This window comes from Hypanus sabinus, chromosome 1 (assembly GCF_030144855.1).
Source record: "Hypanus sabinus isolate sHypSab1 chromosome 1, sHypSab1.hap1, whole genome shotgun sequence".
NCBI lineage: Eukaryota > Metazoa > Chordata > Chondrichthyes > Myliobatiformes > Dasyatidae > Hypanus > Hypanus sabinus.
The window spans coordinates 90,886,085-91,030,263 of record NC_082706.1 but is presented as its reverse complement, the minus strand read 5'-3'; the positions used below and the strand labels follow the sequence as shown (position 1 = coordinate 91,030,263).

The window sequence follows — 144,179 nt, the reverse complement described above, 5'->3', positions numbered from 1 at the left end:
GCGATTATGATGAGCTCTCCACCCACCCTGTGAATTAGCACCGGCACTTTGCATCACAGAAGCGTGAGTCAAAGGAGGAGAAGCCTATCCAGTTCATAGTTTTGCACGTTGCACTACAATGCTGACATCTCCAGTTCTGAAAAATCAGGCGTGTCTGAACTCTGTTCTGTGTGTAATATAAACATTGTGTATGGAGAAACCAGAAGTGGTCTGCAAGAGTTAATATTACGTAAACACCGAATACTATCTTGTCATAATGATAACATTATTCTGAAGAGACAAGTAATATACGTAATAAGACAATAAGACCATATGACATAGGAGCTGATTTAGGCCATTTGGCCCATTAGGTCTGCTCTGTCATTTAATCAAGACATTGAATCAGGGTCTCTCTTCCACCCATCCAGGATGTTTAATAGAAGCACTGCATACTTAGGGACCTTGCCGTTGTCCCGGATCCCTCCCATCCATCCCACAATCTCTTTGAACCCCTACCATTGGGCAGGAGGTACCATAGCTTCAGTACAAGGACTGTTAGGATGGGAAATGGCTTCTCCCCTTAGGCTGTGAGACTACTGAACTCCCTGCCACCACCCAGTCTCATCCGTTAAAATTGCCAGTAGTATTAAACTGCTTACTTTTTAACCTGTAAATGCACCTATGTCAATCTTCCGGAATATATTTTATTATTTGTTACCTTATTTGAGGTAATGTTACTTTATGTGTTGTGTGTGAGTTATTTGCAATATGTTGTGCACCTGGAGGAACATTGTTTTGTTTGGCGGTATACATGTATTCCATTGAATGTCAATAAACTTGAAGTTGAACTTTATTTTTGCTCTCAACCTGATTCTCCTGCCTTAATCCCCTAACCTTTCAGGTCCTTGCTAATCAAAAACCTGTCAATCTCCACTTTAAATCTGGCCTCCACAGCCGCCTGTGACAATAAATTCCACAGATTCACCACCCTCTGGCTAAAGAAATTCCTCCTCCTCTCTCCCAAAGGGATGGTCTTGTACTTTGACACTATCCCCTGCCATGCAACATGTTAAGAAAATTATAACTGTGCATTCACTACTTACAAAAAAAATCAGCTTAAACCCCACTGTCCTTCCCGACTTCCCATTTACAAACCCTGAACTCGGGCACGACGAAATGATGACGCTGCTGTCGGTGACAATCGCAGCTTGCGCTGCTGATGTAATATATGTGAACCGTTGCAGGTGGCTCTTCAAAAGCCAGGTGTTGTAGTTAAAGGTTGACTTCTGCATTTTTTATGACATGGATCTGCCTTTTGCCCCAGGTAAGTCCAGCTATTGATAAGTAAAACTGCTGTGATGACTTTAAATAGGGTGTTCTGGATGCAGTAATATGATTGCTTTTGGAGAGGTATGTTAAACAATCAGAGTGTACAGGCACGTACGGCTCCTGAAGATGCTGAGCATCTCTGTCCCCAACCCTAGTTTGCCTCCCCACAACTACTCAAGTGACAGTCTTTGAATAACAATATGAAAGAGTGGGAGAAGTGAGAAAGCTCAACAAGATGGAGACATCTGCCGAGATGAAGCGTCTCACCATGAAATATCAACGGCCCATTTCCCAAAGTCAAAATACATTTACTATCAAAGTACACATATGTTACTATATATGACCTTGCTGGCATTTACAGGAAAATAAAGAAGTACGATATAATTTATGAGAAACTATAGATAAGCAAAAACTGACAAACAACCAGTGTACAGAGGAAGACAAATTGTGCAAATAAAAAATATAAATAATACTGCATGCGTTGTAGAGTGCTTGAAAGTGACTCTGTGGGTTCTGGAGTCAGTTCAGCGTTGAGGTAAGTGAAATTATCCACCTTGATTAGGAGCCTGATGGTTGTAGGGTAATAACTGTCCCTGAACCTGGTGGTGTGGGACCTAAGGCTCCTGCACCTCCTGCCTGATGGTAGTAGCAAGAAGAGTGCATGGCCTGGATGGGGGGGGATCCTTGATGAAGGATGCTGCTTTTTTGTCATTTGCAACTGGTTGAAATAAGGAAACTACTGACACGATGAAGGAAGCCCTAAACCCTGCAGAGATAGAGGATCTTCAGAACTGCCCTAAACACCAGTGGCGTAACTGGCAGACAGACAGACAGACAGACAGACACCGGTTGAATGCCCAAGTTAGTGAGGTCTTCACTGATTCTATTATAGTTACTATTCTATGGATTTACTGAGTATGTCCACAAGAAAATGAATCTCGAGGCTGTATATGGTAACGTATATATACTTTGATAATAAATTGACTTTAAAACTTCTAATTTCATGGTAGCACTCCATGTAAGTGTGGTAATGGTGGGGGGGGGTGGTCTTTGTCTGTGATGGACTGGGATGTATCCATCACTTTCTGTAGACTTCTCCATTCCAGTGCGTTAGTGTTTCCATACCAGGCTGTGATGCAACCAGCTCGGATATGTTCCACTGTGACCCTCTACGTGTTTGTCAAAGTTTTTTTGATGGCACGCTGAACCTACAGAAACTCCCAAGACAGTGGAGGCAACATTGGCCTTTTTGTGATGGCACTTACATGCTGGTCCCCGGACATAACCTCCGATATGATAATGCAAAGGAATTTAAAGTTGCTAGCCCTTTTCATCTCCCATCCTCCCCCTCCCCAGTGAAGACTGGTTCATAGTCATCCAGCTTCTTCCTCCTGTAGCTGATGATCAGTTCTTTGTTTTTGCTGACTTTGAGTGCGAGGTTGTTCCACAGGCGCTGCCTAAACTGCTGAATTCCTCTAGCATTTTGTTTCGTGCTCCAGATTCCAGTATCTGTAGCTACTTGCGCCTCTCTGGAAGAGCAAGCATTTTGGCTTTCTCCATAAGTTTCAAAACAGGTCCACCATGTGCACAGAACAGAATCTGGAACAGTTAGAGACTACTCCTAACAATCTGATCATTGACTTGCACTCATCTGACCGGTCTCCAAGAAGCATGGGTTCGCAACACACACAAATGCTGGTGGAACCCAGCAGGTCAGGCAGCACCCATGGAAAGGAACAAACAGTCAACATTTTGGGCTGAAGCCCTTTATCAGGGTATCAAGACCTGATGAAGGGTCTCGGCCCAAAACGTTGACGGTTTATTCTTTTCCATAGATGCTGCCTGACCTACTGAGTTCCTCCAGCATTTTGTGTGTGTATTGCTCTGGATTTCCATTATCTGCAGAATCTCATGTGGTTACGAATTCTCAAAGCGGCATTAGAGGACAAGCAAGGGGATGTTAATCCACGGTCAGACCAAACATCAGCATGAGAAAGAGGTATGATCTAAGTAACATGGATTATTTGTTGGTGTCAGATGGGTTGTTTTGAGTATGGTATCCCAGAAAATGCTTATTACCTGGGATTTTCACACACAGCAGCCTCTGGAGTTTACAGAGAATAATGCAAAGAACAAAAATATATCCAGTGAGCAGCAGTTCTGTGGGTGAAAACACCTCGTTAAAGAGAGAAGTCAGAAGAGAATGACCAGACTGGTTTTTAGGTACAGAAAGTACACAATAAAGTGGCTTCTGAGTGTATATTTCAATAAGGTTACCACTCATTCTTCCAGACTTCATTGGTTTCACATGGTAGGTCTGTCCTTTCACTCCAACAATTTGCCCTACTCCATTCCTTCATGAAAGGAGACACGAGCACCAACATTGCCCACCCTCCATTCAAAACTAACCTAATTCTCTTTATTTTTATGTACCCATGACAAAGAGGTGGCTGCATACTGCCTGTGCATTCTGAGTCATACTAAATATTTAGTCTAGTTTGATCATCATGACATTTGAAACTTGAACCTCTATAAACTCTACTTATAAAAAGTGGTATTGTGGCATAGCGGTTATTGCATTGATTAATAGTGCCAGTAATTACCGACCTGGATTTATTTTCCTCTGCTGCCTGTATGTTCTCCCCATAACCACATGGGTCTCCTTCGGGACCTCCAGTGTCCTCCCAGATTCCAATGACATATGGTTCAGGGCTTGTGAGTTATGGGCATGTGATGTTGGCAATATCAACATCTGCCCCTGGCAATATCAAATCCTGATTGAGTTAAGTTGATGCACATTCTAAGGGTGAAAATTGCTGATACAAGGGGGCCTAATTCTAATGGTATTGGAGGAGAGTAGTGGATGAATGTCAGCGGTAACTTTTTTACACAGGAGGTAGTGGATGTGTGGAAAGCCTTATCAGGGTGGTGGTAGAGTCTGGTACTTTAGCGACATCTAAGAAACTCTTGGGCATGTAGCAATCGAAAAAATGGAGTGAGGGAAGGGTTAGATTGATTTTAGAGGAGGTTAAAAACAACATCATGGTCTGAGAAGCCTGTATTCTACTGTAATGTTATGTTAAATGTTGCTTTATTGTATTTAAGTATATAGTGCGGAATGGTGAAACGACAAGGGACGCTAATGACCGGGACACAATCGTCCAGGACGCAAATACCCTAGTACTGACGGTGACAGGCCAACTGCGTCCTGGACAACCGTGTCCTGGTCAAATGCATCCCTTGGTCATTGGCATCCCTGGACATTTGCATCCGTTTTTTTGCGTCCGGGACATTTGTGTCCCAATATATGTGTATCTCATATTAGGTATCTGGTATTTAATAATTACATCTTTGGTTTGGTATAGATGGAGCATTTTGTGCTTTCTGTCTCCAACGACGAACATTTCTCCACATGGCTGAGACAGAGGGCACCTCTGCCACTGAAAATTCATCATGTTTTGACAAAGTTGTTCCAATGAGATGTTTTGTTGGTTCTTGTGAGGATATCGCAGTTTCTTTCAACTCTGAAATCGATTTTTTTGCTCTAATTGCAGCAACAAAAGAACCACGGTAACGCTCATTAATTTGTTTTGCTATTACATTGCTCTCGGTATGAACTTTTGATTTGCAGGATCATCTCCAGTAAGTTTTCGTGCCTGCAGCATCTTTCTTATGATAGTGATAGATATAATTTCCGCCATCAACAAGTATGTTTCCACCTTTGCTTGATTTCAAGAACAGTGACATAGCTTAGTTTCTGAAAAAAGGAGAATTTAAAGCCAAATTGTAACAGGAAATATGTGGGTTTTTTTATAAAGCAGCTCAGTCGCAAACGAGGCACTCCTCATCTGCCTACAATTACCCTCATTGATTAGACGGTTGCTTTTTGAGCTGAGTTAAGAGGCTTAGCATATATAACACGGGGTTTGTTACTCAGTAATAGTTACATACAGTGGGACGCAAATGACCGGGACGCAAATGTCCAGGATGCAAATACCCTAGTACCAGTGCAGAACAGGTCCTCCCGGCCCACCAAACCATGCTACCCACCCATTTAACCCTAGCCTAGGACAATTTAGAATGACCAATTAACCTTCTAACCAGTACGTCTTTGGACTGTAGCAGGAAACTGGAACTCCTGGAGGGAGCCTATGCACACATGGGAAGAACATAGAAATTTTCTTACAGAGGATACCGGAAAATGAACTCTGAACTCTGAACTGTAATAGCATCATGCTAACTGCTATGCTACAGTGGTGCCTACGTTCTACATGCTTCTTCAGTTACATTAAGAAAACAGAGACCTTTGGATTCCTCCAATAACTAACATGTTTTGGTCCTGGTATCATTTTACAGGAAATCCTTATTCTCTCCTGGCTTAGTAATTCTTTCCCATAGGAACCATACAAAATGTGACCATTTAATTACTACCTGCGCCTAACTGATGGTGATGATAACGATGGCTAGTTCTTCACTTGAGAAGATCTGGAGGAAATAACTTCATTGCTGCGCATACCTCATAACTAGTATTTTTTTTTACATTCACTTTTTCCTTTTAGTATCCTGTGTGCTCATTTTAATAAAACTTACAATCCCATACGTAATCTCGTAGTTTACATCCTTCAGAATTTCTTTCTGCAGTCAATTTACATTTTTTATTTTCTGTAGTTTAAAAGATTAAAGATGAGTCTTATTTGTCAAATGAACATCGAAATATACGGAGAAATGTATTGTTTGCATCAATGACCAGCGCAGTCTGAGGATCTGCTGGGGGCAGCCCACAAGTGTTGACGCACTTCCAGCACCAACATAACTGGCCCACAACTTACCAATTCTAACCCGTACATCTTTGAAAAGTGGCAGGAAACGGAAGCACCCAGAGGAAACCCAGGGAGAACATACACTACCTACAGATAGTGCTGGGAATTAAATCTGGGTCGTTGGTGCTGTAGCAGTGCTGTAGTGCTGCCCAGATTGGTATTATAGCCAATGGACATCATTTAGAACATAGAACATAGGCATGTTTTTTACATGGAGAGTGGTGAGTGCAGGGAACATCCTGCCAGGGATAGTGGGAGAGGCAGATACATCAGGAACACTTAAGAGCCTCTTAGATAGGCACATGGATGATAGAAAATAGAGGGCTATGTAGGAGTGAAGGGTTAGATTGATTATGGAGGTTAAAACGGTTTCACTCGCTCTCCATAATGGTCACTCCTCTCTCCATGGCGCTGAGGCTATGAGGACTGCCACAGCTGCCGTGCTCTGTGTCTGCTGACATGATAAACTGATAAGCTAGGCTTTGGGCCTACTCCGGGGTTCGGATCTGATGATTCAATTTGGTTTAAAATGTTGTTGTTCGCTTCAATTGTTTGCATGATCTGTGTTTCTTTTCTTTCTCGTGCGCGTCGGGTGTTGGCCTTTTATCTATTTATTTTCTTTAATAGGGTTCTTTCTGGTTTCTTGCTTTGTGGCTAACTGTAAGCAAACAAATCTCAAGATTGTATAATTTATAAACTCTTTGATAATAAGTGTACTTTGAATCTTCTATGTATGTTGTAGGCTATTAATTCAACCACATTAAAACCTAAGAATGTCTTTTCTCACAGGACCAGCAGAGGACATCATCAAGTGCTGTGTAAAAGTCCTAAGCACATATATATTGCTGGACTGTCAACGGGGATTGGAGAGTGAGTTTGTAAACCTGGTGGGAGCAAAGGATGTGGGGAATGGTGAGGGCGGAGTGCCATAGGCCGGTGTGGGACCGGTGGCAGAGGAAGAGTGCCAGGGTCATGGGGGGTAGTGGCACGAGTGCAAACACACCAAACCCTGAGACACCAGGCAAGGTCATTTGATAATAGACAACAGGTTCCAAACTATTGGTTTATTGATCAATTGATCATTACAGAATGTCTCTCTGGTGGTTCCCACTCCCTCCCCTCCCCCTTCCTCTTTTCCTAACCATGATTCCCATCTCTCTGCCCCTCTTCCCACGCTCAGTCCACAATAGAGACCAATATCAGGATCAGGCTGATCATCACCCAAATATGTCATGAAATTAGTATTTATTTTTGCAGCAGTGCATAAAATTAGAGCTATACATGTGTGATTAAGACCTTTGCAGAGAACTGTATACATGAGCTTTAATAATTTTAAAAATAGAAAATTAGAAGTGTTTCCGTGGTGAAGACCATCATTCCACTGAAGATCTGTAAAGAGCTGGTGATTGTTATCAATGACAGTTACAGATTTTCAGAGGCCTTTCCAGCAGAATTCAGATAGAGCCTCAACTCCAGGTGAATGATATTGGATTTCACAAGTAAATATTTCTTCTTTCTAGGATGACATTCCTTAAATTGCCTACCTTTTTTAATTTGAGTTCTTCTTTGAGTGATAATGAAATTGAATCAGGAGCCATTTAGTCACTGGGAGGCAATTGAATATTATGCAGGTGTTTCAAGTCTAGACATCAATCACAAACAATCTTTCAAATTAATTGGCTTGAAACTAAGTTTTCTTTCGCAGCAGCAAGTACCCAGACAAGAAATGACAACTCATCTAAATTAATGCGACGTGTTCTGAGGCCCCTGTTCAGATTTGCCAGAGTTTCCAAGTTGGGCTAGTGATTTGTGCGTGCCTCTGGCAATGCGTCCAATAAATAGATGATAACTATCAATCTCATCATCCAGCACTTGTCTCTGACCTAATAATTCAGTTAATGTTATCTTTGTGGTCAAAAAAAAGTCTCTGCCATCTGTAATTAATTTCAGAAGGAGAGAAGTTTAGTGTCAGCGAAAACCAATGAGCTAACTATTGACGACAGGAAGAAGAAGCCCGAGATCCACATGAGGAGATCATAGGTGGAGGGGTCAGTAACTTTAAATTCCTTGGTCAGAGGATCTATCTTGGGTCCAGCATGTGGGTGCCATTAGAAGGTAGGTACGACAATGCCTCTACTTACTTAGAAATTCGCGCAGATTCAGCATGTCACCTAAAACTTTGAGCAACTTTGAAAGAAGCACAGTGGAGAATGTGCATCATGGCCTGGTATAGAAACACCAATGCCCAGGAATGTTAAAGTCTACAGGAGGTGGTGGATGTATTCCAGTCCATCACAGGCAAATCCCTCCCCATCAAGGATCACCACCAGAAGAAAGCAGCGTCCATCTATAAAGGACCCCCAAAATCTAGGCCATTGTCTCTTCTCACTACTACCATTGGGCAGGAGGTACAGGGGCCTTAGGTCCCACACCACCAGGTACAGAACAATTATTACACTATTAGGTTCCCAAACCACCATGGATAACTTCACTCACATCAACTCTGAACTGATTTCACAACCTATAGACTCCCTTTCAAGGACTCTACAACTCATTTTCTTGATATTATTTCTTTATATAGATATTCTTATTTGCACAATGGTTGTTTGTCAGTCTTTATTTATGTATAGTTTTCCACAAATTCTATTGTGTTTCTTTATGTTCCTGTAAATGCCTGAAAGAAAATGAGTCTCAAGGTAGTATATGATGACTTATATATATCCTTTGATAAAAAATTACTTGGACTTTGACAGTATTAATTATTAAAACTGTGTGGAGATAATGTAGAAGACAGCTTTAAGTAGTTAATGTTTTTTTTAGGCTCTCGCTCAGCTTATTCCAGAATCTGCTTCATAGATAAACCCTGTACTATTATCCACACAAGTACTTGTAGTCAACCACAAGCTGGAAAATCTGATGATTTCATCTCATCCATCACCCACGTAATCCAGAGAGCTGAGTTCAGTTTTAGTTATCTTTCTGCCACCTTTTAGTCATGTGGTAGTGTAGCGGTAAGCACAATTGCTTTACAGAGCCAACTTTCACCAGTCGGGGTTCAATTCCTGCTGCTGCCTGTAAGGAGTTTGTACGTTCTCCCCAAGATCATGTGGTTTCCTCTGGGTGCTCCAGTTTCCTCCCACAGTCCAAACACATAGGGTCAGGGTGAGTTGTGGGCGAGCCATGTTGACGTTGAAAACATGGTAATACTTGTGGACTGCCCCCAGCACAATCCTCGCTGATCTGATTTGATGCAAATGATAAATTTCACTGTATATTTCAATGTACGTATGACAAATAAAGTTAACCTTTATCTTTGATTTTGTTTACTGTCTGCGGGGAGTTTGCACGTTCTCCCTGTGACGGTATGTCTTCCTCTGGATGCTCTGACTGCCTTTCATATCTCAATGCTGTGCAGGTAGGTAGGTGGATCGGCTGTTGTAAGTTGCCTCTGTGGCGTAAGTGAGCAATAGAATTTGGGGCAAGTTGTGGAGGTTGCAAGGACAAGCCAGGGAAGTGCAGGCTGGTGAGCCTAGCATCAATGGTGTGGAAGTTTCAATCGGCACTTGGAAAGACAAGGACTGATTATGGATAGGCTGCAGGGCTTTGTGTGTGTGGGTGTGTGTGTGAAGTTATGTCGCATGCATTTGACAGAGATTTATTTAAGGAGTGACCAAGAGGATTGACAACCTGGACTTCAGCAAGGCCTTTGACAAGGTCCAACATGGTGGATTAGTCTGGATTATGAGATCCCATGCGGCGTGATAGCATAGCACTTGGTGCAATTTTTAAAGCACCAGCTGTAAGATGGGGGTTCAGTTTCAGCCACAGACTGTAAGGTGTTTGTATGTTCTCCCAGTGAGGTTTCCTCCAGGTGCTCCAGTTCCCTCTGCAGACCAAAGGTATATGGTTAGGCTTAGTAAGTTGCTATGCTATATTGGCATCAGAAGCATGGCGACACGAGCAGACTGCCCAGCACAATCCTCATTGATTTGATTTGATGCAAACGATGCATTTCACTGTACGTTTCGATGTACGTGTGACAGATAAAGCTAACCTTTATCTTTGTAATCTCCAAATCTGGATCAGAATCAGAATCAGGTTTATTACCACTGACGTGTCTCATGACATTTGTTGTTCTCTGGCAGCGGTACAGAAAGTGCAGTACATAAAATACACATTACTAGAAATTACAGGCAGTCCCCGGGTTACAAACGAGATCCGTTCCTAAGTCTGTCTTTAAGTTGAAATGGTAGGTAAGTCAGAACAGGTACATATGGTTCTTATTAAGCATCAGTTAGTCAAATGTTTGTCTTAGTATATACAAACTTTGTAGTATATATTTTACCTTTCTATGCAGAGCTTTTCTTTTTCTCATCATAAATGGCCTTGTAGCAGCTGAGGCCCTCGGTAACTGTACGGTAAACTTTGGTGAACCTCTCTGTATTAGGATCTTGCTCCTCTAACTTTGCCATCCCTGCTTCAATGAGACGAAAGGCTTCAGCTAACTCTTTCGTCAAAAACTTTTTCAGTTCTGGAGTTTTTAGGTCCCAGTCTTCTTCCTCAAATTCTATCATCACTTTATCCTTTAAAATTGTTCCGATCGTTGACCGACTGTAGCCTAACACTTTTCCAATGACCGATGGCGTTTCACCTCTTTTCGATCGCTTTATTATTTCCACTTTATTTTCAATTGTGATCGTTTTCCTTTTCTCTGATGCATCACCAGCATTTGCATCGGATTTACGCTTTGGAGGCATGGTTGCAAGGGTAAATAAGAGAAAAATTTAAGCCAAATACAAAGTTATACACTCAACACAGTATTAACGGCAACATGATCCGACTTAAAATGGCGGACAGCGTTCTCCTTCCTTGAGCCGACGAACCGTTGAACCTATGCAATGTTTTCATGAGTGTCACAAAGTAGTGCGTGTGTTTGTTATTATGAACTATTGTATTTAACTCAAATGTTTAATATAATAGGCTTTATGCAGTCCATTCGTAAGTACAAGTTGTCTGTAAGTCGGACGTTCATAACCCAGGGACTGCCTGTACAATAAGATACATAAGAGCCGTAGGGCTCATGGTTTCATTGTCTATTCAGATATATGATGGTGGAGGAGAAGAAGCTGTTCTTGAAAAGTTGAGTGTGTGTCTTCAGGCTCCTGTACCTCCTCTCTAATGGTAGCAATGAGACGAGGGCATGTTCTGGGCAAGGGATGCTGCCTTCTTGACACATCACCTTTTGAAGATGTCCTTGATGGTGGAGAGGCTATTTCCCAAGATGGAGCTGGCTGAGTTTACAATCTTTTTAAGGACATAAAAAGCGCATACAGTGTGCTTGCCTTCATCAGATGCTTCATGTTGGTGTGTCTCGGAACATCTGTATAGGATGTTGGTAAGACTACACCTGGAATATGGTGGAAGGTTTTGGAAGGATACTACAGAAGGGATACAGGAAAGATTTACAAGGATGTTGTAGGACTAGAGGGCTAGAGGCATTGCTGTCTGGTTTGGTGCAGCATCCTCTCTCAATATATACAAAAACTAAAGAGATTAAATCAAAAATTTTATGCTATCTTAAAAGTTACTTCCCCATGCAATTCATCTGATCAACCATTCCAGTTAACCCCCATCCCCCTCTATCTATTAACATTGTCACTGCTCTGCACTAAATAAACAGTTTAAAACACTTTTTTTAAAAATATGCTTACATAGTAAATACATGTTGGTATTTAAATATTTATGTATATTTTATTCCATCTCTGTACTTTAACTTCTAACTTTATCTTTTATATCTACTGATGTCTCTGGACGCATCTTCAGTGATGTTCCTGGAATCATCGGGTGTTTCGGGTCTTTCAACATCATGCACCCTCCTCCAGGTGACCCAGCCGGGGCTGATCAGATCCCAGCTTGTGTCCAGATGGCTTGCTACACATGACTCCATGGCTCCCCTTTTTCGAGCCACAGCCATCTTGAGTCCCTCTCTGCTACATCGGTGGTACTGCGGATGGCTCTCCTCTTCCTCTCACCCTCGGTGCCCAAATTGCTGAAGGCTCTGGCTAAAGAACAGGCTGTGAATCCCCTACAACCAACCTCCATTTGGAGACACCTCACTCTCCATCCAGCCTGCTGGCAGTTGCTGACCAGCCCTACGTACTTGGAGAGCTTCCTTTCAAAGGCCTCTTCCAAGCGATCTTCCCATGGGACTGTCAGCTCCAGTATCACCACCTGCTTGGTAGACACAAGGACAATGTCTGGTCGCAGGGTGGTGGCTGTGATATGCTTGGGAAACTTCAGCTGCCTTTCGAGGTTCACCAACAGCTGCCAGTCTCTTGCAGAGGTCAGGATGCCTTTTGGTGGGTATTGGCTGCTCCCCAGCTCTGACAAAGGCAATGGTCTGCTTGGAGGGTCGGGACCACTTCGCCCACTGATGGCTGCAGCGATGGTCTTCAGGACCTGATCATGCCTCCATCGGTACCGTCCCTCACCAAGTGCCCTTGTGCAGCCACTGAGGATGTGCTCCAGGGTTCCTCACTTGGAACACAGTGGGCACGCAGATGACTCTGCCTTGCCCCATCTGTGCAGGTTTGATGGACTTGGAAGCACATCATACACTGCCTGGAAGCAGTGTGGCTCGGCTTTCCAAAGCTCAGCCCAGGTCACTTTCCTCTCAACCGCATTCTCCCATTTTGTCCAAGCTCCATTCCCACCACCCTGCGGTCTCTTGTCTGCATTCCCACCACCCTCGGGCCCTCTCACAATGCCGCCTCTGATGCCACTCTGCCCGGCAGAGGACCCTGATCTTCTTTCATCATGTGCACATTAGCTGGGCCAAGCCAATACACTCCTCTTCTCCTGCCTCCTTGTACTGGGACTTCAGCACTTTCATCTCCTGCCTGATGTTGTGGATCCTCAACGCTCTTGGTTCTTCGAGAAAGGTGTTCTGGAGCCTTTCTTCTCCTCTTCTCCGAACCGTTCAGCAGCGACGCTGGCAATGATTGTTGTCATGGCTTCGAACTTCCTATTGACCTCTCCCTTCGCTGTTGCCTCCAGAATTTGGTTTACATCTTCATCAAACTGCTTCCACAGTGAAGTCACATTCGCTGCAGGCCATTTGATCCGCCTCCTGTTAGAGGGATCAGTTTGCAACACTTGGAAGTGTTATACTTCTTTATTCTTTATAAATGTTGAATGCTGTTGCTTTCTGTTGAATGCCACACCCTGACCAACACACCCCAGCAAATTCCTAATACATTTACATGTAGATGATGAATAAAGTAGTCCTTGAGTTATAAGGAGAGACCGAAAAGTCTGGGACCATTTTTCCTGGAGCAAAGGAGATTGAATGGTAATCCTATTATCCACCCTTCTCTCCTGTCAGATTCTTTCTTCTCCAGCCCTTGGCCTTTCCCACCCACCTGGCTTCATCTATAACCTTCCAGCTACCTTTGTCCCCTCCCCCCACCTTTTTATTCTGGGATCTTTCCTCTTCCTTATAGGTCCTGAAGAAGAATCTTGGCCCAAAATGTCGACTATATATATATTTTTTCTCTATAGATGCAGCCTGACCTGCTGAGTTCCTCCAGCATTTTGCGTGTGTTGCTCTGGATTTCCAGCAACAGCAGACTTGCTCGCATTTGTAATCTTAAGATCAAGAGGGGCGTAGATAAGTTGAAGGGTCACAGTGTTCCTCTCAGGGCAGGGAGTCTGTAATTAGAGTGAATGGATTTAAATTGAGAGCACTCATCTTTATTTAGGTAGTCATAGTGGTTAAACGTTGCACAGTTGTTCGAAACGGTCCTAATTACCATCACAGAGAGTAAAGGCTGCAGTTACCAGTTTTGCAATAGCTTTCCTTAGGGATAAAGAGTGTCTTTCCTCAGCTCAGTAACAACTTCGGTATTTTGTATGGACTTGCGCCTAAATGCTTTTCTGCAAATTCCTGACATGTTTCACAGCATCTGCCTGATCCTGATTGGGAGATCACTTGTCCCATATGGCTCAGTGGAAACAGGAATGTTCCTGTGTTGTCTGTGAGAGCCAAGGGCCGCACAGGGCTGTGACAGATCCTGTTTTTTGGGTGTCCTTTGTCTTTGTAGGAACTAGAATTTCGGAGAGCCCAGGAAGCCAATGCCTGAATATATTGTACAGATAATGAATGAATTTGACTGCTCGAATCAGACATACAGTGCTAATCTTGCCAAACATGAATATACAGGCTGCCTGAGGTTAATTTATGAACACTCATACATACAAATTCAAAGGTTTGATGTATGTATGCTCAGTGCCCACTCAGTGTACACCTGCTCATTAATGCAAATATCTAATCATGTGGCAGGTACTCAGTGCATGAAAGCATGCAGACATGGTCAAGAGGTTTAGTTGTTGTTCAGAACAAACATCAGAATGGTGAAGAAAGTGATCGAAGTGATTTTGACCGTGGAATGAATGTTGGTGCCAGGTGGGGTGGTTTGAGTATCTCAGAAACTGCTGATCTCTGGGGATTTCCACAAACAACAGTCTCTGGAGTTTACAGAGAATGGTGTGAAAAAGAAAAACGTCCAGTGAGTGGGATTTCTGTCAACAAAAATGCCTTGTTAATGAGAGAAGTAAGAAGAGCATGGCCTGGTCGGTTCAAGCTGACAAGAAGAGGACAGGAACTAAAGTAACCTGAGTTGCACTGTTTCAGTTATTGGCTCAACGTTTCGGGCTGAGACCCTTTGTCAGGACTAACGAAAGGAAAGGTAGTAAGAGATTTGAAAGTAGAGGGGGGAGGGGGAAATGTGAAATGATAGGAGAAGACCAGAGGGGGTGGGATGAAGCTAAGAGCTGGAAAGGTAATTGGCGAAAGTGATACCGAGCTGGAGAAGGGAAAGGATCATGGGACGGGAGGCCTCAGGAGAAAGAAAGGGGTGGGGAAGCACCAGAGGGAGATGGAGAACAGGCAAACAACTAAATATGTCAGTGATGGGGTAAGAAAGGGAGGAGGGGCATTAACGGAAGTTAGAGAAGTCAATGTTCATGCCGTCAGGTTGGAGGCTACCCAGCCGGTGTATAAGGTGTTGTTCCTCCAACCTGAGTTTGGATTCATTTTGACAATAGAGGAGGCCATGGATAGACATATCAGAATGGGAATGGGACATGAAATTAAAATGTGTGGCCACTGGGAGATCCTGCTTTCTCTGGTGGACCGAGCGTAGGTGTTCAGCGAAACGGTCTCCCAGTCTGCGTCGGGTCTCACCAATATATAAAAGGCCACACCGGGAGCACCGGATGCAGTATACCACACCAGCCGACTCACAGGTGAAGTGTCGCCTCACCTGGAAGGACTGTCTGGGGCCCTGAATGGTGCCGAGGGAGGAAGTGTAAGGGCAGGTGTAGCACTTGTTCTGTTTACAAGGATAAGTGCCAGGAGGGAAATCGGTGGGAAGGGATGGGGGGGACAAGTGGACAAGGGAGTCACGTAGGGAGCAATCCCTGCGGAAAGTAGAGGGTGGGAGGAGAGAGATATGTGACATCTTTCCCTCCCCCCCCTTTCTGCTTTTAGGGCCCCAGACAGTCCTTCCAGGTGAGGCGACACTTCACCTGTGAGTCAGCTGGTGTGGTATACTGCGTCCGGTGCTCCCGGTGCGGCCTTTTATATATTGGTGAGACCCGATGCAGACTGGGAGACTGTTTCGCTGAACACCTACGCTCGTCCCATTTCCATTCTGATATGTCTATCCATGGCCTCCTTGACTGTCAAGATGAAGCCACACTCAGGTTGGAGGAACAACACCTTATATACCGGCTGGGTAGCCTCCAACCTGATGGCATGAACATTGACTTCTCTAACTTCCGTTAATGCCCCTCCTCCCCTTCTTACCCCATCCCTGACATATTTAGTTGTTTCTTTTTTCTCTCTCTCTCTGCCCATCACCCTGCCTGTTCTCCATCTCCCTCTGGTGCTTCCCCCTCCCTTTCTTTCTCCCTAGGCCTCCCGTCCCATGATCCTTTCCCTTCTCCAGCTCGGTATCACTTTCGCCAATCAACTTTCCAGCTCTCAGCTTCATCCCACCCCCTCTGGTCTTCTCCTATCATTTCATATTTCCCCCACCCCCCACGACTTTCAAATCTCTTAGTATCTCTCTTTTCAGTTAGTCCTGACGAAGGGTCTCGGCCCGAAACGTCGACAGTGCTTCTCCTTATAGATGCTGCCTGGCCTGCTGCGTTTCACCAGCATTTTGTGTGTGCTGTTTGAATTTCCAGCATCTGCAGATTTCCTCGTGTTTGCTCAGTTGTAGGCTTCAGCTTTTGGTCACAACACCAGCTATAGAGCCATAGAGTCAGAGTACCACAACACAGAAGCAGGCCGTTCAGTCCAAATAGTCCATACTGACCTAATCTTCTGCCTAGACCCATCTACATACACCCAGACAACATCTCTCCAAACCCCTCCCATCCATGTATCTATCCAAACTCATCTTAAAGGTCACGAGTGACCACTTCTGCCAGCAGCTTGTTCCACACTTGCACCACCCTCTGAGTTTAAGAAATTCCCCCTCAAGTTCTCCTTAAATATTTCACCTTTAACCCTAAACCTGCGACCTCGGGCTCTAATCTCACCCAAAAATGAGGGGAGAGCTACCATCAAAGAGGAGGTCCAGGAACCTGAAGACACACTCTCAATATTTTAAGACCAAGTTCTTCCCCTCCACCATCAGATTTCTGAACGGACAATGAACCCACCAGGTGCTCCTGCTTCCTCCCACATAGCGTATTGGGACCAGTACATTTTGGCCCGAGTAAGTGGCTGCCCCATTTAGTCGAAGTTTCATGGAAATAATTAAAAAGGTATAAAAACACAATCTACCATTTAACTGAGTAACAAATTAAGTACTTTAAATGAAATATAGAACAAATTAGAACTGTATCCATACTACTACAGTGCGATAAAACTCTTGATTGTTGCCGTGTTCTTTTGTTTGACAGTAAATGAACAGAATCGACGCAGACAGTTTGTACAGATAATGGGCTTTCAACAAGTCCAGCCTCCAAATTTTCATTTTCATTGTAAGATTCAAAATGATTGTGGATACCTTCAAATTCTTCATAATTCCCAACTTGAAGTAGTGAAATCATTTCATTTTCACTCCTGGCTGTTTCTGGCGTATCCAAGCTTGAAAGCTTGAAACCTCAGCGAGCAGAGCAATTCCAAATTGCCTTACTGCTTATGACTTGCCGACTACCCGTGACAAAAATCACTGCTTTTTGAACATAGAGACACACAACTGAGGCTATTTAAAAACTTTTCACTTTAAGCGTGGTTGCTGTCAAATGGCCACGCAGATGCACGAGACTGATGCTCGATGGAAACAGTTCTGCAACAGACCCAATTAATTGGCATAGTGTTCCGAATAAATGAACAGAGTCCCATCTATTTCCTCGATTAGTTTATTTCTTTAAGAGTTGTCCCAAATAAGCAGCTGCCTCAATTATCTGGAATACACTGTATATGTATTTGTTCAGTGAATCAGAAGTAAATGAGTGCTCATGCTCCCCTTAAACTCAAAAGTTGCGGATCCACCTTAGGACCTCTGATTATTAATCATATCTATAGTCAGAAGGAGAAGTGAAATGTAAGGATTTCATTTTTGAAAACAATGAAAACATTGTTGAAAATCAATCAATGTTGCAGATGCTGGAAATCTGAAACAAAAAGTGAAAATGCTGGAAACACTCAACAGGCAGTATCTGTGGAAAGAGAAACAGTTATGGCTCAGGTCCAGAAGCCTTCATCACTAAAAATTTAGTTTTCAGGAGCAGAGAGGTGGGAGAAGATTGGGTTGAATCACTATCTGATAGTATGAGACCAAAATCTCAGTATTATTTATTTATTTACTTATTGCTTACTTTTGTACTTCATTTTTTTTTGCAAATTGGTTGTTTACCAGGCTTTGTGAGTAGTTTTTAAAGTAGATTCTATTGTGTTTCTTTTTTCTACTGTTAATGTCTGCAAGAAAATGAATCTCAGTAATATATAGTGACATACATGTACTTCGATAATAAATTTACGTTGAACTTTGAAATGAGTTAGTATGGCATTTAGAACCACATTATGCTTCTTGTCTGTGCACTTCATTGCTGCTAGCTAGGCTTTGACATATTTCCAGCAGGCCAAGCAATATTTTAGTGGGGTCTCTGAATGGAAATGTTGACTTTACTTCTCTTCACTCAGGTGCTGCCTGACCCGTTGAGTATTTCCTGCATTTTCTGAATCAGAAAGAAATAAGGAAAGGATCAACTGGTCAAGAGGTTCAGCTGTGGTTCAGAATGGGGAAAAAATGTGATCTAAGTGACTTTGACCGTGAATGATTGTTGATGTCAGACGGGGTGATTTGAGTATCTCAGAAACTGCTGATCTCCTGGGATTTTCACACACAACAGTGTCCAGGGTTTACAGCGGATGATGCAAGATGCAAAAAGCAAAAGAGCGGCAGTTCTGTGGACAAATATGGCTTGTTAAAGAGAGAGGACAAAGGAGAATGGCCAGACTTGTTCAAGCTGACTGGAAGGTGACAGAAACTCAAATAGCCACACGTTACAACAATGGTTTGCAGATGAGCATCTCTGAATGCACAACACTTTGAACCTCGAAGTGGATGGACCACAGCCATAGTAGACCATGAACGTACAGGAATACACAGTGTATGTTATATGTATTAAGAGTTTGCTGAGGTATGTTGGTGCTACGTGCAACAAAAAACAACACGCAATCTCCAAAGTTTGGCGGGACCTGAGTGTGTCTTCCATAGCCAAAGAAACCAGGGGTTTCATACAAAATAAAGAATTATATGAAAATAAAATTAGAAGTACAGATATGGATTAAATGAAAATCAGAATCACATTTATCATCTGTCTAACATTAACGTAAAATCTGCTGTTTTGTGGCAGAAGTGCAATGCAAAGTCAAAAATAACTCTGAGAGCGACAAAATGAGTAAAAAGAGCAAGGAAAAGAGGAATAGTGAGATAGTGTTCATAGACCATTCTAAAGTCTGATGGTGGAGGGACGGAGCTGTTTCAAAATTACTGAATGTGTGTCTTCAGGCTCCTGTACCTCCTCCCTGACAATGAGAAGAGGGCATGCCCCAAATGGGGAGGGTCCTTAATAATGAATGTCACCTTCTTGAAGCACCTCCTCTTGAAGATGTCCTTCTAATCCCTCCTAGTGGTGCACTCAAAGCTAAAATCAAAATCATTGTCCATAAGCTTGTTGACCTTCGGCTCATATGGGAGAATGAGGAGGTGATAGGTAGGAGCTACAGGGAGGTAGACATCCCTGCGTTGCAGGAGACAGGTAACTCTAGCGCAGAGAACCCCTGTGGCCGTTCCCCTCAATAATAAGTAAACCACTTTCGATACTGTTGACCTAAACGAGGTGGACGGTAGAATGGAATGACTGAATCTGGTGCTGTAGCTCAGCAGAGAGATAAAAGGCACTGCAGTGGTGATGGGTGATTCCATAGTCAGAGGAACAAAGATGAGATTCTGTGGCCGCGATTGAGACACGTGGAAGATATGTTGCTCCCAGGTGCCAGGGTCAGGGTTGTCTCAGATCAGGTCCATGGCATTCTCAAGAGCGAGGGTGACCAGCCAGAAGTCTTGGTACATATCGGAACCAAAGACATGGGCAGATAAGATGAGGAGGTCCTAAAGAGAGATTTTAGGGAGCTAGGTAGAAAGCTGGAAAACAAGACCTCCAGGGTAGTAACCTCTGGATTGCTGTCCATGTCACATGCCAGTGAGCGTTAACAAAGCTGATTTGACAGGTGAGTTTGAGACTGAGGAACTGGTATGGGGCAGGGGTTCAGATTTATGGATCATTGGGATGTCTTTTGGGGAAAGTATGACCTGTACAAAATGGCCAGGTTACACCTGAATCCAAGGGGGACCAATATCCCTCTGGGCAGGTTTGCTAGGGCTGTTCAGAATCTGAATCAGGTTTATTATCACCGGCATGTGATGTGAAATTTGTTAACTTAGCAGCAGCAGTTCAATGCAATACACAACTGAAGAAGAAAAAACAAAATAAAAGAGTAAATAAATAGGTAAATCAATTACAGTATACGGGAGGGTTTAAACTGATTTAGCAGGGGGATGGGAACTGGAGTGATAGTGCTGAGGGTGTGGTTGTTGTTTTATAAACAGAGGCAACGCTTAGTGAGACTGCTAGCAAGCTGATAACAGGGCAAAATTGCAGTCAGCAGGATGAGTTTCAGTGTAAAAGGCAGGCAAAATCAAAAAGGGTGAATACAGGACTGAATATTTGAATGTGCACAGTATACGGAATAAGGTAGATGAACTCATAGCACAGTTACAGATCGGCATGTATAACATTGTGGGCATCATTCAACTGTGGATGAAAGAAGATTTCAGCTAGGAGCTTAACATCTAAGGATACACATTGTGTTGAAAGGTCAGACAGAAAGGCAAAGGGGGAGATATGGCTCTGTTGGTGAAAAGTGAAATCAGATCATGAGGAAGAGGTGACATACAGTAGAGTTGGAAGGTGTTGAGTCATTGTGGGTAGGAACTTCAAGGATAAAGAGTCCCTGATGGGATTTGTATACAGATCCCCAAACAGTAGTAAGGATGTGGCCTACAAATTACAACAAGAGATAGAAAATGCATGCCAAAAGGGCAAAGTTACAATAGTCATGGGGGATTTCAATATGCAAGTAGATTGAGAAAATCAGGTAGGTGATAGATTCTAAGAGGGGTAATTACTAGAATGCCTATGAGATGGGTTTTAGAGCAGTAATGGTTGAGTGACTAGGAGATCAGCTATTCTGGATTGGGTGTTGTGAAATGAACCAGAATTGATTAGAGAGCTTAAGGTAAAGGAGCCCTTAGTGGAAAGTGATCATAACATGTAAGAATTCACCCTGCAATTTGAGAAGGAGAAGCTAAAGTCAGATGTGTCAGTATTACAGCAGAATAAAGGGAATTACAGAGGCAGGAAAGAGGAGCTGGCCAAAATTGATTGGAAAAGAACACTGACAGGGATGATAGCAGAGCAACAATAGCTGGAATATCTGAAAACAATTTGTTAAGTGTAGCATATATACATCCCAAAGAGGAAGAAGTATTCTAAAGGCAAGGTGACACAACTGTGACTATCAAGAGAAGTCAAAGCCAACATAAAAGCCAAAGGGAGGGCATATATTAGACCAAAAATCAGTGGGAAGTTGGAGGATTGGGAAACTTTTAAAAACCAACATAAAGCAACTAAAAAAAGTCATTAAGAAGGAAAAGATGGATTACGAAGGTAAGCTAGCCAATAATATTAAAAGAGGACACCTGAAGTTTCTTCAGATACATAAAGTGTAAAAGAGAGGCGAAAGTGTATATCACACCACTGGAAAATGATGCTGGAGAGATAGTAATGGGGGACAAGGAAATGGCTGACAAACTGAATAAGTATTTTGCATAAATCTTCTCTGTGGAAGAGACTAGCAATATCCTGGAAGTTCAAGAGTGTCAGGAGGCAGAAGTGTATGAAAGTGTCATTACTAAGGAGAAGGTTCTTGGGAAATGAAAGGAAAGAAGGTAGATAACTCACCTGGACCAGATGGTGTACACACCAGGGTACTGAAGGAGGTAGCTGAAGAGATTGTGGAGTCATTAGTAATGATCTTTCATGAATCAATTGATTCTGGCATGGTTCTAGAGGAATGGAAAATTGCAAATGTTACTCCACTCTTTGAGAAGGCAGAAGAAAGGAAAGTATAGGCCAGTTAGTCTGACAGTGGTTGGGAAGATGTTGGAGTTGATTTTTAAAGATATGGTTTTGGACTACCTAGAGGCACATGATAAAATAGGCTGTAGTCAGCATGGTTTCCTCAAGGAAAAATCTTCCCTAAAAAGTCTGTTGGAATTCTTTGAAGAAATAACAAGCAGAATAGACAAATGAGAATCTGTGGATGTTGTCTACTTGTATTTTCAGAAGGCCCCTTTGACAAGGTACCACACATGAGGCTGCTTACCAAGAGCCCATGGTATGACAAGAAAGATTATCGCATGGATAAAGTAGTGGCTGATTGGCAGGAAGTAAAGAGTGGGAATAAAGGGAGCCTTTTCTGTTTGGCTGCTGGTGACTAATTGTTTTCCACAGGGGTCTGTGTTGGGACAAATTCTTTTTACATTTATTATCAATGACTTGGATAACTGAATTGATGGCTTTGTGGCCAAGTTTGCAGATGATACAAAGATAGGTGGAGGAGCAGGTAGTTTTGAGGAAGAGATAGATAGCGGAATGGGCAAAGCAGTGGCAGATGGAATACAGTGTCAGGAAGTGTATGGTCATGCACTTTGATAGAAGAAATAAAAGGGTAGACTATTTTCTAAATAGAGAGGAAATTCAAAAATCTGAGGTGCAAAGGGACTTAAGAGTCCTTGTGCAGGATTCCCTAAAGGTTAATTTGCAGGTTGAGTCAGCGGTGAGGAAGGCAAATGTGATGTTAGCATTAATTTCAAGAGAGCTAGAATGTAAAAGCAAGGGTATAATGTTGAGGCTGTATAAGGCAATTGTGATGTCTCATTTAGAATATTGTGAGCAGTTTTGTGCCCCTTATCTAGGAAGGATGTGCTGACATTAGAGAGGATTCAAAGGAGATTCACAAAAATGATTCCAGGATTGAAAGGCTTGTCATACGGAGAGCATTTGATGGCTGTGGGCCTGTACTCACTGGAATTCAGAAGAATGAGGGGTGACTTCATTAAAACCTACCGAATGATGAAAGGCCTTGAAAGAGCGGATGTGGAGTGGATATTTCCTACGATGGGAGAGTCTAAGACCAGAGGACACAGCCTCAGTTTAGAGGGGCATTCTTTTAGAATAGAAGTGAGGAGGAATTTCTTTAGATAGAGAGTGGTGAATCTGGGGAATTCTTTGCCACCGGCAGCTGTGGAAGCCAAGTCTGTATGTATATTTAAGGCAGAGGATGATAGATTCTTGATTGTTCAGGGCACAGATGTACAAGGGGAAAAAGCAGGAGATTGGGGCTGAAAGGGAAAATAGATCAGCAATGGTGAAATGGCAGAGCAGGCTCGATGGGCCAAATGGTCTAAATAACGTATTGGCGGAAGTCAACAAAAGAAGGGTTAAAAGTTCCTTTGTTGCCATTCCTAGCAGTGTGGCGGAACACGCCCAGGTGAGAAGGCCACCTGCCATAAGCAACCACATGTCTAGGGTTGGCATAATTTGGGTTCAATCAAACAGAAAAATTGGAATGCTCTGGAGAGGGATGTGAAGTGTAGTGAATGCTGTGTAAATACTGCCCCATGCAAGATTATTGTTTGCCAAAAAAAAATCACTGGCATAAAATTACAAAGGAAGTGTAGTTACCAAATTTTTAACTTTAACAAAGAGTTACAGAAAAAGAACAGAAAAATAAAAGGGCCCATTAAAGTTAAACCAGTCCAATGTGCACATAAATCTTGGAGCTCATTCCTGAAGTAGTCAAGTGTATTGTTGTACCAACGCACAGAACCCACATTCTGCATGAAAGACACCAGTCACAGTTCGAACTTCCCTCAAAGATGATCCCGAATGAACTGGTTAACTTAACAGTATTGGCACTTCCTCCTTTGAAACATTCACCTGCACAAAGCACTTCTTACAACAAGGTGGCTCCTTCAAACAGTGCTCAGCGGGCATCTTCCCTCGTGCCCTTCTCCGCAGCTCCTGCTACAAGACTGCAAACCAGACTACTATCATTCCAAGAACTGATCCTGCCCAGCCCTCTCGAATGTTTTCTCACATCCCACTAGGCAGAAAGTTCCAACATGTACCGAGACAGCCTGTTGGGGTCCGGTCCGGAGTTCACCTTCCGGGTCTGGCTCCAGTCCGCAGACTCCTGACTCCGGGCCTTGCAGCCAGCCCTCCTGTCACATGGAGCCATTGGACCATCCCATCCCATCCCATCCCATCCCATCCAATCCATCATGGTAGTCCTGCTGCTCACCCTGGACCCAGCTCCCTTCTGACCCCTTGCCTCAGTTGGGCAGGTCTGGCTGGACTGCTGCTGCCCAGTGGGGGTTCTGCCCCTTCCTACCCATTGCTCCCTAAGGGTTGTGCCCTGCACCTGCCTAGGTGTCTGTGCCTTGCCCAGGCCTCTGTTTCTGCCTGGGAGATGGTCCTGCCTGGGATCCATGCAGTCTGCCCTGAGGACTCCTACCCTTGTTTCCCATGGGTCGTGCCCTGCACCTGCCCAGGTTTCTGTGCCTTGCCCAGGCCTCTGTTTCTGCCTGGAAGACAGCCCTGCCCAGAATCCATGTGGCCCGCCATGAGGGACCCTCTGGCCTGCCCTGTCTGAATGGAGATTTTTTTTCTTAGTGTGGAAGTGGCAAATGTAAGGGGGCATGTTTTTAAGATGTTTGGAGGAAAGTCCAAGGGGGACATCAGAGGTAAGTTTTTAACTCGTATAGTGGTGGGTGTGTGGAATGTTCTGACAGTGGTGATAGAAGAGACAGATACATTAGGGGCATTTAAGAAACTTAGCTAGGCACAAGGATGATAGAAAAATAAGGGCTACTTGGGAGGGAAGGGTTAGATTGATGTTAGAGATGTAAAAAGGTCACAACAATTTTGTGGTCCAAAGAGCCTGTACTGAGCTGTAATGTTCTATGTATAAACCATGAATCAATGGGAAGGAGATTAATTCTAGGAATGTTTATGGTAATATAGATATGACACTGTATTGGAGGTATTATTAAAGGGTGCATTTTATATACCACTACTAAGCAGTGTAATGTCAATAAATGGGCAATTGTCCCTTTAACTGATTACTTTTGTTCAGTTTACAAATTTGCCTCTATCACTGCTCAGTTGCAAAAGGAGGAGGGTTCAGAGTGGGGCTGGTAACCATATCCCCCAAAACACCAGAGTTACAGAAGCTCCAAAGACCTCAACCCTGCCAGAGGAAGGAAACAGCAAGGAGATGGACTACACCTGGAGACAACTCAAAAGAACAGCCCAGGACAGGGGAATCTGGTGAGCTACTGTTAGTGGCCTGTGCCACAGTGAGGGTGATGGTCTTAATGGAGTGAATGTTTACAAAAAATCAGACGATCGTAGTTCTTTACATGAGTGAACTGCCCGCAGGTTCCTTTGTGTTGGCACACAGAGTTATATAACTCTGTTTTACATCCCTCAGTTGGATGAGCTGGTTTAACAACTACTAACTGCAAAATATTGCAAACTTAAGACCATAAGATACAGCAGCAGAATTAGGCCATTTGGCCCATCAATTCTGCCTTGCCATTCCATCCCTCTCAATCCCATTCTCCTGGCTTCTCCCCATAGACGTCCTTACTTATCAACAACCTATCAACCACTGCTTTAAATATACCTGGTGGCTGAGCCTCCATTGCCATCTGTGGCGATGAATTCCACAAATTCACCCCCCTCTGGCTAAAGCAATTCCTCCTCATCCCTGTTTGAAAGGGACATCCTTCTATTGAAGCTGTGCCCTTTGCTCCTCCCACATCCACTCTAGGTTTTTCAATATTTGAGATACCCCTCATTCTTAACTCCAGTGAGTACAGGTTCAGAGCCATCAAGCACTCCTCGTACATTAACTCTCATTCCCGAATCATTCTCGTGAACCTCCTCTGGACCTTCTCCAACACCAAAATATTCTTTCTTAGATAAGGGGCTGAAAACATGTGGCAAAATTACATTCAACTACAGGCTGATGAGTAGCAAGTGTGTGTTAGAACAGAGAACATAACAGCACAGTACAGCCCCTTTGACTCAAGGTATTGTGCTGACATTTTAGCCTACTAAGATTAATCTAACAATTCTCTCCTACATCACCCTCCATTTTTCAATCATCTATGTGCCTATCTAAGAGTTTCTTAAATGCCCCCAAAATTTCTGCCTCCATCACCACCCCTGGCAGCGTGTACAAAGCACTCGATAATCTCAATGTAAAAAAACTTACTGCTGACACCTCCCCCCCCCCAATACTTTCTACCAATCAGCTTGTCCCCGAGCCATTTCGACTCTGGAAAAAGTCTCTGGCTATCTATTTGATCCATGCCTCTTATCTTGTATACCTCCATGTCATTTTGTTAAATGAATATAACTCAAGAATCTTTATCAAAAGGGGCTCTGATCCTCACTCCGTTATGTAATGGGCATTGCAACCACCAAATGTTGTCACAGGTAGAGCTTTCACTGGACCACACAAACACAGTTCAGAGTTCAAAGTTCCAGGTAAATTTACTGTCAAAGTACTACCCTGAGATCCATTTTCTTGCAGGCATTCACAGCAGAACAAAGAAAGGCAACAGAATCAATGAAAATTTACACACAAAGATGGATGAACAACTAATGTGCAAAAGAAGACATATCTGGCAAATATAAAAAGTGCAAATAATAATGAAAAAGTACATATAAATTATACTGAGAACATGAGAACATGACTCGTATTCCTGTCACCTCGGTATCCAGAGTTAACTTCCTGACCTTCTAAAGAATGTCACATGACCAATTTAGAAGTACTTACCTGATATGCTGCCTGAGATGGAGTATTTATACGGAGAGGCTGGATTTGTTTTCCCTGGAGGGGAGAAGGTTAATTAATATTTAGTTTTTAAATAATAAGTCACATTGCTGTAGCAGGCTCTTCTGGCCTAATGAGCTGGCAGCACCCAATTACACCCATGTGACCAATTAACCTACCAACCCGTACATCTTTAGACTCTGGGAAGAATCTGGAGGACCCAGAGGAAACCCACACGGGAAGAAAGTACAAACTCCTTAAAGGCAGCGGCAGAACTGAACCCTTGGTCATTGGTGCTGTGACAGTGTTACACTAATCGTTACACAATTGTGCTACCCAAGCTATGAAAGCATCCAGGGATGTTGAAAGCCAGCTCCACCAATGAGTTCTAATGTGCAAAACTTGGAGAAATATCAGCCCCTGGTCAGACTAGCAATGGAGATGTGTTAGTGTTTTATTTAGAGGGGATCAACACATTTTTGGTAATTGATCCAATGGGTTCAGGGCCTGTTCAGAGGGAACATTGATGAGGCATATGAAACTTTAAGGGGTAGTGTAGACTGCAGGAAACTTTTCTCATTATCAAAACCAGAAGACGTAGAGTTAGGGTAAGTGACAATAGGTTTTGAGGGAATCTGAAATGATCCTTTCTTGCCCAGAGAATGCTGAGTATCTGAAATGCAGTACAGGAGAGGAGGGTGATGGAAGTAGAATTGCTGACAGGATTTAAGAAGTGTCTAGATAAGCACTTGTCATTGCCTTGGCATTGAAGGGGATAAGACTGGAGTTTGAGACCTAGTGTTCGGGGTCTCAATATCGGTGAGACTAATGCATCAAAATACATACTTCAGTTACTGAGAAGGAAAAGGGCAGCAGGCACACAGGATCAGGGTCAGTACCGCCCAACAGTTCCTCTTTAAAGCATAGACAAGGCCAACAAGGAAGTACAATGCTCTTTCCTTATCACGGCTGGTGTTAAAGTCACAGAGCTTCCCATCCAAAGCTCATAGCTCAAAGTAAGTTTTATTATCGAAGTACATATGTCACCAAATACAGCCATGAGATTAATTTTCAGCAGCACCTTCATCATGAGGACCGCAGCGGATCAAGAAAGCAGCTGACTGCCAACTTCCAAGTACAGTTGAGATGGATCTTAGACACTAACTTTGCAAGCTATGCCCTCTCCCATCTCCTCCATGAGACCATCTTTCTCAGAATGCTACCCCCTCCTGAACTCTGGGCACACAGCATTCCTTTTGGGACCCACCTTGTTAATGATCATGGTAAAAAAAAACTTCTACAATTCTATCCACTTCACAACTCTCTTTGAACATCAACCTTTGACCCTCTACCATGCAGGATTACCCATCTCCAATCCCCTTTCAACTCCAATGTAAGCTTGTCATTCCTGGACCTCCTTGTAACAATCTCCTTGATTGGGTGTCTCTCTGAATGAGTGCATACTGGTTGCTACATGCCCATGGGGTTGCAGCAAAATAAGCTTCTGTCCCACCTGTACATATGACAATAAATTCAACTTTGGCTTACACTATCATGGGAGACAAGGGCAGCTAATAACTTCAGTAAAATTAAGAGAAAATTCAATAAACATCTGGAGTAAGGACTGATAACTGATACTACCATTGGATACAATATTTTGTCAACACTGGAATCGGTGTCACAAACCACAGTGTTTCTTTTTGATCCAGTGCATTCCTATGTTCTGATGTTGTACATAGCCCTTGGGTACAATAACAGCAGCTTTCCTCAGTATTCCAAGACTTCACTGGTGTCGTTGAGAGGGTAAATATGTACAGACTAAATGCCTTTTGAAAGTGTATCTTTTCGATGAACTGACAAGCTCTAATGCCATTTGACTTTCAGCTATGAGATTACCATTGTTGTCTCCAACATGCAGGATTTGAATTTGCAGAATGCACATTTAAAAACACACGTCAGACTGAACCACACATCACAGAAACAGTCCTTCAGAATTCCCACCACTAGGGATTCTGAAGATCTTGGAAATTCAGAGTAATGCACAGAAAATGCCGGAGGAACTCAACAAGTCAGGTAGCAACTATGGAGGAGAAAGAACAGTCGATGTTGACAGGGTACAAGATCTCTGCAGTTTATTTTCTTCCAGCTGTTAACTGTGTTCAAGTATCTAAGCCAGCAACTACATTAAAAAGTTGTGGGTGTGCTATGTTGGCACCGGGAGCGTGGCACCATCTTCGCTGATTTGATTTGAGGCAAATGAATCAGTTCACTGCGTGTTTCACTGTTCATGTGACAATTAAAGCTAATCTGTATCTGTCTTTAAAACAGTTCAGATAGGAATACCACTGCACTGGCAAAGCCCGTGATGCGAAACCAGCAAAGCTGGTCTGGGTCTTGGGACAAAATGCCAAAGCACAATTTTAACTGCAATGTCTTGTAGAAAGAAGTTTGTCCAGATACGATCTGTTCACAAAAGGCAGGACAAATCATACCCAGTTAAGTACCACCCACTTAGTCTGCCATTAATCATCAGAAAACTAACAGAACGTGTCACGTACTTTGTGACTCAGTGAATGAGAATCAGAATCAGGTTTATTATCACCGAATTGACTTTATTACTTACATCCTTCATATACATGGGGAGCTTACTGATGTATAACAACCTCTCACTCAATGTCAGCAAAGCCAAAGAGCCGATTATAGTCTACAGGAGGAAGAAACTGGTGGTCGTTGAGCCAGTGTTCATTAGGGGATCAGAGGTGAAGAGGGTCAGTAATTTAAAATTCCTGGGTGCTATCCTATCAGAGCACCTGTCCTGGGATCAGCAGGTAAACGTCATTTCAAAGAAAGCACGGCAATGCCTCTACTTTCTCAGGCGTTTGCTGGGTATGTCAGCTGAAACTTTGACAGGTGCAGAGTGGAGACTATCCTGACTGGTTGCACCACGGCCTGCTTTAGGAATACCGATGCCCCAAAACAGAAATGCCTATGAGAAGCAGTGGATACAGCTCAGGAAAAACCTTCCGCAACTTTGAGCACTTATATGAAGTGTGCTGACACAAGAAAGCAGCATCTATCATTAATGTCCTCCACCACCCAGGCTCTCTTCTCGCTGCAGTGGCCTTAGGAGATACCACCAGGTTCAGGAACAGTTATTACCCTCAACCAGCACGAACATTTTCGCTCACCTCAACACTGAACTGATGATTGAACATAACCGATAGACTCACTTTCAAGGACACTACAACTCATGTTCTCAGTTTTATTTACAGTATGCACTTATTTAGTATTCTTATTATGTGTTTCTTTTTTTGTTTTTGCAGAGTTTGTCAGTCTTTGCTTTTGTGTAGTTTTTCATTGATTCTACTTTGTTGCTTTACTGTGAATGCCTGCAAGGAAAGGAATCCCAGGATCATATTTGGTGGTGGTTATACAATTTCATAATAAACTTACTTTGAAGTTTGAACTCTGACACTTTAGGCACAAGAGATTCTGCAGCTGCTAGAAATCTACACAATGCACACAAAATGCTGGAGGTACTCACCTAATCAGGCACTCGATGTTTTGGTCCGAGACTCTTATCAGGAGTCCCCAGAAATATCGATTGTTCATTCCTCTCCATTGGTACTGCCTGACTTGTCAACTTCCTCCAGCATTTTGTGTGTGCGTCGTGAGATTTGTTGCTTTGTGATCTACATTGTCAGTGAAATGATTGTTGGTGCCAGATGGGGTAAATTGAGTATCTCTGAAACCACTGATCTCCTGGGATTTCCATGCACAATGGTCTCTAGAGTTTACAGAGAATGGTACAAGAAACAAAAAAAACATTCTATATGCGGCAGTTCTGTGTTGAAAGGGACTTGAAAATGAGCGAGGTCAGAGGAGAATGGTCAGACAGATTCAAGTTGACAGGAAGGTGACAGTAACTCAAGTAACCAATCAATACAGCAGTGGTGTGCAGGAGAACATCTCTAAATGCACAGCACATTGAACCTTGAAGTGGATGGTTCTCAGAAGTAGAAGACCACAAATATGTCTGCATATACTACTTTTAGATTCATTTTCTTGCAGGCAGTTACAGGAAAAACAAATACGATAGAATATATGAAAAAGTACAAATAAACAAAGACAGACAAAACTTAAAAATAGGAAATTCTCGTAGTAATTCACAGGTCAGGCAGCATCAGTGGAGAAGGAAGAATTTCATTAGAAGTAGAAATTGGACATTCTTTAAGTTGCAGAGAGGAGAAAGGATGGGAATGATAAAGGGCCACAGAGGGTTGCAGACACAGCCAGCACTAGCCTCCCCACCGTCTGGGACATCTTTGTAAGGCGATGCCTCAGAAAAGCAGCTTCCGTTATTAAGGACCCACATCACCAAGGAAATGCCCTCATTACTACCAAGGGGGGGGACAGGAGCCTGAAGCCACACACCCAACCTCTTAGCCCCTCCACCATCAGATTTCCAAGCAGTCTGTGAACCCATGAACGCCACCTCACTATTTTGTTCTCTTAGTTTGTTTTTGTAGTGTTCTCGCTCGGGTGTAAGAGAACGCCGAACTAAACACCGAGGTAAACTGTAGTCAATGAAAACAGGATCACAGTAAGATTAACCATTTACTGTTCACTCTTCCACATTAACGTATGGTGAAAACTACTGATAAAACTATACAAGATTTGTACAGCTTTTGTTTCCTTCTTGATATCACATGTACATCATAAATACTTGCAAAAGTAAAACTACAACTACATTACATTAAAGTGCAGCATACAGTCAGAATCTACCTACGCCATTGACTGCTTTAAATACACTTCAACACAAACTATCCGCAACTCTTTAACTAACGAAAACATAAACCTTATCAACCGTCATTACTTTTAACAGAATCAGCATTAACATTTTAATTCAACATATTGATTATCTCATGAACTTATAGCGTTGCTTCACTATGTTTCCAGTGCGTAGAGAGACAACTTTTCTCGCACTGATACTGCACATGTGAGCCCCCTCCTTCCCGTTTCTCCAAACCGGTATTTTCCCACAGGACGCGGCGAAACCAGATGTGACGTCATTCTATGCCGCGATATATCACAGACAACAAATTTACTTTAAACAATCCTAACTTTAACTAGGAAATGCTAACAAACGAATTACTAAGTGAAAATATTATAAACTAAACACATGCCATAAAGGCAACACAGTTTTATATATTTCTTAGTATGCTTATAGTTATGTTTTCAAGTTAATGGCCTTTAACTTGGAACAGCATACTTGCACAATAATCGACTATTCTTTAAAGAATGGAATAAAAATTGTCATCCTAAATATTCCCTTTATACTTCTCGTTGGGTCAGTAACGGTTAATTTAACCCACAGCACAGTGTTCGCTAATTGCTAAGTGATTTCTGGCAGATGGAACCACAACTAAGAAAAATTGTGTCCTGACTAAACATTCCTGAATCTGCCCTTGTGAATCTTTGTGATCAGAATCAGCAGCATTGATACAGCCAGACCCTTGATTCCAGTGAGTTTCTTGTTATCATGTAATGGAAAGAAGATGAGAACTGCACACAATTTCTTCAAAGTTCAAAGTAAAGTTATTATCAAAATACATATACTACCCTGAGATTCATTTTCTTGTAGGCATTTACAGTAGAACAAAGACATTCAATGGAATCAATGAAGAATTACTCACAAAGATTGACAAAGAAGCAATATGCAAAAGACCAAAAAATGCAAATACAAAATAATAATAATAAATAAACAGTAAATAAATAATAGTGAGTACATGAGCTGTCGAGTCCTTGAAAGTGAGTCATAGGTTGTGGAAACTGCTCAGTGTTGAGGTGAGTGAGGGGCAGAGCTATGATGGCACTGAACAGCGAGCTCATCTGCAGAAACAGCTGCAATGTCTCTCTTTTTCCTTTTCAGGGTGGACGGGGTTCTGTCAGAGACCTCAGGCTTTGGTCCCTTGCAGTGGTTGTACCCACTCTCAGGGGCTCATGACTAGCAGCTTTTGGATTTTCAAAGGACGCGGCCTAGGAGACGACCGCGCCTTCAGGGTTCCGAGGCTTCACGGCCCTGTGGATGAGCTGACTCTATGCTGGTGCCTCCGAATGTCGTGTCACAGGAGAAAATGGAACATCGGGAGCAGTTAGCAGCTCCGTATTAGGCGAATTGCATTCTCTCTCTCTCTTGTTGGTGGGGGAGAGTTTGTTACTGATTCTAGAGTCACAGAACTTGGGGAAAAAAAAGCAACACAGCAGACTTTATCATTGCAAAGCAATGAGTTGCTTTGTTCTGTTCCCCCCTCTCTGTGAAAAAGGGGCACACCTCTCTGTCCCTTTACTGGGGAGAGAGAGAGACTGTGGTATGTCGAATTGTCGGGTGAACCATTAGTTTTTGTTCTGCTGCAGGTCATGGCCTTTCCTGGGGGCTTGGTGGGTGGAGGCAGCTGAGGATTTCTTTTTGCTGAAGTCGGTGGGGGAGGGTTGATGCCTTGCTGCTGCTTGTGCATGGGAGGGGGGAGGGGGGGCTTTTGGGTCCTAACATTTTTATTGTCACTCGTTCTTTGGGGCACTTTTCTCTTTTCATGGGTGTCTGTGAAGAACAAGAATTTCAGGTTGTATATTGTATACATTTCTTGGATGTTAAATGGAACTATTGAACTATTGAGCGAGGTTATCCATGCTGGTTCAGGGGCCTGATGACTGGAAGGTAATAACAATAACGCTCCTGAACCTAGTGGTGTGGGACCTCAGGCTCCGGTACCTCCTGCCCCATGGTAATAGTGAGAAGAGAGCATGGCCTGCATGATGGGTGCCCTTGATGATGGAAGCTTCTCCCTTGTAGCAATGCTCCTTGTAGATATGCTCAACGGTGGGAAGGACTTTTCCTGTGATGCACTGAGATGTATCCACTACTTTATCCGAATGATCTTCAGTTATAAAGTTAGCACAACTTTGAGTAATATTGTTCATTCCATCTTTATATGGAGGTCAGGGCACACCAAGTATTTATTTAACAGCATGCAGATGTTAATGGTAAGATTTTAGCATAAGTGGTTACCTACATTTATAAAGGTATAAACATTTAAAAGTTCCTATGGGAAAATCTGTGCGACTGGGTCTTGGTTCAGCAAATCTAGCCCTTTTGTTTCTTGTTTGACAGGTAACAATTATAGGCTAATCATTTGTCTTAGAGGAATGTGAGTGTTTGTGGCCCAGTCTCAGAGGGATCTGGTTTACCTGTTTGCAGGTGAAATCTGTGCATTTTAAGGAAGTATGCACACACAGCATTCCAGAGAATCAATTTACTGTTCAAGGCACAAGAATGGCTGCAGGGTAAATACAAACTGGCTGAATTAAGGATTGGTAGAATTTAATTTTAAACTCTAGAATGATTTTACAAGGTGAATGCTCGTAATATGTATTACGTAAATGCATGTTTTGTGTGAAGTTCTTAATGCATTCTATTGTAATTCTTTGTTCTACTGCAAGAAAATGAACCTCAGGGTGTATTCCGGGGACATGTATGTATGGACTTTGTTAATAAATTTATTTTGAACTTCTTCATAAAATTACATATGAACTCTCAAGTGGAAATCTTCCATGATATGAAGGTTAGTTTAAGAGGCTGTGCTGGTAAAGAATATGTCCTTAAATTATTTGGTTGAACTTTCCAATATAAAAAAATTTGTTTGGATCACTGTCTCAGTTACTAAATAAGGTGTGCTGTAAATTGGCTGCTTTGCATAACAGTCAGACTCACTACTGAAGCTAAACCAGATTGCACGCAAATATTCAGCATATTGAATGCTTCTTGAGGAAACTCCAATGCACAAAATGAAAAATGAGCTATGAACACAACTGGGAAAGAGCGAACAAGAATCATATAAGTGGGCAGTCAGTGTCTGCTTCTTCCCCAACCAGCAACAAAACTCCGGTCCCTGTGGTTAAAGGTTAATCACCTGATTTTTCTCTTAATCTTCTGATCAGGTTTCTGGGCAGAACACTTCTTTATTTCCCTTTTCACCTGAATTTATTTTTGGTTCAAATAGATAACATAGAATTTGTTTTCAGCAACAACTTTTTAGAAGGAATGTACAGTTTTACAACATCTAGAGATAGAGGGTACTACAAAGAAAATGTCAGTGTACATGCCTAATGGCAAGTTTCCTATCTAATAAATGGTATTGCATTCTCTGTAGTATATTGTATATAATGGAGTTTGCACGTTCTCCTGGAGTTCCTCACACCTCCAAAACATGCCAGTCGGAGACACAGGAGATTGTGCAGATGTTGGAGATCTGGAGTCACACACACACACACACACACACACACAAAACGCTGGAGGAACTCAGCAGGCCAGGCAGCATCTATGGAGAAGAAAGAACAGCCAGCATTTCAGGCCGAGACCCTTCATCGGGATGAGAAAGGAAGAGAGCAGAAGCCGCATAAAAAGGTAGTGGGGAGGGGGAGGAGCGTGAGCTGGCTGGTGATGGGGGTTGGACGGTGTGGGGGGGTGGAAATGGGAATGATGTGGGAAGCTGGGAGGTGATGGAGGGAAGAGACAAAGGACTGAAGGAGAAGGATTCTGATAGGAGAGGATGACAGAACATGAGAGAAAGAGTAGGAGGTGGGGAACCAGGAGGAGGAAGGTGTATGTGATGAAGTCAGGTCGTGAGGACGGGGGCAGGGAAAGCGTAGGAGCAAAGGGACGAGGGAAATAAGGGAAAACAGAGTTGGAGCAGGGAGATCAGTGGGGAGTGGTTACCAGAAATCAATGATGATTCTATCAGTTTGGAGACCATAAGACATAGGAGCAGAATTAGGCCATTTGGCCCATCAAGTCTTCTCCTTCATTCCATCGTGGCTGATTTATTTTCTCTCTCAACCCCATTCTCCCGTCTTCTTCCAGTAACCTTTGATTAACCTTTGACACTCTTACTAATCAAGGCCTTCTTAACGTCTGCTTTAAATACACCCAATGACTTGGGCTTCATAGCCGACTGTAGCAATGAACTGACAGATTCTGGATAAAGAAATTTCTCCTTATCTCTGCTCTGAAGGGACATCCTTTAATGCTCTTACTACCAGGACAGAAGATGTGGTGTTGCCCATCTAATCTGTGTCTAGCCTCGTTGTGTAAGTAGAGGAAGCCATGGATAGACAGTGTGGGAATGGGAAATGGAATTAAAATGGGTGGCCACTGGGAGGTGCTGGGCGAGAGAGAGAGAAGGTGTTTAACAACGTGAGCCCTCAATCTGTATCGGGTCTCACCAATGAAGAGGCCTCACCAGATGCAATGAACTCGTATGTGAAGTCCTGCCTTATCAGAAAGGGGGCTTAGGACTCTGAATGTTGGTGTAGGGGAAGGTGTAACACTGTGAGGGGTGCTGGAGCAGGGATCCAATCGCAGACCCAGTACTGTGCACACAGTGATTTAATTGAGTAACAAATCCCAAGGCAAACAAAGTCAGTGTCAAAGTTCAGGCAGAGATCAAAACATCCAAAGAAATCCAAACACCAGACTCAGGCAGAGTTGATATTCAGACGGACAGAGTACAGATACGAATGCTGGAAAGACTCAGAAAATTCACTGGCACAATCTGGCAACAAACAGGTGAAAACACAGGACTGTAATGCACTGAGCAATAGACAGAGAGGCAGATGATAGGTGGAACACAATGAGACACAGTTGGCAGCAATACAGATAATAATGAGTGACGGAGTACTCAGTGATACAGGGGCCGGAGTAGAGCAGGAGCGGGGACAGGGACACATGGCAATACAAAACCACAGACTGACAGCTAGGGGAAACACACAAAAAGTCAGAGTTCAACTGGAGGAACTGACAAATACTTAAAAGGAGAATGAACAAGCACCTTACAGTCAGGGGCAGGAATTGAACCCCAATCAGTGACGAGTGCCACTGTAATAGGGGTTCATTTCCCACCACCATATGTTGGGAGCTTGTACGTTCTCCTCTGGGTGCTCTGATTCGCCCCCCCCCCAACATTCTAAAGACGCTCAGGTTAGGGTCAGTGAGCTGTGGGCACTCTATGTTGTTGTCAGAAGCTGGCCACACCTGTGCTGATTTGTTTTGATGCAGATAACACATTTCATGGTAGGTTTCAATGTTCTGATGTTCATGTGACAAATAAAGCTAATCTATCATCTCTATCTTTGGCATGGTTGAGGGGTAAGCAGCTGAATGGGGATTGGCGGGGAGAGATGAGCGGACGAGGGAGTTGTGGAGAGAGTGGTCCCTGTAGAAAGCCGAGAGCTTTGGGGAGGGGACGGTGGGGGTGATCCTGTGTTGGAAATGGCAGAAGGTGCAGAGAATGATATACCAAATATTGGCTGTAGAGACTCATGGGGTGGTAGGCGAGAACAGGAGTAGATAGGTAGGTTAAATGCTCACAGTGTGGGTGATAGAGTTAGGGGAGAATAAAAAGTAGATTAATGTAGGATTAGTTTAAATGGGTGTAAGTGGATAGTGTGGTCTTGATGGACTGAAGGGTCTTTGATAGTGACATGTATAGTTGCAGGGCCTCTTTGGCTCCAGTCAATGGTGAGGTTTCTTGTCCTGTTCATCTTTTCTGTAATCGAGAAGCACTGCTGATCAGAAAGAGCACTAAGATCTGTGCATCTACCTCATTAGCAGGGCAGGTAATGGAGGTGCTGCACTGGTCCAGCCCAACATGTGGAGCGGGTCCTCACGCTGTGCTGCAGCCCACTGCAACAACCTGGGGAAGTGTGGTGAACTACATATACCTGTCTGGACTCGCCTTCGTGCTGACTGCTCCTGTGGCTCCTCCCACGGACCCCCGTATAAAGGCGATCAAGGCCTGAGCCCAGCCCTCAGTCTCCAGGATGTAGTATGGTGCTCAACTACTGCTTGTTCTTTCTTCCAGTCAATAAAAGCCGATATCTCGCCTCACGTCTCGGAGGGTTATTGATGGTGCATCAATTTTATTGACTGGAAGTTTAAACCATGGACAGCATTTTACGTCCGGAAAAATTAGACCTTGATCCGCAAGACTCCGAAGCAGCTCTTGCCTTTGAACTCTGGCTTGCATGCTTCCAATCATACTTGGAACAGATTCCAGTGACTGAGCCTACCACGAAGTACAAAATATTACTATCTAGAGTAAGACCGAAAGTATTCTCTCTTACCAGGGACCTACCGACCTACCAAGGGGCACTGGACACCCTCAAAAAACAGTACCTGCGGCCGGTGAACACTGTCTATGCAACGCATCGCTTAGCGACGTGGCGACAGCGACCCGGCGAGTCAAGCGTCGTGTTTCTCCGAGCCCTACAGACACTCGTGCGAACTTGCGACTGTAAAGGTCTGACGGCGGAGCAGCATTCGGAGCTGCTAGTACGAGACGCCTTCGTTACGGGGATCAGGTCAGTGTACGTGTGCCAGCGGCTGCTGGAAAATGCCAATCTTACCTTACACTCGGCGATCGGCTGACACACTGGAGGCTGCCCTGCGCAATGCTGACACTGTCCAGCCGCGCAATCCCTCGCTGGTCCCGTGGACACCTCAGACCCCGCAGCTGCCAGTTCCTGCGAGAGAATTCACCAACGCCGCTGCCAGTCGCGAATCCATGAACTCCCCCAACCCGACCACAGCTGCTGCCAGTCGCAAATCCGCGCTGTGTTACTTCTGCGGACTCGAAAAGCACCCCCGAAAACGCTGCCTGGCCCGAGAAGCGACCTGCTCCAGCTGCGGGAAGAAGGGCCATTTCGCCAAGGTCTGTAAGTCTAAACCACGAGTGGGGTCGGGCAGCGCTGTGTGTGAGGCATGGGGGCCGCCATCTTGCCTGCCTGCCTCGTGCGAGACATGGGTGCAGCCATCTTTGTTGGCGCCACCTCGCACCGCCCCCCCACCCATCGGTGCTTACCGGGCACCAAGACGGCAGTTCAACTTTGGCCTCTGTAACCCTCGACCGAAGCTCCCCACACTAGCTTGCAAGGTCAATGATGGACATCCTGGTGGAGGGGCACAGGACTAGCTGCCTGTTTGACATGGGCAGCACTGAGAGTTTTATTGACCCGGACACGGTGCAACGCTGCGGACTCGTGACACGGCCGGTAAGCCAGAGGGTCACCATGGCTTCTGGGTTGCATTCCACAGACATCCGGGGGGGGGGGGGGGGTTTGTGTAGCGACATTGGTGGTGCAGGGCACAGAATATCGGGACTTTGCGCTCCTGGTCATGCCTCAACTGTGCGCCCCTGTGCTATTGGAGCTGGACTTCCAGAGCCACCTCGAAAGTGTGACTATGGCATATGACCGGCCCCTCCCACCACTTACTGTCAGGAATCCTCAGTTTTGTGGGACTTCGTCATATACCCCGCTACTGACCACACACACACACACTGACCCGCACATCCCACCCAGCACCATGCCGACAGCTGCGCTACCAACACCACTTGCAGCCTCTCCACTCTCAAGATCCCTCCCCCACCGCTGTTCACCAACCTGACACCCAACTGTAAACCTGTGGCAACTAAAAGCAGGAGGTACAGCGCGGGGGACAGGGCCTTCATTCAGTCGGAGGTGCAGCGGCTGCTCAGGGAGGAGATCATTGAGCCAAGCACAAGTCCTTGGAGGGCCCAGGTGGTTGTTGTTCGGACCGGGCAGAAAAATAGGATGGTCGTGGACTATAGCCAGACCATCAATAGGTTCACGCAGCTTGACACGTACCCCCTACCCCGCATTGCGGATATGGTCAACCAGGTAGCTCAGTACATGGCGTACTCGACAATAGATCTGAAATCCGCTTATCACCAGCTCCCCATCCGCCCAGAGGACCGCCCCTACACCGCCTTTGAGGCGGGCAGCTGGCTCTATCACTTCCTGCGCGTCCCCTTTGGTGTCACAAATGGTGTCTCTGTCTTCCAGAGGGAAATGGACTGGATGGTGGACCAGTGCCAACTGAAGGCCACATTTCCCTATCTGGATAATATCACCATCTGTGGTCACGACTGGTCGGATCACAACGTCAATCTCCAACAGGGACAAGTGTGTGTTTGGAACCACCCGACTCGCTATCCTTGGGTATGTCGTGGAAAACGGGGTCATTGGCCCTGATCCCGACCGTAGGCACCCCCTGTTAGAACTCCCTCTTCCCACCACCCTCAAAGCCCTCAGACGGTGCCTGGGCTTCTTTTCCTATTATGCCCAATGGGTCCCCCATTACGCAGACAAGGCTCGCCCCCTGCTTAAGTCTACCACTTTTCCCCTCTCTGCCGAGGCCTGCATGGCCTTCAGATGCATTAAAGGGGACATTGCCAAAGCAACGATGCATGCGGTGGACGAGACCATTCCCTTCCAAGTAGAGAGTGATGCCTCTGATTTCGCGCTGGCTGCTACCCTCAATCAGGCAGGCAGGCCAGTAGCATTCTTTTCTCATACCCTTCAAGGCCCTGAAATTTGGCACTCTGCGGTGGAGAAAGAAGCCCAGGTCTTAGTGGAAGCTATTAGGCACTGGAGGCACTATCTCGCCGGCAAAATGTTCACCTTGCTGACCGACCAGCGCTCGGTTGCATTCATGTTCAGTAACCAACAGCGGGGCGAAATCAAAAATGATAAAATTTTGTGGTGGAGAATAGAACTCTCCACCTACAACTATGATATCCTGTACCGGCCTGGAAGGCTCAATGAGCCCCCTGATGCCCTATCCTGGGGAGAGTGTGCCAGTGCACAGCTCGTCCAGCTATATGCCCTCCATGCACAACTTTGCCACCCGGGGGTCACCCGATTTTACCATTTCGTGAAAGCCCGGAACCTGCCATACTCCCTGGAGGACATCAGTACGATGACCAGGGACTGCCAAGTCTGCGCTGAGTGCAAACCGCACTTCTACCGTCCTGAAAAGGCACAACTTATCAAGGCCACCCGCCCCTTTGAGCGACTGAGTGTTGACTTTAAGGGCCCCCTTCCCTCCACCGACCGCAATGTCTACTTTCTCAACATTATCTATGAGTACTCGCGGTTCCCCTTTGCCATCCCCTGCCCCGACACCACTGCCACATCCGTCATAAAAGCCCTGCGCCAGCTCTTCACTCTGTTCGGATACCCCTGCTATATCCACAGTGACAGAGGGTCCTCGTTTATGAGTGACGAGCTGTGCCAGTGCCTGCTGGCTCGGGGCATTGCTACCAGTCGGATCACGAGTTATAATCCCCAGGGAAATGGACAGGTGGAGAGGGAGAATACCACAGAGTGGAAGGCCACACTTTTAGCCCTTAAGTCAAAAGGGTTGCTGGTCTCTCGATGGCAGGAGGTCCTCCCTGAGGCACTCCACTCTATCCGCTCTCTGTTATGTACGTCCACCAATGCCACCCCTCATGAGTGCCTATTCTCTTTTCCCAGGAAGTCTGCCACTGGGACCACCCTACCAGTTTGGCTGACGTCCCCAGGGCCAGTGCTGCTCCGGAAACATGTGAGGAGTAATAAATACTCCCCACTGGTCGAGAGGGTTCACCTACTACATGTGAACCCCCAGTATGCCTACGTGGTCTTACCTGATGGGCGGGAGGACACGGTCTCCGTCCGCGACCTGGCGCCCGCAGGAGCATCAGACCACTACCCCGAACACTCCACGGTAACTATGAACCCTGTACCCGAGGTGACACCGCGCACACCAAGACCTACACAGACTCCTCACGACACTCCTATACCGGGCGTCTCGTACGCTCATATACCAGGTGCCTCACACACGCATGAGGGATCACTGACGCCTAGTGGGCTGACACCTGCAGTTAGGCCGGAACCAGCACAACCGCCGTCTCCGGTGCAATCACCACCGACATCTGTGCAATCACAGCCGGTGCTACGTAGATCGCAGCGACAGATTCAACCACCTGATAGACTTAACCTGTAAATATACTTGTAAGAAACTTCGCCCCATGGGGACTCTCTTTTAAAACAAAGGGGGGGTGAATGTGGTGAACTACATATACCTGTCTGGACACGCCCCCCCCCCCGCCGCTGACTGCTCCTGTGGCCCCTCCCACTGACCGTGGCTCCTCCCACAGACCCCTGTATAAAGGCAATTGAGGCCTGAGCCCTGCCCTCAGTCTCCAGGATGTAGTATGGTGGTCAACTGCAGCTTGTTCTTTCTTCCAGTCAATAAAAGCCAATATCTCGCCTCAAATCTCGGAGAGTTATTGATGGTGCATCAGGAAGCATGCGTCAGGAGCCGTGCACAAGGATGCAGAAACGCGGTAAGTGGGCTGGCATTCGAGTGAGAAGTAAAGTGGATCCCTGCAGGCCCCGATGACTCTGCTCGTTCATGTCCGATCGCTAGAAAATAAACCGGATTGCCTGCATCTTCGTTTAAACCAGAGAGAGATGAGGGACTGCTGCACATTCATCCTGAAGGAACATGGCTTTAGGACACCTCTCCAGATTTGGCCAACCAGCGAGACGGCCTAATCTGCTTTTGGGCAGACAGACATGCTGCAACATCTGGAGGTCTTCGTGTCTACGTCAATAAGAACTGGTGTGTGAATGCTTTGGTAGCAAAGGCACACTGCTCACCACAGATCGAGGTTTTAGTAGTGAAGTGAAAGCCCTTCCACATACTGAGGGAGGTCACTACCATATCCCCCCAGTGCTAGTGCCGAGGAAGTGCTGCAGGAGCTTACGGGGCAATTTGCAACCTGAAAGCCACTCGCCGCGATATTGTTGCTGGTGACTTCAATTATGCCAACTCTAAAACATTCCTTCCAAAGTTCTACCAGCACGTCAACTTCACAACCAGAGGAGAGGATATATTAGACCTGGTCTACCCCAACGTTCATGGAGCCTACCAGGATGCCCTATCCCTCCCATCCCCTCGCCACCCTCACTTTATCCATTTTGCTAATCCCTGCATACAGACCACTGGTTAAACAAGTCAAAACAGGGAGATCAGGACCTGGCCTGAAGGTGACACCTCAGTGTGCAGGGCTGTTTCAAAAGCACAGACTGAAGCATGTTCAGGGAGATAATTACCCATGAACATTATGTCACCATTGATGAATATGTGAGATACGTGACTGGCTGTCTACACTGCTAGGACAAACCAGAAACCATGGCTGACTGCAGAGGTTTGCACACGGCTTGGGCACGTTTTCAGATCAGGGTATAGGAAGACTCTAAGTTTAACAAGAGCCATGTTCTTACATGCCATCAGGAAGGCAAATGAAAGTACTCACAGTCTGGCTATAAAGGATCCCATGCAAAGCTGTGGGGCCAGACACCATACCTGATTGAGTGCTGATGGATTTAGTGGCCCAGCTGACAGAGGTCTTAACGGACATCCTTAATATTGGTCCACTGTCCCTGCGGACTTCAAGCCAGCCACCATCATTCCAGTGCCCAAGAGAGTGATGGTAGCAGGTCTAAATGATTACTGTCTAGTGGCGCTAACCTCAACAATTATGAAGAGCTTTGAGCAGCTTGTATAATGGATTGTATAAAATGTCACCTTCCAGCTACGTTAAACCCTTTCCAGTTCACCTACTGTTCAAAACGATATAACAGTCTCGGCCCTCCACTCTGTCTTGTCACACCTAGAAAACAATGTGTCATATGCCAAGATGTTGCTCATCGACTTCAGCTTGACGTTTGACACAATCATCCTTCAGAGGCTCAGTTGGGACTCAGCCCCTCTCTGCAACTGCATCTTGGACATCTTGACGGAAAGATGTAGTCAGTCCAAGTTAGCTGCAACATCTCAAGTTGCATCACGCTGAGCACTGGTGCCCCCAGGGCTGTGTACTCAGCTCGCTACTGTTCATGTTGCTGACTCACTGCCAGATCCAGCTTAAACCGCTTCAACTTCCCTGATGATACAACAGTGGTTGGCCTCATCAGCAACAATGGTGAGTCAGCACACGGAGAGCAGGTGGAGAGGCTTGTCAAATAGGTTGAGAACAACAACATGGGTCTCATTGTGGATAAGATAAGTGATGATTGGAAATTTCAGAAAGGTGCAGCTTGACCATTGTCCATTGCACATCAATGGTTATGCCGTGGAAAGAGTGAAGAGTACAAAGTTCCATGATGTGCACATAATGGACGATCTAAACTGGACCCACAACACCTCCTCATCAGTCAAGAAGGTACAGCAGCACCGACACGCTCTGAGGAGGTGGAGGTATGCAAGGCTCCCCACCCCATTCTAACAACTTTCTACAGGATCTGCCTCGAGAGTGTCCTGTCTGGCTGCATCACTGTGTCGTACCGAAGCTGCAGGACAAGACCCTACAGAAGATAGTAAAAACCGTTGAGAGGGTCTCCCTCCCCCTAATTGTGACATTTACCGGAAACGTTCTATACAAAGGGACCGAAGCATTGTTGAGAATCCCTACCATCAGTCCCTCAATCTCGTTGACCTGTTACCTTCGGGAGAAAGGAACAAAAGTATCAGGACTAGGACAGTGTAACAGAGGCTGTGAGACTAATGAATCCCCTACCACCACTGAGATCCATGCACTAGGACAGTGAGCTGTTTACTCTTTACCTGTGTTGCACACTTCACATGCATTTTGAATTATATTTTATTAGCTTATTTGTGGTAATATTTTGTTTGATGTGCTGCATGTGCTGCATATTCACACTGGGTGCACTGTGGTCTAGAAGAACATTGTTTCATTTGGTTGTATATATGTACAGGCAGATGACAATAAACTTGAACTTTACTGTCCTTTATGCCTCTATGACTCAATGACTTCATAACTTAAAGACCAATGCAGTAGATATGCAGGTGGCACGGTAGCACAGTGGTCAGCACAATCGCTTTACAGCCCCAGCTATAACACAGGGTTCAATTCACACCACTATCCATAGGAGCTTGTACGTTCTTCCTCTGACCACTTGGGTTTCCTCTGGGTGCTTCTATTTCCTCCCACACTCCAAAGTGATGTCAGGGTCGGTGAGCTATTGGCACGCTAGGCTGGCGCAGAAAGAGTGGCGACACTTGCCGTCAGCCTGATCCTCGCTGATCTGATCTGAAGCAAAAGATTTTCTCTGTACGTTTCAATGTGCATGTGAGAAATGAAGCTAATAATATGAATGGTAGGAGTGCACCACCTCAGAAACCATGCTTCGTCTAGGTCCTGTAGTTTTTACCCAAGAGATGTGTGGGTAGGTTAACTAGTTATTCTAAGTTACTCCTTAATGTAAAATCAAAGGCTACTTGATAGACGTGGCCAAGCTGCGTTCTCCATCAATATCAAGGCACGTATTTAGTTGTTTTTTTAGGTTTGTAGGGATGATTTTGGGGAGAGCACAGGGAGTTAGGGTTCATGTTAGGATTTAAGGACAGGGATAAGGTGGAGTTATAGATCAGGGGCAGTAAATGGAAAATCTTGGCAGTGGTCTGTTTTCAGCAGAGACCGAGTCAGCTTAAAGGGCAGCAGCAATCCCCGAGGTCAGATCGGCAGAAGTTAAGGGACCAGCATTTCCCAGGTTGGTGAGTTCCAGGTCGGAGGTCCATATGGGTAGGAGTCATGATGGTCGGTGACTCCCCAGGTCACCAGGTTTGGAGTTCAGAAGTTAAGAGCCAAAGCTCAATCCTGTGATCAGTGAGCCCTGGGGTCGATGCCCAGACATCAGAAAAGTCTGGTTGGAGGCCCGATGTCTGAGAGTCTGGGACCAAGCACTTGAGGCCTGGAGGCAGCTTGTCCCGGGGGTTGGAAGCCTGTCTGTTTGTGTGAGGAGGTGTGAGTGGGAGGGTGTGAAAGGGGCTTGTTTTGGTTGCGTTGCTGTTGTTACTGCCCTGGTGATCGTTGCGGACAATGCTATGGTGTCACTGGAATGTGTGTCAGCACTTGTGGGCTGCTCCCGGCACATTGTTGGGTGTGTTGGTTGCCAATGCAAACAATGCAAGTCACTGTACGTCTCAACGTACACGTAATAAATAAATCTGAACCCGAAATTGAATTTGGAACACAGAAAAATAGAGGCCTATGTAAGAGGGAAGTGTTAAATTGATGTCAGAGTAGATTAAAAGGACAGCACACATTGTGGGCCAGAGGGACTGTTCTGTGTTCAGAGTTCTATGAATCTGAATCATTTGCAGGGGTGGAAGGAAATGAACTTAGAAATTAGTCACTAACATATCATATTAAGAACCTATTTGAAATTCCTTTTTAAAGAACGTGCTGAGAGTGAGGAACTCACTACTTATTTAATTTAACTTTGATATATATGTATATATATACATGATAATTTACAGTTTTTAAAAATAATGAAGACAGAAATACTCTTGTTCCATATTTGCAGCAACATCACTTGAGTATATCATTCAAAAAATAAAAAGAGCAAGTTGATTGTATGCCCGCATGCAACACACCTCAGGGGTTCCTAACATGATATACTCTGGTCCTAGCATAAAGGATTGGCTATAAGAAAGGAAGAATAATAACTGAAGAGAACACAATTGTATTGCTGAAAATCATCGACGAATTTTGATGTGAATTACAGTCCATGCACAGCAATCTGGTCTTCAGTGCAATATTGATGAAAAACACTGAAGAAGTAGACACGCACAACACGCTGGAGGAACTCAGCAGGTTGGGCAGCATCCATGGAAACATACAGTCAACGTTTTGGGCCGAGACCCTTCGTCAGGACCAAAGAGGGAGGGGGCAGGGGCCCTATAAAGAAGGTGGGGGAAGGGTGGGAAGGAGAAGGCTGGTAGGTGCCAGGTGAAAAACCAGTAAGGGGAAAGATCAAACGGTAGGGAAGGGAAGCAGAGAGGGGATAGGCAGGAAAGGTGAAGAAGGAATGTAAGGGGAAAGCACTATGGGTAGTAGAAGGAGGTGGAATCATGAGGGAGGTGATAGGCAGCTGGAGGAGGAGGCAGAGTGAAAGTGGGATGGGGGAAGGAAGGGGGAGGGAATTACCGGAAGTTGGAGAATTCGATGTTCATACCAAGGGGCTGGAGACTACACAGACGGTATATGAGGTGTTGGTCCTCCAACCTGAGGTTGGCCTCATCATGGCAGTAGAGGAGGCCATGTATGGACTTATCCAAATGGGAATATCAAGCAGAGTTGAAGTGGGTGGCAACCGGGAGATCCTGTCTGTTGTGGCAGATGGAGCAAAGGTGCTTGACGAAGTGGTCCCCCAATCTGCGTTGGGTCTTGCCAATGTAGAGGAGGCTGCACCGGGAGCACCAGAATCTGCAGAGTATTTTGTGTTTACTGAAGAAGTAGAATTACTTTAATGCTGTGAATTTCTATTACTTTCTTTTCTGTTGGTAATAAAAAAGTGTCAAAAACTGAATTAAAAAAAATTTCAATGAATTGTTTCCATCGTAAAATTAAGTCTTTCTTTAAAGTTGTCTTGCAGGAGCTTTCTGTGCATTAACAGATTAAAGACATCAATCTCAGTCCTGAAGAAGGGTCTCGGCCTGAAATGCCAACTATTTATTCATTTCTATAGATGCTGGTTGACCTGTTGAGTTGCTCCAGCACTTTGTGCGTGTTGTTAAAGAAATTAGGTTTATTTGTCCAACGTACATTGAAACATTGAAACATACAGAGGACTACATTGTTTGCGTCAAATCAAATCATCAAGGATTGTATTGGGCAGCCTGCAAATGCTGCCACACTTCTGGCAGCAAGGTTGGATGCCAACACATGCGTCTTTGGAATGTGGGAGGAAACCAGAGCACCAGGAGGAAATCCACATAATCATGGAGAGAAAGTACAAACTCCTTACAGACTGCGGCGGGAATCAAACCCCAATCGGTGACTGCACAACCAGTTTGCTACCATGTAAGTGTGAAATAAGAAAGGAAGTTATGGAAACACCCAGCAGGTCAGGCAGCATCTATGGAAAGAGAAGCAGTGTAAATGTTTTAGATCGAACATTCACATTTTTCACTCTTTCTATAGATGCTGTCTGACTTGCTGAGTGTATCCAAGATTTTCTTTTGTTTTTATTTCAAGTACATTGTTAGCACCCTGATTTGTTAGGGATAATTACTTTATCCACTCCATCGCACCATGATAAATCATGTACAAGCCTTCCTGTTCTTGAATAGGGTTTAGAAATGGACTATGACTGGGTTTGATTTAATCAATGAAATATTTCAAACATTTTTTATCTAAAGGAATTAGCAGAACAATGCTTAGAAAAGATTTCTCTCTTACATATGAAAGATAGGAAAGTACAGCACAGAAACAGGCCCTTCAGTCTGTGCTAAACAAGCTGCCAAATGTATTGGATGCAGCTGTATAAAACCATCAGTATGTAACCTGTATTCGACCTGGCTGCATCAGCATCTGGTATGGGGGCAGGGGTAGGAGTGCTACCGCACAGGATCGAAATAAGCTCCAGACTGTTGCAAACTTAATCAGCTCCATCATGGGCACTAGGCTCTGTAGCATCAAGGACATCTTCAAGGAGTGATGTCTCGAAAAGGTGGCATCCATCCTTACAGACCCCCATCACCCAGGACATGTCCTCTTCTCATTGCTACCATCAAGGAGGAGGTACAGGAGCCTGAGTGCACACAGGAGCAGCTTCTTCTCCCTCTGCCATCTGATTTCTGAATGGATGTTAAACCCATAAACACCACCTCACTACTTTTTAATAATTTTTATTTTTGCACTACTTATTTAATTTAACTATTATATATAATATATAATTACACATATATTATATATAATATATAATCACACATATTATACATAATATATAATTATATACATTTACTGTAATCCACAGCTTTTCTCTATTGTAATTAGAAAATATTGTATTGTAATGTACTGCTGTCACAATGGCAACAAGTTTCACAATGTATGCCGGTGATATCAAATCTGATTCTGCTTCTGATAGCAGCATAGCCACACGTGTCTTTTATACAACAACTTTTATACTCACCCTGACTGATGACAGCAAGCCTGCTGTACACCAGGGGTTCCCGATCTTTTTTATGCCATGGACCAATACATCAAGCAAGGGGTCCATGGAGCCCAGGTTGGGAACCCCTGCCATACACCACCTTTACCACTCTATCAACTGTGTTTGCTGTTTTCAAGGAGCTGTGGACTTGTGCCTCAAGATACAAATCCAAGAAGGTGCACAGATAGGGAAGGTTTAGGGGCATTCGGGCCGATTTGCTGGCAAATAGGACTAGCTCAGATGGGTAGCTTGGTTAGCATGACGAGCAAGGCTTCCATGCTCTAGTGCTCTATAAGATCCCTTTGTCCGTCAGTGTGCGCGAGGGTCTTGCCTTTTATTGTATTCTTCCTTCTTGCATGTGGCTGCTCAGAAATGCAAAACCACACTGTCTGGATTAAACTCTATCCACTATTTCTCTGGTCAAAATTCCACCTGATATCCTGCAGTCTCCTTTGACAATTTCCCCTGTTATCCACAACTCTGCCAACTTTCATGTCATCTGCGAACTCTCGAGTCAGACTGGTATGGTAGTGATTTACTAGTCAGGGTGGGACAGTAGCATAGTGGATAGTGCAATGATCTACAGCACCAGCTGTCATCAATCTGTGTTCCACTCCTGCAACTGCCTGCAAGTAGTTTCTACATTCTCCCTGTGACTGTGCGTGTTTCCTCCGGGTGCTCCAATTTCCTCCCACATCCCAAAAGATGTGGGCGTGCTATGTTTATGCTGGGAGAGTGCTTCCCCAGCACGATCCTCACCGATGTGATTTGACGCCCGTGACACATTTCACCATACACTGGCTGATTTATACTTGTGCGTACGGGCTACGCCGCAGCCTGCACCGTAACCCTGATTTTCACTTCTGCGTCACTCTACGCTGTAGCGAGCATGCGTTGGTGTGCACCAGAATGCTAGTTGGCGGAGAAATTTCTATGCTACTGTGTTGAGTTTCTTTGTGAGAGACATGGACAAGGAAATGCATTTCAAACATTTTCATATGTCGGCAGGTAGATTTGACGACTTGGTTCATCTATTTCGTATCGGTGTACGCACAGCCTACAGACGTAGTGGAGAAGAAGCAAATGTGCAGGAGGAAATGCGATGCTACCAAGTGGACCAATCACAGTTGTTGCAGTCTGCGTCGCCAGGAAACAAAGAGTAGTGATTAATGGGTCCCTTTCAGAATGGCAGGCTGTGACCAGTGGGGTACTGCAAGGTTTGGTGCTGGGATCGCAGCTGTTTATGATATACATTAATGATTTAGATGAAGGGATTAAAAATAACGTTAGCAAATTTGCTGATGACACAAAGCTGGGTGGCAGTGTGAAATGTCAGGAGGATGTTATGAGAATGCAGGGTGACTTGGACAGGTTGGGGTGAGTGGGCTAATGTATGGCAGATGCAGTTTAATGTGGATAAATGTTCTTGGTGGCAAGAACAGGAAGGCAGATTACTACCTAAATGGAGTCAAGTTAGGAAAAGGGGAAGTACAATGAGATCTAGGTGTTCTTGTACATCAGTCAAAGAAAGCAAGCATGCAGGTACAGCAGGCAGTGAAGAAAGCTAATGGCATGCTGGCCTTTATAACAAGAGGAATTGAGTATAGGAGTAAAGAGGTCCTTCTGCAGCTGTACAGGGCCCTGGTGAGACCCCACCTGTATTGTGTGCAGTTTTGGTCTCCAAATTTGAGGAAGGACATTCTTGCTATTGAGGGAGTGCAGCGGAGTTTCACAAGGTTAATTCCCGGAATGGCAGGACTGTCATATGTTGAAAGATTGGGGCGACTGGGCTTGTATACACTGGAATTTAGAAGGTTGAGAGGGGATCTGATTGAAACATATATGATTATTAAGGGATTGGACACGCTGGAGGCAGGAAGCATGCTCCCGCTGATGGGTGAGTCCAGAACTAGAGGCCACAGTTTAAGAATAGGGGGTAAGCTATTTAGAACAGAGATGCGGAAAAACTTTTTCACCCAGAGAGTGGTGGATATGTGGAATGCTCTGCCCCAGAAGGGAGTGGAGGCCAAGTCTCTGGATGCATTCAAGAGAGAGTTAGATAGAGCTCTTATAGATAGCGGGGTCAAGGGATATGGGGAGAGGGCAGGAACGAGGTACTGATTGTGTATGATCAGCCATGATCACAGTGAATGGTGGTGCTGGCTAGAAGGGCCGAATGGCCTACTCCTGCACCTATTGTCTATTGTCTATTTTCTATAGTGACACGTGAGTAACTTCTCTGGAGAGGTGCACGTCACCCTACGGTGCAGGGTATAGGTATACGGTATACAGCATAGGTACGGGGTAGGGTACGCGATACCTACGGAGTCGATGCGACGCACAAGTATAAATCAACCTTAAGTTGTTGCCACTTTATTGTGCTATGTATGAGTGTATGTTTCGACGTTCGTGTGACAAATAAAGCTAATCTTTATCTTCAGCCGACAAGTAAAACTTGTTTACAACTAGATTCTAAATTTACGTGCTATTCTGGAAGCTGATATCCACCTTCTGCTCACTCTTTATAACGTTATGCCTGGATTGTTCAGGAAGAGCCATTTCATAATCAGTGGGTCCATACTGATCAGTCATAACACCTAGGCAGAGAACCAGTAGGCTGTGATGAATTTTGCTCGTTATTTTTGGTGACAAAGGAATGTGGTGGTGATCTGCAATATCTATTAATGCAGTCCATGGGATAACTTTAACCTTTGTTTATAGTTAAATCCCTGAGGCAAATTGTGTTTGCATATGAAGGACATTAGTAATGTACAGCTATTTCAGAGACAAGAGATTCTGCAGATGCTGGAAATCTTGAGCCAAACATGCCAAGACCTGGAAGAACTCCGCAGGTCAGGCAGCGTCTATGGAGGGAAATGAACAGTCAACATTTCAGGCTTTCATCAGAACTGGAAAGGAAGGAGGAAGAAGGCATATTATGAAGGTGGGGTGGAGGGGAAGGAGTACAAGCTGGCAGGTGATAAGTGAGACCAGGTGAGGTGGATATGGGTGGTTGAGTGGGGGAAGGGATAAAGTAAGAAGCTGGAAGGTGACAGGTGAAAAACATAAAGGGCTGAAGAAGAAGGAGTCAGATAGGAGAGGAGAGTGGATCATGGGAGTAAGGAAGGCAGGAGGGGCACCAGAGGGAGGTGATGGGCAAGCGAGGAGAAGTGAAGGGGTAAGAGGGGAACCAGAATGGAGACTGAAAAAAAGGGGGAAGGGGAAGGGGGAGAAATTACCAGAAATTTATGCCATTAGATTGGAAACTACCCAGATTGATGAGTAAGTATTGCTCTCCCTACCTGCATTGGCCTCATCGTGGCAGTAAAGGAGGCTGGGACAGACATGTTAGTGTGAGAAGGGGAAGCAGAATTTAAAAGGGAAATTCTAAACCAAGCTGAGAATGCCTGCACCAAAAGGAGTAGAGTTAGTGTCAGAGGTGATGGAGGCCAGAGCAGTAAATAATTGGACAGCTACTTGAATGAGCATAGAAGGGTGTAGAATTATTGCAGGAAAGTGGGGTTATCATTATTGAATCATAGAATATTGAATTGTACTGTGCTGAGGTACAGTGAAAAACATTGTTTTGCTTTCCAACCGTATCGATTATTTCATTACACCAGTGCAACAGTAGAATGAAGAATCAAGTATTACTGCTACAGACGTTAAGGTGCAATGTGCAAGGTGAATTTTGAGCTCGAGAGTCCATCTTGCTGTACTAGAGGACCATTGACTTGTCTTACAACAGCAAGATAGAAGCCGTCTTTGAGCCTGTTGGTACATGCCATCATTATTGAGAAGGAGGTACAGGCACCTTACGTCCCGCACCACCAGGTTCAGGGACAGTTATTACACTGAAACCGTTAGGCTCCTGAACCAGCATGGGTAACTTCACTCACCTCAACTCTGAACCGACTCCACAACCTCCAGACTCACTTTCAAAGAATCTACACCTCATGTTCTCAGTATTACTTACTTACATTTTTTAATATTTGTATGATTTGTCTTCTTTTGCACATCCGTTGTCAGTCTTTATCGATAGTTTTCTCATAAATTTTATTGTATGTATTTATTTTCCTGTAAATGCCTACAAGAAAATGAATCTCAGGGTAGTATATGGTGACATATATGTACTTCGATAATATATTGACTTTGACATGAACTTAATACTTCCAACCACTTCAAAGAATTTGATGAAATTGTTAAGACAGTATTATCCCTGGACAAGGTGATGTTTGCTCTCTCTGGTCCTTGCCCTTCCAAACGATCATTAATCCTCTTCCTCTGAGTTATTTCCAGAATCTTCCCTACTACTGGTACTGGGCCAGCATTGACAAAGTGGGCCAAAGGGCCAGTTTCTACGCTGTCCTATGATCCTACTTCTTACAGGGTACGTTACCTTAAACTTCACCTCAGCATTAACATATCTAAACCATTTCCTGGGGTCTAACTAATTATGAAAAAACTTTCTTCAGCTAATGGAAGTAGATTATTTCTTGGGTTGTGAAGTTGCTTTTGTATAACCATCATTTAACTCTGCATCCTTAAATCTTCTTCAGATCCTTTATGAAGGTGAATAGTGTGTTGGCCTTCATCTGTTGGGGGGTTGAGTTCAAGACCCACCAGGTAATGTTGCAGCTCTATAAAACCCTGGTTAGACCACACTTGGAATATTGTGTTCAGTTCTGTTTGACTCATTATAGGAAGGATATGGAAGCTTTAGAGAGAGTGCAGAGGAGATTTAACAGGATGCAGCCTGGATTAGAGAGAGTGCAGAGGAGATTTAACAGGATGCAGCCTGGATTAGAGAGAGTGCAGAGGAGATTTAACAGGATGCAGCCTGGATTAGAGAGGGTGCAGAGGAGATTTACCAGGATGCTGCCTGGATTAGAGAGAGTGCAGAGGACATTTACCAGGATGCTGTCTGGATTAGAGAGGGTGCAGAGGAGATTTAACAGGATGCAGCCTGGACTGGAGGATAGTTTGAGCAAGCCAGGGCTTTCCTCTTTGGAGTAAAGGAGGATGGGAGATGACTTGATAGAAGGTACAAGATGATAAGAGGCATAGATCAAGTTGATAGCCAGAGACCTTGGATATTGTGAGCAGCTTTGATTCAAAAAAAGAATTCAAAAAGATTCAAAAACTTTATTGTCATTCTAACCGTACATCAGCTCTGCAGGGCAGAATGAGACAGCGTTTCCCAGGAGCAGTGCAATCATAACATAACAAATGCAACATTAAGTAATAAACATAACAATAAATAGTAAAACAAAACAGCCACATGTCAGTTAAAAACAAGTTATAAGTGTCCAGGTCAAGTTAAAAGTGTCCAAAGCAGAGTCAGGTAGAGCAGCTATTTAGCAGTCTGACTCCTGTGGGAGGAAGCTGTTTATTAGCCTTGTGGTTTTAGTTTTGGTGTTCCTGTAACGTTTACCTAATGGCAGAAGAACAAACAGTTCATGGAGAGGGTGTGAGGGGTCTTTAATGATGTACCGTGTCTTCTGGAGGCATCGACTCTGAAAGAAATCTTGGACAGAAGGTAGGGAGACCCTAATAACCTTCTCTGCTCCCCTAACCACCCTCTGCAAGGCTTTTTTTGTCGGCAGCACTGCAGCTGGAGTACCAGGTTGTGATGCAAAAGGTCAGCACACTCTCAACCACGCCTCTGTAGAATGTAGTTAAGATGTTAGTGGGGAGTGATGCTTGTTTAAGCTTCCTCAGAAAGTGCAATCTCTGCTGGGCTCGTTTCACAATCCCAGTGGTGTTCCTGGACCAGGTGAGATTGTCCGAGATCTGCACCCCAAGGAACTTGATGTTTTCCACTCTCTCCACTGTGGAGCCGCTGATGCTGAGGGGTGTGTGCTCAGGCTGAGACCGTCTGAAATCGACGATCATCTCCTTGGTTTTGGTGACATTAAGCATCAAGTTGTTGTCACTGCACCAGCTCTCTAGATGTTTGACCTCCTCCCTGTACATTGTTTCATCATTTTTGCTGATGAGCCTCACCACTGTGGTATCATCAGCAAATTTAATGATCAGGTTCTCCTTGAATCTGGCTGCACAGTCATGTGTTAGCAGTGTAAACAGCAATGGGCTGAGCACAGAGCCTTGTGGAGATCCAGTGCTCAGTGTGATGGAGTCAGAGATGCTCCTGCCAACACAGACTGACTGTGGTCTCTCTGTCAAGAAATCCAGAATCCAGCAACACATGGCAGTGTTAAGGCCAAGCAGCGACAGTTTCTCCACTAGTGTCTGCGTGATGATGGTATTGAACGCTGAACTGAAATCAATGTACAGGATCTGGAATAAGTGTCTTTGTTGTCCAAGTGAGAGAGAACTGTGTGCAGTGTGGTGGATATTGCGTCCTCCGTAGAGCGATTTGGACGATAAGCAAACTGTAGAGGATCCAGCGATGAGGGGAGGCCGGCTGTGATATGAGGCTTGACAAGCCGTTCAAAACATTTCATCACTATGGGGGTCAGATAAAGCAGCAACTGTGTATGGTTGAGCTCCAGAGTTGTCCAAATCCAAGGCTCTAGAGGTGTTTGCCAAAAATCTTATAAGGGATTCTAAATGAGAGAATAAGTAACTAATTACTAAAAAGGCAGAAATCTAATTGTCCCAGTATTTCCTGAGGGCTGAGGAACAACAGTAGCAACAGCAGTGGTTGTGAGGGGTTTAGATAGACTATAAAGATTAGCTGAGTAGCTAGTAAAGGGATGAGTGAACCGTGACAATTTTACCGCAAGTACACTTTGTCACTTTGGGACCTTTCTGTAAGAAAGGATAAACTGGCATTGGAGAGGGCTCAGAGGAGGCTCACAGGAATGATCCTAGGAATTAAAGGGTTAATGTATGTTTGATGGCTCTGGGTAATGTGATAGAGGTGTGCAAGACGGTAAGAGGCACAGAATGAGTGGATAGTCAGAGGTTTTTTCCCAGGGCGGAAATACATAGCGAATACGAGGGGACATAATTTTAAGGTGATTGGAGGAGAGTTTGGGGTTATGTCAGAGGCAAGTTATTTGCACAGAGAATGGCGAGTGCATGAATTACCCTGTTGGCGTGGTGGTAAAGGCAAATACATTAAGGGCATTTAAGACACTCTTGGACACATGGATGAAAGAAAATCCGAGGGCTATGTAGGAGGGAAGGGTTAGATTGATGTTAGAGTAGGTTAAAAGGCTGACACAAAATGATTGTCCAAAGGCTGTGTGCTATAACGTTCAGTTCTATGTTGAAGATACCTTTTCAGCTTTAAGTGATATTTCAGTCTTTGCTTCAACAAACAGGTGATAACTTAAGCCTCAGTCAAATTGTCTCATTCCTCAACTCAATAATCTTCCTTCTTCTTTCCCAGCAGGTTAGTCTAATGAAAATCCCTGCCTCACCCCCCTTTTCACTATGTTCTTTTCAGTGCAATCATTTACTATGTACTTGCAGTAAAATTGTCACGGTTCACTCATCTCTTTACCAGCTACTCAGCTAATCTTTATAGTCTTTCTAAACCCCTCACAACAACTGCTGTTGCTACTGCTGTTCCTCACCCCTCCAGACATACTGGGACAATTAGATTGCTGCCTTTTTAATAATTAGTTACTTATTCTCTCATTTAGATTCCCTTATAAGATCTTTGGCAAACACCTGAGAGGCTTGGATTTGGACAACTCTGGAGCTCAACCATACACAGTTGCTGCTTTATCAGGTACCTCCTGTACCTAATGAAGTGTCCACTTAAGAGTAAGTTCGTGAACTTCTGCTGCTACCCCATCCACTTCAATGTGTTCGATGTATTGTGTGTTCAGAGATGCTCTCTGCACACCACTGTTGTAATGTGTGGTTATTTGAGTTACTGTTGCCTTCTTGTCAACTTGAACCAGTCTGCCCATTCTCCTCTGACCTCTCTCATTAACAAGGCGTCTTCACCCACAGAACTACCACTCACTGGATGTTTCTTGGTTTTTTGCACCAGTCTCTGTTAAGCTCTAGAGACTGTTGTGTGTGAAAATCCCAGGAGATCGCAGTTCCTGAAATACTCAAACCACCCCATCTGGCACCAACAACCATTCCACACTCAAAGTCACTTAGATCACATTTCTTCCCTATTCTAATGTTTAGTCTGAAAAACAGCTGAACCTCTTGACGATGTCTGCACACTTATATGCATTCAGTTGCTGCCACATGATTGGCTGATTAGATATTTAGATATTTGCATTGATGAGCAGAAGTACTGGTGTACCTAATAAAGTGGCTAATGAGTGCATATTGTAGAAGTATTAACTTCCATCGAACTAAAATGAATCCTCGTAAAAGAGATAACAGAGTAAAAACAGATCCTGACAGCATTAAATTCTCCTGATCATGATTTATTTATCACATGCACATTGAAACATACAGTGAAATGCATAATTTGCATTAACAACCAGCAAAGCTGAGGATATGCTGAGAGAAACTCATAAGTGTTGTCACACATTCTGGCGGCAGCATAGCTTACCCACAATGCCTGCAGAACTACACAGCAGACAACTAAACAGAACATACAAGCAACAAAACAACAGGAAAACTTGTCTCACCACTCTCCCACCCACCACACGCATGGACAGTCCACCAGCTCCAGGAGAGACCTCCAGCCTCCAGTCTATAGGCTTCAGCTTCCAGACTTCTGATCGACCGTTGGGCTTCAAACTTCAGTGTTGACCACTGGACTAGCCATTGAATAGTAGGATGTTGAGTACTATTGAGTACAAATATTCAAGCTGATAGGTGAGCACCTTAAGCACTTGAATGATCTCAAAATGTAAATGGATACTTGTAATATGCTTTCACAATGGATATTTTTATAGCCAGGGGTGCATGGGGAATCCATGGAGGGTTTGCACCTCTGGTGAAGGTGCTTGCTGTGTCCATTTTGGGGCAGCTCATTAACATTTGGTCTCCAACGGACACTCAGCTCTCACCTGTGACTCCAAGTAGCTGTTCGCATGTGACAGCATCCAATTTCAACAGGTGGACTAAACCAGGTGAGGGTAGCCAGCGGGCCTGGTACTCTGGTGAGTCAGGGCCATGTCTGACCGAGCATGAGCCTGGGCGGATGAGATAGACAGTAAGTTTCAACAGTCAGGAAGCTGCAACACTTCCATGGAGATCACAGGGCATGATGAGACATAGATGTCACGGTCAAACACTGCAACGGTAGAAGATCCCAGTTGTGATGACTGTTCATACCAATGGACTCTGGCCTCTGGGGTCAAGAGAGTGGAACTGTCCCAGTTTTTAACATGGCTTTTCCACTTTAAAATCTCTCCTGCACAGGATTCACTGACATTGTCAGATATGGCAGACAACCAATCAATCAATCAATCAAAGTAAGTCTATCGGGGACAGAGTAGGGTCCATTGGAGATGAAAGGAGCAATGTGTGAGTGGAACCACAGGGTGGAGGTGAGGCCTTAAATGAAATCTTTTCATCTGCATTCTCCAAAACATTGGTCATCGTAGCTGGAAAATTCAAAGAGGAGAACATTGAAATTCTAGAACATTAAATAGAAGGATGAAATATTAGGTGTTTCTGTGGGCTGAAATACGAATAATTCCCCAGGGTCTGATGGGGTGATCTGAAACTGCAAGGGGAGATGAGGGACAATGTTGAACCATGCTTGAACACTCTAATTAATGATGAAGCCATCTGATCAGGGTCTCCTGATGTCAGTAAAGTCTCCTTTTAAGGTTGCTTCATGCAGTTGATATCATCCGATGCACAACAGAACTGCACAAATCTGACTTTTGTTGCCCAATATGACAGACAACAGATGATTATAGACAAGAGCTACAGACTGTGGCACCAACTGCGCTGGCTTGCATCATTCTCCTAGGTTAGTTTGCTGGTGTTGCGACCCCAGGTCGGTTTGGAGGTGCAGTGCTGTAGGGTCATCTGGGGGCACCACTGCTGCAGGAAGGTGAAGGTCAAGATAGCTTATTGTCATTCTTTGGTGCACGAATGAAAAGGAGAGCGAAATTATTGTTATTCCTGATCTGATGCAGCATAAAAAAATGAAAAAGCAAAAATAAAAACACAGCAAGTATAAAGATAAAAGCAATCCTATAACACACACGTACGAGTATCTGATATAGATGTAGTCTGATTGTATGTATGTAGTTCGGTCTAGTTTTTGTACTGTGTCATGTAACACCATGGTCCTGAAAAACGTTCTCATTTTTACTATGCACTGTACTAGCAGTTATGGTCGAAATGACAATAAAAGTTGACTTAACTGGACTTGACTTAAAGAGACGCTAGGGGACGTACAAGAGGTGGTGGTGGGGATGGTGGGGTGGGTTAATGAGTGGAGGTGTTCATCAGTCTGATGGCTTGGGGGAAGCGAATGTTACTGAGTCTGGTGGTCCTAGTGTGGTCTGTATAGCCTCCTCCCTGCTGGAGTGGGACAAACAATCCATAAGCATGGGAAAGTGGAGAATCCAACCCAGAGAAGCCTGTGTGTGTGAAACTGTTACTAACGTGGTTACTAGTTAATCCTATTTCATTACACATAACCATAACCAAAATAGCCTGCTCCTCAGTTAGGTCCAAGATGCACTGTTTCAGGAAAATGTCTCAAATACTTGTCCTTAAGACTACTGTTGTCAATTCAATTTGCCAGGCTACATGAATATTAAAGGCTGCTGTGATAATCACGTTCCTGAGTTACAAACCGCCCCCCGCCCCCCATTATTTCTGAGTAGCACATTCACACACAATGCTAGAGGAACTCAGTAGATCAGCAGCATCTATAGAGGGGAATAAGCAGTCAATATTTCAGGCCAAGATCCTTCATCAGGACTGGAAAGGAAGGTTATGGGAGAGGGCATGAGAAAGGGGTTAAGAGGGATAATAAATCAGCCACGACAGAATGGCAGAGCAGACTCTGTGAACCAAATGGCCTAATTCTGCTTCTAAGTCTTATGGTCAGAAGTCAGAATAAGATGGTGAGGGCAGGAGAAGGAGTACAAACATGCAGATGATGGGTGAAACCAGGTGAGGGGGAAGGTAGGTGGGTGAGGGAGGGAGGATGAAATGCAAAGCAGGGAGGTGATAGGTGGTAAAGGTAAAGGGCTGAAGAGGAATGAATCTGAAAGAAGAGGAGAGTGAACCATGGGAATAAGAGAATAAGGTGGGTCACCAAAGGAAGATGATGTGCAGGTGAGGAGGAGATAAGGAGTCAGAAGGGAGAGAGAATGGGAAATGGAAAGAGAGAGAAAGGTGGGGGAGAAATTACCCGATACTGAAGAAATTGATGTTTATGCTATTGGAGGTGACACAGATGGAATATGAGGTGCTACTCCTCCAACCTGAGAGAGGCCATGGACCAACATTCAGAATGGGGATTGCTTTTATGTTGATTCTCTATCCAGTTGGTTGAAGGCCAACAGAGCATTCACACCAGATTTTCTCCCCCTTGTTACTTCATTTTCTCAACTCAAACTGATTCTTCATCCTGATTTTCAGAGCTGAGATCCTTTCTCATTAGTATCCTAATGTCTTGTTCCATAATTTCATTATCGCCCTGCCTAGCCTGCCAACCCTAGCATTTTCAATACCTAATCTTTGTCATCTTATTGGCTCTTCATTCAACCCTGGATCATTTAGACCGCAAAGATGCAAACATCAAGACGCTCTACATTGACTACAGCTCAGTATTCAATAGCATCATCCCCTCAAAACTAATCAATAGACTTTGAGTCCTACTTTCAAATCTCTTGCTATCTTTCCTTCCAGTTGGTCCTGACGAAGGGTCTCGGCCAGAAACGTCGAAAGTGCTTCTTCCTATAGATGCTGCCTGGCCTGCTGCGTTCCACCAGTGTTTTGTGTGTGATACCTGCCTTGTCCTGTTTGATGCCTATTCCAAATGGCCAGAAGTATTATCTATGAATTCAACAATGACAGAGGCTACCATTCAACAGCTGCTGTAGATCCTCAGCCAATTTGAAATTCTGCAAACGCTTGTTTCTGACAACAGCACTCAATTCAGTTCACAGCGGTTTGCTGCCTTCTGCCAGAACAGTGGAATTATCCACATCAGCTCTCCCCCACATCCTCCACAGCCCAATGGCCAAGCAGGAAGGTTTGTGGATGCCTTCAAATGGTTGCTTCTGAAATCAAGAGGGGAAGGAAGGAGCATCTGCTGAGACTCTTAACACATTTCTGCTGACATATTGAATTATATCGCATCCAGGCCTCTGGGGAAATAAACATGAGGAAATCTGCAGATGCTGGAAATTCAAGCAACACACACAAAATGCTGGTGGAACGCAGCAGGCCAGGCAGCACCTATAGGGAGAAGCACTGTCGAATTTTCTGGCTGAGACCCTTCGTCAAGACTAACTGGAAGGAAAGATAGCAAGAGATTTGAAAGTAGGACGGGGAGGGGAAAATGCAAAATGATAGGAGAAGACCGGAGGGGGAGGGGTGAAACTGAGAGCCGGAAAGGTGATTGGTGAAAGGGATACAGAGCTGGAGAAGGGAAAGGATCATGGGACAGGAGGCCTAGGAAGAAAGAAAGTGGGAGGGGAGAACTAGAGGGAGATGGAGAACAGGCAGAGTGATGGGGAGAGAGAAAGAGAAAAAAGGAAGGGGGGGAATCTAAATAAATCAGGGATGGGGTAAGAAGGGGAGGAGGGGCATTAACGGAAGTTAGAGAAGTCAATGTTCATGCCATCAGGTTGGAGGCTACGCAGACGGTATATAAGGTGTTGTTCCTCCAACCTGAGTTTGGATTCATTTTGACAGTAGAGGAGGCCATGGATAGACATATCAGAATGGGAATGGGACGTGGAATTAAAATGTGTGGCCACTGGGAGATCCTGCTTTCTCTGGCAGACATCTTTCCCTCCCTCCCTCTTTCTGCTTTCCGCAGGGATTGCTCCCTACGTGATTCCCTTGTCCACTCGTTCCCCCCATCCCTTCCCACCGATCTCCCTCCTGGCACTTATCCTTGTAAGTGCAACAAGTGCTACACCTGCCCTTACACTTCCTCCCTCACCACCATTCAGGGCCCCAGACAGTCCTTCCAGGTGAGGCAACACTTCACCTGTGAGTCGGCTGGTGTGGTATACTGCGTCCGGTGCTCCCGGTGTGGCCTTTACTTTTATATATTGGTGAGACCCGACACAGACTAGGATACCGTTTCGCTGAACACCTACACTCTGTCTGCCAGAGAAAGGATCTCCCAGTGGCCACACATTTTAATTCCACATCCCATTCCCATTCTCCCTATAGATGCTGCCCGGCCTGCAGCGTTCCACCAGCATCTTGTGTGTTTTGCTCTGGGGAAGTCACCAGTTGAAGCGCTTTTGGGAAAAAAAATCTCACACACAGTGGATGCAATGTTGTCGTAGCTTCAAGAGAGCCTATGGTCAGGTGCACAATCGCAGCCACTTTGGTCAACCGGTGAAGTCATTCAAGCCTGGAGCTGCAGTGTGGGTCAGACAGTATCATAATGGGGAAGATCCCCGGGTAACAGGTACTTGTGCACTGCGACCTGTCAAACCTTTTCTGTCTTGGATTCCTAAGCGAACAAAGATAGCCTGGGTGATTTCCACCGTGGAGGAGCAGGGGAAAGGCTTGACCTCCAGGCGTCCTCCATGAAACCAGAATGATGCAGGCATGTTTAATGTAAAACAGCAGCACTCACTATTTCCTAAACACAAAAGAGTTTCTGTAGATGCTGGAAATCCAAAGCAACAAACAGAAAATACTGGAGAAACTCAGTAGGTCAGGCAACATCTATAGAGAGGAGAATGCAGTTGGCATTTGGGCACCAGGTACATGTTCACTATTTCCCAACTTGCCTTTATAGTATAGTACAATCACTCGAGTTGAGTCTGATGTTCTCATAAGGGATCGTCTATTGTCTTGAACACCGCCCCCCCCCCCCCCTTACTGCCATGGGTGAGCTAGGTGATGGCATTGCTGTAGGGACCTCAGGAACTCACTAGCTTCTCCGCCACAGTAAGGTGATGACCCTCAGAGAACTTACCATTACTATGTGTGAACAAAGCTAGATTCCCATTCATTCAGTTAGATCACACACCATCTATTAATGTCAGCCACACTCACCTGTGGCCTCAATTGTAAGCAACTTTACCTGACAAAAGTACATCAATCTCATCAATAGTTTTCTTTAATGAGTGCTAATTTTAAGGTCCCGATGAAAGATCTTGGCCTGAAACAACAACTGCCTATTCCTCTCCATAGGTGCTCTCTAACCAGCTGAGTTCTTTATTTAAAAACAGAAAATGCTGGCAGAATTCAGCAGGCCAGACAGCATCTATGGGAGGAGGTAATGACGACGTTTCGGGCCGAAACCCTTCATCAGGAGTGATGTCTGTATAGAAACACCAAATCAGAATCTTGTTATCTAAACCGTCAGCGGGTGTAAAAGGCACTAATCGTGCACTGTGTAGAGAAAGCCACATACACTGCAAGCACAGGGCAAAGTGGTACCCTTTGATGGGATAAAAAGCTGCCGACTTAAGTGGTGGTAGTGGGGATTTTTTTATAGTTTTACCAGGGTGTTAGCAGCTTCCTGGATACTCTGCAGTGTGTGCCTATAATAAACTATCGCATTTCTTCTACTTTTGTAAGGCGATATAAGTGGCTTACAGAAAGTGGGCCGACTGAGGCACATAACAACAAAAGGCTTTCAGACTGAACTTTATACGTGTTCATTGTGCAACGGAGACTTGCTGAGGTGTAGGGTCATGGCAAGGGAAAGGCATGTGCTAAGCTTCCTTTATTCTCCAACTTTTCCCACCCAGTTTATCTCCCCTTTCTGAAAGTGCTGCAGCGGAGCCGGCTGCCAGGGGAAGTGCTTCAATTTCAGCAGTTAAGGGAGGTTTGGCTAAATAGGCGACCGTGAGGGGTATGGAGCCTCTGGACCAGGTGCAGCAATAATAACAATTCAGCACAGATTTGGTGGTCTGAAGTGCCTTTTTCTGTGCTGTAATGCTCTATGACTCCAGATATGTATATATTCATTCTTATCCAACATTATGTGTAAACAAAACCAGAGTTCACCTGTTCAATTAGATCAAACACCATCTATTACTTTAGTGTCAGCCACACTCAGTTGGGTCTTCAACTGTAAGCAACTTTTAACTTTTTTCTTTAAAGGTCCTGAAGAAGGCCAACTGTTAATTCCCCCCACCCCACAAATGCTCACTGCCTCTCAACCCTACGGCCCTGTAGTGAGAGGTGGAATGGGTAAAGATGGCCAACAAGGCTCTGGTGTATAGGCCAATCCCCTGTACAGTGGATGCAATGGATTACAGAAACATTGATGAACTCCAGCATGCCATCAACTTCAGAGGACAATGGAGGCCGGAGGACATCGATGGTTTAGGCTCCACTGGGAGCTGAGGGTCCAAGTACATAATAGGTGCTGACTGACCTGCTGAGTTCCTCCAGAATTTTGAGTGAAAATCCCTGTATTTAACCTCTTCATCTAATAAAATGCATCAATCTCATTAATTGATTTATTTAATGAGTACTAGTTTTAAGGTTAATCCTTTTATTCCAGATTCCCCACAGGAGGACACAGTTTATGGCCATCTATTTTATTAAGTCCTTTAATTAGCTTGGACAAATAGATACCCCCCATCATTCTATTTCTCATATTATTTTATCTATGGTATAATTTTCCCAACATCCATACATTTAAACTCATCCTAACCCGTACTATCCATGGCCCAACTCAATTAACTAACTTAATAATACACATCATTAAGGACGCCCTCCATCCAAGACGTACCCTCTTCTCACTGCTACCATCGGGTAGGAGGTACAGGAGTCTGAAGACGCACACTGAACATTTTAGGAACAGCTACTACCCCTCTGCCATCAGATATATGAAAGATCCATGAACCCATGAACACCACCTCACTACATTTGTTTCCCTTTAATTTATAGAACATTTTATGTCTTGCACTGTACTACTGCTGCAAAACCACAAATTTGATGACATAAATCAGTGATAACAAATCTGATTCTGAACCTACTTCTAATCTTATTACAGGTCGACCTGCGATAATCCAGTACCATTGGGACCTGAGCAGTGCCGGATTAGTGAAAATGCCGAATTACAGAAGGATCGCATTAAGCAATAGCTAACCATCTCATCGTACCTTTAAAATATGATGTAAATCAGTACAAGTTAGATAATAATGAAACAGAAATATTAAGTGAGTAGCAAGTGAACTTTTAATGGAGTGATATACTGCACAGGCACAGGTAAAATAAAGGGTACAGGTAAATGTACAGGAATTAATTTATAAAGAGCAGTTGAGCACCTCCGCTTCTAAAGTGAGACGTTTAATATACCTTCAGGCAAAGTTACATGTCTGCAAGTGTGGGGTTGTCAGGATCATCAACATCTTCATCTTGAAAAATGAGTGAAGCATCAGGAACTGGTGCTGCAGGACTGGACCTTGTAACATCTCCTTATGTGACTCAGGGTCAAATTATGTTTGACTATGTTCCTCTGAAGTGCTTTGAGAGGTTTTACGATGTTTAATGGTGATATAAAGCCAAGTCGTTATCACTGAATCATCACAGTAGACTATGAGGAGAAAAGGGAAAAGGCAATTAAAGAGAAATAAAAGATAGGGGTACAAATGGTTCAGACACAAAAGAGAATAATTATTGCTGCGTTACTGTGAAAGGAGAAGATTGTTACTTTCTGCAATGTTTTGTCTGTGACATGAAACTACACAGGCTGGTGAAGAAATGAAAGTCTTGCATTAAGGATGTGCAGACTGTGGTTCAGCTTTGAACAGGTTACTGTGAATTTAAACCAAAGTGAAACATTGAGATGCTGGAAATATGTGATAATGGTGGAAAACATTCAACAAGTAAGGCAACATTTGTGCAGAGGAACAGTGTTAGTGGGGCAGTGAGGTAGGGTAGCAGTCAGTGCAATCACTTTACAGTAGCAGCGGCCACCGAAGCTCACCAAAGACACTAACCTGGGTTGATTTTCTTACCACATGCTCATGAAGTTTAGTTCAGACGATCTGGAACATTATAAAGATAAGCTTTATTTGTGGCATGTACATTGAAACATACAGTGAAATGAGTCATTTGTGTCACCGATCGGGGTTCAATTCCTGTCGCTGCCTGTAAGGAGTTTGTACGTTCTCCCCGTGACCGTGTGAGTTTCCACTGGGGTCCTCCCACATTCCAAAGGCATACGGTTAAGGTTAGGGTCAGTAATTTGCGGTGACACTTGTGGGCTGCCCCAGCACAATCTTCGCTGATTTGATTTGATGCAAGCGACACATTTCACCGTATGTTTCAGATACAGCTTATCTTTAGAATGTTCCAGATCATCTGAACTAGACTTCATGAGCATAGGTGTGCATGCATGTAGTAAAATCAGCCAATGTTAACTTCTTCGAGAAACTGATAAATTGGTTTATTATGGTCACATGTAGCAAGGTATGGTGAAAAGCTCGGCATGCCACCCTTACAGATCACTCCATCACATCAGTGCATTGAGGTAATCCACGGTAGAAGGCAAAATGGAGTGTTACAGTTACAGAGAAAGTGCAGTACAGGCCAGAAAGAACCAGATTGTGGAGTCAAGAGTCTAACTCATTATTCTAGGGAGATCAGAAATGAGACGTTATCACTGTCTTGTGGTGTGAATTTTGTTCTTTTACAGCAACAGTGCGAAGATGACAAGATTATTCAATATCCTTGCAACAGTGGGATATAAACTAACCTTGAGCCTTAGTGTGAGTACTTTCAGGGTTTTGTTTCTTCTGCCCAATGGGAGGAGAGAATGTTCAAACTCAGTGGGGTCTTGGATTCTGTTGCCAAAAGTGGAGATTAGACTTCGTAAACTCAAAATACTCTGCAGATGCTGGGGTCAAAGCAACACGCACATCACGCTGGAGGAACTCAGCAGGTCGGGCAGCATTCCTGGAACACAAAATACTCCGCAAATGCTGACGAAGGGTCTCGGCCCAAAACGTTGACCGTTCCTTTCCACAGATGCTGCCCGACCTGCTGAGTTCCTCCAGTGTGTTGTGCATGATAATTAGATTTGTCTGCTTTGGACCTGTCATTTCTTGGAGATGAGCTTTATTTGTCATATGTACATTGAATCATACACTCGGTGGCCACTTTATTAGGCACACCTGCTCACTAATGCAAATACCTAATCAGCCAATCAGGTGGCAGTAACTCAATGCATAAAAGCATGCAGACATGGTCAAGAGGTTCAGACTATGTCCACACTACACCGGATAAATCCGTAACCGAAGCTTTTTCTCTTTGTTATTACCCTCCGTCCACACTAAAACAGCGTTTTCATCCCCCAAAACCAGAGCTTTTCAGAAATGCTCTCCAGGGTGTGTAATTTTGAAAAAGCCGGATTGGCCGGAGCAGTGTGGACAGGGTAACCGGAGAAATCTAAAAACGCTGTCATGACGTGCCGGAACTGATGGTGACGGCAGCACGCCATTTCATTGTTTTCTTGAACACAACTTAACAATTTCAGAACAGATGGCAACAAGACTGAAGCCAGAAGACAATAGACAATAGACAATGGGTGCAGAAGTAGAGCATTCGGCCCTTCGAGCCTGCACCGCCATTTTGAGATCATGGCTGATCAATTACTATCAGTACCCGGTTCCTGCCTTGTCCCCATATCCCTTGATTCCCCTATCCATAAGATACCTATCTAGCTCCTTCTTGAAAGCATCCAGAGAATTGGCCTCCACTACCTTTCGAGGCAGTGCATTCCAGACCCCCCCACGACTCTCTGGGAGAAGAAGTTTTTCCTTAACTCTGTCCTAAATGACCTACCCCTTAGTCCATGCCCTCTGGTACTGGACTCTCCTAGCATCTGGAACATATTTCCTGCCTCTATCTTGTCCAATCCCTTAATAATCTTATATGTTTCAATCAGATCCCCTCTCAGTCTCTTTAACTCCAGCGTGTACAAGCCCAGTCTCTCTAACCTCTCTACGTAAGACAGTCCAGACATCCCAGGAATTAACCTCGTGAATCTACACTGCACTTCCTCTAAAGCCAGGATGTCCTTCCTTAACCCTGGAGACCAAAACTGTACACAATACTCCAGGTGTGGTCTCACCAGGGCTCTGTACAAATGCAAGAGGATTTCCTTGCTCTTGTACTCAATTCCCTTTGTAATAAAGGCCAACATTCCATTAGCCTTCTTCACTGCCTGCTGCACTTGCTCATTCACCTTCAGTGACTGATGAACAAGGACTCCGAGATCTCTTTGTATTTCTCCCTTACCCAACTCTACACCATTCAGATAATAATCTGCCTTCCTGTTCTTACTCCCAAAGTGGATAACCTCGCACTTATTCACATTAAACGCCATCTGCCAAGTATCTGCCCACTCACCCAGCCTATCCAAGTCACCCTGAATTCTCCTAACATCCTCATCACATGTCGCACTGCCACCCAGCTTAGTATCATCTGCAAATTTGCTGATGTTATTTTCTATGCCTTCATCCAAATCGTTAACGGTAAACAGCTGTGGTCCCAATACCGAGCCCTATGGCACCCCACTAGTCACCACCTGCCATTCCAAGAAACACCCATTCACCGCTACCCTTTCCTTTCTATCTGCCAACCAGTTTTCTATCCATGTCAATGCCTTCCCCCTGATGCCCTGAGCTTTGATTTTACCCACCAATCTCCTATGTGGGACCTTATCAAATGCCTTCTGAATATCGAGGTACACTACATCCACTGGATCTCCCCCGTCTAACTTCCTGGTTACATCCTCGAAAAACTCCAACAGATTAGTCAAGTATGATTTACCCTTGGTAAATCCATGCTGGCTCGGCCCAATCCTATCACTGCTATCTAGATATGCCACTATTTCATCCTTAATAATGGACTCTAGCATCTTTCCCACCACCGATGTCAGGCTGACAGGTCGATAGCTCTCTGTTTTCTCCCTCCCTCCTTTTTTAAAAAGTGGGATAACAATAGCCATTCTCCAATCCTCAGGAACTGATCCTGAATCTAAGGAACATTGGAAAATGATTACCAATGTATCCGCAATTTCCAGGGCCACCTCCTTTAGTACCCTAGGGTGCAGACCATCTAGACCTGGGGATTTGTCAGCCTTCAGTCCCATCAGTCTTCTCATCACCGTTTCCTTCCGAATGTCAATCTGTTTCATTTCCTCTGTTACCCTATGTCCTTGGCCCATCCATACATCTGGGAGATTGCTTGTGTCTTCCTTAGTGAAAACAGATCTTAAGTACTCATTAAATTCTTCTGCCATTTCTCTGTTTCCCATAATAATTTCACCCAATTCATTCTTCAAGGGCTCAACATTGTTCTTAACTATCTTCTTTCCCTTCACATACCTAAAAAAGCTTTTGCTGTCTTCCTTTATATTCCTGGCTAGCTTGCGTTCATACCTCATTTTTTCTCCCCGTATAGTCTTTTTAGTTAAGTTCTGTTGTTCCTTAAAAACTTCCCAATCATCTGTCCTCCCACTCACCTTAGCTCTATCATATTTCCTTTTTTTTAATGCTATGCAATCTCTGACTTCCTTTGTCAACCACTGTGGCCCCTTTCCCCCCTTTGAATCCTTCCTTCTCTGGGGGATGAACTGATTTTGCACCTTGTGCATTATTCCCAAGAATACCTGCCATTGCTGTTCCACTGTCCTTTCTGCTAGGCTATCCATCCAGTCAACTTTGGCCAGCTCCTCCCTCATGGCTCCATAGTTTCCCCTGTTCATCTGCAACACTGACACCTCCGAGCTGCCCTTATCCTTCTCAAATTGCAGATAAAAGCTTATCATATTGTGATCACTACCTCCTAATGGCTCCTTTACTGCAAGATCTCTTATCAAATCCTGTTCATTACATAACACTAAATCCAGAATAGTCTTGTCCCTGGTCGGCTCTCGTACAAGCTGTTCCAAGAATGCATCCCGTAGGCACTCTACAAACTCCCTATCCTGTGGTCCAGCACCAACCTGATTCTTCCAGTTCACCTGCATGTTGAAATACCCCATAACTACTGCGACATTACCTTTGCCACATGCCAGTGTTAACTCCCTATTCAACTTGCACCCAATATCCATGCTACTGTTTGGTGGCCTGTAGACGACACCCATTTGGGTCCTTTTGCCCTTACTGTTCCTCAGTTCTATCCTACTGTTCCTCAGTTAGAAATGTACTCACCAATTACTTTGAAACATAACTTACTGAATAAATAAGTATACTCACTTTGCCCTGTTTTCTGTCCTTGCTTGTATGAAGGTGGTTTACCTATTTATGCAAGTACTTCTCTGACAATAGATGTGTAACAGCCTAATGTAACATCATGTGGAAATACAAAATAACACTGATGCAGTATTTTTATACATTTTTATGCATGTTTTATACATTTAATAAGGGACTTTATTAATGCAACAGAGTTAGTCAGTTTTTCAATGTTCGTTGTCAGCCAGGTCATACTGTCCGTGAACTCCCTCTCGGTTGCCGCCATATGCTCCAATATTTGTTTTTATTAGTTTTAAGTCCTCCTGCGCGACAGCCAACAGCTGTCCGTCGTTTAAGTTTCTCTAGTCTGTAACTGCACAAACGCACACTTTCATGGTGAGATTTGACACCAAACATGTCACTTGTTTTTGGTAGATGTGTCCTGCACATGTGCAGTAGGAGGAGATTCGCCGAAATATCCATTTTAATGAAGACAGAGATATTTTTTAAAATGCTTGGTGTGGACGCCTATTGTTTTTACGTGAAACTGGCTTTTTCAAAATTATCTGGTCTAGTGTGGACGTAGCCTCAGTTGTTGTTCAGACCAGGTGGGAAGGAATGTGATCTAATTAACTTTGACTGTGAAGTGATTGTTGGTACCAGATGGGGTGGTTCTGATTCTCAGGCACAACAGTCTGGAGAGCAGTGACTCCCAACACGGGGTCCAGTACCTCTCAATTAATGGGAAGAGTCCATGGCATCCGAAAGGTTGAGAACCTCTGCTCTGGAGTTTACAGAGAATGGTACAAAAATCAAACAAACAGAAAAATCCAGTGAACGGCAGTTTTGTGGGTGAAAGTGCTTTGTTAGTGAGAGAGGTCAGAGGAGAATGGCCAGATTGAGTCAGGCTGCCAGAAAGGTGACGGTAACTCAAATAACCACGTGTTAAAAGTGATGTGTAGAAGAGCATCTCTGAATGCACAAAACATCAAACCTTGAAGCAGAATAGCTACAGCAGCAGAAGACCACAAACATACAGAAGTACACTCACTGGTCACTTTATTAGTACAGATGGAGTGAGAAGTGTTGTTTTCCACCAAATCAAAGTGTCGCCATGCTTCTGGCACCCTAATCTGTCTGTCTTTAGAATGTGGGAGGAAACACGAGCACCCGGAGGAAACCCACATAGTGATGGGGAGATGCACAAATTTATTTATTTACTTACAGGCAGCGACGGGTCTCGAACCCAGTCCTACAGTGGGTGCTGTAAAGTGTTGGGCCAACGCTGTGCTTTGAAAAGGAGATTTTCAGTGTAACTTAATGAAACTGTCTGCTGAAAGGCCGTCAGCTTGACAGATGCTGCCATTTTCTGATATTTATTTTTAGTCTGCAACTGTAAGCTGTTTTCCTAAGTCGAACAAGAATAGTAATTAAAATTCTGCTTAAAAAAGGTGTAAGTGAGAAGCATTTCACAGAACTCACCAGAGAAGATGTCTGTGCTTAGGAAAGGGAATTTCAATCCACACTGGCTCCAGTATTGTTATACAATAAGCTTTAAAAGCATGGAAAGTGTATAACACCAGCGCTAAGTAGTAGCAGGGTTTAATGTCGTGTACACAAGTACATGTACATACAAGGGGAATGAAATACTTGCTTGCAACAGCATCACAGGTACATGGCACTCCATCCACAATGTTCACAAAATAAACAAAACACAAATTATGCACAAATTTTAAAATAAACAACACAATTAGGATGAAAAAAGTCCAGCGAAGTGCAAAGTCGTGTAATGCAGTAAAATTTATAGAAAAGTTAATGACATTGTTGCATTGGATTAAATGAGCTGCCACATGAACTGCCTGTGCTGCCTTGTGTTCGTGCTGACCAGTCACACTCACCTGTCTTAATCTCATCTCCCAGCACTCAGTCCATTGTTGCCAGAACTCAATGGGTCAGGCAGACTCAGTGAAAGTTGATGTTTCAGGTTAAGACCCTGTTTCTTTTTTCCCCTGGAAAAACTGCTCAACCTACTGAGGTTCTCCAAAAGTTATTTATTTTTTGCCTTAATTTACAGCACCTACTGTTTCTTACACCTCCATCATATTGGATAAAAGTAGCATTGATTTCTAGATTACAGGTCAAGATGTCAAAAAGTTATATCTATTAGAGTCGTAGAGCACTACAACAGAGACAGACATTTCAGCCCATCTAGTCCATGCTGAACTATTATTCTGTCTATTACTAGTGCTTGGATGTCCTATAAATGTGGTTTGTAGTTAATTTGGGCAGTAGTCAGCATAGTCCTATACTCCAAGTTGAGGCAGGCACAACAACAGTGAAAGGGCATTTGGAGAAGTACATTGATAGGAGGGGATTAGAAGGGACATAGGCCAAGTGTAGACAAATAGGATAAGCTTGGTGAACATCATGGCTGGCACGAGTGTGTTGGGCCTGTTTTCATTCTGCATCACCCTGATTGCTCTAAGTATTAGTTCAACAATTATTATAATTGAATATTAAGATTCAAGATTCAAGTCTATTTATCACATGTACATTGAAACATACTGTGCAATGCGTCACTTGGGTTAACAACCAAGACACCCGAGGGTGTGCTAGGGGCAGCCCGCAAATGTGAGCCCACATTCCGGCCCCACCATCGCTTGCCCACAATGCTCAGCAGAACAACACGAGCAACAGCAGTAAAACAAGCCGCATTCCCCCCTCCCACCCACACAAATACACAGTCCTCTGATCCCAAGACGGTCCATTTTCCTCAGCCTCCACCCTCCAGCTGGATTCAGATGCAGTATTACAAAAGTAGAATGATAGTAATTTAACTTATATACCAATTTCATCTGTCTTTCTACTCTGAGAACATTGACTGAGGCCTGGAACTCTGGTTACATAATCAGGGGTAACAACAATGCTATTATTCATGCGAGAATTATTAGTAACTCTCATCATGTCACTTAAGCACGGAAGATATCAAAGTTTATTTGGTATATTTATAATCCCAGTTAAGGTCAATGGATCACATTCAAGGTTTGGAACTTTAACCAAATTCTGAATGAAACAAACTTCACAACATATGCTTGTGATAATAATCTGATTTTGAAATCATAGAGAATTATGCTATGGGCTTCTAAATGTGGTCAGAAACCAGAGTACCTGAGGGAAAGGGGGAGAATGTGCAAACCCCTTACAGAGGCTGGCAGGAACTGAACCCAGAGCTGGCACTGATCTGCCACGTGAACCGCCTCACTATTGCGCTGCCTCGCATTCATGCTGACCAGTCACACTGACCTGTCTTAATCCCGTCTCCCAGCACTCGGTCTATGGTCCTCTGTGCTCATCCAGACACTTCTGAAATGCTGTCGGTGACTTGGGTCGTGTATTCCAGGTACTCTGGGAGTAAAGGGCCACAATAACCTTTCAGCTTCTTATTTATCAAGAATCTATCGACCTCTGTCTTAAAAACATTCCAATATTTCACTCCCCCTGCAGTTAAGTTGCCTCTATATCTCTTCCCCCTTATGCTAAACCTACATCCACTGCTTTGACCTTTGATGCAGAACAAAACTTCCTGCTGTCTGCCCTATCTGCACGCAACCATTTTACCTACCTCTACTACCCTTGTTGAAAGTGAGGGGCAACGTTATGATGGGAAAGACTGAGGAAAGCTTTGGGACAATTATGCATGTTGTCCTGAGCTGGTACCTTCAGCACTGAGTTACACTTGGGCAATGTCATTTGCAAACCCAACACTCTGTTCCGAGCTCCACTGTAGGTGATTGCAAAACAGAAAAACGTCCAAGGATGTGTTCAAAGCTCCTTTGAGGGAATGTAATATCTGCTACTGATTTCAGGGCCCCTCTGGTACGTGACCTCTCAAAGTGGAGAAGTAATTTTCAAGAGGGTCCTGAGTACCTCAAGGCCATGCATTTTGAAAAACACAGAAGACCCCAAGTAAGTGGCTGAATGAGTGTAGCACTTCACAAACTGCCTGCGTGTCCACTCATTCCATCAGCCACCTTGAATTCTATCAATGGAAGTTCTCATTTTGGCTTTATTTATCACAAAACTGCATGGCCAAAGGCTAGTGGCTCCAACAGGGTCAGGGAATTGTCAGAGTTCCATGCAGGCGGGAGAAACAAGATCCGATGGAATCACTTGGTTGCGAATCGGTGATACCGGAGTTCGAGGCCAGGTGTCATTGGTGAGTCCGGAGTCTGAGGCCTGTTGTTCAGTGATTGGCGGTTCCTGTGGTTGATGCCAGGCACCGAGGCCCAAGGGTCACCGAAGCCCTTTGGCCGGAGCTCTCAATCTACCAGTCTCTGAGAGACTGCTGGAGCGGTCCAAGTTCCAATGCTTGCAAATCCAAGCTGATGGAGGCTAGAGGCCAAGGAAGGCAGCCTGTCTTGGGGTTAGAAGACTGCGTATGTGTACTGTGGGTGGGAGGAAGGAGGGGGGCGTGTTTTGCTATTGTTTTATTGTTGCTTATGCATTCTGTTTAGTTGTGTTCTGTGTTGTTCTGCTGAGAAATGTGGGCATGCTATGTCGGTGCCAGAATGAGTGGTGACACTTGTGGGCTGCCCCTCAGCACACAATCGAGTGTGTTCATTGTTAACACAAGTGATGCATTTCACCATATGTTTTGATGTACACACGATAACTAAACTTTAATCTTGTCATCATTGATCCTTAGGACCTTCCTTGAAAGAACTATAAACACAAGAGATTCTGCAGATGTTGGAAATCCAGCAATCATCATCTGTTCATTCCTCTCAATTCTTATTTACTGCCTGTTACACCACTGGCATCTACGGCACCAATGAAGGTCCTCCATCTCTGTCTGCACAGAAGGATTCTTCATTGCTGTTTCCATAACAATTGCTTTTTGACTAGTCGGGGTTGGTAGCCCTGAGGTGAACCCCCCGAACCTGGAGGACGAACAGACCACTCTTAGTTTGGCCTTTACCCTTTGACCTGGTTGGCATAGGTGATCCTACCAAGAACCAAAGCACAAGGCCCTGACTCCTGCGAACATAGCTCTCTGGGTCATTGAGGCTCCAAACCCTACAACATAGTTGTAGTCCTCTTGGAGAATTCCTCTCCGTAGATGCTGTCTGATCTGCTGAGTACCTCCAGTAATTTGTATCCTTAAATAAAACTCACAATATTACCAAAATTAAAAAAAAGACGCTGCATTGATGCAGTTGAAATCTACACAGCAGCAATCAGTAGAGGGAACCCACTGCATGATAAGAAACAAAACATCACAAAGTATTGGACCAAGAAAAAGAATAATTATTAATTTACAAAAAGCAAGGCGGAGACTGTATAACTATGAGCTACTTCAGCAAAACTGATGTTAAAATTAAAGCAATGCTGGACGTAGACAACAAACAATTGAGGGAATTATATTCACACTCTGAAATCAAATAAAGTGAGGTGCCTGAAGTCACCAGCATCTCAAACAGAAGTAAATAAATAATAAATAGACAGACTGATCAGAAGCACCATCAATAACTCTCTGAGACGTGAGGCGAGATATCAGCTTTTATTGACTGGAAGAAAGAACAAGCAGCAATTGACCACCATGCTACATCCTGGAAACTGAGAGGCCGGGCTCAGGCCTCAATCACCTTTATACGGGGGTCTGTGGGAGGAGCCACAGGAGCAGTCAGCAGGGGGGCGTGTCCAGACAGGTATATGTAGTTCACCACATGATCAAAGCAAATTAAAAAATTGATTTGTTTAGATATGAAATGCCACTGTGTAGTGTCAATTACAGTCAAGGAAAAATAGCAAAATTGGATTAGAACTTCAATGAATATTCAATCCTCTAACAAGGAGCTTTTGAAATAAGTTCATTAAAATTCCATTTTAACACTAAATCTTAACTAGCCTTGGCTTTCAAAATTGGAAAAGAATAGTAGTTGTAGTTCTTTCTGTAAGCGGTTGTGGCAGATTGGGAAAAAAAGTCTTAAAACGGAGATATCTACCAACATCTGAGAGGCTTCTCACCAGTTAGATTTTAGTTTGGAACAAGGTGGGAACCTGAAGTCTGCTGTGGACTGATTATTTTCAGAGTTCAAAGTTCAAGGTTCAAATGTTATGAATGTACCACAGCTCTGAGGGGCCGAAGGGGCGGGAGCAGCCCCCTCCTTCCGGAGAATCACAAGAGCACTATTAATTCGGGTCTCGGACCCAGGCAAATGAGAGACAATGTAAAGGTTTTGGCCAGGGCTCTTAGAGACACCTGTGCGAAGGGCATGACCCTGCTACGTGACAGCTACCACGGATATGGACACCCTCAGGCAATGTGGGGGTGGGGATTGCATCACCCTACTTTGATGGACACCTACAACTCTGCAAGTCAAGATAAAAGGGGACTGCAGGAGGCGGTACCCCAGAGAGACGCACCAGAAGGACTCGATCGCTCAACGCTCCCGTGATAGCTGGAAGCCAGTCAAAAGCCACGTGTGCTCCGTAACTTCTCTGCCTGGGGAGCGGGTGGCTGATAATACCGAGAAGGACTTCGAACTAATAACAAGGAAACAATGCTCCCCTGATTCCACGGTGTTGCTTCGTCAAAGACCCGGGCAAGTTTTGTCGTTTCTCCTCACTCTCTCTGAAACACGTGAAACCCAGCGATTCCCCAAAAAGACTGCAGACTTCTGAGTGACTTTTATATTTCCAACGGACAATATATTATCCCCTAGACAACAGTCGAGATTATTTCTTAATGATGATTATTGCTATACCCGCGCTTTAGATTGAGTTTTGCCGATGTATATGTTCTGAATGTTTGTATTAACCTTACTTTTGTGCCCCCCTTTATGAATAAAACGTTCGAAAATAGTGCCATCAGACTCCATCGGACCTCTCTGTCTTTGCTGGTGAGTTATCCAGTTACGGGATATGTAACACAAAGTAGACTGATTATCAAAGTCCGTATATTTCACCACATACTATCCAGAGATTCATTTTCCTGCAGGCCATCACAGAACAAAGAAATACAACAGAATCAATGAAAAATCAACACACAACCAATGTGCAAATGAAGACAACCTGTGCAAATACGAAGAAAAACTATTAATAATAATAAATAATGAATAATATTGAGACCATGAATTGTAGAGTCCTTGAAAGTGAGTCATAGATTACGGAATCAGTTTGGAGTGAAGTTTTCCATGTCAGTTCAGGGGCCTGATGGTTGAAGAGTAATAACTGTTCCTGAACTTGGTGGTGTGGGACCTAACTCTCTCAACATTTTTCAAGATGGCAGCAGCGAGAAGAGAGCATGTCCTAGATGGTGAGAACCTTGATGATGAATGCCTCTTTCTGTGGAAGCTGGTGTTTTCCAAGTCCAATGGCGGAGTCTGATTAACATTATTTTGTTTTGTTTCCTGGTTACAGACAAACCAATTAAGTGTTTGCTGCAGTTGGTTTACTTTAGTCTTTAAATTATATTTGCTGAGTAAATTGGTTGTATTTGTTGTAGAACAGACTACTGTGATCTAAGTGGGCAGTCCCACCTCCAATTCTGACCATTCTGAAATTCAGAAACACTCGCAAATTGCTAGAGGAACTCAACAAGTCAGGTAACATCTACGGAGGGGAATAAACAGCCAACAGCCTGAAACGTAGGCTGTTTATTCCCCTCCATAGATGCTGCCTGGCTTGCTGAGTTCCTCCAGCATTTTGCATATGATGCTCAAGATCTCCAGCATCTGCAGATTCTCTTGTGGTTTTAAAATTTAGAATGGCCATGATTATAAGGCAAAACGCATCGTTATGAAGAGCCAGACTTGTGCTTGTCAAATTGCAAACCTCAACAACCCCAGATCAGATCAGCTTTCTCACATGAAACATACAATGAAATGCATCTTTTGTGCTTGCAACCAACACAACCTAACAATCTGATAAGGACAGCCTGCAAGGGTTGCCACACATTCTGGCTCCAAAACAGCATACCCATCATGCTTAGCAGAACCCCACAAGCAATGAAACAACAACAGCAAAACAAGCCCAGTTCCTCCCTCCCACCTACATTCGCAGCTCTCCAACCCCAGGGAAGTTCATCTTAGACCTCCAGTGGACTCATGGATTTGCAGACATTGGGCATTGTCTTCCCCAGTGGCTCACAGACAGACCCAGGCTTTTGAATACTTCCAGTTGACCTTTGGGCCACAATCCTTGGCATCAACTTCAGGACTTGCTGATGTCAACAAGTGAGAACCCCATGCACTAGGGCTCCTCCTCCCATCCTCACCATTGCTTTATAACGCCAAACCCTCTAGGTTAATTTCTATGGCTCCATCGGAGCTGAGATCAATTGTCCTAGAGGTCTGCATTAACAAGCAATTCTGCAAGGCAGATAGAATCATTAATCTCCAATTTGTTTTGTCACATGTTCCAAAAACTCAGGCTCATGAGGCACAACCCGCTTCTCAAAGCTCTGTTCTAAAGGCAGAGAACTCTTTAACCAGAGGTGATCTGAGGAAGCCATTGCCATAGTCATTGGGCATATTAAGGCAGAGGTTAATAATTTCTTGATTAGAAAGACATTAGATGTTATGGGGCGGGGGTGGAAGAAGAGTTCAAAGGGAAAATAAAACAGCCATGCTGACTATCCCTAATCAGACTACGTTTCTCCAAATGATCTTAGATTATGTACTGAAGAACCCTCTCCAATAGCTTGCACACCACTGACATAAAATGGTCTATAATTACCAGGATTTTCCCTAATGATGTTTCGTGAACACCATTTGCTGTCATCTAATCCTCAAGTACCACTGTGGCTGGGGAGGACAAAGAGATCATTGTCAATGTCCTGCAATCTTTTCTGTTAATTCCTGTATATCCTGTTCAGTCCCAGGCACTTACCTATCCAAATGTTTTTCAGAAGCTTCAACATTACCTCGCTCAAGATGCTCCAATGCAGCAGCCTGTTCTATACTGAGCTCACATTTGTCAAAGTTCCTCTGACTGGTGATCACTAACACAAAATATTAATTCAGAACTTCTACCTCCTCCACCTCTAGGCACATGTTTCCCCCTTTATCCATGAGCAGTACAATCCTCTAGTCACCCTTCTGATCTTCACATACATGTAGAACACCAACTTATCAAGGGCTTTGCACATCCTCTTCTATCTCTCCAAAATCCCTTCTTAAGCTCCTTTCTGGCGAATTTATAATTTGCAAGAGCCCTGCCTGACTTTCGCTTCCTAAATCTTCAATATACTTCCTTCCCTTTGACTAAATGCTCCACCTTTTTGTCAACCTCAGTTCCTTTACTCTACCAAACTGTCCCTGTCTCAGTGGGACTAAACTATCCAGAACCCCATGCGAGTGGCCCTAGACAACCCCTACATTTCTGTTAGCATTTCCCTGAGAACATCTGTTCCCAATGAGAGGAACCTCATCGAATACTGACAGGTCTAGATAGAGTAGCACTGCTCAGAATAGAAGGACGTCCTTTTTAGAACAGAGATGTGGTGAATCTGTGGAATTCATTGCCACAGGGGCTGTGGAGGCCAAGTCACTGGGTATATTTAAGGCAGAGATTGATAGATCCTTGATGAGTCAGGGCGTCAAAGGTTAGAGGAAGAAGGCAGGGGAATGGGATTGAGAAAGATAATAAATCAGCCCTGATTAAATGGTAGATCAGACTCAAGGGGCCAAATGGCTTAATTCTGTTCCTATGTTTTATTGGCTTACACACCTACATTCCTGACTAATTGCAATTTGCCCTCTCCCAATGGCGTGATAGTGGAGCGTTAGTGCATTGCTTTACATCAGCAGCTGTAAGGTCAGGGTTTGATTTCTGCTGCTGTCTGTAAGGAGTCTGTGGGCTTCCCACCTGATCGGCTGCTCCAGTTCCCTCCCATGTTCCAACGATAGGGTTAATCAGTTGTGGGCGTGCTATGCTGGTACAGAAATTGTGATGACACTTGTGGGCTGCCCAGCACAATCCCCACTGATTTGATCCGATGCAAAACAACACAAGTGACAAATAAAGCTGATCTTCTTTAAGTATTTTCCCATATCCTCTGGTCCTATCCGTGTCCACGGCTATGCCAATGTACTGATATTGATGTAGTATTGCCATGAAGATACAGTGAAAAGTTTGTCTTGCATTCTGATCATACAGATCAAATCATTACACTTTGCATCGAGCCAGAATAGTGTAAAACAGTAACAATACAGAAGAGTGGAAACTACCAAAAAAGTGCAGTGCAGCTGAGTGACAAAGTGCAAGATGATTACGAGGTACATTGTGAGGCCAAGCGGCTATTTTATCATACAAAAGATTTGTTCAAGTGCCTGCCAACAGTGGGAAGCTGTTCTTGTGCCTGGTGCTATGTGATTTCAGGCTTTTGTACCTTCTGCCCAGTGGGAGAGGGGAGAAGAGAAAATGCTCTCAGTAGGTGGGGCCTTTGAATATGCTGCCTTGTCTGCTGAGTTCCTCAGCATTTTGTGTCCTAAGAAGAACTCACAATATTAGCAAAAGAAAAGACACTGCAAAGATGCAGTTGAAATCTAGACAGTCTGGAGGAAAACCATCACAGGCAACAAGAGGTACGGAGAGAGTCTATAGAGGAGGGGATGGTTTCCGTGGCGTGCTGAGGCATGTTCACGACTTTCCAAAGTTTCTTGCACTCTCGTTCAGAGCAGTTGCCAGGCCAAACTGTTCTGCATCCAGACAAAATGCTTTCTATGGTGCATTGATAAAAACTGGTAAGAGTCGACGGGGACATGTCGAATTTTTTTTAGCACCCTCGGAAAGTAGAGATATTAGGGAGTTTTCTTGGCTGTGGTATCAATGTGGTTGGACCAAGACAGGCTATTTCTGAAAAACCTAAAGCTCTCATCCTCAACTGTTGATATTGGCTGGAATGTGTTCACTACCTCCCCACCCTTTCTGAAGTCAATGACCAGTTCTATTGCTTCAATGATACTGAGGGAAAAGTTATTGTCAGGCACCATGTCACTAAGCTTCCTATCTCCTTCCTGTGCTCCTTACCATCGTTATTTGAGATATGAACCATTGAGATGCAATTTTGTAGATGGAGTTAGAGCAGAATATGCCACACAGCCATGTATGTACAGAGAGCAAAGTAGGAGAATGAGGATGAAACCTTGTGGAGTACCATTGTTTTGAATAATCGTAGTGGAGGCATGTTGCTTAGTATCATTACTGATTGCTGTCTATTGGTCAGGAATCATGGATCCAATGCAGAGAGAGTCACTAACTCCCAGAGCCCAGTGTTTGGTGATGACTTTGTTTGGAATTATACCATTGAAGGCAGAACTGTAGTCAATAAACAATAGTCTGACGTAGGTGTCTTTATTGTCCAGTTGCTCCAGGTCGAGAGTTGTGGTCACTATCTCCAAAATGCTCACCCATTAGAGGTCTGTCACTTGACTAGGTCAATTGTCTAATACTAGATCCTGTATGGCCTCTCCTCTGGTTGGCCTGTCCGGATATTGCGGTAGGAATCCTACCTGGACACACCTACCAAACTCCGCCCCACCTAAACCTTTTGCACTAAGGAGGTTCCAATCAATATTTTGGAAGTTGACGTCATTTATGATAACAACCCTATTATTTTTGTAACTCTCCAAAAGCTGCTTACTTATCCACTCCTCAGTATCTTAGAGGCTACGAGGGAGTCTATAGACTACTCCCATTAGAATGATTGCTTCCTTCTTGTTTCTGACTTCCACCCACAACATGCACAATAGCCTCCCTTTCTGCAGCTGTGATACTGTCCCTGATTAACAATGAGAACTACATGTACTAATAAGGGGCACATTATTAGGTACATGCTCGTTAATGCAAATATCTAATCAGCCAATCACCTGTCAGCAGCTCAATGCATAGAATTATGCAGACATGGTCAAGAGGTTCAGTTTTTGTTCAAACTAAACATCAGAGTGAGGAAGAAATGTGATCTAAATGAGTTTGACCATGTTGTTGCCAAACAGGGTTCAAAGTTCAAAGTAAATTTATTCTCAAAATAGATATATACCACCATATACAACCCTGAGATTCATTTTCTTCCAGGCATTCAGAGTAAATCCAAGAAACACAATAATTATTGCCTGTTATGCAGCTGCATTTAGGGCAGCAGTGAAGGCCCTCCATTTCAGTTGCACACGGATATAGAAGGATTCTTCATTGCTGTTTCTGTAACAGATTTTTTTGACAGTCAGGGTTGATAGCCCTGAACTGAACCCCCAAACCCGGAGGACCAGTGAACCACTGTTATTCTGTCCTCTACCCTTTTCCCATTTGGCACAGGTGAACCTACCAAGAGCCAAATCACAAGGCCTTGATTCCAGCTAACATTCTTCTCCGGGTCACTGAGGAACACAGGCCTCCAAACCATTTGATACGATTGTGGTCCTCTTGGAGATAGAAACACAATAGATTCAATGAAAGATCATACCCAACAAGACAGACAAACAACCATTATGCAAGGCAACAAACTGAAAATACAAAAGAGACAAAAAAAAAATCAATAAATAAGCAATGAATATTGAGAACATAAGATGATCAGTCCTTCAAAGTGAGTCCATAGGTTTTAGGAACAGTTCAGTGATGGGTCAGACAGACAGATAGACATACTTTATTGATCCCGAGGGAAATTGGGTTTCGTTACAGCCGCACCAACCAAGAATAGTGAAGAAAAATAGTAATATAAAACCATAAATAATTAAATAATGTTAATCATGCCAAGTGGAAATAAGTCCAGGACCAGCCTATTGGCTCAGGGTGTCTGACAATCTGAGGGAGGAGTTGTAAAGTTTGATGGCCACAGGTAGGAATGACTTCCTATGACGCTCGGTGTTACATCTCGGTGGAATGAGTCTCTGGCTGAATGTACTCCTGTGCCTAACCAGTACATTATGGAGTGGATGGGAGACATTGTCCAAGATAGCATGCAACTTGGACAGCATCCTTTTTTCAGACACCACCGTCAGAGAGTCCAGTTCCACCCCCACAACATCACTGGCCTTACGAATGAGTTTGTTGATTCTGCTGGTGTCTGCTACCCTCAGCCTGCTGCCCCAGCACACAACAGCAAACATGATAGCACTGGCCACCACAGCCTCGTAGAACATCCTCAGCATCATCCGGCAGATGTTAAAGGATCTCAGTCTCCTCAGGAAATGGAGACGCTCTGACCCTTCTTGTAGACAGCCTCAGTGTTCTTTGACCAGTCCAATTCATATCCCTGGGTATTTGTAATCCTCCACCATGTCCACACTGTGTCAAGTGAAGTTATCTTCTCCGGTTCAAGAGCCTGATGGCTGAGGGGTAATAACTGTTTCTGAACCTGGTCAGGTGGGTCCTGCGGCTCCTGTACTTCCTCCTGATGACAGCAGCAAGGGGAGAGCATGACTAGGGTGGTGGAGGTCCCTGATGATGGATAAATGCTGCTTTTGCTGCAACAATGCTCCAGGAGGTCAACAGTGGGGCAAGGCTTTACCTGTGAAGGCCTGGACTGTATCCACTACTTTTTGGAGGATTTTCCATTCAAGAGCATTGATGTTTCCATATCAGGCCATGATGCAACTTGTCAGTATACTCTGCACCACACATCTGTAGAAGGTTTGTCAAAGTTTTAGATGTCATAGTGAATCTTCACAATCTCCTAAAGTGTTAGATGTGCTGCCATGTTTTCTTCAAAATTGTATTTATGTGCAAGACAGACCCTATGAAATGATAACACAGAGGAATTTAATGTTGCTAATACTCGTCACCTCTGGTCCCTCAATGAGGCCTGGCTCGTGGACCTCTGGTTTCCTCCTCCTGAAGTCAATAATCAGCTGCTTGTTGTTGTGGCACCACTCAGCCAGATTTTCAGTCTTCCTCCTATGTGCTGATGTATCACCACCTCTGATTTGGCCAACAACAATGGCGTTGTCAACAAACTTAATATAGCATTGGAGCTGTGCTTAGCTTCACAGTCGTAAGTATAAAGCGAGTAGAACAGGGGGCTTAGGCACACAGCCTGTGCTGATGGAGATTATGGAGGAGATGTTGTTGCCAATCCGAACTGACTGGGGTCTACAAGTTTGGAAGTCACGGATCCAACTGCACAAGGAGGTTTGAGTATCTCAGAAACTGCTGATCACCTGGGATTTTCACCCACCACAGTTTCTAGAGTTTACAGAGAATGGTGCAAATAACAAAATTAAAACATCCAGTGAGTGGCAGTTCTGTGGGTGAAAATGCCTTGTTAATGAGAGAGGTCAGAGGAGAATGGCCAGACTGGTTCAAGCTGACAGGAAGGCAACAATAACTCAAATAACCATGCATAACAACAGTGGTGTGCAGAAGAACATCTCTAAATGCACAGCACCTGAGATCCTGAAGTGGATGGGCTACAGAAGTAGAAGACCATGAACGTGGCCTCTTTGGGCAGTACCTACTAAAGTACCTACTGAGTGTATAATTATATTTGCACTTTCTGTGGAATACACCAGAATTTAAGTTGAGGATTGATATGTCCTAATATTAAAAGACTCCTACCTACCTAAACCCTAATGGAAATTTCAAATATTTTTCTATGGATCTGCAAACAATATGCTTGCAGAGTTAGAACTCCTTGTCCTAGTCCAGTGGTTGCCAACCTTTCTCTGCTCCTGGCCAACTTCAGACTTTCATTTACCTCTGAGGCCCCCACCCACATTTAGCAACCAAATGTTGACAGTGGATGACACGGTTTATGCAAGAAACATCAGGCACAGGATTTTTAAAATGCGCAATCAATCGTCTGTATCTTTCTGCCACTGAAGCAGTACCGTCAGTTGCATGAGCCATTATATTGTCTGCCCAATCTGCTGTTTGTGATTTTAGGTAGATGTGGAGGAGGCCACCCTGTGCAGTCAAGCAGGAGCAGGGGTAATAACTGATGTGCCACACACTTCAGCCCCCCCTCAACAGACACACAAGCAATCAAAGCTGTTTTGTTGCCACATTTGAATCATCTAGTATATTTTCCTGTTCATTTCCCATTCAGGGTTCCAATTACATATATTAAGAATTACATATATTCATGTTTATTTATATATTTTAGTAATATTTCAGCTAAACTGTAAATTTATCATGGCCCATTCAGGATTTCCTTGGCCCCCAGTTTCTTGTTTTTAACTTGTGGCCCCTACGAAATCCACTGTGGCCCCCTGGGGTCCGTATGGCCCATGTTAAGAACCACGGTTCTCATCGTCCCACCATAACAAGGTGCTGAGGGCCTCACTCCACCTTTCGCCTCGTAGATGCTCTCGACCAGTGAAGCTCCATATGGAAAGTACACCATCCACCTGAAAAGATGTGGTTACCATGGCAACTCTTCATCAGCATACAATGTTAATTCCTGCTCCAGTCAGAAAATAATGCAGTCAAATCTGATAGAGGTAAATTATTCAATAAGTAGGCGTTCTTTGTTTTAAATCTCCCAGCCAATGAATAATTACAAAGGCACAGTTTATATAGATTTAAAATATAAATTATGTTTGTGAAGGCCAGAATGATTTGAAAATTAAAAATTGATTTCAATGTTCCAGTTTAGAGCTGGTTGGCCCAGCTTCCTGCCTTAACTACACACCAATTTTACAAGGGGTGATCGATAAGTTCGTAGCCTAATGTAGAAGGAGCCAATTTTAGAAAACCAAGCACATTTATTTTTCAACATAGTCCCCTCCTACGTTTACTCACTTAGTCCAGCAGTCATGGTGCATACGGATCTTGGACCTCCAGAAAGTGTCCACAGCAGGGGGCGATTGATAAGTTTGTGGAGATGAGTTATATAGCTCTCATTACATACACATGCAGTTCAACTCTTTGAATGAAAATGCAGAAAGTTTGAAGTTAATAACTCATCGCCTTCTACCTTAGGCCACAAACTTATCGATCACCCCTGCTGTGGACACTTTCTGGAGGTCCAGGATCCATATGCTCAATGACCGCTGGACTAAGTGTGTAAATGTAGGAGGGCACTGTGTTGAAAAATAAATGTTTTAAGTTTTCTGAAATTGACTCGTACCTTAGGCCACGAACTTATCAATCACCTTTCATATATGTAACATTTGGACAAATTGTTCAGAGAAAAGGGATATTCCTAGTTATTTTGTACATGCAGATGTGAATATAGTGAGAATTATGGAGTGAAACTGAATGCCCACAGCGAGAATGATTCGAGTGATTCTGAGAGGTAAGTGAAGGGTTCCCCTGTGGTCATTCCCCTCAGCAACAATTACGCCCTACTGGATATGCGGGGGGACTGGCCTATCAGCACAGCAGCAGCTGCTAGGCCAATGGCACTGTAGCCAGCTCTGATGCTGAGCAGGGAAGGATAAAGTCAGGCAGAGTTGTAATCAGAGGGATGGACAGGAGATTCTGTGGCTGAGAAAGAGATGCCTAGGTGGTGTGATGCCTCTCCGGTGCTAGGATCCGGGTTGTCTCGGAGAGGCTGCAAAATATCCTAGAGGGGAGGGTGAGTGTTCGCAGCTCGTGGTGCACATTGGCACCAATGACATCGGTAGAGGGGGGAAGGAGGTCCTGTGCAGTGAATACAGGGAGTTTGGGAAGAGGCTGAAGAGCAGAACCTCCAAGGTAGTGATCTCTGGATTACTCCTGGTGCCACGTGCTGGGCAGGGTAGTAACAGGATGATTCTACAAAGGAATGAGCGGCCAAGGAACTAGTACAACAGACAGGGGTTCATGTTCTTAGATCAATGGAACCTCTTCTGCGGCAGGGGTGACCTGTATGAGAGGGATAAGTAGCACCTGAACTGGAGGGGAACCAATAAACTGGCTGGGAGTTTCACTTGTGTTGCTCAGGAGGGTTTAAACTAGTTTGGCAGGGGGGTGGGAATCAAGAGCACCAGGCCAGAAAGTGGAGGGAGGGAGAGGAGGTTAGATGTCAGGGCCAGTAAAAACAGGCAAGAGCAAAGTAATAGATAGGATAGGCTGGAGAGTTTGAAGTATGTGTATGTTAATGCTTGGAGTATTATGAGTAAGGGTGATGAACTTAGAACATGGATCAATATATGGAATTATGATGTTGTGGTCATCAGAGACTTGGTTGAGAGAAGGACAGGAATGGTTGTTTAATGTCCCAGGGTTTTGATGTTTTAGAAAAGATAAAGAGGGAGGTAAAGGACCGGAAAGATTGAGTTGCACTACTAATCATGGACAATATCACTCTGATGGGACTGTACTACAGACCACCAACAACCCCCCCCCCCCCCAATAGCCACCAGGAACAGATACGCAGGCAGATTAAGGAAAGTTGTCATGGTGGATTTCAACTTCCCCAATATAAACTAGGATTTTCATAGTGGAAGCTGACTAGATGGGGTAGAATTTATTAGGTGTATCTAGGAGGGTTTCTTAAATCAATATGTAGATTGTCCAGCAAGATAAGAGGCCGTACTGGAACTGGTATTGGGTAATGAGCCTGGCCAGGTAATCTACATTTCAGTGGGTCAGCACTTGGGGAATAATGACCACAACTCTTTAAGATTTAAAATATAGTAGCAAAAGATAAGGTTAAGCATGGACCTTGTGGGAGGGTATTAAACTGGAGCAGGGCAAGTTGTGAGAGCATTAGGCAGAAACGAGGGAGAGTTAATTGGGAACAACTGTTTTGGGCGGGTGGTTGGGGAAGGGTGGATGAAGTGTGAAGCTGGGAAAGGATAGGTGGAAAAATTCATGCCAATCCATTCTATCGTATCATTTTTTCACGATTTATGAACATCACTTGTGCTTTGTAGCTGCTACCAACCATACTGCTTGTGACGTCCCCAAAACACAAGAGCCTCGTCACTGCTCTTTCCTCCTTTGCCAGGGCACAAGTTCATTTCCACTTATTCTCAATAAAGCATGAAACCTCAAACACTCCCAGTAATCTTTCTTTAGCACCTGATACTGTTCGTCTGTAAATATAATTAAGCAATTTAAATTGAAATAAACAACTTTTATTTATATTGCATCTTTCAAGTAGTAATCTGGAATCAGGTTTATTATCACTGACATAGGTCATGAAATTTGTTGTTTTGTGGCAGCAGTACAGTGCAATACATTAAAAACTATAAATTACAATAAGAAATATATATATAAAATTACATTGAATAAGTATTGCAAAAGGAGAGCAAAAATAAGGAGGAAGTGCTCATGGGTTAGTTCATTGCCTTTTTAGAAATCTGATGGAGGAGGGCAAGATACCGCCCCTAAACTGTTGAGTGTGTGTCTTTAGGATCCTGTACCTCACCTTTGAAGGTCGTATTGAGAAGAAATCATATCTTAGGTGATGAGGATCCTTAAAGACTGATGCTGCCTTTTTGAGGCATGGCCTTTTGAAGACAGAAACATAGAACCATAGAAAACCTACAGCACAATACAGGCACTTCGGTCCACAAAGCTGTGCTGAACATGTCTCTACCTTAGCAATTACCTAGGCTTACCCATAGCCCTCTATTTTTCTAAGCTCCATGTACCTGTCCAGGAGTCTTTTAAAAGACCTTATGGTTTCCACCTTCACCACCGCCACCAGCAGTCCATTCCACGCACTCACCACTTTCCACGTAAAAAACTTACCCCTGACATCTCCTCTGTACCTACTTCCAAGCACCTTAAAACTATGCCCTCTAATACTAGCCATTTCAGCCCTGGGAAAAAGCCTCTGACTATCCACACATTCAGTGCCTCTCATCATCTTGCACACCTCTATCAGGTCACCTCTCATCCTCCGTTACTCCAAGAGAAAAGGCCGAGTTCACTCAACTTATTCTCATAGGGCATGCTCCCCAATCCAGGCAACATCCTTGTAAGTCTCCTCTGCACCCTTTCTATGTCTTCCATATCCTTCCTGAGTTGAGGCAACCAGAATTGAGCACAGTATTCCAAGTGGGGTCTGACCAGGGTCCTATAGAGCTGCAACATTACCTCTTAAACTCAATCCCACAATTAATGAAGGCCAATGCACCATATGCCTTCTTAACCACAGAGTCAACCTGCGCAGCAGATTTAAGTGTCCTATGGACTCAGACCCCAAGATCCCTCTGATCCTCCACACTGCCAAGAGTCTTACCATTAATACTATATTCTGCCATTATAGTTGACCTACCAAAATGAACCACCTCACACTTAGCTGGGTTGAACTCCATCTGCCATTTCTCAGCCCAGTTTTGCATCCTATCAATATCCCGTTGCAACATCTGACAGCCCTCCACATTATCCACAACACCCCCAACCTTTGTGTCATCAGCAAATTAACCAACCCACCCCTCCACTTCCTCATCCAGGTCATTTATAAAAATCACAAAGAAAAGGGGTCCCAGAACTGATCCCTGAGGCACACCATTGATCATCAACTTCCATGCAGAATATGACCCATCTACAACCACTCTTTGCTTTCTGTGGGCAAGCCAGTTCTGGATCCACAAAGCAATGTCCCCTTGGATCTCATACCTCCTTACTTTCTCAGTAAGCCTTGCATGAGGTACCTTGTCAAATGCCTTACTGAAATCCATATACACTACATCTACGGCTCTACCTTCATCAATGTGTTTAGTCACATCCTCAGAAAATTCAGTCAGGCTTGTAAGGCACGACCTACCTTTGACAAAGCCATGCTGACTACTCCTAATCATATTCTGCCTCTCCAGATGTTCATAAATCCTGCCTCTCAGGATCTTCTCCATCAACACCAACCACTGAAGTAAGACTCACTGGTCTATGATTTCCTGGGCTATCTCTACTCCCTCTCTTGAATAAGGGAACAACATCCACAACCTTCCAATCCTCCAGAACCTCTCCTGTCCCCATTGATGATGCAAAGATCATCGCCAGAAGCTCAGCAATCTCCTCCCTCACTTCCCACAGTGGCCTGGGGTACATCCTGTCTAGTTCCGGTGACTTATCCAATTTGATGCTTTCCAAAAGCTCCAGCACATCCTCTTCCTTAACATCTACATGCTCAAGCTTTTCAGTCCGCTGCAAGTCATCCCTACATCGCCATTGAGATGTCATTGATGCTGGGGACGCTAGTGCCCACGATGAAGCCAGCTGAATTTGTAACCCTCTGCAGTGGTCCCTCCATACCACTTGGTGATCCAACCAGTTAAAATTCTCTCTGCTGTGCATGTGCAGAAGTTTGTTAGTCTTTGGTGATGTCTCAATTCTCCTCAAACTGTAGCCAGTGGCGTGTCTTCTTCTTAATTGCATCCAATGTGCTTCACTGGAGCACTGTTAGATGTTATTTGACTCTCAAAGTGTCAAAGAGTTATAGCTCAATACAAAATCCACTCACCCATTTCCATTCTGACATGTCAGTCCATGGCCTCTTCTACTGCCACTATGAGGTTGGAAGAGCAATATCTGACATTCCTTTCTGGGTAGCCTCCATCCTGATGGCATAAATATTGATTTCTCAATTTCAGGCAATTTCTCCCCTTCTTTCTTTTGCTGTTTCCTATTCTGGGTCCCCTCTTACCCTTTCTCTTCCCCTCACCTGCCTTTTACCTCCCTCTGGCACCCCTCCTCCTCCCCTTTCTCCCATGGTCAACTCTGCTCTCTTATCAGATTCCTTCTTCAGTCCTTTTCCAGCTATCATCTGCCCCCCAGCTTCTCACTTCATCCCCCACTTCCCAAACCACCTACCTTCCCCCTCACAGATTTTCACCTATCACCTGTCAGCTTGTATCCTTCATCTCCTCCCAACTTATTCTGGCTTCTTCCCTCTTCCTTTCCAATCCTGATGAAGGGTATCTGCCCAAAATGTTGACTGTTTATTCCTCTCTTTGGACCAGGGGCTCCCAACGTTTTCCATGCCATGGACCAATACCATCAGGCAAGGGGTCCGTGAACCGTAGGTTGAGAACCCCTGTTCAGATGCATTTTGTGTGTGTTTCCAGCAACTGCAGAGTCTCTTGTGTTTACAACTGAATATGACTTAGTGAAACCTAAAATATACACATCAAATTTGGCAGACTGCTTGGTTACCACTCTTGCACAAAAAAAATTCCATTGCTATCCAACTTCCTTGACTAGATTAACAGCTCAACTTAATCCTTTTTTTCTTCACTGCAAAAGATAAACAAATGTATTTGATTTCACTTTTGTGCTTTGTGCATTAAACTTAACAATGTGTTGAGTCCCAATCATCTATAAGTTTTTGGAAAATTCTATGCTATTAATCTGCAGATAATCTTACTAGAACTGGCACAACACATTTCAAATACCCGTCTAACTTTACCTGCAGGCTTTGGTTACATTCTTCCTCTTTAGGTAGTTTGCCAATTCAGCCTGATTAAATAATAACCTTAATGAAGCCCGGATGGTAAAACTGTCCGTGCCTTCCCTCTCCCTCTGCTGGTCAGCCCAACAATTTGCTTCACCACGTGACTCCTCAGCAGTTACAGGCCTCACTGTCTCTTTTTGAATAGTTTGCTTTTACAATATCAGTAACATGTTTGACTCAAGAAAACCCCATTGAGTGGTAAATATAAATGTAATAATTTTCATCTACCCTGATATCTAATATCTCTATCTGTGTACAGTTGTGTAGCAGTTGGCATAATGCTTTACAGTGCCAGTATAAGATCAGGGTTCAATTCCTATCTATCAGCAGTTTCTATGTTCTCTCCTTAACCATGTTATGTGCTATGAGCTTGCCTTTAATTTTGTGAGCCAATTATATTTTGTAATTCCTATAGTCCTGAAGGGACTACCTTGTTTTCATTTCTCCATAGTTGCCAAATGCCTTTTTCTTCTTTAAGGTCTTCATCCACACCTTGACATCACATAATATCGACGGTTTCTTTCACTTTCTGTCCTTACTCAAGAGGGAAGCAGAGAGCAAGAGGTTCTGTACCTGGTCCCACATGAGTGTGTAAGAGAGCAGATACGCCTGAGATGGGGTTGAGTACCTCAGGTCCATGCATCAGGAATACATAGAGGTCCTATTTAAGAGGAAGGAGGAGAAGACCTTCTTGCAAACTGCTACCAGCCTGGAATATCAAGCTTATCGTCTGGTGAAAATTGGTTCCTCCTTGCATTTGGCATGTCACCCAAAGCTTTGACAAACTTCTATAGATGCACAGTGGAAAGTATCCTAACTGATTGCATCAGGGCCTGGTATGGAAACAGCAACGCCAAGGAAAGGATAAGTCTACGGAAAGAGGTGAATGCAGCCTAGTCTGTTGCAGGCAAAGCCTTCCCACCATTGCACATGTTTACAAGGAATGCTACCCCAAGAAAGCAGTATCCATCATTAAGGACTCCCACAATCCTGGCCATGCTCTCTTTTCACTACTAACATTGGACAGGAGGTGCAGGAGACTCAGGTCCTGCACCACAAGGCTCAGGATCAGTTATTACCCAACAACCACCAGGGATTTATGAGGAATTTTCAGAATCTGAAACAAGATTGGAAAGGTGGAATTATACCGGATGAGACATTTGGAATATAATCTGTTTTCTTCACTTCGGGCATTTGTAACTCCAAAGCATAAAAACTAATTGTAAGAAAAAAGATGGGAGCCCAGGAGAACAGGTCTTAGTTTGTTCTCTATTTTAAAGAGACACACATGTATCACATAGTAGCATCATGACATATCCAATTCACTTATTTTTATACCTAACCCATAATTATTTAAACAAACAAGGTTTAATCAAACAACATAAATATTACTCAAGTATTACTGAAATGTTAAATATACAACACTCTTCCTTGCTTAGCTCTAAACTCCAACACAATATAGAATGCATCTCAACTATATCCACAGTACACTGTATAATACTACTATTATATAGACATCTATAACATAGTAAATTTTAAATTGTCCCATTCACTAAAGATTTATTATTGTGCAATAATGTCTTTCCTGACAAAGGGGATCACTCTGCTTAGAAGCCGAGACTTGCAGCTGTGAAACAATCTCAGATTCTGGGGCCTCTTCATGGTGGTTGTGGAAGCGACTCTGGGACTGCAGGAAGTGGTTCTGACAGCTCTGGATACTTTTATTCCGGACATGTTAGCATCCTGAACAGCACATGGCAAACTTCACTGGATTATGTGGATCAGAATCTGTGAGTACAATGTCTGACATCACCATTTCCTTTACCTTCTTGAAAGCCACCTTACACTGCTTTGCCCATTGCCATTTCTTCCCGGTCTGTAGTAATAAGTTCAAGAGGTAGAGCACAGTGGCCAGGTTTAGCAGGAACCTGTTATAGTAATTGACAAATCTTAAAAAGGACCACAACTGTGACATGTCCTTTGGCCTTTGGACATCCACCACTGCTTGGATTTTCTCAGCACACTTGTGTAATTCTTGTGTGGCGATGGTGTGACCGCGCTAAGTGATGCTTGGTTTAAAGAATTCACACTTGTTGCATTATGCTCTGAGTTTATAATCTTCTAAGCTTTTTAACACTGTCTTGAGATTTTGCATATGCTCCTTGTCGTCCTTGCCAATAACAATGATGTTATCCAGATAACACTGAGTTGCTGGACAGTCTTACAGTACCTGGTCAATAGCTTTCTGCCAGAGACAGGTGCAAATGCTACTCCAGAAGTAAGCCTATTATAGCGATAAAGACCTTGGTGAGTGTTTGTGGTGAGAAACACTTAGGACTCTTCTTCCATTGCCATCTGTAGATGGGCCTCAGCCAAGTCCACTTTGCTGAAGTGCTTTTTTTCCCCAGAAACATTTGCAAAGATATCCTCTATCCTGGGCAGAAGGCATTGATCTACTTACAGTACTGGGTTAATGGTGACCTTAAAATCACCCCAGACCCTGAGTGACCTATTCTTCTTGGTTACTGAGACCATTGACATTGCCCACGAGCTCTGCTCAACTTTGGAAAGAATTCCTTCAGCTTCCATGCGATCTAGCTCACTGGTTACTTTATCATGGATGGAGTAAGGAAGCAGACAAATGATGCAAAACTTGGATGTGGCATTTTTATTTAACACTATTTTACCCTTGATATGTTTGAGTTTTTCATTGCCATCCTTGAACACTGCTGTGACACCATCCAGTACTTTTCTTAATTTGCTTTCAGTTGACCCTCTTGTAGGGGATATGGCATGCAAATGGTGGAGGGATCGCCAATCAAGTTGTAGTTGTCTCAGCCAATCATACCCCCACAATGCTGGCCCTCCTGTTCTACCACATACAAGGCCAATGTGGTTTGTTGCTTGTTGAATATCAGCGTTACAAATATTATTCTCACAGGAAACTTTATTCCTCCAGTACCTGTTCTTAGTTGGACAGCTGCAGGCTTCAGTTCAGTACCTTTGAAATGCCATTTAAACTCAGAATGATTGTAACAGCCGAGCTAGTGTCCAATTCCATTTTAATTGATTTGCCGGTCACTTCTGGTGAATGGCATGTTGCTTTGTCAATTGTTAGTTTTCCCATTGTAAATCTCAAGGCTACTCAGTCCTCCGTCACTCTCATCATTATCAGATTTTTCATCAGCATCAAGCACACTAGTTCTCTTTCTGAAACTGCAACTTGATTTTTTTTTATCTTCAGATTTTAAAATACTTTTCTTATATTTAGTCCAAACTCCAGCAGGTCTGAATTTTCCAGCAGTATTTTCATCCATCAATATTTGACATTGACGATGCTGCCTAAAGAGAGATGTGGTGGGTGGGTGATGGTCAGATCACTGAACAAGGTGGCAGGTTATTCTTTCTTGGTAAGGTAGATTGGTAGAAGAACAACTGAAGGGGGATCTCATCGCATATTGAAAGGCTTAGATAGAGCGACATGGAGTTTCCTATAATGAGAGAGTCTACTACCTGAGGACACTGCCTCGGAATACAAGGACATCCCTTTTTTTTTAATTAATTTTTTAATACATTTTACAAATTAAAAAACCCCAAATCAAAATGAGGAACATTAATACAGTGCAAAATTAAGCATACAATGACAATATGACACAAAGAAAGAGAATTTTTTTAAAAAAGCACCTAAATTGAAGACAAGTAAACTTAGTATCCTCTCCAAGCCCCACAACACAAAAAAAACCCCAGACCAACCACAACACAATATAGAGAATATAAATCAGGACAATCAAACTCCCAGACTGTGAATACACTCAGCAACAGAGGATAGTAATGCCTACTACCAGAAAAAAAAAGGAGCTGAAAGCAAGGGACCGAAAAGAAAAAAACCCTAGTCAAGAGGAAGGTTATGAAAGTACTCGATAAAAGGTCCCCAGACCTTATGGAACTGTAGATCTAAATTAAGAGCTGAATAATGAATTTTTTCGAGGTCCAAGCAGGCCATAATGTCGCTAAGCCATTGAGCATGAGTGGGCGGGGCAACATCTCTCCATCTAAGGAGGATCAAGCGTCTAGCCAGGAGAGAGGCAAAGGATAATATTCGGCATTTGGTCGGACTCAGACGTAAATCTGTTTCGCCCCAGAAACCGAACAAAGCAATTAAGGGATTTGGTTCTAGGTGCTGATTCAGAATATATGATAACGTAGTGAAGACATCTTTTCAAAATTTCTCCAAGCTAGGACAGAACCAGTACATATGAATGAGAGAGGCCTCGCCCCTCTTGCATTTATCACAAAGCGGACTAATGTCAGGGTAGAATCGAGGTAGTTTAGATTTAGACATATGGGCTCTATGAACAATCTTAAACTGTAAAAGGCAATGGCGAGCACAAAGAGAGGTTGAGTTAACCGATTTGAGAATCGAGTCCCAACTCTCATCAGATAAGGAGGTATTTAAATCCTGCTCCCATGCCATTTTAATTTTATCCACAGGGGCCCATCATAAGGCTGCTAATTTATCTCGAATAATTGATATTAAACCTTTACCTAGTGGATTAATGGAAAGAAATAAGTCCATAGCATTTTTCACAGGCATTTCAGGAAAGTTAGGAATTAGAGGAGCAATAAAGTGTCTAATTTGGAGATATCTAAAAAAATGAGCATTGGGCAGACTGGATTTAACAGAGAGCTGCTGAAAAGAAGCAAAGCGATTATCAATGAAAAGATCTTCAAAATGTCTAATGCCCTTCCTATACCAAACATGGAATGCTGAATCGTACGTAGTAGGTAAAAAAAGGGTGATTATGTACGACAGGGCTGGAAACAGAAAAACCATGGAAACCATCACATTTCCTAAACTGAGCCCATATACGCAAAGTGTGTCTAACAAGAGGATTAGCTATTAATCTGGACAGACTACTGGGGAGTGCAGAGCCAAGAAGTGCAGAGATAGATAATTTTTTAGTGGGGCTCAACTCCATTGCCACCCAATTAGGGCACTTGGAAGAAAGACCAAAAGGTAGCACAACGTATATTAGCTGCCCAATAATATAAACGAAAGTTAAGTAAAGCCATGCCACCCTCTTTTTTAGATTTTTGGGGATGGATTTTATTAATTCTAGAGCGGTTATTCTTCCACAGATATGACAAAATAATAGAGTCTAATGAATCAAAAAAAAGATTTAGGAATAAAAATTGGGATAGATGAAATAAGTATAAAAATTTGGGGAGAACATACATTTTAACAACTTTAATACGACCTACCAAAAACATAGATAGAGGTGACCATTGTACCAGACTCTGTTTTATAGTATATGAAAGATTGGCAAAGTTTTCACGAAAGAGATCTTTAAACTTCCTTGTGACTGTAATTCCAAGATAAGTAAATTGATTATGAACTACTTTAAAAGGGAGATCACAAAATGTTAATTCTTGGGCTTCTTTATTAATTGGGAAAAGTTCACTTGTATGTAAATTAAGTTTATAGCCGGAGATCTGCCTAAACTGGTCAAGAAGTGAAAACATTGGAGGTAAGGATGTAGACGGATTTGAGAGAAAGAGTAATAAGTCATCAGCATAAAGAGAAACTTTATGCTCAACACCCCCTCTCCAAATCCCGGTCAATTCAGGACAGCTTTGAAATGCTATCATCAAAGGTTCTATAGCCAAATCAAAGAGAAAGGGACTTAAGGGGCATCCCTGACGGGTGCCACGTTTGAGATTAAATACCTGGGATTTCTGAAAATTAGTTAAAACAGAAGCAGTAGGACACAGGTACAGCAATTTGATCCAAGAGATGAAACTTTGACCGAGGTCAAATTTTTCTAAGACCGCAAAAAGGTAGTTCCACTCTATACGATCAAATGCTTTCTCCGCATCGAGGGAAATAACACATTCAGGAATCCCAGTTGGAGGTGAGTATAAAATATTAAATAAACGCTGAATGTTAAAAAAAGGGAGACGGTTTTTAATAAAACCTGATTGGTCATCAGAGATAATGGAGGGAATAACGGTTTCTAATCTATAAGCCAAAACTTTAGCTAAGATCTTTACATCAGCATTGAGCAAAGAAATCGGCCTATACGAGGAACACTCTGTTGGGTCTTTACCCTTTTTTAATAGAAGAATAATAGATGCCTCATTGAAAGAGGGTGGCAATTTGCCGAAATTAAACGAGTCAGATAATACTGAAAGTAATGGAGGAGAAAGAAGTGAAGAGAATGATTTATAAAATTCTTCAGGTCCATCATGTCCATCAGGTCCAGGAGATTTCCCTGAGGACAGTGCAGAAATTGCAAAAGATATTTCTTCTGATGATATAGGTGCATTAAGTTTGGCTTTAAAATCAGATGAAAGTGAAGGAATATTCAGATTCTTTAAAAATTGATCAACAGAGATATTGTCATTCAAAGATTCAGAGGAATAAAGCCAAGAATAAAAATTTTTAAATGTGTCATTAATTTCTAAATGATCCGATGTAAAGTCTCCGTTCTCCTTCCGGATCTTTGTAATATGTTGTTTGGCTTTGGAACGCCTCAGCTGATTGGCTAGAAATTTACCAGACTTATCCCCATGAATGTAAAAGCGACTTACGCTTTTGAGAAGTTGGCGTTTGACAGGTTGAGTAGACAGAAGATTAAATTTAGTTTGGAGTTCAACGCGCTTCTTGTATAGTTCAGGGTTCTTAGTTTGAGCATACAGTTGATCCAATTCTTTAATCTGATTAATGAGGTCTAATCGATCTGCACAGGATCTTCTGTTGAGATTTGCTGTGTAAGAGAATATCTGACCCCTCAGATATGCTTTCATGGCATCCCAGACAATCTGGGATGACACTTCAGGTGATGTATTAGTGTTAAAATAAAAGGTTATCTGATCCTTAATAAATTTTTTTAAATCATCATCCGATAATAAAGCTGAATCAAACCGCCAGTGTTTATTCCTCTGAGGGAGACCAGGAAAGTTCAGAGAGAGAGAGTAATTGGAACAAGGTCAGAAATCAGTATACTCTGATAGTCACAAGAGTCAGCAAATGGAATAAGTTGGTTATCGAGTAAGAAATAGTCAATTCTAGTGAAGGTATGGTGAACGTGAAAAAAAAGAATAATCTCTCTCAGTAGGATGAAGGAAACGCCATATATCAGAGATACCAAAATTAGAGAGAAATGATTGGATAGCTAAGGCAGATTTAGTAGGTGATCTGGTAACAGAGGACGATCGATCCAGATTAGGATCTAACCAACAGTTGAAGTCACCACCCAGTATAAGAGAGTATGAGTTTAAGTCTGGTAGTGAGCAGAAAAAAACGTTCAAAAAAGTTAACATCATCAAAGTTGGGGGCATACAGGTTTGCTAGTACAACTTCAGTGTTATATAGTTTACCAGAAACAATAATAAAACGGCCATTTGTATCAGATATTTTATTATGGAGTTCAAAAGGAATATTTGAGTTAATAAGAATGGAGACTCCCCTAGCTTTAGCGGCAAAGGATGAATGAAAGTGCTGACCCGCCCACTTTGACAGAAGCCGGGAGTTATCAAAACAACAAATATGAGTTTCTTGAAGGAAAGCAATGTCAGCTTTGAATTGTTTAATATGTGAGAATACCTTCCTCCTTTTAACAGGGTGATTCAATCCCTTTACATTCCAGCTCACGAACTTAAGTGCACCAACCATTATCAATTACTAATGCATAAAGGCAGCAGGCATATAAAAAGTCAAGCAATACAATAGCAGTCTGGGAGCAGAAATGTAAACATAGATTCATAAAATCAAAACATAAACATGTCCTGAGCAATAAAGAAAAACAATAAATACAGTGAGTGATGTTGGAACTGGAAAACCCGCCCCACCCACACAACCCAAAACTAGACGTCTACCAAAAAAGGCAGCTAGCTCTACCAAAAAAATTAACCGAAAATATAACTTCCAGATCTGTGTCATTAACAGCAGTTCCGTATAAATACTCTTGCAAATAGTAACTAGTTTATGCACTAGAAAACATAACTACAAATTGGAACATCTTCTGCAGAAATATAAAACTTAATACAGAGAAAATCGGAAGAAAACCAAAACTAACCTACCCGTGAAAAATTATGGAAGAATAAAGTAAGAGAAAGGGGAAAAAAAGGGAGGAAGGGGAAAATTATAGATTCAAGAAGAATACTTATCAACCATTTACAGAGAGGAAAAAAAAATCAAAGATTTAAAAAAAAGGTGAAAAAAAATAATAAATAAAAAAATAAAAAATAATCAGCAGTTAAACTGTGAACCAACAAACAGGGAGGCCTTCAAAAAAGACTTCAAACCTCCAAAACAAGTTAGAGTCAATTGTAGAACTCTATAGATAAAGTTATACAAGAATAAAATAGATTACACAAGTACTATTTAAACGTCCATAGGGAAACATTAAGCACAGAATGTCTATTTAAAAAAGACACACCAAATCCAGGGAGAGATTGTCAACAGCCCTTAGAGTTTCAACAAATAATGTCTGAGTGATTCAAGTAAAGTCTGAGTCCAGAAAAAGTAATTTTACTACGAGAAGTACTTATCCACCATTTTAGGAGGTCCGATCAGGTTCCGAAGATGGCTGGATAGCCGGAAGACTTGCAACAAATGCCTCAGCCTCCTTCACTGACTTAAACCACTTATATTTTCCAGTATTAAGCGTGATTCGTAAATCGGCAGGATTGCGAAGAGAGGGTTTAAAACCACGATCAAAAAGCACTTTCATTACGCCTTTAAACTCAGCGCGCATCTTTAAGATCTGGGGTGCAAAATCTTCCACAAAGCGAATGACTGTATTTTGGAAAGTAAAAGTACCTCTGCGACGTACCTCCATAATCAGACGGTGTTTTACCTGGTATTGATGAAAGCACAAAATTACCGGTTGCGGGCGGGAGCCCAGAATTCCGGGGGGAACGTAGACCCTGTGTGCCCTTTCGAGCTCAGGTGGGTTCAGAAGCAAATCTTTCCTGAATATCTCACAGAGAAACTCGGCGAAAAACTTCACGGTTGATCCCTGTTCAGTGGCCTCTGGCAACCCAAAAATTCGAAGGTTACAACGTCTGCTCCAATTTTCGAGATCCACCATTTTGGAAAGGAGTTTGTTATATTTTCCCTCTAGGCTGGAACAGAGAGTCTCCAAGTATCGAACACGACTTTCTAAATCTTCAGAAGTCGAATCGATGCGAGATAAGTGTTCAGCATGTACGTCCGCTCTATCGTTGATCCAATCCAGTTTGGCTTCCAGCTGTTTGAAAGCGGTTCTAAATTCCTTTAAAATATCGTCTTGGTGTTGTTCCAGCGCAGCGAGGGTCTCAGCCGGCAGAGCGGGAACTTCCTTTCTCCCGGATTTAGAACTCTTGTTAGACATTGTAAGGTAGATGTGTTCACAGGCAAGTAAAAGAAACCAAATAAAGTTCCTAACTAAGGTTTAAAAAATTGAGACATTTAGTGCAAAGATAGCGAAAATAACGGAACAAAAGTTCGGAGCAGCTAAGCAATCGCCATCTTACCGGAAGTCCAAGGACATCCCTTTAGATCAGAGATACGGTGGCAATTCTTTTGCCAGATGGTGGTGAATTTATGGAATTAATTGCCACAGACGGCTGTGAAGGCCAATTCATTGTACATATTTAACGCAGAAGCTGATAGGTTCTTGTTTAGTAAGGACATCAAATGTTACAGGGAGAATGCAGAAGAATGGTGTTGAGAAGGATAATAAATCAGCCATGATCAATTGGCAGAGCAGACTTGATGAGCTGTAAGGCCTAATTCTGCTCCGATGTCTTATAGTCTTACAGCCTATTACCATCTTCCTTGGGATGAATTCTCCATTAGGATGAACTGGCCTGGTCACTTAGTGATTTCCCCAGAGGATAAATAAACCAGAGTGGTTCTTTGACTCATTCCATTAAGGAACCAGCACACCATGGACTTCACGACATATGATCTGATTCTGGAAGCAATGGATGTGGCCAAAGAGGAACTCTATTAGAATCTTATGACTCCTTCTCAAAGGAAGACAAGCTGATTCTCCATTTCTATTTGAATGCCAGAGCAGGAAGAGGTAGAAAATGCTAACTGCACCCTAATGACAGCACCTTGATCTGTTAGACCACGTCAATGAAATGTGTCTCCTTCCCACCCACTCATCATCAACATCTCTACAGTCAGCACCGTTCAGACTCCTGGGTATCTTTATTTCACAGGACCTCATGTGGGAGAACCATATCCCCTTCAGTAACAAAAGGGCTCAGCAGATGACATACTTCTTGTGATAGTTGGTATCCCCAGAGCATACTGGTGCAGTTCTACACCGCCATTACAGAGAGCATCCTCACATCGGCCATTACTGTCTGGTTTGGTGCAGCCTTCTCACACAATTACAAAAACTACAGTGAACTGTGAGAACAGAAAGGGTCATTGTCTGCAGTCTACCATCACTGCAGGGCTTGTATGTGTCCAGGATAAAGTGGGCAGGAAAAGTCATTGTGGACACGACCCACCCTGCAAACTGCCTTTTCCAAAAGCTCCCTTCTGGAAAGCGCTATAGGGCTATTAAAACAAAAAAACTTCACACCATCTTAAAAGCTGTTTTCTCCATGCAGTTAATCTGATCAGCCATTCTCGCAAATCTCCCCACCCTTTCTACTACCTCTTTATTACCATGTTATTATTATAACACTCCTTGTTAACACTTCAAACCACTTTTTATAATGCTGTTTACGATGTAAATACATGCTGATATTTATTACATCTCCGTACTTTAACGTCTACCTTTATTTTTTATTTAATTCTTATTCTTTATAATTGTTGAATGTTGTTGTTTGTTGCACCAACAGCAGATTCCTAATGTAATTGTATAAAGTTGGCCCTTGATCATCAATGTCACGTCACCCATATGATGGGAGGAGCTGATAACTATTGGTTTGATTATTGACAGATGTGCCTTAGGCCTTTGACTTTCCCAGTGGACTCGCAGATCCAGGGTTCCAGCCATCAGGCCTTAACAACCAGACTTCAATCTTGAGTATTCACCTCAGGACTCACTGATGATGACAACTGACATTGCTGGTTGAAGACCCTGAACACCAATCCTCGAACTCTGGATTCACCAACGACAGGACATTGAACACCCAGCTTCGAACTCTGGTCTCCTCAGGGGTCACTGTCACTTGGCCTCCTGCCAATAACTCCCCACGGTAGTGTAGTGGTTGGAAGTGGGGCGATAGCTTAGCGGTTGGTGTCATACTGTACAGAGCCGACTGTAAAGTAGGGATTCAATTCCCACCACTGTCTGTGAGGAGTGTGTACGTTTTCCCCTCGACAATGTGGGTTTCCTCCAGGAGCTCTGGCTTCCTTCCACATTCCAAAGACGTACGGGTTTGTAGGCTAATTGGTCACATACACCCTGTCCTCATTGTATGCAGGGGATATGTTCCTTGCAGTCGGCGCATAATGTGAATAATTATTTTGATGGAGAAAATAGGGATGTGTTCCAGAGGGCTTCCTAAATATGTTTTATCTGTAATTTATTCATGTTTTCATACCAATACGACACAAAAGCAGTACCACAAGGCAACATTTGTATTAAATTTCATCAAGTTAAGGTAATATTCAATGTAATAAATCATAGAAAGTTAACATACTAGGGTGTACAGTACTCACCAACAGTGGCAGGTGTGTTTGCTCCGGGAGATGAGTGGTTGTTGTGGTGTCGGGCAGCTTTACATGGATAAGTGGATGGTTGTGGTGTTGGGATCACATCAAGCACAGCAAGGGGTGAAGGAAGACTCACAGAACTCTTAGAGCTGCCTGCAGCAGGAGATGACACCGGTTTGAAGAAAGTGCTGAGGGTTGTTTGCTTGGCAGCATTTTGTTTTTCAGCATAAATTTGCTTGTAGGGAAGAAGGGTTGACGGCAGGGAACGACTGAAATGCTGACTCCGTTCTAAACTTGGGTCCATGTCCATCGTCACTTATGCCAAGTGTTCCGACTTCCACCATTCCCTCACCATTGGTAAACGATTTTCAAAATCGTCTGTTGCTTGCAGCATCTGAGTGATAGTTCGCCGTAAAAAAAACGCCTTGAATGTGGATCACGCCTTGGTCGAGTGGTTGAATCAGCGGTGTTGTGTTAGGTGGCAGGAAATGCACTATTATGTTAGGATGAATACTGCCCAAATGTTTAGGATGGGCTGGCGCGTTGCTTCATGGAGATTTTTGTCCAGCAGTGCTCAGACTAGGAGGATCGCTCTGTGGGAAATTTCAACTGATTTTGCAGTTTGTGGGAGAGCTGTGAGCTGGAGTTCACTGTTTATACTGCTGCAACGGGGCTCTGACACAGACGCCGGGCTCTGTCATGTCTGATTGCTATCCCTGCACCGGGGCTCTGACGCAGACGCCGGGCTCTGTCATGTCTGATTTCTATCCCTGCACCGGGGCTCTGACGCAGACGCCGGGCTCCGTCATGTCTGATTTCTATCCCTGCACCGGGGCTCTGACGCAGACGCCGGGCTCCGTCATGTCTGATTTCTATCCCTGCACCGGGGCTCTGACGCAGACGCCGGGCTCCGTCATGTCTGATTTCTATCCCTGCACCGGGGCTCTGACGCAGACGCCGGGCTCCGTCATGTCTGATTTCTATCCCTGCACCGGGGCTCTGACGCAGATGCCGGGCTCCGTCATGTCTGATTTCTATCCCTGCACCGGGGCTCTGACGCAGACGCCGGGCTCCGTCATGTCTGATTTCTATCCCTGCACCGGGGCTCTGACGCAGACGCCGGGCTCCGTCATGTCTGATTTCTATCCCTGCACCGGGGCTCTGACGCAGACGCCGGGCTCCGTCATGTCTGATTTCTATCCCTGCACCGGGGCTCTGACGCAGACGCCGGGCTCCGTCATGTCTGATTGCTATCCCTGCACTGGGGCTCTGACGCAGACGCCGGGCTCTGTCATGTCTGATTGCTTTCCCTGCACCGGGGCTCTGACGCAGACGCCGGGCTCTGTCATGTCTGATTGCTATCCCTGCACCGGGGCTCTGACTCAGACGCCGGGCTCTGTCATGTCTGATTGCTATCCCTGCACCGGGGCTCTGACGCAGACGCCGGGCTCTGTCATGTCTAGTAAGAAAAGCAATAGAGAGAAGCGAGGGAGAAGGATGGCCTAATTCTGTTCCTACATCTTGTGATCTGAACCTTAAACTTTATTTTTTATATAATTCTTTTTTCTTTGTAATTGTTGAATGTTGTTGGTTTTGTTGCATGTTAGGCAAACACAACACAGTAAATTCCTAATACTATTCCAAAAACATTGAGTGTGGGTCATCGGTCTCCTATACCTCCTCACTGATGGTAATAATAAGAAGAGGGCAAGTTTCAGATGCTGGGAACCTTATTGATTGACGCTCCCTTATTGAGACACTACCCCATGAAGCAGTCCTCAGTGGTGAGGGGGGTTGTGCTCATGATGGAGCAAGCTGAGTTTACAATCCTCTGCAGCCTTTTGTACTGTCGTGTGAAGATTTATACTCTCTGGAGTTCACCAAAGTGAGAGGAGACTTGATCCTGAGGGGCCTTTGATAGGATGGGTGTTGAAAGAATGCTTGGTAATGTAACGGTTTGTGTATTGCCACTACGGCACCAGCAACCAGGTTCAAATCTGCTGCTGTCTGTAAGGAGCTGTCAAATGAAAACAGCTCACTAAATACTACAGGAGTGGCATGGTAGTGTACTGGTTACTGCCAAATAGAAATCTATGATTGGGGTTCAATTCCCACCGTTGTCTGTAAGGAGTCTATATGTTCTCCCTGTGACTGCGCGGGTTTCCTCTGTGTGCTCCGGTTCCCTCCCACATTCCAAAGATGTACAAGTTAGTAGGTTCATTGGTCATATGAATGTAATTGGACAGCATGGGCTCATTGCTGGAATACCTTGCGATACCTCTAACACAAACTAGGTTCTTCACATAAAAATAAAGGGTTTTCCTGACAAATTGGAACTGAGATAGTTTTTTTCTCACAGGTGACAATGAGCCTCTGGAACTCTCTTCAGCACAGGATGATGGAAACAGAGACTTTGGATCTTAAGGCAAGTGTTCTGTAGATACCTGGAATGTAAGACAATGAAAGGTTATCGAGGGTAGATGGAAATAAGGAATTGAGGTTAATTGGATCAACCATGATCTTGAGTGCAAGGGTGCCTGTATTAGAGGAGGGCAGCAATGGAAGGAAGACAGAAGATTAAATCCTGATTGAATGGGAGGAGACAAAGGGCTTCCGCAAAGTCTATAGGCACTGTACTTCTGTTCTCCCTAGCTCACCGGCGGTATTACCTGAGGTATGTGTTGGGGAGACTCTGTTACACTGCTTAAATTTTAAAGTAAATTTATTATCAAAGTGCACATATGTCACCATGTATTACATTGAGATTCATTTTCTTGCCGGCATTCACAAGAAAAGAAAGAAATGCAATAAAATTGATGAAAAACTACACAAAAACAAAGACTGACAACCAACCAATGTTCAAAAGAAGACAAACCATGTAAATACAGACATACTGAGAAGATGAGTTAAAGAGTATGTAAAAGTGAGTCCATAGGTTTTGGAATCAGTTCAATGTTGAGGTAAGAGAAGTTATCCATGGTGTATTTAATATTTCAGTAATGTTTTAGTAATATTGTAAATATATTGTTTGTTTAAATAATTCATTATGACTATAGGCACGAGGTACGTGAATGGCTTACAGTAAGTGTATAGCATAGTGACATGGCAAATGTATACATCATTGTACAACCACATCATATACGCACACCTCACTTAAAGCAAAATTGACATTAGAGATGCTATTCCTGGCTCCACATTTATATTTCGATTAGTTTTTATGTTTTATGTTTTGGAGTTATGAAACATAACTGTGACAACAAGAAAGTTTTAAATGACTCCAAGATGACCTCCTACCTTTTGAAGCACAGCAAGATGTTCCTGTTAAAAAAAAGTGCAGCAAGTTAAAAAAAAGCACATGTTTTTCAGAAGGGAAGACACTTTCGAGTTAAAAAAGAAAGGCTGAAAATGGACAAGTTCACAGGTTCATAAACAATGAGTGCTGGGTAATAATAATCATGAATTTAAAAAAGCAGAAATGGCTGGTTAAATCAGAAAGATAGATGCATTTGATTGCATAAGAAATAACTGGATTTTGTGCACTGAGATTTTGAGAAGTATTTTAAAGTAAATGGAATAGCTACTGAGGAGTGAATGCCAGTTTTTCTGAATATACTGGGTTTAAAGGTATACAGTCTGCTTAGAAGTTTGACAGCTCCAACCAAACAAACCGAAATGACTTTTGCTGATATTTTGAAAGTAATGCAGGAATATTTTGAACTGAAACCACTGTTGATTGCTTTAAGTTTAAGTTTAAGTTTAAACCACTTTAAGTTTCATAAGCAGAATCACAAGGAAGGGAAGTCCATGGCTGAATTAAGGAAATTGTCTGAGCAACATCAGTTCAGTGGTGGTCTCAATAATGTACTGAAATATTGTTCATAGTATCTTACAAGAAAGCATTCCAAATGCTTCTTAACTGAAGCTCAACTTACATTTAAAAGAGCAGTTGAAGTAGCTGTATTAATGGAAACAGAAGACAGAGATACAATTCAGTTGCAGTCAGGAATGAAAGTGAGTGTGAACAAAATTACAACGTCCAAAACAGAAATTGGCCTGCCAGAACAAATTGTGTTACCATTGTGGCAGGGGTTCACATACACCAGACCAATGCAGATTTAAAGGAAAAACTTGCAGACAATGCAATGAAGTAGGACACATACAAAAGGCATGTCAGGCAGACAAAACTAATGGTTTGCACAGGGAAGAGAAAAAATAAAAAGAAGATGTGTCACAAATGCAGTTTTTTTTAAGGATTTGTCATTTATTATGACTGGTTTCAGCCAAACTTGGCTGCTGTGCTCCGCCCCTTGAACTCATCACTATAGATCAGGAAGAAATGACAATGGACAAAGCAGTGAGTTGTCTTTCCAAAGGGAAAGCAAATGGTAGCATCAGACTCTGTACTCACACGTCCAGAAGGAAGGTATTCAGAGCTGTCAGAACCACTTCCTACAGTCCCAGAGTGAACCACCACAGAGGAGGCCCCAGAACCCGAGATTGTTTCACAGCCGCAAGTCTCACCCGCCAAGCAGAAAGATCCCACTTGTTAGGGAAGATCTCACAATAATAATAAAACCTCCACAGCGATTAAATCTTTCAGCCTGAATGGGTCAGTTTAAGATTTAATATGCTGTGGATGTCTCTATAGTAGTTATATTTTATAGTATATTGTGTATATAGTAAAGATGTATTGTCTATTTGAATTGGCATTTATAACTCAGCAGGGAGGAGCGTTTTGTATTTAATTTTCATTATTATTTGAGCAATATGGTAAATATACAATTTGATTAAGCATTCTTGTTTTATTTAAATAATTAATTACGGTTGTATGTACGAAATATGTGAATGGCATACGTCATCCAAAGACAAGAAATTATAAGACTGTTAACCTGACTTCAATGGTTGGGAAGATGTTGGACTCCATTATTAAGGATGAGCTTTCTGGTTACTTGGAAACACATGATAAAATAGGACAAAGTCAGCATGGTTTCCTTAAGGGGAAATCTTGCCTGGCAAATCTGTTGAGATTCTCAATGGAAATAACTGACGGAATAGAGAAAGGAGAATCTGTGGATGTTGTTTATTTGGATTTTTAGAAGGCCTTTGACAAGGTGCCGCACATGAGGCTGCTTAACAAGACAGGATTCTGTAGTATTAAGGAAAGATACTAACATGGATAGAAGATTGGCTGACTGGCAGGGGGCCTTTTCTGGTTGGCTGCTGGTGACTAATGGTGTGCTGCAGGGGTCGATGTTGAGACCACTTCTTTTCACATTATATTTCAATGATTTGGATTACAGAATTGATGGCTTTGTGGCCAAGATTGCAGATGGTACTGTGATGGATGGAGGGGTAGATATTGGTGAGGAAGCAAGAGCCCTGCAGAAGGACTTGGACTTCAGCATTTTATGTGTGTTGCTCTGGATTTCCAGCATCTGCAGAATTTCTTGTGTTTATTTATTTTGTTTTGCTCAGTTGCCTAGTGCCTGTATTTTCAAAACCATGCTCCCTTTACCCACTTGCATTTTGTACTTTTTTTTGTGACCCTTTATCTCTTATCCTTCTGCTTCAGCACTTCGTGCACGTTGCTCAAGATTTCTAGCAGAACTTCTTGTGTTTATGTGTTATATTTTCCAACAGAGCAAATTCCAACGCAATCTGGCAGTAGATGCTTTCAAACTTTTCAAATGTGCTTTCAAACTAGAAGACAATGACAAAGCCCCGTCATGCATTTGCCAAGATTATAAACTCAGCAATGCTGGGAATTATTAATCCAAACACTTACGACCAGCTTTTCTTAATTGAGTGCAATACCCGGAAAACATTAATCACCAGAAAAGAGGGATAGTTAAAACAATGCTGAGCAATTGGATTGGCAGTTCTGCATGGAACCTGCAAGTCATTAGAGGCCGGAAGTTTTTTTGTAATTAGAGACTGCCAGTACTTTAAACTTCTCCGCTTTCCTTTGTATCCAATAGAGACCACTCCACAGCACGAACCAGAACACAGAGCTTGTCCCAATGTTTAACATGAGTTGATCACAGTAAAATCAATACTTATTCAACTAGTTTGGGTTTAGATCAACCCCGACAACTATAAACCTCCAATAGTGGCAAGTTGAAGTAGGTTACCGAGATTTATGTATCTGATTATCACATGTACACTGAAACATGGAGTGAAATGCTTCATTTGCATAAATGAACAACACAGTCCAAGGATGTGCTGGGGAGAACCCGTGAGGATGGTGACTATAGCCACAGGGTGGTGGATTTGTGGAATTTGTTGCCACATGCAGCTGTGGAGGCCAGGTTGTTGGGTGTACTTAAGGCAGAGATTGATAGGTTCTTGATCGGACGTGGCATGAAAGGTTACGGGGAGAAGGCCAGGAACTGGGGTTGAGGAGGAGATTTTAAAAAAAGGATCAGCCATGATTAAATGGTGGAGCAGACTCGATGGGCCAGATGGCCTAATTCTGCTCCTATGTCTTAAAGTCTTATGGCAAGTGTCGCCAAGCTCCCAGCACCAGCATAACATGCCCACAACTAACCCGTACGTCTTTGGAATGTGGGAGGAAACTGCAGCCCCATGCAGTCACAGAGGGAAGAGACGTGCAGTGATTCTTGCAGTCAGCGGCCCCAAACAAATCTCTGTAGGCAGGAATACTAAAGGGTGGAGGAATTAAGAGCAAAATCTTATTTCTTCCCAAATTATTGCTGTTTTTCATGGTTCAAGATGTTAAAAATATTTCATCAAGATATAAATATGTATGGATACATAACATAACAGAACCCCAGAGATATCTGATGAAGGATCTCAGTCCGAAACGATTCCATAGATGCTGCCTGCCCTGCTGAGTTCCTCCAGCATTTTGTGTGTGTTAATCTAAATATGTATGGAGATGGTTTTAAAAATTCAAATTTGATGAGGAAAAAATATGTTAAAGTCATGTGATAAAAGCAATATAGATTATTTTCTTCATTCACAATTTTCATTCAATAGGATCGCTGGGAGTTGTATAAGGACTAGATTCAGTAAAGAGTTCTGTACAGAATGCTTCTCGTAGTTTTCCACATTTTGCATACAGGTGGCTGTACTTTTTGCTGCCTCGAGGCAAATTTGCATGGGGCACCTATTCAAAGTGTCTGTTCAAAGACAACAAAAGGTACCTTCTAAAAAGGAGTGCACAGTTACACATCGATGCCAGTATTACGCGGTATCTCAGAAAATAAAAAATGCTTCTTTTTACAACTACTAACAATGTGATGAAAACCAGTCAAGAGAAAGATTTGTCTTGAGTCAATATATCATTAAATGACAGTTGTGACTAAGGACCAGAAGGCAGGTTTTGGTTGTATTCAGATCACATTTATATCTCCTGAAGGTGGGGGTTTCTTGTAAACCACGTGAATGGCAGTTTTAACTTTCACAATAGCTTGTCTTGGGTCTTCGGATACCAATATGCATATGGGTCATATTGCACAACATCTTGCTGCATCAAGTACTGGCATTGTTCTATTAAAACATTTTTTTTTACATTGTGAAGGTCACCTAAATTCATATCTTGAATTATCTTGTCTGATAACATTAACTGCATTGACAGAAAGACATGACGCACCTGGTTATGTGGAACAGTCTATGCTCCAAATCTATACTGGTACTGCTCCCCAATTTTTCCTTCACTACATTGATGACTACATTGGTGCTGCTTCCTGCACCCATGCTGAGCTCGTCAATTTCATCGACTTTGCCTCCAACTTTCACCCAGCCCTCAAGTTCACTTGGTTCATCTCGGACACTTCTCTCCCCTTTCTCGATCTCGCGGTCTCCATCTCTGGAGACAGACTATCCAATGACATCTTCTATAAACTGACGGACTCTCATAACTACCTCGACTATGCTTCTTCCCATCCTGCCAAATGTAAAAATGCTATTCCCTATTCCCAGTTCCTCCATCTCTGCCGCATCTGCTCCCAGGATGAGGCTTTCCATTCCAGGATATCTCAAATGTCCTCTTTCTTTAAGAATCGTGGTTTCCCTTCTGGGATCATCAATGATGCCCTCACCCCCATCTCCTCCATTTCCCGCACTTCAGCCCTCACCCCATCCTCCCGTCACCACAACAGGGACCGTGTTCCCCTTGTCCTCACCTACCACCCCACCAGCCTCCGGATCCAGCACATTATCCTCCGCAACTTCCGCCACCTTCAACAGGACCCCACCACTAAGCACATCTTTCCCTCTCTACCCCTCTCTGCTTTGCGCAGGGATCGTTCCCTCCGTGACTGCCTGCTCCACACATCCCTCCCCACAGATCTCCCACCTAGTACTTATCCCTGCAAGCGTAAGTGCTATACCTGTCCCTACACCTCCCCTCTTACCACCATTCTGGGCCCCAAACAGTCCTTCCAGGTGAGGCAACACTTCACTTGTGAGTCTGTTGGGGTCATCTATTGCATCCGGTGCTCCCGGTGTGGCCTCCTCTACATCGGCGAGACCCGACGCAGATTGGGGGACCGCTTCATTGAGCACCTCTGCTCCGTCCACCACAACAGACAGGATCTCCTGGTTCCCACCCACCAACTCTGCTTCACACTCCCATTCGGATATGTCCATACATGGCCTCCTCTACTGCCATGATGAGGCAAAACTCAGGTTGGAGGAGCAACACCTCATTTACTGTCTGGGTAGTCTCCAGCCCCTTGGTATGAACATCGAATTCTCCAACTTCAGGTAATTCCCTCTCCCTCCCTTCCCCTATCACACTTTCACTCTGCCTCCTCTTCCAGCTGCCTATCACCTCTCTCATGATTCTGCCCTCCTCTACTACCCATAGTGCTTTCCCCTTAGATTCCTTCTTCACCTCTCTGGCCTATCCCCTCCCTGCTTCCCCTCCCCCACCCCTTGATCTTTCCTCTTATTGGTTTTTCACCTGGCACCCACCAGCCTTCTCCTTCCCACCCTTCCCCCACCTTCTTTATAGGGCCACTGCCCCCTCCTTCTTCAGTCCTGATGAAAGGTCTCGGCCCGAAACGTTGACTGCTCATTTCCACGGATGCTGCCTTCTTCTCAGCTTAAGCCAGTTTAGCCATTCTCCTCTGACCTCCCTCATTAACAAGGCCTTTTCACACAGAGTGCTGCCACTCACTGAATATTTTTTTTGTTTTGGCACTATTCTCTGTAAACTCTAGAAACTGTTGTATGTGAAAATCGCAGGAGATCAGCAGTTTCTGAGATACTCAAACTACTTAGTCTGGTACCAATAGTCATTCCATGGTCAAAGTCACTTAGATCACATTTTTTCCCCATTCTGATGTTTGGTCTGAACAACAGCTGAACCACTTGACCATGTCTGCATTCTTTATGCATTGAATTGCTGCTACATGATTGGCTGATTAGATATTTACATTAACAAGCAGGTGTATATGTGTACCTAATACAGTGGACATTGAGTGTAATTCTTGAGTAATAACATCTATGTATTTTTCCTAAGGGTCATGAGACATTTGAGGGCTGAGGTTCAGGCACTATCAAAGAGGGTCAAAACTTCTGATTAAGAAATATAAGAATCTGTTGATTCTTAATCTGGTCCTGGGCGTCAACATCTCTGAAGATCTATCCTCAGAAGGTCAGGTAGCATCTATGAAAATGAATTAACAGTTGACGTTTCAGGGTCCAGACCCATCACCAGGACTGGAAGTTAAGGGGGAAGTTGGAGGGAGGGGAAGGAGGATAAATCAAAGGTGGTAGATGAAGCTAGGTGGGTAGGAAAAGTAAAGGGCTGGAGAGCAAGAACAACAGTAAGAGAGGAGAGTGGACCAAAGGAGAAAGGGAAGGAGGAGGGAACCCAGGGGGAGGTGACAGTCAGGTGGGAAGAGGTAGGAGGCCTGAGAGGGGAATAGAAGATGAGGGTAGGGGTTGGGAATTTTTTTTACCAGAAGGACAGTTGATATTCATTCCATCAGGTTGGAGGCTACCCAGACAAAATATAGGGTGTTGCTCCAGCACCCCGGGAGTGGCCTCATTTTGGCAAAAGTGGAGGCCATGGACCAACATATCGGAATGGGAATGGGTATGGAAATTCTGCTTTTAGTGGATGGAGCAGATGTGCTTGATCAAGCGGTCTCTCAATTTACAATGAGTCTCACCAGTGTAGGGGAAGCTGCGTCACAGTAGATGCCTCCCACAGATTCACAGGTGAAATGTTGCCTTTCCTGGTAGGACTGTTTGGGACCCTGAATGGAGGTGAGGGAGAAGGTGTAGGAACTACGAAGCAAGTGATCCCTGCAGAAAGTGGAGAGAGCGTGGAGGTGATAGTATCCTTGAGGAAGTAAAGGAGCCTGAAGACACACATTCAATGTTTTAGGAACAGTTTTTTCCTCTCCCCTCTACCATCAGATTTCAGAATGGATAACAAACCCATGAATGAACCTCATAATTTTTGCTCCCTTTTTTGCATTATTTACTTATATACATAGAGTACGATGCAAAAGCCTTAGGCACGTATATACAAAGATATACATGTATACACAGAACAAACACATTGCTCGACAAAACAATATAGAACACAACTAGCACCAATACAACAACCGCAAAACAAGTTTCTTTCCTTCCTTGTACCCACCCACCTGCACAGACTGTCCTCCAACTCGGGGAAAGATCTCCTGAAGGTCAGAGAGGCAAGGGAAACTTAGCTGTCCGAATTCAGAATTGGGTTGCCCACGGAAGGCAGAGGGTGGTAAAAGATGGAATGCATCCTGCCTGGAGGTTGGAGAGCAGTGGCGTTCCACAGGGAACTACATGAGAGGGAAGCATTAAAATTGATCTTTGAGTAAGTTAAAAGGTCAGCATGCATTATGGGATGAAGAGCCTGCCCCTTACTGTTCAATGTTCTCAGATTTTTAAAATGAAGTAGACTCATTCAAGATTGTAACATGATTTGCCCAGTGGCTTTGTACAATTTACAGATAAGTGGTGTTTAAGCATGTACACTGGCTTTGTTCACAAGCTAATTCAATGCTTCCAAATCTAATCTAGTATTTCTCTCTGCTTTAAAATTCACATGATTTTGTAATTAAATAGAATGTTTTACATTATGGAAGGCTAGCAACACTAACTGCTGGATTGAGGTACAATTTCCACCTCAGTCTGTTAGGAGCTTGTATGTTCTCCCTGCGACTGTGTGGGTTTCCCCCTGGGTGCTCCAATCTCCTTCCACATTCCAAAGACGTACAGTTAGAGCTAGTGAGCTGCGGCATTGCTGCGTCGGTGCCAGAAGGGTGGCTACACCTGTGGGCTGCAGTGTCACAATCCTCGCTGATTTGATTTGACGCATTTCACTGTATGGTTCGATGTACATGTGACAAATAAAGCTCAATTAAGATAAAGATCAGATCTCAGTATTGTTTATTTTTTATTATCATTTGTTTTATTGTAATGCACAGTTTCTGTTGTTTTGCATATTGGTTGCTTCTCAATCTGTAGTTTTTCATTGATTCTATTGTATTTCTTTGTTCTACAAGAAAATGAATCTCAAGGTAGTATATGGTGACATATATGTACTTTGATAATAAAATTACTTTGAACTTTGACCTTCAAACTTTCTTTATTAGTTTCTTCCACACAAGTGCCTACTACCACTTAGTTTCAGACGAACATTTTACAGACGTGTTGATCATTTTAAGCAGTTTCTTGGGATTGTAAAGAAAGCTTTTGCCACATTGCTCTTCATAAATCAATGTATGAATGCAGGAGTTGGGATGTTATATTGAAATTGTATGAGTCATTGCTGAGGCCTAATATGAAGCATTGTGTGCAGTTTTGGGCAACTACCTGCAGTAAACATATAAACAAGATTGAAAGAGTGCAGAGAAAATTTACAAGGATGTTGCTGGGACTTGAGGGCCTTGAGGGAATGGTTGAATAGATTAGGACTTTATTCCCTAGAATTTAGAAGATTGAGCAGAGATTTGTTAGAGGTATACAAAATGATGAGAGTATAGATTGAGTGAGACTACTAGAAGTCATGGGTTAAGGGTGAAAGGTGAAATTTTTAGGGGAACATGAGGGGGGACTATCTATTCAATATACGTATACTGTAATTGATTCACTTATTTATTTATAATTATTATTATTATTATTTTTTCTTCTATATTATCTATCGCATGGAACTACTGCTGCTAAGTTAACAGGTTTCACATCACATGCTGGTGATAATAAACCTGATTCTGACTTCTTCAATCAGAGGGTGCTGAGTGTGTGCAACAAGCTGTTAGCACAAATGGGGGATGCGGGTTTGATATCAACATTTAGAATCAGAATCAGGTTTATCATCACCGGCATGTGATGTGAAATTTGTTAACTTAGCAGCAGCAGTTCCATGCAATACATAATCTAGCAGACAGAACAAAAATAAATAAATAAATAAAATACCATAATAATAATAATAAATAAACAAGTAAATCAATTACGTATATTGAATAGATTTTTATAAAGTGCAAAATCAGAAATACTGTACATTAAAAAAAGAGGTAGTGTCTAAAGATTCAATGTCCATTTAGGAATCAGATGGCAGAGGGGAAGAAGCTGTTCCTGAATCGCTGAGTGTGTCCTTTCAGGCTTCTGTATCTCCTGCCTGATGGTAACAGTGAGAAAAGGACATGCCCTGGGTGCTGGAGGTCCTTGATAATGGATGCTACCTTTCTGAAACACCGCTCCCTAAAGATGTCTTGGGTACTTCGTAGGCTCATGCCCAAGATGGAGCTGACTAGATTTACAACCTTCTGCAGCTTCTTTCAGTCCTGTGCAGTAACCCCTCCATACCAGACAGTGATGCAGCCTGTCAGAATGCTCTCCACGGTACAACTATAGAAGTTTTTGACTGTATTTGTTGACATGCCAAATCTCTTCAAACTCCTAATAAAGTATAGCCGCCATCTTGCCTTCTTTATAACTATATCAATATGTTGGGACCAGGTTAGATCCTCAGAGATCTTGTCACCCAGGAACTTGAAGCTGCTCACTCTCTCTACTTCTGATCGCTCTATGAGGATCGGTATGTGTTCCTTTGTCTTACCCTTCCTGAAGTCCACAATCAGCTCTTTCGTCTTACTGATGTTGAGTACCAGGTTGTTGCTACGGCACCAATCCAGTAGTTGGCATATCTATTCCTGTACGCCCTCTCATCTCCATCTGAAATTCTATCAACAATGGTTGTATCATCAGCAAATTTATAGATGGTATTTGAGCTATGCTTAGCCACACGGTCATGTGTATATAGGGAGTAGAGCAGTGGGCTAAGCCTGAGGTGCACCAGAGTTGATTGTCAGCAAGGAGGAAATGTTATCACCAATCCACACAGATTGTTGTCTTCCGGTTAGGAAGTCAAGGATCCAATTGCAGATGGAGGTACAGAGGCCCAGGTTCTCCAATTTCTCAATCAGTGTTGTGGGAATGATGGTGTTAAATGCTGAGCTATAGTCAACGAACAGCATCCTGACATAGGTGTTTCTGTTGACAAGGTGGTCTAAAGCCATGTGAAGAGCCATTGAGATTGTGTCTGCCATTGACCTATTGTGGCGATAGGCAATTTGCAATGGGTCCAGGTCCTAGTTGAGGCAGGAGTTCAGTCTAGTCATGACCAAACTCTCAAAGTATTTCATCACTCTCAATGTGAGTGCTACTGGGCGATAGTCGTTAAGGCAGCTCACTTTATTCTTCTTTGGCACTGGTATAATTGTTGCCTTTTTGAAGCAAGTGGGAACTTCTGCCCATAGCAGTGAGAGGTTGAAAATGTCCTTGATTACTCCCACTAGTTGGTTGGCACAGGTTTTCAGAGCCTTACCAGCTACTCCATCAGGACCTTCTGCCTTGCGAGGGTTCACTCTCTTTAAAGGCAGTCTAACAATAGCCTCTGAGACAGAGATCACAGGGTCATGAGGCACAGCAGGGATCTTCACAGCCGTAGTTGTGAAACTTTCAAATTTCCCTTTCAAAGCCGTTGAGTTCATCTGGTAGTGAAACATCGCTGCCATTCATGCTATTGGGTTTCGCTTTATAGAAAGTAATGTTATGCAGTCCCTGCCAGAGTTGTTGTGCATCTGATATCGTCTCCAATCTCATTCAAAAATGTCTCTTTGCCCTTGAAATAACCCTCTGCAAATCATTGGTTTTCTGGTACAGGCCTGGGTTGCCAGACTCGAATGCCACAGATCAAGCCTTCAGCAGATGACGTACCCCCGGTTCATCCACGGCTTTTGGTTTGGGAATGTACAGTAAGTCTTTGTGGGCACACACTGATCCACACAGGTTTTAATGAAGTTGGTAACAACTGCAGCATACTCATCCAGGTTCTAAGATGAATCCCTGAATACAGTCCAGTCCACCGATACAAAGCAGTCCTGAAGGCACTCCTGTGCTTCCCATGTCCATACCTTCTTGTTCCTGACTGCTGGTGCTGCAGTCTTCAGGCTCTGCCTATGCTCAGAGAGTAGAAGTACAGCCAGGTGATCAGATTTCCCAAAGTGAGAGCATGGAATAGCACAGTAGGCAGTCTTGATGTGTGTTGTTTCCTCTGGTATTGCAAGTGATCTGTTGATGGTTGTTGCTTAGTGATTTTTTCAGACTGGCCTGGTTAAAATCTTCCAAAACGATGGTGAAGGCGTTAGGGTGCACTGTTTTGTGCATGTTGATCCCATTACTGAGATCATCTAAAACCTGCTTGACATTGGCCTGAGGAGGAATATAAACTGCTACCAAAATGACCCCAGAGAACTCCCGTGGCAGGTAAAAAGGATGGCACTTTAATGCTAAATATTGCAGGTCTGGTGAGCAGAATTAGGACAGCACGGATATACCTGTGCACCAAGAAAAGCTGATCATGAGGCATACTCCCCCACCTCTGTCTTTGAGATCTATAGATCTATCCTGACGGTGTATAGTAAACCTGTCAATCTGGATCGTTGCATCCGATACAGAAGGGGTTAACCAGGATTCCATGAAACAAAGAACACAGGCAGTCCTAATATTCCTCTGATTCAGCACCCTGGTTCTGAGATTATCCATTTTATTCACCAGAGACTGCACATTCGCCAGCAAGGTACAGAAAGTTTAAAACCCCGTTTCCTTAAACACACTTGTAATCCTAATCTATACCCAAGCTTCCTCTGGGGTGTCCTCCGTGGGCACTTACGACCACAATCGGTGTTGTTTCCGTCAGTTTTCTGCAGCGATAGTTCATTTAAACAAACTAAGACATCTTTGTTGACTGTACTGACCTTGGAAGCAGTTGTGCTTTTTAGCTGTATCAGGCTGAAACAGTAATATTTAATCGTATCCATTGAGAGTACTGCTGCTATTTGAGTTGCGCCTAGGCACCCTGGAAGTATTTGGAAAGGTACATGAATAGGCTATGGTCCAAGTGCAGGTCGATGGGACTAGGCAGATTAATGGCTTGACACAGACTGGATGGGCCAAACGGCCTGTTTCTGTGCTGTAGTGCTTTATAACTGCGACTTAGTGTAGAATGTGATACTTTTCAGAAACATTAGGATTTGTGAAACCGATAGTGAATAACAGGAATGAAAGAAAATTGCTCAAATGCAGCGTAACCCAAAAAATGTCACTTTAACTCACCACCCAATTGCCACTCTGATCTCCTGTCTGTGCCCTCCTGCACTGTTCCAAGGCTCAGAGCAGGTCTGAGGGACACATCCTCTTCCCTCTGGACACACTACAGCCGTGCAGACTCAACATCAAGTTCCCCGACTTCATGTAACTCACACTTGCTTGCTGGTGCTACCCGTTTTTTATATATCAAAATAGACTTTATTCATGATAAAGAATATTTACAAGAATAAACTGTGCAATACATTTTCATTCTCACATTCATAGTCAGTGCTGTTCTATTCCATTCCTACACACCAATAGGGCTGTTGTCACTCACGTAGCCCCCTAGTAATACACTACTACAATGATCAAGGGGCTTCCTCACCCAGCCCGGCCCTCACTGTCCAGTGGCGGAAGAACCCTATACTGTGGTCCTTGTCTGCCGAGCCCTTGCACTAGCTTCACCATGCATCCCTCAGCACGTACTCCTGAAGCCTGGAATGTGCCAGTGGGAAGATTTCCTCCATGGGCATCTTGATATGCTGCCAGACCAACAAGTCTTGGGTAGACGTTGCTGCCTGTTATTACTATGGCTGAGCTTTCCTTTTTCAATTCACAATAGCCAGGTTAGTCTGCTGGGTTAGTCCCGCAACCTTGCTAGTGACAACATATTGCGTACACTTCACTGCCCCCCCCATGGGCCGACATTTTACACTTACACTCCACGCCTCCTGCCTACACTGATGCAGTCACTGTCCTACTGTGCTTTCATATGCCCTGCTCTAGCTGGAAGAATTCCTCTTGCCAAGAGTCCCTTTGTCACCTTATCATCTCCTGTCAGGACATCTTCAAAAGGCAATGCCTCAAAAAGGCAGCATCTGTCATTAAGGACCCCCATCACCCGGGACTTGCTTGTTTCTTATTCCTACCATCAGGAAGGAGGTACAGGAGCCCGAAGACACTGACTCAGTTTTAGGAGCAGTTTCTTCACCATCAGATTTCTTAACAGACAATGAACCAACCTGTAGACCCTCTCCCACGAGTTTCACTCCTGTTTTGCGCCACTTATTTAATTTAATTTTTAGCATATATTTCTTATTGCAACTTATAATATTTTTATGTACTGCTGCCACAAAATAACAAATGTCACGACATACGTCAGTAATATCAATACTGATTCTGATTCAGAGTCTCTGTATTTATCTACCTACGGTAAATACAAAATTCCTTATTTTGGAACTACACTCTGTGGCCACTTTATTAGTTCCAGGAAGCTCCTAATATAAAGTGGCCACTGAGCATATTTCTGTATGTTTGTGGTCTTCTGCTGCTGTAGCCAATCCATTTCAAAGTCTGATGTGTTGTGTGTTCTGCACGCCACTGTGGTTATTTGAGTTACTGCTGCCTTCCTGTCAGCTTGAACTGGTCTGGCCATTCTCCTCTGACCTCTCTCATTAACAAGTCATTTTTGTCCACAGAACTGCAACTCACTGGATGTTTATTTGTTTCTCGCACTATTCTCTGTAAACTCTGGGGACTGCTATGTGTGAAAATCCCAGGAGATCAGCAGTTTCTGAGATACTCAAAACACTCCATCAGGCACCAACAATCATTCCATGGTCAAAGTCACTCAGATTACATTTCTTCAACATTCTCATGAGTGATCTGAACAACAACTGAACCCCTTGACCATGTCTGCATGCTTTTATTCATTGAGTTGCTGCCACATGATTGGCTGATTAGATATTTACTTTAACAAGCACATGTACAAGGTACCTAATAAAATAGCCACTGAGTATATGTATGAAATATGAGATCATAACAGGGTTAAGAGTCAGTCACTCACCCCCTTCAGCCTGTACAGTACTGAAACATTCAAATGACAACCAGTCTCCAATTTGAATATATCCAATGACTCTCTTCACAACTCCGTGGAAAGGAGAATTCCAAAAATTCACCACCCCTCAGAGAAGAAATTCCTCTATATGTTGGTCTTAGATACAAAATTCCTTATTTTTGAAACTACATCCCACAGTTCCAGAGATCTACAACAGATGAGACATTCTCTTGGCCTCTTCCATGTCAATGCCTTGAAGTATCTTACATCCTTTGGTAAAACCACTTCTTCTATTGGCTCAATAATTCTTCACAAGTTGATCTCCCAAGAATCAACATAATGGACTTTTTGGTTGATTACTGACATGAAAGGCTTAATGTATTTCAGCTGAACACGTGTACATTGAAACATACAGCGGAAAGTGTAGTTTGCATTAAGAACTAACTGGGCCTGGGGAGCAGCCTGAAAGTATTGTCACACATTCTGATTTCAACATAGCATGCCCACAATCAGCTTTAGTGATGCTAATTGGAGTGCAAGTATTGGTCAAGGCACCAGTGCACTCTTCTCTTCTTCAACTTACTCTTTTCTCACCCATCAGAGACTAGACAAGACCACACCTCATCTGGGAAACCGCATTTTTGACATTCTACCTCATTGCATTGAAATTTCAACTCAGAAAACATCAAAGTTCAAAATAAATTTATTATCAAAGTACATATATGTCATTAAATTCAACCCTGACACTCATTTTATTGTGGGCGTACCTAATAAATGCATAATAGAATCAATGAAGGACCACACCAAGTCAGGCATTCAACCATGTGCAAAAGACAAGAAATACAGAAGAAAAAGGTGACAATAATGTGTTGGAGGCAACCATCTGTCTTGAAAGACAATGGGTGATGATGGTCATTATCACAAGCGTGGGCAGAAGGTATGGAGATCCTGAGATGCCCAATCATCAAGATCTACCACCCAGCCTCACCAGTGTGGTCCAAAAGTTAATGAAACAGTACATTTGGCACCAGCTTGGCTGCAGGAGCTGCCGGAAGGACGTTCAATGACGTCCAGCCACCTTAGGGGCTCCACTCTGGATTTGCTGTCTGGGTTTATTCCCATAGCTTTTGTCTTTCCCGAGGCTGCCCACAAGGCAGTGGAACTATTTACCCATAGCTGGGGCCCTGGTTCACAAGCACCAGGGCAGTGTGCTGGATCTGAGTGCTATGTGTGCAAGGGTCAGAATTCCTCCCCGTCCTCTGTAGTTCAGCCTGTCTAAAAGGAGTTCAGTTTTTGTGTGTCGCCAGTGAGGAGGCACTACATGAGGCTTGCTGTTGCAGAAGCAGGGAGAGATTTATACATTCAGCTCTCCTTTTCACGAGACTGCTGTCCAGCTGTGGAAGCTGCAAGTGAGAGTGACAAGCACCACCCACTACACTACCATACTAGCCGCATCACAACAACCATTTCAACAGCAGGTGTTAATGAATATTGAGAACCTGAGATGCAGAGTCCTTGAAAGAGAGTCCATGGGTTGTGGGAATATTTCAGTGATAGGGCAAGAGAAGTTGAGTGAAGTTATTCCCTTTGGTTCAAAAGCCTGATGGTTGAGGGGTAATAGATATTCCTGAACCTGGTGGTGTGAGTCTTGAGGCTCCTCTACCTTCTTCCTGATGGCAGCAGTGAGAAGAGAGCTCGGCCTGGTGGTGGGAGTCCCTGATGGCGGATGCTGCTTTCCTATGACAACTCTCCGTGTAGATGTAATTCAGTGGTGGGGACGGTTTTACTGTGATGGTCTGGACTGTATCCACTACTTTCTGTAAGATTTTCCATTCAAGGGCATTGATGTTTCTATACCAGGCTGTGATGCAACCAGTCAATATACTCTCCACTACACACCTATAGTGCATGTTCAAATCCCTGGTTAAATCTTAAACCAAGACCAAGAGATGAAAAGGCTACCATGCAGTCAGGCCCAATATGATGGCAAAAAAAATACAATACAGATAGCAGCAAGTAATCTGCTGGAGGAACTCAAGATTTTGAGCAACATCCAAGAAATATTTAATAATCTAGGCCAAAGCCCTGCATTCAGAACTCAACGCAATGGGTTCCAACACAAAACATCAACAATGTCCTTTCCCCCAGAGATGCTGCTCGGCCTGTTCAGTTCTTCCAGCGATTGTCTTTTGCTCCAGATTCCAGTATCTGCAGCCTTTTGTGTCTCCACTGATGCAAACAGTACTGTAACACAATTCAAAAACTTCTATAGTTGTACTGTGGAAAGCATTCTGACAGGCTGCATCACTGTCTGGTATGGGGGGGAGCTACTGCACGGGACCGAAAGAAGCTGCAGAAGATTCTAAATCTAGTCAGCTCCATCTTGGATACTAGCCTACAAAGTACCCAGCACATCTCCAAGGAGCAGTGTCTCAGAAAGGCAGTGTCCATTATTAAGGATCTCCAGCACCCAGGACATGCCCTTTTCTCACTGTTACAATCAGGTAGGAGGTACAGAAGCCTGAAGGCACACACTCAGCGATTCAGGAATGGCTTCTTCCCCTCTGCCATCTGATTAATGGACATTGAAGCTTTGGACACTACCTCATGTTTTTTTAATATACAATATTTCTGTTTTCGCACATTTTTAAAAATCTATTCAATATACGTAATTGATTTACTTGTTTATTTATTATTATGTTTTATTTTATTTATTATCATTATTTTTTTTCTCTCTGATAGATTATGTATTTCATTGAACTGCTGCTGCTAAGTTAACAAATTTCACGTCACGTGCCGGTGACAATAAACCCGATTCTGATCAAGATTCAGGTTTACTTATCATGTGTATATTGAAACATACAGTGAAATGCATTGTTTGCATGAGCGACCAACACACCCACAAGTGTCACCACACATTCCAGTGCCAACATAGCCTGCCCACAAGGCTCAGCAAAACAACACTGAACACAACAAAACAGTAACACAACCAACAGCAAAACAGGTCCCCTTCCTCCCTCCCACCCATAGTCCTCTAACCTAAAGACAGGTCACCTTCGTCATCCACCAGACTCAGATATGGCTCAGGAATGCAGACATTAGGCCTTCGACCACCCCAGGGGACACACAGAGATTCACAGTACCAGGACTCCAGACAATGAGCTTCCACTCCGGTCTTCTGATTCGACCCCTGGGCCTCAATGCTCAGCACCAACCCCAAAGATCCTGAACATCAGGCCTAGCTCTCCAAAACCCATCAACTTCCCAGTGAAGCAATTGTAGGCAATGAGGATGAGGAAAAAAGAACACATGGATTTCCAGTTTAATTTATTTGCAGATAAATTACAGCAATTCTTAGTGAAGCAGAAGGAAACATGCGACCTGCAATACTTGGTAAGTGGTACATAAAGTAGCATTTTCAATTACCATAGTCACTATTATTTTTTCCAACATTGGGTAGCCTTGAGCACAAATTGTATAATTTGGTGGCCCGCCTACGAAAGACACTTTTTCAAACATTGGTGAGACCAGTTGTAAATTGAGGGACCACTTCGTCAAGCACCACCACTACATCTGCCAAAAGTAGAACTTGCTGGTGGCCAAACATTTTAATTCTGATTCCCATTCCTGCTCTGACATGTTGGACCATGGGCCCCCCTTGTACCAAGATGAAGCCACCCTCAGGGTGGAGGAGCAACACCTTGCATTCCATCTGGACAGCCTCCAACCTGATGACATGAACATCGATTTCTCCCTCCTCCTCCCCTCTTCTCCACTCTGGCTTTTTACCTCTTCTCACCTGCCTGTCACCTCCCCCTAAGTGTCCTCCTCTTTCCCTTTCTCCAATGGTCCACTGTCCTCTCCTATCAGATTCCTTCTTCTCCAGCCCTTGACCTTTCCCATCCACTTCCCCTCCTCCCACCTTTTTATTCTGGCATCTTTCCCCTTCTATTTCAGACCTAAAGAAAGGGCTTGGCTCAAAATATCAACAGTTTATTCACTTCCATAGATGCTGCCGGACTTGCTGAGTTCCTCCAGCATTTTGTTTGTGTTTCCTTGGGAGAGTCTGCCAGGCTGCGAAGTTCTGATGCTAACTGCTGTAGACAGAGCTGACTCAGGTTACTGTTACCTGTACCACACCCAGGTGACTCTAGCAAGAACATTAATACAATTCAGGTTCTTTCTCTTTATGTGGTTGCATTATAATTAATGTCTAAGTCATCTCTGATTGCTCTAGCTATTATCATAGATGGAACCCTTCAAGTGCTTTTGTTGGCATCATTCCAAAGTGAGGTGACAGATGCACCATTTTCAGATTTTGTTGAGTCAGGTTAGGATAGAGATGTGAGGGAAATAAAGGACAGACTAGAGTCTAAGCTTCCACTCTGTGTTCGAAGGTCAGCAAATCGTAAACACAACAGAATCTGCAAATACCAGAAATTCAGAGTAACACACAAAATGCTGGAGGAACTCGGCAGACCAGGCAGCATCCATGAAGAGAACAAAGAATCGATATTTCAGGATGAATGGTCTTGGCCTGAAACGTCAGTTCTTTATTCCTCTCCATAATTCTGTCTGACCTGCTAAGTTCCTACAGCATTTTGTGTGCATCATTTGAAGGTCAGAGACATGGATGCGATCAGATGTTAGGCCTGCAGGTCAGCAAAGACGAGAGCTGTAGTTGTTGGCACCTTCTAGGATTGAACTTCCAGGAAAGCAGGGGGAACGAGGGCCAGTGACCTCCTGGGTGTGTGACTCACAAGACTGGAGCTCGAGGCCTTGTGTTCGATGTGCAGTCATTGGTAAGTCCAGAGGTGGAGGCTTGGATTTCAGGTCCTCATCGAGGCTCCTCATTCATTGTCATTGGAGAGTACTGGGTCAATACCAAAGATCAAAGTACAAAGATCGATCAGAAGTTCAGATCAAAACCTGAAGTCCGGCAATCGTGTCGCAGTGGCCAGAGACCGAGTCTGCAAACCTCTGCAAATCCACTGGGGAAGTTGAAGGCCCAGTGTCTGCAAATCCACCTGTGCACTGGAGGCTAGAAATTGAAGATGATGGCCTATCCTGGGATTAGTGTGGTGTGTCTACATAGGTGGTTGGATGGAGGGAGGAATGGGGCTCGTTCTGCTGTTGTTGCTTTGTCACTGCATCTGTTGTTTTGTTGTGTTCTGTTTTGTTCTGCCGAGCATTCTGGGCTGCTGTGTTGGCAGTGTAATGCATGGTGACACTTGTGGGCTGCCCCCAGCACACCTTCTGGTAAGCACAAACATCACACTTCACTGTGTGTTTCAATTTACATGTGATAAATCAATCCAAATCGAATCTGTAGGTGACTTAATAAGAAGACTGAATATAGAAAGACAAGATCTGCCATAAAGGTTCCAAACTGAGCGTGTGTTTAACTTCTGAGGTTGGGATCCACAGCTCCACAGTGTTACATCCAATGATGGCACCATAGCGTAATGGTTTACAGTACACCATCGCTTTACAGCACCAGTGATCACTGATCAGGGTTCAATTCCCACTGTGACCTGTAAGGAGTTTGCGTGCTGTCCCCATGGCCACGAGTCCCCTCCGGTTGCTCCAGTTTCCTCTCTCATTCTGAAGTTGTACGGGTCAGGGTTAGGGAGTTGTGGGCAGGCTTTGTTGGCACCAGAATCATGGCCACACTTGCGGGCTGTCCTCAGCAAATCCTCAGCAAATCCTCGCTGGTATGATTTGACTCAACGACGCTGAATGTTTCAATGTACAGCTGGCAAATAAAGCTGATCTCTCTTTCCCTTCATCTCTCAGAACTGACGTCTCATAAGGAGGGATCGCTGTTTAACAAGACATCGTTAGCACTCATTTCTATTATCGACTGCATTTTCAAAGTTCAAGATTCAAGTTTATTTATTGCATGTGCATCAGAACAATGAGATGTGTTGTTTGCGTCAACAACCAACGCACCTGAGGAGGTGCTGGGGGCAGCCTGCAAGTGTGGCCACGTATTCTGGCACCAACATAACATATCCACAATGCCTGGCTTCCAGCTTCAAACTCACTGATTGGTGAACCCAGGAGATGGTTGGAACTCCTCCTGTCCGCACGTTGACCTTGGGGCAGAGGGGCGTCCCTCATCCGCGCTCTGCCAGTCTGACATTTGCCATGCATCGTTAGATATCCTATCTCCACTTTGCTGGCCTTCAAAGATGGAGCAGAACCTTAGACTCCAGTCTGGCCTCTAATTCGCCCACATCCCTGTTCCTAAACCCTGACCTGACTCCCCACTTCCTTCTCTATCCCCAAAACATCCTTACGAACCTAAAAAACAATTAATTAAAGAAAACCAAATCTGAGCCATGACTCAACAGAGCTGTTGATCAATATTTATCGATGATGAAGGCTTTCATTTTCCTCTCACTAACATCCCGGGATCCTATAGGCCTTCTAACTACAAAATAAAATCAGGAATCAACAACCTCACCTTCAATCTTCATGGTGACCGAATGGTCTACTTCTGCACCTATTGTCTATTGTAACCTCAGTATTTCATGATGGAATCTTTGAAGCTCATGGAAACAAATACTTTTCAACACAATATTCATCTCAAAAGCAGAGAAGGCAAACATTATATTTCTTACCAAGCAAAGAAAGTGTCACTGGTTTGGGAAGATGCAAGGATGAATGCTGGTCATATCCTTGAGGATGTATTATATACTTTGAGGACACTTTATGAGGTACGTCTTCTGCTGCTGTAGCCCATCAACTTCAAAGTTCAACGTGTTGTGCATTCAGAGCTGTTCTTCTGCACACCACTGTTGCATCAAGTGGTTATTTGAATTACTGTCACCTTCCTGTCAGATTGAACCAGTCTGGTCATTCTCCTCTGATCTCTCTAATTAACAAGGTATTTTCACCCACAGAGCTACCACTCACTGGATGTATTTTGCTTCTCTCATAAAGAAGTTGGAAATTAGATGTTCATGCCATCAGGCTGGAGGCTACACAGATGGAATATGAGGTGTTGCTCCTCCAACCTGGGAGTGGCCTCAATGCGTCATTCATGTTAGAACGGGAATAAGAAGTCGAGTTGAAATAAGTAGCCACTGGGAGATCTTGCCTTATGCTGCAAACAGAGTGACGGTGTTTGATGAAGCAGTTCCCCAATCCACATCGGTCCCACTAAGATGTCCCCTTTTTCAAAGAATTGATTGTGTCCAGTGCTCCCAGTGCGGCTGCCTCTACATCAGTAAGACCCGACACAGATTGGGGGACCACTTTGTGGAACCCCTTCACTCTGACCGCCACAAAAGGCAAGATCTCCAGGTGTTATTAATATTGTGAGATGGTTTTCAGTAAGCTGAGAGAGCTGGTGAAAGTATGCAAGAGAAAAATTTTCCACCATTGAAATATCGAGGAGTTATTGTTTCTCCCATATTAATAGTCTGTAAATGTTCAGTCTACCCACTGCAGATTGAGTAAAACTCTAGAGAAAATGAAACATCATTTTAAAAATTATAAAAGCTTATTCTCAGTCTGCTACCTCAAGGGGCTCACAAACAGAGTTATAGTTTATGAATTTGAAATGCTAATGACAAAATGATATTAAAGTTCAAAGTTCAAATTTCAAAGTAAATTTATTTTCAAAGAACGCACATAAATGTCACTATATACTACCTTTAGATTAATTTTCTTTCAGGCATTCACAATAGAACAAAGAAGCACAATAGAATCAGTGAAAAACCACACACATAGACTTACAAGCAACTAATGTCCAAAAAGAGACAAATTGAGACAAAATAAATACATAAATAGATAAATAAATATAAGATTGAATAATGAATTAATTAATACTGAGAAAATGAGTTGTGGAGTCTTTGGGAAAGTGAGTCCATGGGTTGTGTACAGTGTGCTGAGGTGAGTGAAGTTATCCACATTGATTCAGGAGCCTGATGGTTGAAGGATAATAAGAGTTCCTGAACATTAATAGCAGTTCTCATGCTTTTTATAAGTAACTACCAATGCAAAAAGGATACCATTTCTCTGAGAGGGATAGGTCTTATGAATACACCTTATCATAGCAGAGAGAAATTGGCAATGTTTGCAGACATTCATTAATCAAATGGAGATTTTGATTATACCTGGACCTGAGCCCAACTGGGTGTTCTCAACCCATCCCTGTAAGTGCAACATGATCTGAAATCCACAATATAGCATTACTGTGTGACTGAATCACTATTATATTTGAAAGTATACTTGATTCTAGCTGTCCTCAAACTCCTGGAGACAATGAAGGGTTCTCCACTTGAATCAATTACAATTCGATTAAAATTACAACCCACTCTGCAAACTGCCTTTTCCAAACACTCCCTTCTGGAAAGTGCTATAGGGCTACTAAAACAAAAACTTCATGCCATCTTAAAAGTTTCTTCCCCCCAGGCAGTTAATCTGATCAACCATCCTAGTTAACCCCCCTCTATTACATCAGTCACTGTACTGTAAACACTTTAAACCACATTTTATAATGCTGTTTACTTTGTAAATTTATGCTGATATTTATGTATTTATGCACATTTTATTCCATATCCATACATACTCCCCTAACTTCATTTTTACATAATTTTTGAAGTCTTTATAATTGCTAAATGCTATTTTTTGTTGCATGTCATGCCAGCTTCCTAAAAGATATGCAGTAAATGTATATGGCTAATAAAGTCGATCCTTGATCTGAGGAGGTATTATTCTGCTGCTTTTGTTTAAAAACAACTGCTCCTTGAATGTGGTATTACCAGATGCAAACTAGTGTAACCAGGAACAAAAAACCACAACAGAATGATTGCTTTGTTCACTGTGTAAGACTTACCCTGGTTGGTCCTACCAAAGTACAAGTCCTCACACTTGTCTTCATTAAACTCCATCTGCCATTTCTCAGCCTATTTTTCCAGCTGGTCCAGATCCCACTGCAAGCTTTGATGGCCTTCTTTGCTGTCAACTATGCTCCCAACGTTGGTGACACCTCAAGTTTGCCAATCCATTTTACCAGATTATCATCCAGATCATTGATATAGATGAAAAACAACAATGATCCCTGCGGCAGTCCACTAGTCACAGGCCTCTAGTCAGAGAGGCGCTCATCTGCTACCACTCTCTGACTTTTTCCACAAAGCCAATGTCTAATCCAATTTATTACTTCACCTTGAATGCCAGGTGACTAAACATTTGTGACCAACTTCCCATGTGGGTCCTTCTCAAAGTCTTTACTGTCTATGTGGGCAACTGCCTTTCCTTCATCAAGTTTCCTCGAAATCTCCTTGAAAAGCTCTGTAAGACCAGTTAGACACAACCAACTACGTGCAAAGCAGAAGAAATAATGATGCAAAAGGATGCATTATGTGAAGTGAGAAAGATATGCTAATGGTTTTGGGCACGAGCAGAAAGAGTATGTGGAGAACCATGGAAGACATGGATGCGCTTGAATACAGTATGTCAGCTTAATTTACATTTGTTTTCAAAGAGATGGGCCAGAGTGGTGGTAAATAAACGCAAGAGAATGTTGATAGAGATGAAGAAGGTAAGAGTCCAAGAACAGGAGTAGGCTAAATGACTACTCTGCCAATCAAAATGATTACAACAGACCTTCAACTTCCCATATAGTAGTATATGCTACCTTGGTGTTTGAACATTAACTGAACTCTATAGTCCTGAATTGAATTGATGACCTAGTATCCACTGCCCCCTACTGTAGAGTTCCAATAGTCCACAACCTTCTTGAGTGAAGAAAATATTTATTTCTTGCAGCATCATAATCAGTTTTAATACCTACCCCAAGATCAATCTAACCCTTCCCTCCTACATAGCCCTTTATTTTTCTTTCATCCATGTGCCGAAGAGTTTCTTAAGTGCTCCGTGTCTCTGCCTCTACCAGCATCTCTGGCAGCGTGATCCATAATCCGTCATTCTCTGCATAAACCTCGGACAACCCCTCTCCCCTATAGTTTCTTCCAATCACCTTAATATTATGCCCCTTGTATTAGCTATTTCCACTCTGGGAAAAAGTCTCTGGCTGCCCACTCGATCTATGGCTCTATCATCTTATCTGTCAAGTCAGCTCTCATCTTCCTTCGCTACAAAGAGCCCTAGCTCGCTCAAACTGTCCTCATGAGACATTCTCCCTAATCCATGTAAAATCGCTGTTGAAATGAGCAGTTGCTGTGTCCTGCTTGCCATCTAATTACCTGTTAGTACAGAAATTGGTCACTGAGATGGGACTTGATTATTTCACAATGCTAAAAGCTCAATAAATAAAATTTACTAGCAGTCTCCAGAGTTTACAGAGAATGGTGCGATAAATAAAAATCATCCAGTGAGCAGCAGTTCTGTGGGCAAAAATGCTTTGTAAATGAGAGAGGTCAGAGGAGAATGGCGAGACTGGTTCAAGCTGACAGTAACACAAATAAGCACACATTACAACAATGATGTGCAGAAGAGCATCTCTAAATGGACAACACATCAAACCTTGAAGTGAGTGGGCTACAGCAGCATTAGACCATGAACAAACATTTTCTGTGGAATTTACAGAAAAGTACTTACTGCATAGGACTGGCCGTTAGGCCCACGATGTTGTGCTGAACTAATTAAACAAGAAATACCTAACTAATTCCCTTCAATATCCATATCCCTCCATTCTATGCATATGAATATCAGTGACATGAAGGGTGATGAAAGACATCTGTGGTTGCTGTGCTGTCCCCAGTTGGTCCTGGGATCGGACATCTGAATGAGCAAGAGGCATGAGGGCTGGTCTGTCGGCAAGCCTGGAGTTGAGAGTCCTATCATCGGCTAGTCTGAGATCGGAGCCCAAAGGTCAATCTGAAATCCAGACGTTGAAGCCTGAAGCTGGAGACTGGAGGTCCAGAGGCCGGCCTGTTCTGGAGGTTGGAGGTGTCTGTGTGTGAGTGTGTGAGTGTGTGAGTGTGTGAGTGTGTGAGTGTGTGAGTGTGTGTGAGTGTGTGAGTGTGTGTGAGTGTGTGAGTGTGTGAGTGTTGTTCTGCCGAGCATTGTGGGCAATGCAATATTGGGTCAAAAGTGTGTGCTCACACTTGTGGACTGCCCCCAGTGCATTGGCTATTAATGCAAATGATGCATTTCACTGTGTGTTTCCATATTCATCGAATCTCAATTTGATATTCAGTGTCTAATAAGCTTTAAAATACCTCTGTCATATTTGCCTCTACAATCACATATGGAAGCACATTCCAGGCATCTGCCTCTCCATAAAACTTGCCCCACATATTCCCCTTGAACATTTCCCACATCACCCTAAATGCATACCCTCCAGTGTTAGCCATTTTGACCCTGGGAGAAAGATCCCAGCTATCTGGTAGCTGGTGGAGAAGTTTGGATAGTAGGCATATGGAGCGGCATGGTCCTGGTGCAGGTCATTGGGAGTAGGCAGTTTCAATAGTTTTGGCATGGACTAGATGGGCTGAAAGGCCTTTTTCATAGAGAAGTTTCTGTGCTGAACTTCTCTATGACTCTGCTCTAATCCTCTCATAATCTTAAAAACTTCCATCTGGTCTCCCTTCAGCTTCTACCGCTCCAGAATAAATAACCCAAGTTTGTTCAATCTTTCCTTAAAATACATGCCCTCCACTCCAAGCAACAGTTATCTGAAATACTACAAAATCATTAAATGTTAAAACATGCTGGAGCTGCTAAACTCAGTTTGTAACCGTGGATAATCCATGAATTCCATTTTATAAACAAGCTGTTTGAAATCTGTGCCGGAATCCTAATGCAAACACCTTTTATATTTTTCCCAGCTCACAATGGCCGATTCATGAAGTAATTAATAAAAAATAGGAGAGGCCATTTGGCCACAGAAATGGTTTGTGTGGCATCAGCCATGTGAATAAAAGTGACAAATGGAGACAAATGGGCCAAAACTTAGGTGGCTGGCTGTGTGGTGTATCTTAATCAGAATACAAGCTAGAATTGTATAATCCACCCTTCAAGCAAACAGAATATCGACACTCAGTGGCCACTTTATTAGGTACACCTCTAATAAAGTAGTTCATACAAATATCTAATCAGCCAATCATGTGGCAGCAACTCAGTGCATAAAAACATGCAGACATGGTCGAGAGGTTCAGTTGTTGTTCAGACCAAACATCCAAATGGATCTATGCGGCTCTGACCATGGAATAATTGTGCCAGACAGGGTGGTTTGGGTATTTCAGAAATGCTAATCTCCTGGCATTTTCACGCACAACAGTCTCTGGAGTTTACAAAAAACGGTGTGAAAAACAAAAAAACATCCAGCAAGCAGCAGTTCTGTGGGCAAAAGCACCTTGTTAATGAGAGAGGTCAGAGGAGAATGGCCAGACTGGTTCAAACTGACAGGAAGGCAACAGTAACTCAAATAACCAGGCCAGGGGTCGGCAACGTTTACCACTGAAAGAGCCAATATGGACCCATTTCCCACAGAAAAGAAAACACTGGGAGCCACAAAATGAAATAACACTGCATACAACGGGTTTTTTTTTGCCTTTATGCTATGTATAAACAAACTATAATGTGTTGCATTTATGAAATTGATGAACTCCTGCAGAGAAAACAAAATTACATTTCTGCATGCAACAAAAACATTTTGAACTCCAAAAAAAAGACGTTGGGTTGAAGGTTACTCCATAGTTAGCCTACCTTGGATCGAAGAATTAAAAGAATGCGCGCACTGGCGGGTGTCAGGCATTGGCAGTTGTGATGTATATTAATAGCGATAAAAAAAACATGTTGTAGCGGTGTGCTACACGCAGCGCTAAAATAAAGACTGCAGTCAAAGGTAACTTTATTCGAACTAAACAGCCTTGCTTTAAAGCCTCCCTCAACCCGTCCCGTGGGCGCGGATGCTCCAAAAGACACGTACTCACAAACCCCTGTAGGCTATCTCCCTTAGCCGGAACGCTGGCTAATTGTGAGCCGGTTCGGATGTGCCAGGAAATGGGTCGCCACAAAGTTTTCAAATTGTACAAGATCACCATAATCTTCAAATTTCGAATTACATTTCAAAAGCTAACAAACCACGGGGAGCCACATCACAGAGATGAAAGAGCCGCATGTGGCTCCGGAGCCGCAGGTTGCCGACCTCTGAACCAGGCGTTACAACAGTGGTGTGCAGAGAGCATCCCTGAACACACAATGCATCAAACCTTGAAGTGGATTGGCTGCAGCAACAGAAGACCTCGAACAGACAAGCCGCTTTATTCGGTACAGAAAGTAACTAATAAAGTGACCACTGTGTGTATAAGGTAGATGGATCATATTATTTAACTTTTTAAAACTTTGAAAATCAACTGGAGTCTGATATTTTTCAATCATGCTTTATTTCCCATGTGTATAAGGATAGTGGTATGACCAAACAATGTGTCCGGTCACTTCCTTGGTATTTCACAATGTCCTCGTGGGAATTTACTTTTCCAAGGACATTGTGCTGTACAGCCACACATTACTTGCCATTCTGCAGTTTCCACACTTCCTGCTTTTGTCCTGTGAGGAACAGCACTAGGGTTACACTACGGTTCAATAGCACAAGATGTCTGTGGTGACACCATCAGGGTTACTTTGTTGCGCTGCAGAGAGATCTGAAGCATAAAACCAAGACAAGTATCGTTAGCAGAATAAACAGGGCCCACAATGGCCTCTGCATGATGAACAATGCCCAGCTTCTTAGCAAGGAATGAAGCCAGCCTAAAGACCCTCAGGAGAAGGAGGACATCTATGTAATTCCTGTCCAATCTTCTCAACCTCGTCACCTCTTTCTGGATCTGGGTGACCAGTTCAAGAATGCTTTCAGACACTTCGGGAATAGCACAGCACAGGTACGCTTCCCTTGGCCAACAAGAAATCTAACACCAGCTGATTCTTGAATGCCATGGTACGAATCGCTGCTATCTCAGCTGTAATATCCTTAAAGGGCTGGCTTGTCGTCTGAGCTGTCTCATTAGCTAACTTTTCCATTGCTGAGGCTACGTTGATCTCCTCTGGAATGAGGCTCCCAGAATCGGGCCACTATTATGCATAAAGACGCTGGCTCTATAAAGGCCCTTTGATGTCTGGATGTAGAGAGATCAACTGCGGGTGGTATCACATAGGGCAAGTAACAGCCATTGTTTGACTCTCTAGACAATCTGGATATGCCTCCAAGCCACACACCCAGCTCGCCCTACCCAAAGATCGGGGTAGCGCAGTGACCTGGGAGTTATTAAACCTACACACACTACTCTCAGTCAGGGTTGTACTTCCTGCTGGCTGATACACTCCTTCTTTTTCCTTTGTCCATAAGGGCCAATAAGGGCGGTGGTAAGGTTCTGTTGTGTAGCATGTGGCCAAGTGGTTAAGGCATTGGACTAGCGATCTGAAGGTTATGAGGTTCAAGCCCCAGCCGAGCAGTGTGCTGCGTCCTTGAGCAAGGCACTTAACCACACATTGCTCCAGTCCACCCAGCTGAAAATGGGTACCGGTGAAATGCTGGGGTTTAACCTTGCAATAGACTGGCGTCCTATCCAGGGAGGGGGGAGTCGCAAACTCTCGGTCACTTCACGCCATTAAAACCAGCATAAGCACCGGCCTGATGAGCCTATAAGGCTCAGGACAGTCAAGTCAAGTCACTTTTATTGTCATTTCGACCATAACTGCTGGTATAGTACATAGTAAAAATGAGACAACGTTTTTCAGGACCATGGTGTTACATGACACAGTACAAAAACTAGACTGAACTAGACTGTAAAAAAAACAACACAGAGAAAGAAAAACACACAACAACTACACTAGACTACAGACCTACACAGGACTGCATAAAGTGCACAGAACAGTGCAGGCATTACAATAAAAAATAAACAGGACAGGACAATAAGGCAAGGTGTCAGTCCAGGCTCTGGGTATTGAGGAGTCTGATAGCTTGAGGGAAGAAACTGTTATATAGTCTGGTTGTGAGAGCCCGAATGCTTCGGAGCCTTTTCCCAGATGGCAGGAGGGAGAAGAGTTTGTATGAGGGGTGCATGGGGTCCTTCATAATGCTGTTTGCTTTGCAGATGCAGTGTGTAGTGTAAATGTCCGTGTTGGCGGGAAGAGAGACCCCAATGATCTTCTCAGCTGACCTCACTATCCGCTGCAGGGTCTTGCGATCCGAGATGGTGCAATTTCCGAACCAGGCAGTGATGCAGCTGCTCAGGATGCTCTCAATACAATCCCTGCAGAATGTGATGAGGATGGGGGGGGGGGGGGTGGAGATGGACTTTCCTCAGCCTTTGCAGAAAGTAGAGATGCTGCTGGGCTTTCTTTGCTATGGATCTGGTGTTGAGGGACCAGGTGAGGTTCTCCACCAGGTGAACACCAAGAAATCTGGTGCCCTTTACGATCTCTACCGAGGAGCCGTTGATGTTCAGCGGGGAGTGGTCACTCCGTGCCCTCCTGAAGTCAACAACCATCTCTTTTGTTTTATTCACATTCAGAGACAGGTTGTTGTCTCTGCACCAGTCCATTAGCCGCTGCAGCTCCTCTCTGTAAGCTGACTCGTTGTTCTTGCTGATGAGACTCACCACAGTTGTATCATCGGCGAACTTGGTGATATGGTTCGAGCTGTGTGTTGCAGCACAGTCGTGGGTCAGCAGAGTGAACAGACTTTAACTTCAACTATGGTTCTGGTGCACTAATGCAGATAAATGGTACTTATTTGCTGATGGATAATTTACAGTGTATCTCTCTTTCAGATTGTAACCCAGTGCTCCCACCTCATCTTCTGACGAGGAGCTACTCAGCAGGTCGTACAACAACTGTGGAGGAGGTGGGTGTGCGAGAGAGGGAGTCTTCGGTTATCTATCATTCTATTGATTTCTTTGTTGTACCGTGAATGCCCAAAAGAAAAGGAATCTCAGGGTAGTATACAGTGGCATATACATACTTTGATAATAAATTTTCTTTGAACCTTCAACTGTTTGGGAATCCTGGCGCATACTACATGTCCTCGATTATACTCAATCACCCCACACTCCTTTTCCTACATGTTCAAATCGTGTACCCTGTGGGCAAGGATAGAGGGCAGAAGGTGTGATGAGGCAGCCATGATGCTGATGCCAGACAGCTTGAGACCGTTGCTCACAGTGTTTCAGTCCATAAAGTCTGTTTGGCCTCTGGTGCATCACACTTTAACTGTACAAGTTCGCCTACAGAATTTGGGAAGGGATCTGCAGCCATTTACTTTTTTAGGGATACAGTCGGAAACAGGCCCTATACCGGCCCAGGCTGCCCAATTACACGTGACCAATTAACATACTAACACGTATGTCTTTGGACTGCATGAGGAAACCAGAGCACCCAGAGGAAACCCACGCAGTCACAGGGAGAACGTACAAACTCCTTACAGATAGTGATGGGAATTAAAGCCAGATCACTGGTACTGTGTTATGCTACCATGTCACCCAGAACAATCCACTGCTGCTGTCTCGGCCCAGTCGTTACCTTTAGGCGCTTCATCATTTCCGTTACTATCAGCTGTACATTTGGTAACAGCAATCACAGAAGCTAACTGTGTACCACGAGATCAGCAACTAATTCACTGTGCCGTTCTGGGGTTCCTGAAGACATGAGAGAACTGTGTAACTTCCACATCCGTCCGCAATGCTGTGATATATTGCCAAGAGAGAGACTGGATCTTCTAGTTCCGCTTCTCAATTGTTTTCACACCTTCCTTGTTTCCATGCCATGATTATAGCCCACCAAAGAGCTCTGGTTCATTGGTTGCACACTTCACTGAGATTTTGCATTACTTTTCGCAAAAAAAAGAGCGTGGGGTAGTGTTTTTAAAAAGCAAACATGAGGAAACCTGCAGATGCTGGAAATTCAAGGAACACACACAAAATGCTGGTGGAACGCAGCAGGCCAGGCAGCATCTATAAGGAGAAGCACTGTCGACGTTTCGGGCCGAGACCCTTCGTCAGGACTGACTGAAAGGAAAGATAGTAAGAGATTTGAAAGTAGGAGGGGGAGGGGAAAATGTGAAATGATAGGAGAAGACCGGAGGGGGTGGGGTGAAGCTGAGAGCCGGAAAGGTGATTGGCGAAAGCGATACAGAGCTGGAGAAAGGAAAGGATCATGGGACGGGAGGCCTGGGGAGAAAGAAAGGGGGAGGGGAGCACCAGAGGGAGACGGAGAGCAGGAAGAGTGATGGCCAGAGAGAGAGAAAAAAAATCAAACAACTGAATATGTCAGGGATGGGGTAAGAAGGGGAGGAGGGGCATTAACGGAAGTTAGAGAAGTCAATGTTCATGCCATCAGGTTGGAGGCTACCCAGACGGTATATAAGGTGTTGTTCCTCCAACCCGAGTGTGGCTTCATCTTGACAGTAGAGGAGGCCATGGATAGACATATCAGAATGGGAATGGGACGTGGAATTAAAATGTGTGGCCACTGGGAGATCCTGCTTTCTCTGGTGGACAGAGCGTAGGCATTCAGCAAAACGGCCTCCCAGTCTATGTCAGGTCTCACCATATACAGGGTAGTATTCATGGGTTGGTTCATTGCCCATTCAGAAATGATAGCGGAGGGGAAGAAGCTGTTCCTGAAATGTTGAGTGTGTGTCTTCAGGTTCCTGTACTTCCTCTCTGATGGTAGCAATGAGTGATGGAGGTCCTTAGTGATGGATGTCACTTTCTGAGGCATTACCCTTGAAGATGGCCTCGATGCAGTGGAGGTGTGTGCCCATGATGGAACTGGCTGAGCCTATAACCCTGTGAAACTTTTTCCGATCCTATGCAGTGGCCACTCCACACCAGATGATGGCGTAACCAGTCTGCACCCTTGAACCTGTGTCATCCCACAAAAATAAAGACACACATTGTTCAGCCAATCAAGATTTATTCATTCATTTTAGTCACCCTAGGGCAAACAGTAGTGTAGCAGTTGGCACCAATGCTTCATAGCGTGCCAGCTGTAAGATCAGGGTTTGATTCCCTCCACTGTCTGTAAGAAGTTAGTAAGTTCTTCCTGTGAACTCATGGGGCCCTCCCACATTCCAAAGAGGTACAGTTAGATTGGTGAGTTGTAGACATGCCATGTCGGCACCAGAAGGGTAGCCACATTTGTGGGCTGCCCAGCACAATCCTTGCTGATTAGATTTGACCCAAAAGACACATTTCACTCTATCTTTCAATGTATCTGTAACAAATAAAGCTAATGCTTTATCTCTAACCTAAAGACTGACAGCGGCTCTTGTTCCCGCAGACAACCAAAGTCAGAGTGTAACTCCAGGTCAGGGTCTTCAAAAGAACCTTGAAAAGGAAAAAAAGGATATCAAAGATAGAAATAGAGCTGTTTCTGAAGATGCAAGCAAAGGAGTCGCCATTTGGCTCCATCAGCATTTCGCTAGGGTGATGAGAGAGTGGTTTGGTCCTCACAAAGAGCACTTAAGGTTGTTAATGTAAGCAACACACTTCACGTATGTTTCAATGTACATGAGATAAATAAACTTGAATCGAGTCAAACTGTGCGCATTTGTCGTCGTGATTTGTTGACAATCTGAGACTAATGCTTAGATTTCAAATTAGTCTTATAAAGAAGCCGCAGGTATGTGGTTTATTGTTAACTTCTACTTAATGTGGCAATATTCTGTGTAATTGTTCTGCATCTGCCAAAAACGGTAAAGCATGGATGGATATTGCTGGTCATCAATCCAATGAAGGTGTTGCACGAGAACATTGAACTGTCAGCGTTCTGCATATTCCCCGATAAGCCCAAAGATAAAGCTGCAGTTTTGGTTAAAAATAAACTATGCAAACAGTCCTTTCCAACGTTAAACAGTCTGCCTTCGCTGTGAATATTTATGCAGTTTTTCTTGGATTAGGTACGTCACTGTAGTGAAGTGGCTAGTGTAACGCTGTTTCAGTAAGATCAGGGTTTGGTTCCTGCTGCTGTCTATAAGGAGTTTGTTCATCCTCCCCATGATCAAATGGGTTTCCTCTGGCTGCTCCAATTTCTTCCCAAATTCCAAAGATGGAGGGGTTAGGGTTAGTGAGTTGTCAACATGCAATGTTGGCACTGGAAGCATGGCAGCATTTGTGGGCAGCCCAGCACAATCCTTGCTGATTTGATTTGGAATGTCACCACCCAACTTGGAGTCTCCGATGCACCTTAACCCGCAGTTACCATTGCAGACACAAGGTAAATCTTCCAGAGGCTGAACCCAGGATAAACATCTGACTTGGGTGGTGTCTCTGGACTTCTCCTTTCATTCTGTGCAGATCAGCTAGCAGGGTAGTTGCAGACATTTTTAACCCCTCCCTGCTTCAGACTGCAACTCTCACCTAATGGCGGTACCTAAGACAAATAAAGGAACGTGCCTAAGTGACGACCACCCAGTGGCCTTGTCATCCACTAATTGTTCATTTGTTATGCGCCATGTCGTATGACATGGGACATCATGGTCTTTCCATGACTATGATTGTTCTTGGCAAACTTTTCTACAAAAATGGTTTGCAATTTCTTCCTTCTGGGCAGTGCCTTTACAAGACGGGTGACCCCAAACATTATCAATACTCTTCAGAGATTGTCTGGCTTGGCATTAATGATTGCATGATTGGAACTTGTGATATGCACCAGCTGCTCATACAACCATCCACCACCTGTTCCCATGGCTCCACGGGACCCTGATCGTAGGGTTAAACAGATTATACCTTGCCCGAGGGTGACCTGCAGGATAGCAGTGGGAAGAAGCACCTTACACCTCCTTTGATAGAGACGTACCTCCACCTCGCCACCCATCCACTATTATGAAGTGTTTGAGAGGCTGGTCATGGCACACACTTCTCCAAGGATCATCTCCTTGTTCTGGTAAAGAGCCTTCTGAGGTCCCGAGATCTCAAGAGCAATGCCTTCTGGAAAATAGTTCCCGGTAGGGTCACCCATGACAGTCGTGTCAAAGAGGAGGTTCCACACAAAGCACAATCCAACCAAGACCTCCACCCTGGGACTGGCAGAAGATGATGACACATCACAATGAAGGCGGAAGAAGGCTGGACCAGTTATCTTGCATTTCACGCCACTGGACCCTGACTCCAATTCGTCAAGGACCATGCTGTCCGTGCATCAGCCACCCCACATTAAACAAAGTCACACACAGGCATTCTCCATTAGTCAATTAATTCCTTAGGAGAATATCATACATGATTCTAGTGATCAAGCTACGACATGCCACATATCAACTTCAGCCTCCCAGACAAACTTGACCCGCTGTATTCACCTTCCCCTGAAACAGATCTATGGTAAATGCCATCTCCCTGACTCTACTCTCATCTCTGGAGCATCTGAACAATAAAGACACCTATGTTATTTATTTTTTGCTTATTTATCAACTATGGCGGGGAAGAGAATTTCAAAGTGTCTTTACTCTCTGGCCGAAGAAAATTCTTCTCATTTCAATCATGAAAGACCAACTCCTCTATTTTGGAACTGTCACTCCTAGCTCTAGACACTCCAGCCAAGAAGAAACTTCATCACAGCGCCTACGTTGTTAGCCTCAGACCTTTTCATAGAGAAATTTCCAAGAGAGCCACAGGTTATAACATAAAGATGGTTCCCTTTATCGTGCAGTAATTAAGAGGTTGTCAAGCTAGCAACTGGACCTCGTGAAAATCAGACAAATGCTAAGGAAGGCAAAAAATGCCGCCCAATGTGCCACAAGGCGTGAAGAGGAACAACGATTAAGAGGGAGAAATTATGAGAGTCCGAGCTTCGGGTGCATACTGATGAACTGCCCCTCATGCCTCCTGCTCGATGTGAACAAAGATGACACTTCTGGGAATTTTATAGAGCATAGTTAAAAGGGAATTCCATTGGGGGAAAGATGTGGTAGGAAGTGGAGTTTAAGAGAGTAAGGAGCCATGGATATTGTCAAAGAGAGTTCCGTTGTGATGGACGTAGAGCTATGGCAGCCAGCAGGTTGGGCAGCATCTACGGACGGTAAAGAAGACCAGATGGAGACTGTGCGACCACTTCATTGAGCACCTTTGCTCTATTTGCCACAAAACTCAGGTTTTCCTGGTGGCCACCCATTCCCATTCCAACACATCAGTCAATGGTCTATTCTCAGGTTGGAAGGGTAACATCTCACAAACTATCTGGGTAGTCTCCAACCTGACAAAGTGAACATCTATTTCTCTAACTTCCGGAACTCCCCATTCCTCATCCTCTCTTTTTCCATTCCTCACTCTAGCTCCTCTAACCCCTTCTCTTCTCATCACCTGCCTATCACCTCCTCTTGTTGCCCCTTCTCCTTCTCTTTCTCCCATGGTTCAGCCTCTTCTCCCATCAGATTACTTCTTCGTCAGACCTTTACCTCTTCCACAGATCTCCTCACAGCTTCTCACTTCATCTCCCCTCTCCCACCCATCTATCTTCCCCCTCACCTGGTCTCACCTATTACCTGCCAGCTTCTACCCCTTCCCCTCCCCCCACCTTCTCATTCTATCTCTTCTTTTCTGGTCCCAATGAAGGGTTTTGGCTCAAAACATTGACTGTTTACTCCTTTCCATTGATGCTGTCCTGCCAAGTAAATGTGGTCCTACTGTGCACTGCCATTCTGGGCTCAGAGACCTCTAACGAGATTGCTAATGGGGCTGCTCAGTCCCTGCTTTGTCAATGCAACAGCCAACATCATGCAAAGTTCAAAATATAGTCCTGACGAAGGGTCTCGGCACGAAACGTCGACAGTGCTTCTCCCTATTGATGCTACCTGGCCTGCTGCGTTCCACCAGCACTTTGTGTGTGTTGTTCAAAATATGATGTTTTTATTAAATCACGATCTCTCATGGAACCCTAGGGATACTGGTTGAGAAACTCTGGTCCAGAGGATTTAATTAAGAGTGGGTTAACAGATAGTGGGTTTGTTTCTTATGATTATTCTCTATTTTACCTGTCAATAACAGGATATTCTTAAAATTTGCTTGGTGGATGTATTTATTACCTTGCTGCTTCAAGCATACCTTACAGGAAGGGATCTTTAAGTTGTGATTTATGGCTTTTAATGTTTTGAGGGACTTTGTTTTGACTAAACAAGTGTTACCCAAACCTTTTGCAAAACCACCTATCCAACTGGAGACAATCATATCAATGATATTGCTGAGGGCTAACTTATATGTACCTACTGTCTTTCACCTATCTTTTACTTTACAGCAGAGTGGGATAGAGTTATTAACCATAATGAAGCTATTATTAGACAATGGGATGAATTATCCAAGACTATTGGAGATCATGTGGGTCGGGCTAGTGATGTTTTGAAGAATCCAACCCTTCTGGAGTGAAGTTTGGAATGGGGGTTTAAATATCCTTGAATGTGTATTACTTCACATGTTAATATTGTTTTGCTCTCATTCTAATGATTATCCAATGTATTTTCCCCAGTGTCTTTTTAGGGCAACTTTAATGACTTAAGTGTTTGTGCGCACCATGTCATTCTAAATCTCGTTTTGGTGGTTTTGTTTGTCTTCATACCGTGATGTTGTGCTTAAGTATTATTGATTGCTGTTAAACACCTTGATATATGGTAAGAAATAAGGTACATTTTTAAATCAGGTTTCTTTATGCTTTTGTACTGACAATATTTTTAAATATGCCAGTGTTTGATATTGTTTTATCAATGGTTCCTATCTTTATCAGTGTTATTTAATGTAGTCAAGAATACTGGTGTTCCCTTTGTGCTAAATTCACTTAGACACAGCAGTGTAACCCCGGGATTTTCTGTGGATCAAAAGGGGGGAGATGTTGTCCACAAAGGATTTAAAACATCAAATTTGAATGGGTCAGGGACAGTGGAAGCAGACAAACCAATTCCCTTTGTCCTTGCCATGTGCTTTAAGGATATGGAGATGCGCATTTTGTGAGGCTGTCCTTGAACTTTCACCCCTACCACCCCACCCCACCCCACCCCCCACCGTTGTGTGGACTCTGAACTGCTTTTTGCTCTGGGATAATCTAATCAGAGCAACTGAATGGAACAAAGACACGAGGCTGGGGGGACAGAACCATGGAACAATGTTGGATACAGCACTGAACCAGAGCCAATAAGAAAGTATTGAGGGTCAATCAAGTGATATATATCCGGTGACACTGGATCGCTACATGTGAATTGATATGGAATGAATATAAAAGTGGACACTTCAATCGCACTGTCAGGATAACTCCGGAGAATCACCATCGTGAGGAAGAACCCCACGCCAGGTGCTGGGAGCAGAAAGGATCGATCGCCCGGCCAACGGAGATCCCTATTTCAGTGTTATAAACTGGAAAGTGGTCCAAATGAGTATTGGTACAGAGGGAACAGTAGAATTCATGTTCTAAGTTGTTGGCCCGGGGTCAACGTTGTTGTTCATGCAGAGACAATAAAGTGTGAGCTTCAATTAATTAAAAGTTGCATAGTGAGTTTCCTAACCTAGTTCCATTGATAAACGGTCAACAGGAAGGATCTAAGTGTAGGTCAATGGGACTAGGTAGTATAGTAGTTTGGTATGGACTAGATGGGCCAAAGGGCCTGCTTCTGTGCTGTAGTGCCCTATGACTTTATCATCAATAAAATATAAAGCCTTAAAAGCAAGTAAATCACTCACCTGGATTGCCTTTCAGGTATTTACAGGATTAACAGCTTCATTTAAATGAGCAGTTTAGTAGTTCCTGTCCAGCCACCGTTGGCTCAGAACATGTCAGGACGCCAACGCTGGGGCCCTGTGGCAGTGCATAAGGTCAAGTATAATGGAAGTTGGAGATAAGCCGAGCAGAAAGCAGCAGATGAGAACTATCCAACCTGACATCAACTCAGGCTGATGTCTTTCTACAAGGAGATACTATTCA

At 43.7% G+C, this 144,179-nt stretch overlaps 1 long non-coding RNA gene across 2 annotated transcripts; it reads right to left on the bottom strand.

Moving 5' to 3' along the window:
* Positions 1-38,333: 38,333 nt before the first annotated feature.
* LOC132404040 (uncharacterized) lies at positions 38,334-92,017 on the bottom strand. 2 transcript variants are annotated; one of them, XR_009515416.1, is made up of 3 exons: positions 91,150-92,017; positions 90,205-90,301; positions 38,334-38,422 (listed from the first exon to the last, which is right to left on the bottom strand). It is a non-coding gene; the product is annotated as an uncharacterized LOC132404040 (long non-coding RNA). The 2 variants fall into 2 exon arrangements; XR_009515420.1 differs by lacking the exon at positions 38,334-38,422 and adding an exon at positions 85,004-85,213.
* Positions 92,018-144,179: the final 52,162 nt, after the last annotated feature.